Raw genomic sequence first — 135,475 nt, 5'->3', positions numbered from 1 at the left:
CTAGCATATAGATAACCCCAGTGTAAACAGACATGGGCTAACAGCCACAAAACTTTAATTTCAAGGGGGTCTTTAGAGTAAAGAGAAACTACATTTGGAGCACTGTGTAGAATTTTGCCTTTGAAGGTACAGTGGCTTATTCTAAAAGTTCACCTGTATGTTATCATAGTCGACAAGGTAGAGAGAAAAAAAATAAAAAAAAACCCGTATAGGTAAACAAAGAACAAACAAGGTTTGACTCCAAAAGACCTACTTTACACTTACTTTTCAAAGAATTAGCATAACAATTAAAATGTACCCCTCGCCCAAACATCCAGAGCTTGAAAAGTAATTGGGACCATGTCTATTAGCAGTTAGGACGCAATGTTCTTTGCATTTTGTCCGATAGCGGTGCCCTTTCTGTGCCTGTAAATAAGCAATCGTCGAATATTCTAATTGGAGCCCAAAGGGTGAATGCCAAACAACACACTAAATCTGCTCGCAATAAATTGTTCTGCACATATGCTATGGTCAGCATTTACTCTTTTCAAAAAAAAAAAAAAAAAAAAAAAAAAAGTAAGGCTTTAGAATCCAGTAAGAGATTATGAGATGTGATAAATCTATTAACTTTGCTGCAGTCTGTTATTAACAATATACAGTATGTTTAATTGCATCACACTGAAAAATTATTCACGCTGTCATGCATTATACAAAAAAAAAAAGTTATTGGAATATGTTCTCAGTCACTTATTGTTACAGCGTTTGCTTCGAACACAATGAAATGCATCCAATCCACTTTTTGAAATCTTTTGCACATCACACAATGCTCTCCCTTCGCCATAATGCACTTTATTCTCGCTTTGAGCTTTTACTCCCACAGTTGTGCTCCTTACAGGTCCAGAGAGAGTAAAATCTCCATACAGCTAGTTGTTCAAGCACATATTAGTCTCAGTCTCAGACGTCACACCCACAGACCGCCCACAGTCTGGTCACTGACCGCTCGCTGCATATTGCACACAAAATTGAATAGAACTTCAATTGGCTGGCTTTCTGCAACTTCTGAGAGTTAAATCACACTTTTTTTCCACCTGACAATCGAGTTGTTTACAACATACCGATTGATACAATGAGCACCTCTGAGGAAAAACACTGAATTTGGAACAAATCTTGCAAATATGTTTAAGTCTCAAGCAGTAGCACCAAAAAAAAAAAAAAAAAAAAAAAAAAAAAAAAAAAAATATATATATATATATATATATATATATATATATATATATATGAGGCCTGCATTACCGGCAAGTTAATTTACACTCTCAGTGCCCAGAAAGCTACTAAAGACATATTTAAAACAGTTCATGTGACTACTGTGGTTCAATCTTAATGTTATGAAGCGATGTGATAATTATTTATTGCCTTTTTTTTATTATTATTATTTCTAAATTTGCTTTCCTACATTGTGAAACTTTTAGTTTTCAGATGGGGACAAACTATATGAAGGATGAACAAATAATTGTTTGGACGTCACAATAAAAATTCATTCAAATTGGACAATATTTAATTATATATTTAAAATTATGCAATATATTGCAATATTGAAGTGCTGGGAAAAGTTGTGTGAAGCACTTAACAGCACTCGAAAACATTAGACCATTTCTGCCACAAGTTGTTTCTGTTGGTGTTAGTGGCACAATGTTACTCATGGTTTCCAGATTACACAGTGCTGTGAAGAAAGCGCTTGAATTCACAGCAGAATTAATAACAATGCTGTGAAATCTTGTGAGAAGCATTCACATTCGTTGCAGAATTTTCTGGTAAACCACAGATTGATATCAAACACGACGTTTCCACGATGGCACTGTTTGATCTGATATCTGTGGTTTAATAGAGAATTCTGCGACGAATGTGAATGCTTCACAGCGTTGTTATTCATTCTGCTGTGAATTCCAATGCTTTCTTCACAGCGTTTTGTAGAAATGGTGTTGTGTGATCGAGATCGGCCCGATGCTCTGAACTTCTGTCGCGTTGTCTATTATTGGTCCGAGCTGCACAACTCAAATGAGTTGACTAAATTCATGTTGCGATGACATCATGGGACATGTCTAAGCCTAAAATCTGCTGAAAATCTGCAGCAATTAATACAAAAAAAACAAGCTCCAACGAATATCTGAGTTTGCTTGATTTTGAGATAAATTCAGGGATCGCAGAATCGCAAAGTCCTGGAGGGACTGATTATCCATATATAATCAGATCTTAAAAAAAAAAAAAAAAAAATCTCCATGAAACATATAATGCTTGGAGGATCAGTCTTATCAGGATCAGATCAGGAACATTTCTCCTCCTATCCGACATATTCATCCTCTCTGTATCCTGTATGAGTCCAGAATCCAAGATATTCTTCAGCTGAGATGAAGGAAAAATCAAATAAACTGAGATGAATAGGCTCCTCAATGGTGAGACCTTTTCCTCACCAAGAGAGGCATCGACTGTATTCAGGGCTTTATGTATGTAATGCAAATGAAAAGCTGCTATATATATATATCTTATAACAGGGTCAGGCTGAAGATGGAGAACATATGAGCTGAACAATATACCCCAGAAGGTCAAACCGACTTCATTTTCTCATGAAAATTGAAGAGAAAAATAGGTGTGCCTGCCATACTTCCACGCTAAAGGCCAAGAAAGCTCATCAAAGTGCTCTCATATCTGAAAGGCTTGACTTGTTTGATCGTGTCCTTCAGTGAATGAGCATTCAAGACAGATCCATCAGTCAGTGCATGTTTGTATTTACCCACCAGATAGAAAACAGAAAAATAAATCATTTTTAAATTCAGAGCATTTTGAGGTAGAGGAAAGGAAAATAAGTGTTTGCAGCATGACATTTTGAAGACACTTTGAAGTCGAAGGTGATTACATAAACTATCGCCAGGATTTTAGCTTAGCTTGCATGACCTTATTTTCATTCCTTCTTTTCTTCTACCATTTCACAGAATGAGAAACACCTGTGAAAGAGTGTCAGAGGACACAGAGAGCACCACTTTGATGGACTTTCTGCCTGTACACCAGGGCTTCATTAAAACAACTGCAGTGCCATTTGTCAGCTGGGACAGTTGACAGTTTTGTTTTTAATACAGTGCTCAGCGTAAATGATTATACCCCTTTGAAAAGTAACATTTTAAACAACATCTTAATGAACACAAAAACAATTTCCAAAATGACTGACTAAGTCATGACAAGACTAAGTTTAATATAACATCTGTTTAACTTATAACATTAAAGTAAGGTTAATAATATAACTTAGATTACACATTTTTCAGTTTTACTCAAATTAGTGTGATGCAAAAATGAGAACACCCCACAACAAAAACTACTACATCTAGTACTTTGTACGGCCTCCATGATTTTTAATGACAGCACCAAGTCTTTTAGGCATGGAATAAACAAGTTGGCGACATTATGCAACATCTATCTTTTTCCATTCTTCAAGAATGACCTCTTTTAGAGACTGGATGCTGGATGGGGAGTGATGCTCAACTTGTCTCTTCAGAATTCCCCATAGGTGTTCGACTGGGTTCAGATCAGGAGCCACTGAATCACTTCCACCCTGTTCTTCTTCAGAAATCCAACAGTGGCCTTAGATGTGTGTTTAGGATCATTATCATGTTGGAAAAGTGCACGACGGCCAAGGGCACGGAGTGATGGTAGCATCTTCTCTTTCAGTATAGAGCAGTACATCTGTGAATTCATGATGCCATCAATGAAATGCAGCTCCCCGACACCAGCAGCACTCATGCAGCCCCACATAAGGACACTGACACCTCCATGTTTCACTGTAGGCACCATGCATTTTTCTTTGTATTCCTCACCTTTGCGATGCCATACAGTTTTGAAGCCATCAGTTCCAAAAACATTTATCTTGGTCTCATCACTCCAGAGTATAGAGTCCCAGTAGTCTTCATCTTTGTCAGCATGGGCCCTGGCAAACTCTAGGCGGGTTTTTTTGTGCCTAGGCTTTAGGAGAGGCTTCTTTCGTGGACGGCACCCATGCATGCCATTCCTTTGCAGTGTACGCCGTATTGTGTCATGGGAAATATTCACCCCAGTTTGGCTTTCTACTTCTTTAGATAACTGCAGTGAACTTGCCGATTTTCTTCAACCCTTCTCATCAGAAGACGCTCCTGTGTTAACTTCCATGGATGACCTGGACATCTCTGTGAGATGGTTGCAGTTTCATCTTTTTTAAATTTTTGTACCACTTTTGCTACAGTATTCTGACTGATAAGTAAAGCTTTGATGATCTTCTTGAAGCCTTCACCTTTCTGGTGTAAAGTAATTTCTCTTCCATGTGGTGCCAAAGTGGACTTTGGCATGCTAAAAATACTTGATTTTAAGTCATTTTACTTGATTTAGCTAGATTTAAAACCCTTTCAAACTTTCAAATGCAGTTTGACCACCCAAATCAAGACTACATGGTATATCAGCTGGTATGTATGGGTGGGCAATATGACCATAATAGGCCTATGAGAAAGTTATTTTTGTTAGGCTATATAAAAAGAACAAAGAAGCAAATTAGCAAATTAGAAATACAATAGATAATTAATTAAATAAATAGATAACATGTAGACCTATAGATTTATTTAACTTCTTTTGTTGTTTGATTAACATTAATGACAGTTATTTAATTGGGCTGCTGAATGCATGGATGTAATATACTAACACATATCCAGTTTTGACCCACCTGTTTATGTCCACTTAAAGGGTTAGTTCACCCAAAAATGAAAATTTTGTCATTTAGTACTTACCCTCATGCCATTCCACACCCGTAAGACCTTCGTTAATCTTCGGAACACAAATTAAGATATTTTAGTTGAAATCCGATGGCTCCGTGAGGCCTTCATAGGGAGCAATGACACTTCCTCTCTCAAAATCCATAAAGGTACTAAAAACATATTTAAATCAGTTCATGTGAGTACAGCGGTTCAATATCAATATTATAAAGCGACGAGAATATTTTTGGTGCGCCAAAAAAAAATAAAAAAATAAAAAAATAACGACTTATATAGTGATGGCCGATTTCAAAACACTGCTTCAGGAAGCATCGGAGCACAAATGAATCAGTGTATCGAATCATGATTCAGATCGCGTGTCAAACTGCCAGCGGCTGAAATCACGTGACTTTGGCGCTCCGAACAGCAGATTTGATACACTGATTCATTTGTGCTCCGAATCTTCCTGAAGCAGTGTTTTGAAATCGGCCATCACTATACAAGTCGTTATTTTTTTTTGGCGCACCAAAAATATTCTCGTCGCTTTATAATATTAATATTGAACCACTGTACTCACATGAACTGATTTAGATGTGATTTTAGTACCTTTATGGATCTTGAGAGAGGAAGTGTCATTGCTCCCTATGGAGGCCTCACGAGCCATCGGATTTCAACTAAAATATCTTAATTTGTGTTCTGAAGATTAACGAAGGTCTTACGGGTCTGGAATGGCATGAGGGTAAGTAATAAATCACAGAATTTTCATTTTTGGGTGAACCAACCCTTTAAGCCATAACTGACTGTATTCACGCGAGATACTCCACACGATGGACATCTTGATATCTGTGTATGCATGTATTTGACTATTCAGGCGCAAGGAGAACTGATCGCGCACACGACAGAGAGAGAGCGCACGCAAGACAGCACTTATGTTGTGTGCCATTCAGTGCGATTCCATCGCGATTCCGGTGGGGCCTTTACTAACTGCAAGTTAATCTATAACGAATTATGACTGGATTGTAATTTTGTGCTATGACGAGCTTGACTACCTATGATTAGGCTGTAGGCTGAAATTATATTCAACCCGCCAAAGTGGCTAGTGAGAGTGGCTGTCTTAAATTTACCCTGTCTTACCCACATTTGGCAGGTGTTAATGTCAAGCCCTGGATATAACGATAGGTATAACGGTAGATAGAATGATAGATAGAACGATAGAACGATAGAACGATAGAACGATAGATAGATAGATAGATAGATAGATAGATAGATAGATAGATAGATAGATAGATAGATAGATAGATAGATAGATAGATAGAAAAACAGCCAAAAGAAGTGGGTGATATGAAGTAGTGGGTGTTGATAAATAACAGTAATAGGTCATTTAAAATGTGTGATGTTCCTGTGAAATTGGGAGGAGGTAGCGCACTAAAACATCCAACTTCGTATCTTTCACAACAGGATATTGTAGCTGACATCCCTGTGTGTGCTCCAGTGGAGTCCTCACAGTGCACTTCTCTTTGTCTGACACTGTCGCCCGGCAACAGAGGGGCACGTGGCTGTACCCCGGTGCTATCCTGGAGCAATTTACTGCTGTCGCATCTGGACTAGACCTCATTAGAACTGTGAAGAGACCTCTGTTTTATGAAACGCGCTGTTTATTACAAACATAATGAGAGCAGCAGACAGTTCATGCTACAGTTTAACTGGACAAAGTCTAGGTAATATTTTCCATTTACTGACACCTATCAATAGATTTAAAGGGATAGTTCACCCAAAAATGAAAATTCCGTAATCATTTACTAACCCTCATGTCGTTCCAAACTCGTAAGACTTTAGTTCATCTTTGGAACACAAATGAAGATCTTTTTGATGAAATCTGAGATATTTATGTCTCTCCGTATACTGCCTTCACAACTGACAATTTGACACTTCAAAAAGTTCTAAAGAAATTGTAAAACTAATCCATATGAGTTGAGCGGTTTGGTTCAAATTTTCTGAAGAGACTCAATTGCTTTATATGATGAACAGATTGATTTTAGGCTTTTATTCACATATATTAATTTTATAATCCCATAATTTGGCAGCAGGTATATTAGGCTGCTGTCACTTTAAGACCTGACATATGGATCCATTATACTGTTACACATGCGTTTTCTTTCTCCACTGTTTACATTCACTGAAAACTGTGGTTACGTGAATACTCGCCAAGACCAGCATTTTGACATTATTTTGTGTGTATTTGACTGTTTAAGCTCAATAAGCAGCAACAAATAACTCAATTTAGTACTGAGAGGCATCTTTATGTGTGCATACTTTGGATGTGAGCACAAAATTTTCAAGAATGAGTAAGAGTAAATGGTATTGTGTATCTGTTCTGTGGAAAATGAGTATTGCAAGCGTTTCAGATATTTCAGTATTGATATGTATTGAAAAATCAATATTTTTGACAACATTACATTGCACTTAGTTGCATTATTTCAGATGCTTTTTTTTAAAAGACTATAACTGAAAAATGTATATATTTTATATAAAATTCAACCTGCCAAAGTGGCTAGTAGGAGTGAATCAAATGAATTGAGTCAAAACTGAATCATTGAATCAAAACTGAATCATTGAATCAAAACTGACCCCTGATTTCACTGTGCACGACTCAGGTGTTATTACTTGTTGAGCTTTGATGATAATTAAATTATCCATACAATGACTTCAAATGACTATGTCTGTCAAAAGTTTTATTTGGATTAGATGTATAAAGCTGTTCAGAAGGCTTTATAGAATAAAGCATGCTTAAGCCTTCTTTGAAGAATAATGCAGCCTTTTTTTTCATGTCAGATTAGGTAAATGTGTAAACACACTTAGCAGTGTTAACTTAATTAATCTCAAAAGTCAACACACTTGAGTAGCCCTAGGTTTTATTTTATGGGTTAACATGAGCTAATGCTAATTGATGGTGTGTCAACTTGATATACCCAACGTGTGTACATGGCTACATAGTTGTATGATAAGGTTGTGCTAGTGCATGAATTAGACCTCACACATTCCCCAGAGTTGATGCATGTCATTTTTTTCTGCATCACAACCAGTCCGATACACAGCTGATGACCTAAGAGAAGAACACTAATCTAGATTGCATTTAAAAGACCCTCAGGCATATCATCTATAGGTAAACCACTATTAATCTTTGTCTATGGGAATCAAAAACGACTATCTAAGGTCTATGGTCTATGGGCTGGTAAATGCATGGGTTTTTTTCTGATCTTTTGATCAAATGGATAAAATAAGCTTGTGTAATTTACAAATGAACACACTCCAGGCGATGAAAAAAACAGAGAGAGCATCAGCTTTGTTTCTGCTCTGACAGATGCAAGACCGCTAGAAATCAGGAATGGTGAGAGAACATTGTGCTTCGTACATTTTTCGTCTTCAAACCAAACTTGAGTCTCAAGCCGACAAAGTTTAAATCCCATCTGGATAGAGCGCTTTCCATAATGTTTATGCATTAGGTCAGTAGGTGTAGCGTAGTCAGTGTTTTGTGACTGTTCAAACACATTTGACCACATGAGAGTTTTTACACTATGAAAGCAATCCGATCTAATGTGTTTTCAACTAGTGGACAAGCTCAACACGTTTTACTCCCCATTTACAGCTTAGAATTGTCCACTTGTGATCGGATTGATGAAAACACTTCTTATTACCAAGTGTAAACAGGGTTTAAGTAAGCAATCCAGTCCTCTAGAAGTGGTCGAAATTGGACAAGCTCAAAGCATTTTAGACCACATTTTTACCTGTAGTGTCATCCACGTGTGATTTTATTACCCTTAATATCAGGTGTAAACAGGGCCTAATTCATTGAGTCCTAAACAAAAAAATAGTACCTATTGCTAATCAAAAGTTTGGTAAGACTTGCTTACACTTACTTATGTCTCTTGACATCCTGCTGACACTTAAGTCATTACTATGACAACCCATCTAGATACACTGAATACTGACTATACTGCCTGAACAAAAAGATCGGATTTCATTAAATGCAAAATGACAGTGCAGAAAGGCAGTCATAAAGATTGCATCTGAAAAACAATCAAAATTGGGAGCAGTGTGAACAAGGTATAAATCAAATCATACTACCAAAAATCAAATATACTACCATTCAAAGATTTGGGCTTTGTAAGAAAAAGTCACTTATACTCACCAAGCTGCATTTATTTATTCACAAATACTGAAAAACTGGATGGATGGATGGATGGATGGATGGATGGATGGACCAAATAGGTCCAAAAAACAACTCTTTTGGTCGTTTTTTCAAGCACCTTATTATGACCTATATTTATGTTTAAAAGTCATGCACCCTCTAGCTGGTGTAAAAATAATGACAGTGTCGTGTTACGTCGGTCGTCATGAAATGACGTATGACTGTTGTTACCAATCAAAATGCGTGTTCATTTAAATGCAATGTCAAGTCAAGTCAAGTCAAATTTATTTATATAGCGCTTTTACAATTGGTAATTGTTTCAAAGCAGCTTTACATATTAGAAGCACAGAAAAAAGGGAAGTGGTTAAAAATAAGCTGTACAAACAAGCGTGGTAATATGTAACATATACAAGATGGTGCTACATTAAGCCAATGTCGGCTGACTCCCAGGGGTGGAAAAAACCCCCTAGGAGAAAAACCCAGCGTGCTAACACTGGGAAAAAAGTCCTAGGAGGGAAAAAACCCCTTGGAAGATATATATAATATATGTAAATGGATATGGAGATCAAAATCTGAATTATACATTTTTATTATAGAGATTAAAAATAGATTATATATAAATATATGTAAGCGGATACGGGGATTAAAAATCTGAATTATAGATGCAGCCAGAACTGGATCTGTAGGCCCATTGTCTCCTGGGCTACGTTGTAGTCAGGTCCAGACACAGGTTCTCCATCTGATCTGGATACGGCCTGGATCCAGCACCCGGCAAACCTCAGGATAAGCAGAGAGACAGATATTAGCGTAGATGCCATTCTTATTCTGATGTACAGGTATATCTAGTGTTATAGGAAATGTTCTCGGTTCCGGCCGACCTAATTATTGCAGCGTAACAATCCTTTAACGGATTTGAAAAATGTTAATGTATTGATAATGTGTTATGTGTATGCAAGAGCAAAGAGATGTGTTTTTAGTCTAGATTTAAACTGACAGAGTGTGTCTGCTTCCCGAACAATGCTAGGAAGATTGTTCCAGAGTTTAGGTGCTAAATAGGAAAAGGATCTGCCGCCTTCAGTTGATTTTGATATTCTGGGTATTATCAACTGGCCTGAATTCTGAGATCGCAATAAACGTGAAGGACTATAATGCATTAAGAGCTCACTTAGGTACTGGGGAGCTAAACCATTTAGAGCTTTATAAGTAAGTAGCAAGATTTTAAAATCTATACGATGTTTAATAGGGAGCCAATGTAATGTTGACAGAACTGGACTAATATGGTCATACTTTCTGGTTCTAGTAAGAACTCTAGCTGCCGCATTTTGGACCAACTGTAGTCTGTTTAAAAGCCGAGCAGAACAACCAACCAGTAGAGCGTTACAATAATCTAGTCTTGAGGTCATGAATGCATGAACCAACTGTTCCGCATTTGTCATTGAGAGCATATGTCGTAATTTAGATATATTTTTTAGATGGAAGAAGGCGGTTTTACAGATACTAGAAACATGACTTTCAAATGAAAGATTGGTATCGAAGAGCACACCCAGGTTCCTAACTGAGGACGAAGGTTTAATGGAGCACCCGTCAAGCGTTAGGGAGTATTCAAGGTTTTTTCGTGAGGAAGTTTTTGGTCCAAAGATTAGGATATCAGTTTTTTCTGAATTTAATAATAAGAAATTTCTTGTCATCCAGTTTTTAATGTCAGCTATGCATTCTGTTAGTTTTGTGAATTTGTAGGTTTCGTCAGGGCGCGAGGAAATATAGAGCTGAGTATCATCAGCGTAGCAGTGAAAACTAACACCATGCTTCCTAATTATCTCTCCTAAGGGCAGCATGTACAGAGTGAAAAGCAACGGTCCTAGTACTGAGCCTTGTGGTACTCCATATTGAACTTGTGAGCGATACGACATCTCTTCATTAACTACTACAGACTGATAACGGTCAGATAAGTACGATTTGAACCATGCCAAAGCAATTCCACTAATGCCAATATAGTTTTCAAGTCTTTTTAAAAGAATGTTGTGATCGATAGTGTCAAAAGCAGCACTGAGATCTAATAACACTAATAGAGAAATACAGCCACGATCGGATGATAAGAGTAGATCATTTGTAACTCTAACGAGAGCAGTCTCAGTACTATGGTATGGTCTAAATCCTGACTGGAAATCCTCACAGATTCCATTTCTTTCTAAAAAGGAGCACAGTTGTGTTGAAACTGCCTTTTCTAGTATCTTTGACAGAAAAGGTAGATTCGAGATTGGCCTGTAATTTACTAAATCTCTCGGATCTAGTTGAGGTTTTTTAATAAGAGGTTTAATAATAGCCTGCTTAAAGGTTTTTGGCACGTATCCTAGTGTTAAGGATGAATTAATTATATCAAGAAGTGGACCTACGACCTCTGGAAGCATTTCTTTCAGTAGTTTAGTCGGCATTGGGTCTAACATACATGTCGTTGATTTTGATGATTTGATAAGTTTAGATAATTCTTCCTCTCCTATAGCGGCGAATGATTCTAGTTTTACCTCAGGGACACTACAGTGCACTGTCTGAAGCGAAACTGTGGACGGTTGCATGTTTTTAATTTTCTCTCTAATATTATCAATCTTGCAAGTAAAGAAGTTCATAAAGTCATTACTGCTGTGCTCTATGGAAACGTCAGCAGTTGAATCTCTGTTTCTAGTTAATTTAGCCACTGTGTCAAATAAATACCTAGGATTATGTTTGTTTTCTATTAAGAGATTTGAAAAATAAGTAGATCTAGCATTTCTTATAGCCGTTCTGTACTCAATCATTTTTTCTTTCCACGAAAGGCGAAAAACTTCTAGTTTTGTTTTCTTCCAACTACGTTCAGTTTTTCTAACAGCTCGTTTTAGAGCCCGAGTGTGCTCATCATACCACGGCGTTGGATTAGTTTCCTTAATCTTCTTTAGACGTAAAGGAGCGACTGCATCTAATGTGCTGGAAAAGAGAGAGCCAATAGTTTCTGTTGCAGCATCGAGTTCTTCTAAGTTGTCAGGTATACTAAGGCGATGAAACTGCTCGGGGAGATTATTTATAAAGCAATCTTTAGTGGTAGACGTGATGGTTCTACAATATTTATGGCTGGGTGGTGGTTTTGTAGCCTTGGCTAATTGTATTATACACGACACTAAATAATGATCTGATATATCATCGCTCTGCTGTAGAATTTCAACAGCATCAATATCAATTCCATGCGACAGTATTAGATCTAAGGTATGATTACGACAATGAGTGGGTCCTGACACGTGTTGTCTAACTCCAATAGAGTTTAAAATGTCTGCAAATGCCAATCCAAATGCGTCTTTATTATTATCTACATGGATATTAAAATCACCAACAACAAGGACTTTATCCGCAGCCAGTACTAACTCTGATAGAAAATCAGCAAATTCTTTGATAAAGTCAGTATGGTGTCCTGGTGGCCTGTATACAGTAGCCAGCACAAATGTCAACTTACATAATGTTACATAAAGCACCATCACTTCAAAGGAGTTATATTTGAAATTCTTTTGAATGATTCTGAATATATTACTATAAATTACAGCAACACCTCCCCCTTTGCCTTTCTGTCGAGGATTGTGTCGATAATCATAACCTTGAGGACTAGATTCATTTAAAGTAATGTAATCGTCTGGTTTTAGCCAGGTTTCTGTCAAACACAGCAAGTCTAGTTTATTGTCTGTGATAATTTCATTTACAATAAGTGCTTTTGAAGAAATAGATCTAATATTCAGTAACCCAAGCTTTATCATTTGTTTATCTGATTTATCTGTGATTTTCATTTTTTGAACATCAATTAAATTTTTACCCTTAAAAGATTTCGGAAGTTTTTTGTATTTACTAGTTCGAGGTACAGACACAGTCTCTATGTGATAATATCTAGGTGAAAGAGTTTCTATGTGCTGTGAATTATTTGAGTTCTGTGACGTGAGGCGGCTAGCAGACGGTCGGTTTAGCCAGTTTGTCTGCGTCCTGATCTGGGCCCTGGTTTGTCATGTTTCAGCTCTAAGACTATTTGCCAAATTTCTAGAGAGAAGAGCAGCACCATCCCGGGAGGGATGAATACCATCTCTTTTCAACAGATCAGGTCTGCCCCAAAAGCTTTTCCAATTGTCTATGAAACCTATATTATTCTGCGGACACCACTTAGACAGCCAGCCATTGAGTGATGATAACCTGCTAACTATCTCATCACTCCGACGAACAGGAAGAGGGCCAGAACAAATTACTTCTGCTGACATTGAATTTGCGAGTTCACACACCTCTTTAATGTTAATTTTAGTGATCTCCGACTGGCGAAGTCGAACATCATTTGTGCCGACGTGGATAATGATTTTAGAATATTTACGTTTAGCATTAGCCAGCACTTTTAAATTTGCTTTGATGTCAGGTGCTCTGGCCCCCGGCAAACATGTGACTATGGTGGCTGGTGTCACTATTCTCACGTTCCGTGTAATAGAATCGCCAATAACTAGGGCACTTTCAACAGGATTCTCAGTGGGTGCGTCACTGAGTGGGGAGAACCTGTTTGATGTTCTAATCGGAACGGAAGAGTGGTGTTTGTTCTTGCCATTATGCCGCCTCACAGTCACCCAGTTAGCCTGCTGCATGGCTTCTACAACCGGAACCGAATGTGCAGTGTTTACTAGGCTAGTCGCATCCAAAGCAGTATCTAAGGCCCTTTCATTCTCACTATCCTCAATTAAAGTTTGGATGCGTGTCTCTAATTCTGAGATTCTCTCTGTCAGCCTGACAATATCCCTGCATTTATCACATGTGTAAGGCTCACTGCTGACAGAAAGAGCTAAGCTGTACATGTTGCATTTAATACACATGATAATCGTCGGACATGACTGACCGTGTGTTTGATGAACGCCGTCCGAAAAACTGCAACGCACACGGGACTCGCTGGCTGGATGTCTCGGTCGCTTGCCGGTGCCTGGGGCAAGGGTGATGTGCGGGACGCTGTACCTCGCGGTGGATCGATGAATGCCGGGCAGCAACGTCTCCACAGCTTCCCGATCTGGCGAGGACAGATCAGAATAACATACATCTGATAAATCCGCCATTAAATCGACAAGGAAGGTTGGTTTAGAGGAAAAAAGAAAGTAGACGGTAGCTAGCAGGCTATGGCTAACACTAGGTGATTACGCTGGTGGATTGCTAGTAATAAATCGTTCCATTTAGTAATACTATGCAATAGGTTAAGTAATCTAGTGAAAAATAAGAAAGTTATATTATGTGAATAGGAATAAAGAGAAGGATTTAGGATAAACTCCACGAAGCTCCGAGCGTAGGTCAGACAGCAGGCAGGCAGCAGCGTTGAACCGGAAGCTCCGGTCCACATGTACAATGTGCATTGTACATGTGGACTTTTTACACGGTCCCGCCATTTGTCCTATTTCCATTTAGCAAAACTCATTTTTTTTTTTTTTATTAACAACTACACCCACCCCACTCCTAAACCTACCCTTAGTGATTTATATTGCATATACACTTTATGAGCACATGCATTCCCTGGGATCGAACCCACGATCGCATGATCACATGATTGCATATATTGTTGCATCTTGCAATGCTCTGCCAATTGAGAAATGCAAAACCTGAAATGTGACGCAGATAAAAGGGAACAATGCATTAAAATGAAAGTGTCCTCAGATATTAGTTGTATAGTACAACACTTTGGGTCAATTATGAGTTTATAAATAAAGAAAAGAAAAAAGAACATATTCCTTAATACAAATGTTGAAAACAGTCATGCATATTTTTTTTTTTTTCCTCCAGCATTATAACATTATAAGTGTCTTTAATGTTACTTAACATCAATTTAATAAACTTCAGGGGCCGTATGCAAAAAACATTTTATCTTACTACTAAGAGTTCTCCTAAATAGCAGTAAAAGTTCTTAGAGTTTTCTCTTAAAACCTATTCACAAAGCTGCTGAGACAAACTTTTACTAAGGAATAGAGAGACGTCTTAAGCTAAGAGTAAGGGCGGGGTTGACCTCGTTGCTATGGAGTAAACACACAGTGATTGGCTGATGGGGGAGGAGTCAGTGATTTAATCATAGAAATATGTTTCCATATTAAAAGGTTTTAAAATACAAATGTTGCCCTATTCAAATAAATATTTTTTTTAATAAAGCTAAGTGTCACTAATTAAACTAGTATATACAGTTAATTGTCCATCTCTTGGATGTCTACATCTCAAGAAAATGCAGATTTCAAGTGACAAATTATGTTTTATAAACAAAGTGTCACAGTACCCTTGTTTCCCTGGACTTCATATCCCATAATCCTCCTGTTTCCACACCTGCACTCACTTCCCTCGTCAGCTCCTCATCAGCACTCATCACCTGCACCTGGACTCTATTGTCAGCACTCCCCATATATTGCACTCACTCCCTTCACTCCTCGTCCGTTCTCTGTTGCGTTAACGTTGTATGTTGGTGTTCCTGCCTTGTTGAAGTAAAGATCTATATGTATTGTGGAAATCCGTATCTGCCTCATCTCTCTACACCAGCACACGTAACAGAAGAACGGACCTAAAACTACCGGATTTTCCACAGAAAAAAAAAAAAGATGGAAGCTTCCTTCTTCTCCCGGGCTCCAACTTCTCCCATGCCTCTCTCATCCTGGACAGCTGGTGAGCGGCTCATTGGACTCTTACAGGTGGGTCGTTCGCTGGAGAGGTATGTGGAGGAGTTCGCTAAACTTGCTTTTTTGTCTGACTGGCCTGAAGCACGTTTGATCGCCCTGTTTCTGGATTGTCTGGACGACAACACTGTCCGTTTAAACGAACCTGATTTTCGTCTCTCCTTAAGCGAAACTATCAATTTAATTTTGTTTTTGAATGAGTCCAAATTTTTCGTGGAACAGGTTCAGGATGTGTGTTTGTCTCCAGGCCATCCAGAAACACGGTTGGCCGGGCCAGTCAGTCAGCCTCCGTCCTCCTCCGCATACCCCTCCAGCGAAGGTTCCCCCTGTGTCCTGCCGGGACACTCCGCTCTCCGCTGGGTCCGGTAAACCTAAGAGGAGGAAGAGGAAGAAGGGCGAGCGCTCTCCAGTCTCCTGCGAGCCAGTCTCTTCAGTCTCCTGCGAGCCAGTCTCTTCAGTCTCCTGCGAGCCAGTCTCTCCAGTCTCCTGCGAGCCAGTCTCTCCAGTCTCCTGCGAGCCAGTCTCTCCAGTCTCCTGCGGGCCAGTCTCCTGCGGGCCAGTCTCCAGAGCCCGCTCCAGTATCTCCAGAGCCCGCTCCAGTATCTCCAGAGCCCGCTCCAGTATCTCCAGAGCCCGCTCCAGTATCTCCAGAGCCCGCTCCAGTATCTCCAGAGCCCGCTCCAGCCCTTTCCGAGCCTGCAGCTCCAACCCTGTGCGAGCCACCAAGTGAGGTGGCCTGGCTTATAGACTTTTGGACCGAGCCAAGTTCTCCAGTCTCCGCCGAGCCAAGTTCTCCAGTCTCCGCCGAGCCAAGTTCTCCAGTCTCCGCCGAGCCAAGTTCTCCAGTCTCCGCCGCCGAGCCCTCTGCTCCAGCCGCCGCCGCCTACGAGCCCTCTGCTCCAGCCGCCGCCTACGAGCCCTCTGCTCCAGCCGCCGCCTACGAGCCCTCTGCTCCAGCCGCCGCCTACGAGCCCTCTGCTCCAGCCGCCGCCTACGAGCCCTCTGCTCCAGCCGCCGCCTACGAGCCCTCTGCTCCAGCCGCCGCCTACGAGCCCTCTGCTCCAGCCGCCGCCTACGAGCCCTCTGCTCCAGCCGCCGCCTACGAGCCCTCTGCTCCAGCCGCCGCCTACGAGCCCTCTGCTCCAGCCGCCGCCTACGAGCCCTCTGCTCCAGCCGCCGCCTACGAGCCCTCTGCTCCAGCCGCCGCCTACGAGCCCTCTGCTCCAGCCGCCGCCGCCGAGCCTGCCGCTCCAGCCGCCGCCGCCGCCGAGCCTGCCGCTCCAGCCGCCGCCGCCGAGCCTGCCGCTCCAGCCGCCGCCGCCGAGCCTGCCGCTCCAGCAGCCGCCGCCGAGCCAGCCGCTCCTAGTATGGTCTCTGTGATTGAACTCTCCAGCCCAAAGACTGTTTTCCCTCCCTGCCTCCCTCTCCCGCCTCCTCCAAGTCATGTCTATACTGCACCTCCACCTCAAGCCCCCTCGCCCAGATCTCCACCTCGGACCTCTGGGCGATTACCTTCACCCCGGCTCCAACCTCCCTCTGCTCCACCGTTGCCCATCAGTCCACCAGCTTCACCAGTATCCATCCTGCCTCCACTCACACCTTATTCACTCGTCAGCCTGCCCTCCCCTCTGGACTACACTCCTCCGTCTCCGCTCCGTCACTCCGTCCCTCGGATTCAGTTGGCCTCCTCACTCCCCCCGGTGTTCGTTTTGTTGGCTGTCCTCCTGCTTCCACTGCGGCCTTCTGGAGCCCCGGCTGCGCTTCGGTCGGCGGAGCCTTCGGTTCCGCCATCACCCGCCAGTCCTTCAGCGACGCCTGGGCTCAACGCCTCGAAGGCTTCGGCTCCTGACCCGCCATGGCTGCCCGCTGCACCTGACCCGCCATGGCTGCCTTCAGCCCCTGACCCGCCATGGCTTTTGAACCTGCCCTGGAGACCTCCACTCCAGTTTGCTCCTCCCCCTGCACCAGCTTGAGGTCTCCAGGGCGCCCGCCCCCCTCCCGGTTGTTTCATCTACGGCGCGAGGACGCGCCTACCGGGGGGGGTAATGTCACAGTACCCTTGTTTCCCTGGACTTCATATCCCATAATCCTCCTGTTTCCACACCTGCACTCACTTCCCTCGTCAGCTCCTCATCAGCACTCATCACCTGCACCTGGACTCTATTGTCAGCACTCCCCATATATTGCACTCACTCCCTTCACTCCTCGTCCGTTCTCTGTTGTGTTAACGTTGTATGTTGGTGTTCCTGCCTTGTTGAAGTAAAGATCTATATGTATTGTGGAAATCCGTATCTGCCTCATCTCTCTACACCAGCACACGTAACACAAAGTTTGGGAGAAACACATTGAAACGGTCTTTCTAATCAGCTCGAGAGGAGGAATATATACACAGACGAGAACTTTGGGTTTGGGCTAAATTCCAAGCTCGGAGCCCTCGATCCCCTTGGACAGCACACCAAATACACTTATTATATATTTTTTTACTCTATTCAATCATTTGTAAGTATGAACTCATGAATACCACTGCCATAGGTAATCAGACAATATTTATTTATTTGTTAAAGATTTTTTTTTTTTGGCGTCTCATCGTAGATTCAAATCTATAAATCAAAATGTATTTATGAACAAAAGGTTCAGCACCCAAGGCTATATTGCTATTGCCTCAACGGTGTTCAGTGTCTTTGGGTGGATTAGAACTGTTTGTGATTTGGTCTTAGTGAGTTAGGAGTCCTCTTGACTACTCCTAATGTTTCGCAGATTTAGGAGCTAGTTTTAGCGCTAAAATGGTTTGTGAAATACTCCTAGAGCAAAAATTTAGGAGTCTTAAAATTAGGACTGACACGCCCATTATTTTTAAGAGTTTCTCCTAAATCAGCAAGTTATGAGCTACTTTTAGCCTTAAGATGTTTTGTGAATACAGCCCCAGATATCTTCTTTTTTTTTTCATCCTTGATGAAAAAAGTTTTATTTTTTCTTTTATTGACCCCAAACTTTTGAACTTTTGCCATTCAGATTACTCTGCTATGCATTCTTAAAAACACATGCTAGCTTCTGTTTATTCATTTCCTTTTCTTTTCCTTTTCCTTTTCTGTTCCTTTTCTTTTGTAAAAATCACATAATTATTTCCTCATGAGTGTATTATAATTATATTTGCAGTAGACTTTCCACTATGATTAATCAATTAATAAAAACAGAGAATAAAAATAACATGAGGTAATCCTCACAGAAAAAAAATAAATAAATAAATAATATATATATATATATATATATATATATATATATATATATATATATATGTTCATGCTGCTTTTTTCCTCCATATAATGAAAGCAGATGGGAAATGGGGCAGGCAAGAACACCAGCATGAAATTAGTTTATGTAACTCATATATTCCAAGTCATTTAAAGACCAATTTAAGTTTGTTGCTCACTGAAAATCTTGACAGTTGTGGTCACCAATTCACCTTCATTATATGAAAAAACAAAAAAGTAACCTGAATCTTTGAAACTTTTAGGACATTTGGGACCAAAATAATTCAAAGAGTGTGAGAAATTACAGTGTATTCTTGGCTATTGGCCTGGAAGGCAGATGAAAGCCGTGTTTATTTTGACCGAGCAAACACTGAACGGATATGAGGCGCATATGTTTTAATTACTCCAAACAGAGAGAGAAAGAGAAAGAGTCATCTGGCTTGCATTTTCTGATTGCAAAGAACCAACACATAAAAATAACTACAAAGACACATTCATCAGAACACAAATGAGGAGTTATTTTTGCATATCATGTTTTCAAAGCTTTATTTGGCCTGAGATTCAGAAAATATCAGACTGACTTATTTAATCAACTTCTTTAAACGACGGTGTAAAAACAGCCAAAAATAACCATTTCAATTTGATGATGTGTACGTGCACTACCTGCAATACTTGTACTATTTATCTTAAAGGAATAGTGCACGTTCTTTCACCATAATGTTATTCCAAACACGTATGTTTCTTTTTTGTTTTGTTTTCTGTGAAACAATTAAAGCATCAGGACAAAAAGCATCACATAGTCCACATGACTTGTCATACAATATCTTTGCGTGACAAAGATAATAGTCACTTGGCATCATGCGATTTTAGAGATGCGGTTGAAGAAAGAAAGAACAACATGAGGGCGAGTACGTAATGACAATCATTTTTGGGTGAACTATTTCTTTAACCAAACTTTAAGCATGAGGAAGTGATTGAATTCTCCACATTGATGGGTTTCAGTTAACATGATGGCTTGTTTTGGGTATTTCACGGTATGAGAGAGGTCAGACGAGTGGTCCCTAAACTGACAGCAAATAGATGGATCAGATAACCAAACTCCCTCGAGTGAATGTTCAAAAGATGTTTAGTCCCATGAGTGGCTCTTTAAGGTGAAACATGATGATTTTACTCATATGGTGATGATGCATAATATGTGCAACTGACATGGAAGTGATGTGTTGGCATTTGCAAAGGAATACCCCAAAAAATTGAAATTCTGTTACACATGTCATTCCAAACCCATAAGCCAGTTTGCTGAAGTTTGTTTTGCTATCTTAGTGAGGACATTCCATAGGCGTTATGGTTTTTATACTGTACAAACTGTACATTCTATCACCCTAAACTACCCCTACCCCTAAACCTAAACCTACCCATCACAGAAAACATTCTGCATTTTTACATGTTTAATAAAACATTGTTTAGTATGTTTTAAAAGCTATTTTAAATATGAGGACTCATGAATTGTCCTCATATTTCATGTCATAATACCAGTGTAATAAACATGTCATTATACAAATTTGTGTCCTCATAAATCACAAAAACTCGCGCACACACACAAAGGTGTTTAGCAGAATGTTTACGGTACACTACTCCATAAAATAAAAGCAGATGGGAACGGATGCCATCAAGCCCCAAAAATTATACACTACCGGTCAAAAGCTTGTAATAATTAAGACTGTTTTCTACTCACCGAGGCTGCATTTATTTGGTCAAAAATACAGTAAAAACAGTACTATTCAGAAATATTATTACAATTTAAAACAGGGCTCGTCAACTGGCAGCCCACGGGCCAAATGCGGCCCGCCAATCATATTCATCTGGCCCGCGGCACCTTAAAGGAACTGCGTTTATTCCCGGTCACCATTATTAAACAGCATCGTGACATCCAGTGAGCGCGCGTTTCAATTCGACACACACTTCTTGTTAAATCCCTCGATGATTAAACTATTTTTAATTCGGATGAAACAGCCGCAACATTCTCAACAAGACTGATGAGGAAAACAGGAGAAACGTGCCATGAATGAAGATAAGACTTTTAAATCCCAGAATCACCACACTAACACAAAAACTTTTACCATGAATATGTAGTAAATTACCATGGTTTGTGGAAACGTGGAATATTTATATTGAATACTATATGTTATAGCCATATTGCAATATATTTATTAGGTGGGTAGGGGAATATATAATTCATTTCTTTGTGAAGGTGTGTATAGTTTGTACCTGTGTATATATATATATATATATATATATTATATTATACAACAGTTCTGTCTGGTTCTCGAATCTGATTGGCTGATAGCCATGCGATATTTTAGTGATAACAGCACTCCTACTGCCTTTTCACCGTTTGTATCACTCCGCTTGAAGTGACCGTCATGGCGGCCGATCAAATCAACCATAATTTTTACAAATACTACTTCTTGTACCACGAACTGTAGTTTTAATAGTTTTTTAGGTGAGAATGTTGTTGTTTAGACCTGAAATATGTGACTCATATTTAATAACAGCGCCTATTTTACAATTTGTTTTGACGTTTTCGGAGATGCAAGCTCGAGTGCGTCAGCGGCCGTTCAGTGCTTCTGTAACCGCCGAGAACAGCTTAATCTCGGCCAATGCCTCGGGGATTTGCCGCTGGCTCTTATAGTGGTTAAACACGAGACATAATTCAATTTGAGTACATAGAACGGGCAATCTTTGGTCTTATTAATCTATTATTTGTTCCAGAGCAAGTCGAATTGTGCTATATTAAATTTGATAATAATAAACGTTACGTTACATCCTTATATAGCATATTGGCTACAACTAGACGGGACATATCAGACTCTTCTCCGCTCTTCAAATATGTAAAACATTAAACTTTATAAACATATGGTTTTTTGAGTAAAGAAAACGCTTTACAATTTTTTTTTTCCAAACATCAGATCTTTATTTACCTTTGCATTGCACAGAGGAGATGTCCAAACTACGTGCGCACTTCATTCAGGAGGTGAGGCAGATTATTGAGGCTTGATTGACAGTTTGAGGATCCAATGGAGTTAGGAGGTTTTGTCACACGCTCTTTAAATTCCTTTTCATTCGTTAAATATTTGTAAAAACCCACATACAAGCGTAAATGGTGACCTATTTTTTTTTAATAACTAGTGCTTAATGTTTGACTGAACTGTACAATTGTGCTTATTTGTTGTTCTAAATATTATTGTTAATAAATATGATTTTATATAAATATGTCCATTAAGTAATATGGATTGAGTGAACATTACATTAATACGCCATTAGATGGCGGCAACACTTTACAGGAGAATGAGTCAGTGAAGCACACGAGACTTTTAAATTGAAAGGAACTTTTGCAAAAGGAAGTTGTTTTAGGGCTGTGGTGTAATGGGTGTAAAAAAGGACAAATACAAAGATCGCTTTCCTCAGCGGACATTCAAACGGACTTGTATAAAGGATATAATATTATGGACATCGACTTGAAGAATGAATGTAATGCAATATGCCAGACACAGGTAATAGCCTACTCTCTCTCTCTCTCTCTCTCTCTCTCTCTCTCTCTCTCTCTCTCTAATACTGTACAAAATTCAATGTGTTTCAATGAAGCGACTCAACGTTCCTTCGTTACTAGTTCTAAAGTGACGTATTAGAGTTAGTAACGGAGGCTTGGTCCAACTGTCAAATTGAGATTTGAATCCGTGGCGGAAGGAAGTAGTGCTGAACAAAAGACGGTTTTAAAGACACTCCGTTGTTGTTCTTATTTATTTACACACTCGTGCCGTCGAACTGTTGTATAAACGCAATATCACACTCGTAGCCGTGCGATATGGCTGTATATCAGCACGCTGTGATTACCTACGGCACTCGGCCTGCGGCCTCGTGCCTACGGACGAATCACAGCGTGTTGATATACAGCCATATCGCACGGCTACTCGTGTGATATTGCTCATATATATATATATGTATGTCTATAAAAATATATAGGGGGTATATATAGAGAGAGAGATACTGACACTGTACACTAGTTGTTCTCTCCCCTACTGTACACTACTTGTTGGCTTGTTCTTGTACTGTATTGCTGTTTTTTTATTTATTTGTAACACTGGGGTAATGTGGACAGGTAAGTATGTCATGTGACATACATTGCGCACACATATGTATAGACCTCTTTAGAGCAGACGTCACAATTACGTCACTTGCACGCGCATAGTGGTTGCAGAAAAATAGCGATAGCAATTGGAGGAAAATGTGCAAAATCCACAGAATAAGAGAAAAACGTTTTGTTGTGCCTCTGGATGTTGGAATCGGAATGCAAAAAAATATAGTCTTCATTTTTAAAGAAAACCATCGTTGAAAACGTCCTTTGAAGCTAAACGGAGACATTTCACAGACTGCACTGATGACACCTGCAAGGATTAGTCTACTATTAAAGCAGGAATTTGATGTAAACAGTAAGTCTACATATTATTACAATATTCACATATGCAGTCAGGGACAAATCTAGCAGTTACAGCATGGAATAATATTTAAACCTATAACATTTTACACAGATAACTTTTAAACATAGGCTAGTCTATAAAATTTTTATTTCACAATTCTGACTTTTTTCTTGCATTTGCGTGTTTATGACTCCCAGTTCGGCCATTATAAGTCGCAATTGTGAGTTTATTTCACAATTCTGAGGGGAAAAAAGTCAGAATTGCGGGATAAATTGCAATTCAGAAAACGAGTATAACGAGTTACAGGATAACGAGCATATCTCACAATTCTGTTTTTCTTTGTAAGAAATGTGAGATATAAACTCAGGTTTGCGAGAAATAAAAGTCAGAATTGTGAGATATAAACTCGAAATTAACTTTTTTTTATTCTTTTATTTCGTGGCTTCCATAGACTGCTACTGCTCAACTGTCATTTTCTGCAACCAGGTAGGCTCCGCCCATAAAAAACGTCATCGCTTTTGCAAACACCAAATTGGTCTATTGGACAACTGTATTAGACACACTAGGTTAAGGGCGAAAACTGTTTTGTTTTGTGTGTTAGTTTATAGTCAGGTCGTCAGGAAAATCTCTTTATGTTAGACAGATTAGATGCTTATTCATTAGCTAAAAGGGGGTTTGTTTTTGCTTGTATTTATTTCTTTGATTTGGTGACGCCCACGTCCCATTTCCCCTTTTGTTGTGTTTTGGACTATTCCCCAAACAGACATGGGGTATTGTAAATAATTTTCTTCATCTTCCATTTTTCCTCCCTTTACTTTTTTCTTACATCTTGGCCTTTGCAACAATAAACATTTGCATTGCAACATTGGCACGCATCCTGCTGTTTGTCTCAGGCGATGCCTACATTAATCTGAGACATATGAAAACATTTTCATTTTAAAATGCTCCCCATCCACACTTGCATTTTTTTTAAAGCGTTTTCCAAAAGTTGCTCATCCACACTGAAACATCTGAATTTTTTTTTAAATCCTTGTACTGCGCATGCATAAAACATACTAAAAACTCACAAGATTATGCAGAGAGAGCAGATATAATAAAGTTATCACACTGTTTCTTCTGGCACAATCATTTTAATAGCACATGATCCCATCACTCACTGTTGCGTCCAGGTAGCGCTCAAAATCGGGTTTAAAACGCAACTGTCATCATGTTTTGTCCGCACAGGACAGCGAATGTGAGTAAATTCTGTCATTTCTGCAGGAATGTAATATGAAGATTCTATAAAGCAGCATTTATCTTAAGCAACCACTGTTAAGGTAAAAATGCAGACTCGGTATAATATATATTATATTATATCGGCTATAGATATGGCAAAGTCCCTTTAAGACAAGTCATTTCACTCAGTGGCCATCTTTGAAACGTATCTTGTGCATGCAAGTGCAGCTCCTATCTCTTTGAATGGGGAAACATCAAATTCTCCAAAGCTGTTTGCCAAGCTTTTGGTTAAATTTCATATTTGAAATCACCAATGAAATGTGACAACAACTGTCTCATAAATTTTGTTTCTAAATGCTCGAATCATGACAAAAAAAACTGTATTTTTTCAGGCAGATCAAGCTAATGCGCATGGGCAGTTCTAACTGCGCATCTCTACAGGAAGTGCACGTCTGACTGTTTCTATAGGAACCGGAGATGATGCGATGACTTTACTAATCAGTGATTGGCTCTCATTTAGAAGGCGGGACCTATTACGCCATATTGCGCTTTGCACTTTCTCCCATTCAAAACAATACGAGTGACGCATCTTGTGTTATTCTATAGTCTTTGATCTATGGGTACAATATGCATCACATGACTAAACATGCATCATCGTTTTCAAAAACTTCCGTTTTCAACATCCACACTACAACGTGAAAACGGCGTTTTCAAATTTATACACTTGGAAGAGCATTTTCAAAAAGCTCAGTTTTTCTTGACAAAAACACCGTCTCAGGCCAAAATGGAGAGAAAAAGATGCATTTTCAAATAAAAACATATTAGTGTGGACATAGCCTAAGGTATGGAGCAATCCACAATAAATAATGTTATACCAATAAAATACTCCTTATAACACTCAAGGGTTATAACATACTGTATATTGTGTCTTTTGCTTGTTCAGTGTGCAGTGGAGTGCACAGGAGTTTGTCACACATATGTGCACAAATACACTGTACAGTATGCATACACAATTGTTGCACAATAGATTAATAGATTAATGAACTGAATCAACGCTGAACTGACTTGAGCTGAATGATGACACTATTGTCTTGTTAGAGCTGCTTTACAACAGAATTTTAATTTGCTATTATTGTGAATCTGCTTACAAACAATCTGTATAAAGCGCTATAGAAGGTGACTTGACTTGCATGCATATTCACTTAATCTTAATATTTTTTTGGAAACTGATTTTTTTTTCAGGATTCTTTGATGAATATGATGAATAGAAATGTATATATATATATATATATATATATATATATATATATATATATATATATATATATATATATATATTACAAAAAAACACCATTTATTTGAAATAATCATTTTGTGTCATTGTAAATGTGTTTACTGTCACTATTGATCAATTTAGTTAAACTTTTGAATGGCAGTGTATCACAGTTACCCCATTAATATGAAGCAGCACAACTGTTTTGAACAAACTCAGAAATGTTTCTTGAGCAGCAAGTCAGCATATTACAATGAATTCTGAAGAATCGTGTGACACTGAAGACTGGAGTAATGATGAATCTGCTAAATGACTACTTACTGACATTGATTGACACCACAAACTGATTGATTGACACCACATTTTACATTAGCCAGAGGAGTTGCAGTGCAAGCACTTGCACAAATATACTGCTAAAACCAAATATGCGATACTTCATAATTATTCCAAAACAACAGAAGAACAACAACACGCCTACTACAATTTACCCTTCTGGCATGTCCTGAGGGTAGACATGTAAAATGCCATTTCGGTTCCAGTGAAATCGGTCTACAGAGCAAATGAAATGATGAATGAATGAATTAATGAACCTCTTCAAACAGGAGCTTCCAGTTAGTGAGTTCAGAGAATTCCCAGAGGATATAACATGACAAGGAGAACTAATTCACCGCTGTCTCACACAGGATCTGACAAATAAGGGCTTGGAACAGCATACTAACATAATATTTGAAATTGGATTGATATTGTATGAATATTAATCATATGATGTCAAATTTCTGTATCCCACAATGCAACATGTTCAGTTTAAACTAAAAACACTACAAATATACTTCTGAAATGCTAATTGGATGCCGCATGCTGAATTAAACATAAAATGATGAGGTCATGACAATTTATATTAGCATTATATTGTTTAAAATCTTTGTACGCTGTTTCTGTGTTGCTGTTTTTGAATCATATACACTTGGTGAGAATAAGAGAAATCTTTCAAAAACAACCTCAACATAAACAAATGATAGTATATACTGTGCAGTATGCAGTAAGCTGGTATTCCAGCACAAGCACAAACATAGTCAGAGAAACTTCATCAAAAATCCTGGATGGCACATTCTCAGAAAAAAAAAAAAAAAAGAGCTTTGAGAGAAAAAAAAAAAAGTATTGCAAAAACAAAAATGCAGCTCTTTCAGGTAGGATTCATCAGAGTAGTTGCAGATGGCATCGGAATGGATGGTACAACAGCAGAGAAGTGACATCTTACTGCTGAATCATGGGAAATGTCATAGTGGTTGCCTATAGCATTTTGCTTTAATAAATCTGCCTATAGCTTTTGGACAGAATTGGCTAATTTCCAGCTCATATAATCGTTCGAAAGTGCTCAATTTGTTGGATATGAAGCAATAAGCTGTTATAGTCATTTTGCCAAGGGTTCAAAGGATGTTATTAGTTAGGACGTCAACCAGTGTTGTTATAGTTCATTACGCAGACCTCAAGCTGTTTCTGATTGCCAAGCAATATGGACTAATTCAAGTGAAGTGCGTCATAGGCAATGGTATTATTTTTATATACAATTATAGTATTGTTTCATATTTTGAATTAGCTTTTATTTTTGGATTTTGAGTTTTCATTTTAAGTTTTAGTAATTTTGTTAAGTGCATTCGTTATTTTAATAGTTTAAATGTATTAATTTTTACTATTTTTATGTCATTTTATTTTATTTTATTTCAGCTTTATTTCAGTTACCAATTATTATTATTATTATTATTATTATTATTAATAATAATAATAATAATAATATATTATTATTATTATTATTATTTTTTTTTTTTTTATTTTTTTTTTATATATATATTTAGTTTTAGTTACATTACTGGTCACAGGTTTGTGTATTTCTGAAATGTTATAAATGCCGTCAAACGTGGCTTACTCAAACACATTTTAAGGCCACAGCAATCAGTTTTACAAATATGATTTGGATGTAATTGAATAGAAACTTTACAGCATACAGTTTTGAAAAGAATCACTGGGTTATAATTGCCTTGATTACTAAACAGACTTAAGACAGACTAAGTCTTACTAAACAGACATCTATTAGTTTATTTCAGAGCATTCATGTTACGGTTTTAAAATTAGACCAAATGAAACATTCAGGTCTTCCTTTTAGGACACCTATTTTCGGGATAACAGAAAATGTAAAAGAAAGTTTAGACTAACTGAATAAGGTACATTTGAAGCCATTGTAAAATGACTGATGCTAGGGCTGCACGATTAATCGCATGCTATTCTCACGCGCATTTCGTCAGTAAAGCCGGTTCCCTGATTACCGCTAAATCGCCATCACCTGCTTTCAAATGAAGCGGCATTTAATAGACAGAGCCGTAGGTCACTGAAAAGCCACGCAATATCGCGTTCATATCGCAGATGAATCGCCTGCGATAATGAACGCGATATTGCGTGGCTTGTCCGTGAACTACGGCTCCGTCTATTAAAAGGCGCTCCGTTTAAAAACAGGTGATGGCGATTTAGCGGTAATCAGGGAACCGGCTTTACTGACAAAATGCGCGTGAGAATAGCATGCGATTAATCGTGCAGCCCTAACTGATGCTATGCACACCTGTGATCATACATAAGATGATTAGATTAACATTACTTACCAACCATAAAACAGCAGAAACTATGCTTTCAGTTGTTTCTAACAACAGCCATAAGTTCAGGACACGTACTGCTCTGGAAAACAAACATGGGGTCATTTTAAAATAGCATGAAGCAGTTCCTTCCACTATAGTATAATAATTAAGAGCTCCTGCACAGACCATATTGACTTGCAGCAGAGGTCAGAGGTCAGAGGTGAGTGTTGTTGAATGTATAGCTACTGTGAATTGTTCTATTGTTGTTGACTAAAAAAAAAACAACTAAAGGAAACACTCCCAACAACTACTGCCAAAACCGCCTGTACTGAAATCTGCTGTGAACTTTATAAACTATAATAACTGGCTTCCGGCAACAGCTGAACGTGAGCCTAGTTCCGGCGGAAGAGTGACCTCTGCACCGACACATGACATATGACATATGGAAGCACAGAAAATAGAGCAAAAGCTTTCACTACTCCTACATGCTACGTCATGCTTTGGGTCAGATGTCACTCTTCCGAGTTCATACTGTCATGCTTGATATAACATTTTCTGGAGTCTTGGTGGGAAAATGAAATGAAAACAAAAAATATGAACACTTAATTTGGTGCATTTTTATTAGTTTTAAATGCAAAAATTCTATTTTTTTTTAACATTCATAAGTTAAAACCTGGTTAATTATAAGTTATTATAACTACCTTGTTATTATTATTATTATTATTATTATTTATCTAATCTAAATCTAATCTAATCTTTTTCTTTTTTTTTTTCTTTTTGTTATAATCAAAGTCACTGAAGCACATGGGTTTATTTTGTTTCTAATCAAATAACGACACACACATACATATCCAGTCGCGCCTCCTGCCTTTTATTTGTCACATTTGGAGAAATATGTATGTACTAGGGTTCAAATCTGGACTCTGACCAAGGCCAAAACATAAGCCTAATAGACTTGTTCTCAAGCCACTTCTCGATTGTCTTTGTAATTTGGGCAGGAGCATTGCCTTGACGGAAAATAACAATAGATCATTCCTTTTCAGATAACAACTTTTCAGTTGTGGAAAGCAAGCCATTCTGCAATATTCCCCTGTACTCCAAAGCATTAAATGACTTTCCACAGTGAAGTAGCTCACCAATACCATCAGCTAAAAAGGCTCCAGACACAATGACACCTCTTCCTCCATGCTTCACTGTGGTAGAGATGCATTTATTATTGCTTTTCACACCAGATTTTCAAAGACACTGCTCTGGGAACATCACCATGCAACTTTTTCATTGTGATTCTTCACTCCACACACAACAACTTCCCATATTCTGACAAAAACTTAATTCTGTCTTTGACATTTTTCTGAGACAGCAATGGCTTTAAGTAGTGCATTTGCTAATTTCCTGACCAATAATGTGTGGTTAAGACAATTAAAAGCTTAGTGCTTAGCCATTGGGGTGCCCAGGAGTGCAGTTGCAAAGTTACTAGAATGTAGTTAGTAGTATGACTAAAGCGGACTACCGGAATAAAGCCTAAGTCTAGAAGTTAAAGTTTTGTTCATTAATATGCATACATGCACACTTGAATGAATAAACAGACAATTTGGAGCATCTTATCTTATCAGCAGATTTCAGAATTGTGTAGGCAGGTTTCCTTGGCCAGATGGATGTTCAAAAAGATCTAAAATTGTACTGGGACTTATACTCACCCAGACATGACGGATTGAAAATTTATGAGGCTCTTGGTAATTAGTGGAAGAACAGGGGATACTGGAGTTTCTGACACAGACTTATGGTCCCAGATCGCCCGGAGTACTTTTTGAATATTATACACATTGTACATCCAAAATTAGACACCACAGACTTCATGAAGACTTCTGTGAAGACAACTATGTTGTATAAAACAGGAAGAAAACAGGTTAAAGGGTAATGGTTGCTTCATTTGGCATCGGTTGAATGCTAATGGATTGACTGGGGATTACAATTTAGCTCTCAGCTGTGCACCTCACGCACACACTTTTACTCATAAGTAGCAAATGTACCATTTATGTACCATAAGTACCAAAAAGCCATTAAGAGCTCTTTTTGAAAGATTGCTTCAACTGATACACAACATGTGCCAAACCATGGCAGCCAACATTAAATTCTATTTTTAAAGCTCTTCCCATTTTACTTCCAAATGAAGCAAGACATTCACTGAGAAAAAAGAAATGCACAATAAAACATGGTTTAGCCATTGGGTATTTATTGGATTGTTTCAAGTGAAGGTATTGAAAAGTAAAAAAAAAGTTGTTCAGTTTACTTAAAGGTACAGTATGTAAGAATTTTGTCCACTAGAAGTCGCTAGAGGTCTATTCAAAACAAAGGCCAAGTTTGAGAGCGGAATCTTGGGACATGTGGTCTCCACCTCAACGGACGGCGCAAAAGAATCGGGATAGGACTCGGGAAGAAATTGTGTTCATGGATGCGATTATTAACATTATTGTAGTATGAAGCAGAGCAGGACCGAGTGTTGTGGGAGCTGAACGAGGCCGCTGGAGTCATTGCGCAACACACGCCTCACGAGCAGCGGAACTTTTATTATGTCACAGTCGCCGCGGCGCCGTTTCCGCTTTTCCAGTCATGAGTATGAGGTAACGCTAGCCTGACGTGGTCATACTCAATTCTAGTTCGAATATGAGTCTGATACTGCTCCATTGGGCTTTGATTTTGGGGACGTATTTCAACCGATCCAGGAAAGTCCTCAATTGGATAGACCTACAACCAATCAGAGCTACAGAGTAAGTGACGTATGTTGAGCAACGCATAGTTGTCAACAGAACTCTTCTTAGCGACCATCGGGGCCAGCTGATAAATCAAACTTTTGCCGAATCCCGTAGGAAGGACGGCAAAGACATCTTTCCCATCAACAAATGCCTTGATCGCGGTCCTCTGTTCCTTTTTTAAAATTAATGCGCTGTCGATATCTTCTATAACGGACGCGATGGCGGAATCTACACATCTCAGTTCTTCAACAGCCATCATTGTTGTAAACTAATTGACCTTTCGCAAAGACCCGCCCCCCTTAGTTACTGTTGCTTTGTCCGACAGCCGTGGCGCTGTCACGCCACACAGAGTGGAAAATACATCGCGGAGCAAAGAGGAAACTGACAACACGTCGACAGACGAGACATAGCAGGTTACTTATGATATTAAACAAAGTCCCAGCTTTCAAACTGTGTAGTTATTAAAAAAATTCAAACAATAAAAACCGTTTTGTGGCTTTTTAATGGGTTGTGACCATGATCGTGACAGATTGCTGTAGCGCCTCAGCTCAAGAGGCTCGTGAACCGATCATCTCTTCCTACTAGTCCATTTATAGCATCAAATAAACATGAATGAACATGAGAATGAATGTTGTTTCAAACGCGGAAAGACGTCAATATGCACAATTTTTCAAGTTTAACTCCACCGAGGTTAATCTTCTAACTCCTGACTGCTTTGTCGGACAAAATGGCGGATGCGGCGTTCTGATTGGTTAGATCGCTTGTCAATCAAACTCCCCAAGCGCTCTTTGATGACGTGGCTGATTACGTTTCTGGTGATAATCTGTCAATCATCACCCTGACAATGTGATTGGTCCGAACAGTTTCTGTTCGGGCATAATTACTCCTCTATGGATAGAGTCCAGACCGAACTCCCCGACCTCAAAATGTTGTGGGCGGGGCTAAGTTCGGCTGGCATCCAGGCTAAGGTAACGCAGCTCTGTTTATCATATTAGATACATTTGAGAGTGTTGAAAATGATGTTATAACGTTACTCTGTGTGTTCGCTCAGTGGCTGCTGTGAGACACTGCAGTAAGCTCGATCGATTTTAGAATATCATATTTATAAATGCTTGGTGGCTTGTGTTGATAAATGGCAATTAATTTTAAAACATATTGTATGATAGAGAAAATGCTGTATTGTTACTAAAAATAAAGCTGCACCTGATTATGCTATGTTAGCAAATTCACAAAATAGTGTTTTTCTCTGAGGCATGGTAAAGGCATGGTACTCACAAAAAAAAAACAAGAAAATTAGATTTAAACAATAAGACTAAACGTGTTGAGCTACATAACAACAATTATTTTTCTGTCTATAAATATATCAAAACAGTTGTTCCCTTGTCTATTAAAACATGTAATATATTAAAGCGTCTTTGGTGTTTCCATAGTTTTTACAAAATAAAACCGGAAACCGAGGCAGACCGAGGGTTAACACGGGTATGACACAACTGACAAGCGGCGACTCACACGTCCCGGAGCCTTGTTTAAAATTGCAATTTTCTCACGATTTACAAATAGTTGGAAACATTTGGGATATTGTAAGTACTCGAGTGAACAAAATATATAACACTGGCCTAGTGGTTTTTGGATATTTTACTGCAAAAAATATTACATATTGCACCTTTAATTGTGCAAACTCACAAGTTTGAATTGAATTAAGTAAGTTTAACTTAATTGTATCAAGTTGTTCTTTACTTGTTTTGAGTCACATTTACTTACTAGTCATTTAAGTTTTGTCAACTTAATTCTATCTGTGATCTGAGGAAGTGTACTCCCAGAGTGCATTGCGGCATAAATAAAGTAATTGATTTGTTTTACTATTTTTGGCTTTATTTTACAATTTTACAATTTTATTATTATCCCAACAATGACAGCAAATAAAATAGTAATGGTCATATTATAAAAAAAAAAAAAAAAAAAAAAAAAAAAAAAAACTGTTGCCATTGTTGTGTTTTTCATGCTGAATGTTGATGTCTGTGACTTGAGCAAGGTTGAGTAATCAATCCCCTTAAAAATTTGATGTTTCACAATAGTATGGTGTTTGTGATACATATTTTAGCGATATGATCTAATAAACCAAAATTCTACATGAAGTCTAGATTAGTTACTGATTTAGTGAAAAATTGTCACTTTTTAAAAGCAATCTATTTGATGTGTCTCTTCCATTGAAACACAGGTGTTCGACGCATGCACAGTTTTGAGCAATTTCTCTCCATGAGTTACAATCCATGTAAACATGTTTGTTTTCTTTCATGCTAGAGTTGTACAAATGAGGGTACTTTCTAACCTCTTGGCACAATCTCTCCTCTAAGTAGGCCTCAATTGTTGCATGTAGCTTGCATTCCAGTCTGTTCTGTTTATGCAGTTTTTCTTTCACTACCTTATGAATCGACGCACTCAGGGCATTTTTGCCACCTTGTGGATAACCTAATTACTGAAAGAAAAAAAAATGCTTAAGTGCGACCTTGTGTGTACAAGTACGCGCGGTTACAAAAATCTGGCGGTGCGCGTACTCTTCTGATGAAGAAATTCGCATCACGCACATTGTACACTGAACCTCGCTTACGCATAAAAAGTGAACTATACTTTGGGCTTAACTCAGGGCCCGAGTATGTGCAGTAGTGAGCAAGAAGTGGAGGTGCAGTATCAAAGTCCCGCCCACACTCCTGCAGAATTGGTTAGTACAGTTTACTGCAGAACAACTCATGTCGGTGTGAAATAAACAGTTACGGAAATGTAGAAATTAAAGTTGAAGCTCCAATCTTCTCCCGAAAATCCCTCAAAAAATCTGTTGGTGCCTCAGTGACTACTTCGCTCAGAGAAGCCATCAATTTCAGATGTCAATCATGACGTCACAAGCCCGTGTGTATAGCATCAAATAACTAACTAAAACTTATTTAAAAAATCAACACTTGAACTTACATCAGCTAGATAAATCTACCAAAAATGACACAAACCATCTTTGAAAAAAAATTATTTGAAGTGTAATTTGATTGCTTAGTTTATCTCAAGTTCCATTAGATTACATGGAAAGGATGGGGTTTATAAGCTATACTGCAACCAGCCACCTGGGGGCGATCAAAATATTTTGGCTTAAATTATCAGGATTTGCACAATTGCTATGGACTCAACACATAAATTAACAGCAAGGACGCATTAAAAGTCTTCTGTTTTCAGTTAAAAAGGTGTAATTTGAGCAGCCCTTAAGTTAATAATTAATGATTTCTACAACGGAAGTGATTCAGTCAAAAACTTACTTTAGCTCAATAATAACTTTTTCCTAGAGTTGCTGTAAAGCCAAAACAATCTCTGTACATTCATTTTCCTATTATCACTGTGAAGCTGCTTTGAAACAATCTGTATTGTAAAAAGCACAATAAATGAAGATGGCTTGACTTGGATAATCCTTTATACAAAATGGAAATACTTGCATGAATTTGTAACATTTATGTCATTTTAACATTTAAGTTGTACGCTGAGGAAAACATGTCTCAAACACATTAAACAACAAACACATCTGACAGTAGGAATTTAGTTTGAAGCACTTAAAGGTCCCGTTCTTCGTGATCCCATGTTTCAAACTTTAGTTAGTGTGTAATGTTGTTGTTAGAGTATAAATAAAATCTGTAAAATTTTAAAGCTCAAAGTTCAATGCCAAGCGAGATATTTTATTTAACAGAAGTCGCCTACATCGAACGGCCAGTTTGGACTACATCCCTCTACTTCCTTCTTTAATGACGTCACTAAAACAGTTTTTTGACTAACCTCCGCCCACAGGAATACACAAGAGTTGCGTTTGTAGAGTGTGTTTGTCGCCATGTCGTCGAAACGCTGTTATTTTCATCCCGCAGTCCAATCACCGGGTCTGATTCCGGCTCAAATTGATAGGGTAAAATTAAAGACATGTTTACAATAACACTGAGCGCGTGCATTTCCACGTTATGGTAAGAGGCGTGACCTTTCCGGGCAAGATGCACTAAGAGCTGCTGTCGAATCACAACACAGGAACCGCTGGCACAATCAGACCTCGTTACGTATTTCTGAAGGAGGGACTTCAATAGAACAAGGAAGTCATCAGCCCGTTTTTATGACAGTGGAAACAGTGGTATACAGATAAGTAAATTATGTGAAAAATACTGTGTTTTTTTACACGCGAAACATGAACACATGTTATATTGCACACTATAAACACAATCAAAGCTTCAAAAAACCACGTAAAACGGGACCTTTAATATAAAGCATGTCTCATGTTTAAGACAATTTGGAACATGCACTTATCTGACAACAGCTCACTACCTTCTTTATTTTTCTTTATGTGTTCGAAACATCAAAATATATCGTTATAATCAATACTGTCCCATTCTAGAGGAGGAATTACAGAGTTTGAAATTACAAACAGTGAATTTGAACAACACTCGGTTCACATGCCTACCAAACCAAAAGACCTGTACCAAAAATTTTCAGTTTGAACACATGTACCGTTACACACCCCTAGTAAAATTACTTCATGACCTCATAACCTAACCTGTCATGTTACCTTTGGTGACTCTTCACAGCAGTGCTAAAAGATTCACTGCAGTTATTATACAAGCTAATTAGTTTAAATCAAAGCAGATTACCACACGGCAAACCTCTCATCTCCAACCCCCACCGGCCCTTCAGACAGATCAAACACTTCTCATTTACAAGGTTTTGCTGACGAACCAAAGGTGAGCCACATCTGAGAGGGGCTACGTTCTCATTTTCATGCCAGTATGCACTACCACACACACACGCACACTCTTGCCATCTTCCACCTTTTAATGAAAGCAACGCATCGACTCTTGGGAAATGCCATCTGTCGCTGTTCACCTACAAATTTGTTGTATCATCTGTGTATAAACAAATTCTGTGTGTAAACATCAGGCTTGTAGGTAAACATACTAAAAACGTGTCATATTTTGCATTAGTGTTCAAGTAACTCATTGTAATTAAACACTGTTATTGTTTTCACTGCTGTAATCATATTAACTCTACGACATTGACGCTGTAATATTAGGCAGGACCTAATATCTGAATAAAATGTTAAAATGAAATACCTTTTACTTAATTCACTGCCTAAAAAAAAAATATCTCACCAAGGGAGAAACACTTTTACGGGCTGTGACTCTGCAATATAACCTGTAATTCATTTTTTCTAAAAAAGTGTTGCTGTTATAATGAATTTTCTCTTTGCAGTGAAGCATTAAATGAGAAGGATTAATTTAATTTAAAAATAATGGTCTTGATGGGATTTTTAGTCCTTTGAGAGCAAGAGAGTTTATGTATGTGTCTCAAAAATTTCCATACAATGTCTTTTAAAATGCATTATGGAAATCATGGTTGGTTTAACTACTGTAGTCAAGTCACCTTTATTTATATAGCGCTCTGTACAAAACAGACGGTTTCAAAGCAGCTTTACATTGCTAAACAGGGAAACAATGATCAATGATGCCAACAGAATTCAGTTCTGCTGTAAAGCAGCTGTATGCAAAAATAATTTTTTTTTTTCTTAAAACAACAACAACAACAACAACAAAACACTTGTAGTCCTTTGTAAATGTATGCATTGAAACAATGTTTAATTGAGTGTATACTGAAATGATGTGCTTAATTTGGTTTTACTGTAGATAATTCTTATATACAATTTATACTCTATAATAAAGCCTGGAATTCCATCTTAACATCAGACACAAACCACATACGCACACAGCATATCCAGTCCCTGGTTATGGTATTTAATAGCCTAAAACTGTTTCCATAAAGAATAGGCCAATCACAACTCAAAACGGAGACCAGGCTTTGCACAGCACGTGGCTCGATCTGAATGCTCAAATATGGATTTTCTTCCCACATGTTTGACGCACTTGCATTCAGTTCTTCAATGTGCCCCAAGTTATTGCACTAAGAGGCATCATGTAGAAAATTACCCTTTAAAATCATCAGATTTTCAATAAGATTCACAACTGCCAAGCTTAAAAAGGACAAAAAGCACAGTAGAAGTAAAATATTGTTTGTGCATATTAATTATTTTTTTTTTTCTTTTTATATATTTTAAACTTAAACTTGGGGGGCTGGCCTAATGGTTTGAGAGTCAGACTGGTAACCCAAAGGTTGCGGGTTCGATACTCAATACAGACAGGAAATGATTGAGGTGCCTTTGAGGCACCTAACCCCCAGTCGCTCCCCGGGAGCCAGAGCAAAATGGCTGCCCACTGCTCTGGGTGTGTGTGTTTCCATGGTTTGCACTGTTTGTGTGTCAACACATGTTCACATGTTACTTTCACTTTTAACTTAAAGAAATATATAACTACAGAAAAAATAAAAAAAATAAAGAATAAAGTTGAAAGATAATGACTTCATTTTCTAAGCTTGATGTATTCCTTTCCTCCAGAAAATTTACTATTTTGTTAGCATCACAGACTGCTGCTGTGTGAATTGCAGGGAAATGTGGCATAATTTGTTTGACAAGGCAAACAATGTCTTGTAGCACCAGGAGATTTTTTCTCTTGTGTCACAGAACAGTTGTCACATTAACAAGAATGGGTGTTCAGTGGTGTGGATTTTTCCTACAATTAAATTCATTTATTCAGCCATAGGCCTGGAGGTATGGACTACGCTACTTTAAAAATGAATGAACGAACAAATGAATGAACGAGTCTTTTTGTCCATAGCCTCAAATGTGCAATGACAATTCATTTTCTTAATTAAAAGAAATAATTTTAAATAGTACTTTCTTTTTTTAACAAGAAAATATTCTTTTGAATATATTAGTGTTAAGTCAAGCATCACTGTTCAATGTTGCGTTTAATTAAGGTTGAGGATATGTGTGAAATTACTTTTCTAAACTATTAGAATTATGATTTTCACCAAATGGTTCGAAAAAAAAGGAAAAATCCCCTGAAAACTGAACACCTTAGCAACTGCAAAACAACACTGATAATGACCCAGTACATCCTAATAACTCACTAAAAACCGGTCAGAACAGCAATGCCCTAGTAACCAACAAAATTGTAGAAACTGCATAGCAACACACTAAAAATTTGTCAGAACCTTGGTATTCACATAGCAAAAGCATGGCTACCCACTACAGCATCAAAGCAAATGCATAGCAACGCTGTAAAAACTAGTCCAAAATTTAACATTCACATACCAATGTCTTGGCATCCCCCCACAACACATTGGCAATCACATAGCAATGTTCTAAAATGAGTCATAACCTTAGCATTCACATAGAAACATCACGGCAACCGCCACAACACAATGCTAAATTTAGCAAACACTCTAAAAACTAGTCAGAACACTTTACCATTCACATAGCAACACCTTGGCAACCTCAAAACATCATAGCAACTGCATATTGATGCTCTAAAAACTAGTCAGAACACCTTTTATTTGCATAATTACACCTTTATAAAAACTAGTCAGAACAACTTAGTATAAGCATAGCATAGTATAAACCTTGGCAACCCCAAAATATCATAGCACCTGCATAGCAACATTCTAAAAACTAGTAAGAACACCTTAGAATTTGCATAGCAACATCTTGGCAACTGCCCATAGCATCACAACAACTGAAAATTGACACTCTTAAAGGTCCCGTTTTTCGTGGTTTTTTGAAGCTTTGATTGTGTTTATAGTGTGCAATATAACATGTGTTCATGTTTCGCGTGTAAAATAAACACAGTATTTTTCACATAATTTACTTATCTGTATACTGCTGTTTCCACTGTCATAAAAACGGGCTGATGACTTCCTTGTTCTATGAAGTCCCTCCTTCAGAAATACGTAACGAGGTCTGATTGTACCAGCGGTTCCTGTGTTGTGATTCGCAGTTTAGCGCATCTTGCCCGGAAAGGTCACGCCTCTTACCATAACGTGGAGATGCACGCGCTCAGTGTTATTGTAAATTTTACTTTAATTTTACCCTATCAATTTGAGCCGGAATCAGACCCGGTGATTGGACTGCGGGATGAAAATAACAGCGTTTCGACGACATGACGACAAACACACTCTACAAACGCAACTCTTGTGTATTCCTGTGGGCGGAGGTTAGTCAAAAAACTAACTAGTGACGTTTTAGTGACGTCATTAAAGAAGGAAGTAGAGGGATGTAGTCCAAACTGGCCGTTTGATGTAGGCGACTTCTGTTAAATAAAATATCTCGCTTGGCATTGAACTTTGAGCTTTAAAATTTTACAGATTTTATTTATACTCTAACAACAACATTACACACTAACTAAAGTTTAAAACATGGGATCACGAAGAACGGGACCTTTAAAACTAGTAAGAACACCTTAGCATTCACACAGCAACACCTTGGCAACCCCAAAATATCAAAGTTACTGCATAGTAACACTCTAAAAAAAACTATTCAGAACACCTTAACATTTGAATAGCAACACACTGGCAACCCCCATAACATCATAGCAACTGCACAGCAAGACTATAAAAGCTAGTCAGAACACCTTCGTATTCACATAGCAACACCTTGGCAACCCCAAAATATCACAGCAACTGAATAACAACACTCTAAATAACTATTCAGAACACCTTAACATTTGCTTAGCAATACATTGGCAACCCCCGATAACATCATAGCAACCGCATATTGACACTCTAAAAACTAGTAAGAACACATTAGTATTTGCATAGCAACACCTTGGCAACCCCAAAATATCATAGCACCTTCAAAGTAACACTAAAAACTAGTAAGAACACCTTAGCATTCACATAGCAACACCTTAGCAAACCCAAAATATCATAGTTACTGCATAGAAACACTCTAAAAACTATTCAGAACACCTTAACATTTGCATAGCAACACATTGGCAACCCCCCATAAAATCATAGCAACTGCATTGCATGACTGTAAAAGCTAGTAAGAACACCTTAGCATTCACATAGCAACACCTTGGCAACCCCAAAATATCATAGCAACTTCATAGCAACACTCTAAAACTATACAGAACACCTTAACATTTGCTTAGCAGCACCTTGGGAACCCCCATATCATCATAGCAACTGCATTTTGACACTCTAAAAACTAGTAAGAACACATTAGTATTTGTATAGAAACACCTTGGCAACCCCCATAACATCATACCAACTGCATAGTGCATACACACTCTAAAAACTAGTAAGAACCCCTTAGCATTCACATAGCAATGCCTTGGTAACCCCTAAAAATCGCAGCAACTGCATATCAATGCTCAAAAAAAAGTCTAAGTCTAGCCTATTTGATCTATTTCACACCATTTACCTCCCCTTTGCTGTAGCAGTATAATGTTTTCACTGCAATGGGTTAAACATGCATTTTGAGAGAAAATTCATTGTGTTAATAATATAGGCCTTTTAGTCATCTACGGAATACCTCCCTTGAATTATTTAAAATACAGGACGTGTCCAATTTATTCCAATTTTATCTCCAAGGACCCTTAATATTTAATACACCACATCCACAAGTGCCAAAATCCCACCACTGTGATGTACTTTCTGTCGACTCGAAGCAGAGTGCCACGCAGATGAAACTTCTCAGTCTGATAATGATACCCAGCGTTCAGTAATACTTAATGCCAAATTCACCTTTTTATTCCAGTTATATTAATAACACATTTACAGTAATATTGCAGTGGTAGTCTGGATCGCAGACAAGTTTTTGATAGGTTTTTGATTTACTAAGCACTAAGCACTACTCATTACAGCTCTAAGGACAACACAGTCTTCTTTTGTGAACACTACACTAATGGCCACGATCCAGTGTAAATCAATGTCAAGTCGTGACAAGGAAAGTTTCATGACTGTGCCCTACTGAAGCAAAGTTTATAGCAGCTCCATGTAAATAAACAGAGTACAAACTTTATTTGGAAAATAAGCAACCTACTTCTTTTACTCATATTCAGATTTTCAGATTTGTGGAGGCTTAAGGTTGTGGAAGGACATTGGCAAACATGACGTCCTATTGCCAGCTTTGAAATAACCTCAATTTGACACAGTGAACAATGAATCAGGGCAAAACCCATCATGAGGACGGGGTCTGTTGTGCAACCGAAGTCAAGGCTCTAAAATTGCTCGTATTCTTTCAATTAGCTCAAGGCCAGACATCATGTCAGCGTGTTACCACGGGTCAACTCACATTTGAGATGTTAATCCCAAGATACTCCCATCATCTCCTTAAATATTCTCACTGCATTTAGGCAGCATCACTGAGGAACATTCCAGGTCTGTTCTAAAACCTAGTTAGCTGCCTACTAAGACAGCATTTTAAGGCATCATTGGCACACTCTCAAAGTAAAGAATGTAATAAATAAGCTTATGTATGTATGTGCTTGATGGATGGTGCTTGTTGGTAGGTGTTGGTGTGTGTTTGTTGGTTGGTGTTGATCTGTGTTGGTTGGTGTTGATCTGTGTTGGTTGGCATACGTTGGTTGGTGTGTGTGTGTGTGTGTGTGTGTGTGTGTGTGTGTGTGTGTTGGTGTGTGTGTTGGTTGTTTGGTGTTAGTGTGTGTTGGTTGGCTGGTTGGTTGATTGGTGGTGGTGTGTTGGTTGGATGGATGGGTGGTGATGAAGTGTGTTGATTGGCGTGTGTTGGTTAATGTTGGTGTGCGTTGATTGGTTGGTGTGTGTTAGCTGCTGTTAGTGTGTGTTGGTGTGTGTGTGTGTGTGTGTGTGTGTGTTGCTTGTGTGGTGTTAGTGTGTGTTGGTTGATTGGTGGTGGTGTGTTGATTGGTGTGTGTTGGTTGGTGTGCGTTGGTTGGTGTGTGTTGGTTAGCTGGTGTTAGTGTGTGTTGATGTGTATGTGTGTGTTGCTTGTTTGGTGTTAGTGTGTGTTGGTTGATTGGTGGTGGTGTGTTGATTGGTTGGGTGGTTGGTGTTGAAGTGTGTTGATTGGTGTGTGTTGGTTGGTGTTGGTGTGCGTTGGTTGGTGTGTGTTGGTTAGCTGGTGTGTGTGTGTGTATGTGTGTGTTGGTTGTTTGGTGTTAGTGTGTGTTGGTTGGCTGGTTGGTTGATTGGTGGTGGTGTGTTGGTTGGATGGATGGGTGGTGATGAAGTGTGTTGATTGGCGTGTGTTGGTTAATGTTGGTGTGTGTTGATTGGTTGGTGTGTGTTAGCTGCTGTTATTGTGTGTTGGTGTGTGTGTGTGTGTGTGTGTGTGTTGCTTGTGTGGTGTTAGTGTGTGTTGGTTGATTGGTGGTGGTGTGTTGATTGGTTGGATGGTTGGTGTTGAAGTGTGTTGATTGGTGTGTGTTGGTTGGTGTGCGTTGGTTGGTGTGTGTTGGTTAGCTGGTGTTAGTGTGTGTTGGTGTGTATGTGTGTGTTGCTTGTTTGGTGTTAGTGTGTGTTGGTTGATTGGTGGTGGTGTGTTGATTGGTTGGGTGGTTGGTGTTGAAGTGTGTTGATTGGTGTGTGTTGGTTGGTGTTGGTGTGCGTTGGTTGGTGTGTGTTGGTTAGCTGGTGTGTGTGTGTGTGTGTGTGTGTGTTGGTTGTTTGGTGTTAGTGTGTGTTGGTTGGCTGGTTGGTTGATTGGTGGTGGTGTGTTGGTTGGATGGATGGTTGGTGATGAAGTGTGTTGATTGGCGTGTGTTGGTTAATGTTGGTGTGCGTTGATTGGTTGGTGTGTGTTAGCTGCTGTTAGTGTGTGTTGGTGTGTGTGTTGCTTGTGTGGTGTTAGTGTGTGTTGGTTGATTGGTGGCGGTGTGTTGATTGGTTGGGTGGTTGGTGTTGAAGTGTGTTGATTGGCGAGTGTTGGTTGGTGTTGGTGTGCGTTGGTTGGTTGGTGTGTGTTCGTTAGCTGGTGTTAGTGTGTGTGTGTGTGTGTGTGTGTTGCTTGTGTGGTGTTAGTGTGTGTTGGTTGATTGGTGGTGGTGTGTTGATTGGTTGGATGGTTGGTGTTGAAGTGTGTTGATTGGTGTGTGTTGGTTGGTGTGCGTTGGTTGGTGTGTGTTGGTTAGCTGGTGTTAGTGTGTGTTGGTGTGTATGTGTGTGTTGCTTGTTTGGTGTTAGTGTGTGTTGGTTGATTGGTGGTGGTGTGTTGATTGGTTGGGTGGTTGGTGTTGAAGTGTGTTGATTGGTGTGTGTTGGTTGGTGTTGGTGTGCGTTGGTTGGTGTGTGTTGGTTAGCTGGTGTGTGTGTGTGTGTTGGTTGTTTGGTGTTAGTGTGTGTTGGTTGGCTGGTTGGTTGATTGGTGGTGGTGTGTTGGTTGGATGGATGGTTGGTGATGAAGTGTGTTGATTGGCGTGTGTTGGTTAATGTTGGTGTGCGTTGATTGGTTGGTGTGTGTTAGCTGCTGTTAGTGTGTGTTGGTGTGTGTGTTGCTTGTGTGGTGTTAGTGTGTGTTGGTTGATTGGTGGGGGTGTGTTGATTGGTTGGGTGGTTGGTGTTGAAGTGTGTTGATTGGCGAGTGTTGGTTGGTGTTGGTGTGCGTTGGTTGGTTGGTGTGTGTTCGTTAGCTGGTGTTAGTGTGTGTCGGTGTGTGTGTCTTGCTTGTTTGGTGTTAGTGCGTGTTGGTTGGTTGGTTGGTTGGTTGGTTGGTGTTGAAGTGTGTTAATTGGCGAGTGTCGGTTGGTGTTGGTGTGCGTTGGTTGGTTGGTGTGTGTTGGTTAGCTGGTGTGTGTTTGTGTGTTGCTTGTTTGGTGTTAGTGTGTGTTGGTTGGTTGGTTGATTGGTTGGTTGATTGGTGGCAGTGTGTTGGTTGGTTGGTTGGTTGGTTGGTTGGTTGGTTGGTTGGTTGGTTGATGTTGAAGTGTGTTGGTTGGTGTGTGTTGGTTGGTGTTGGTGTATGTTGGTTGGTTGGTTGGTGTACGTTGGTTAGCTGGTGTTAGTTTGTGTTGGTTGATTGTTTGGTGTTAGTGTGTGGTGGTGTGTGTAGGTTGGTTGGTTGGTGTTGAAGTGTGTTGATTGGCATGTGTTGGTTGGTGTTGGTGTGTGTTGGTTGGTTGGTTGGTGTTGTAAAAATAGTTGTAACATGATTAAAAACTGACAAACTTACCCAGTACAGATGAATGTTCATGCTATTATACTTAGCAGCAGAATTTCAAATCAGTCAGTTATGGGCTACAGTTTCAGTTACTATGCTGTGTTAGCATCTGTCTGCACTAGAAACTTCTAAACGTTTTAGACGGCCATCTTCAACTGGTGCAATGCATCCTTCTGTCTTTTTTCAGCATTTTCGAAGCAGCATGTCAAGCCAGTCAATTTAAATTTTAAAAACACATGAGAGACACCTGTGCTTTGTTCCATTCCATTGCACTCTGTCTAGCTTAAAAAAAAAAAAAATGCAAGAACGTAAAAGGCCCCTTAAAAGGGAGCTGCCTAGCTTTTTGGAACAGAGCTTCTGCATGCATAATGAATATCTGAGACACTAATGTATCTCTCAACAATGTGGCTGTGTCTGCTATGATTATGAGAGACCTGTAGCAACTTTTCTCCCCACATTTTTAGCATGTAGCTGCTTTACAAGTGGGTATAATTAATTCAGATTAGAAAGCTGCATCTGGCTGTGCCAGCGTGAGACTATGAGAGCACAGCTGGGGTGCTATGCAGTCTGATTTACAGACAATTGTCGCATGTGTGTGTCCACTTTTAAAAGAGAGAGAGCCTCTTCATTAAACTGATCAAAGAGTTGTAGAGATATCCAAAGGCTGGACTCAGGGGAACAACAGCATCATGAGATTGAAAGAGAATATAAACTAGATATGGAAGCAAAGAAAAGTTACAATAGATGACACTGTAAAAAATAAATAAATAAATAAAATAAATAAAAAACACATTTTAGTAGTCAAACTGGCCGATGCCCGATATAAAGCTCATTTAGAATACAGGTCTGTCATGTAAGTATACATAAAGTCATGTATGTATTAGGGCTGTCAAAAGATTAATCGCGAAAAAATCCAAAATAAAAGTTTGTGTTTACATAATATATATATATATATATATATATATATATATATATATATATATATATATATATATATATATATATATATATATATATATATATGTGTGTGTACTGTGTATAATTATTATGTATATATAATACACACACATTCACGTATATATTTAAGAACAATCTCTATATATCTATGTACACCCAAATATTTCTTAAATATATACATGCATGTGTGTGTATTTATATAATTATACACAGTACACACACATATATTATGTAAACACAAACTTTTATTTTGGATGTGATTAACCATGATTAACCTAAAATAAAAAATAAAAAATAATAACAAATAAATAATAATAATAATAATAAATAAAATATTTAAACTATTATTATTAATAATAATAATAATAATAATAATAATAATAAAAACTAATACTACTACTACTGATAATAATTGTATTATGCACACACACACACATATGTATATACAGTGCTTCCCACAGCTTTGAAATATACTTGCGGTGGTAGCAGGGTGAAAAATCCTCCTATTACCCATTGCACAAAAATGGTCTACTACATGTGACAAACAAATAATGTGTGATTTTTAACAGTATTTTTATTAATTGAAATTAATTTTAATTACATAGCATACTATTACATTTAATTACATACTAATATTATGCATTGTGAATTATTCAAAATTACAGCATTTAAATGGTTATCCTTTTCCTATGTTCTCCTTGCTGTCATATAGTGTCTCTCTCATTGAATGGGAAACAAATTTTAATAGTAAAATTTATATAATGAATAATATATGTCAAATAATGTTCTTAGTCTTTTCTTCCTGTGGGGGAGACTACAATAATTTACTATGAATTAAATGGAAATCAAATTAAATATAATTTATTATGAAAACTAAAATACCAATAATGCCCAAAAGAGAAAGAAAAAACTTAGCGTGTGACTTTAATTATAAACAAGCCCGCAATACACCGGCACTCTTATTTTGAAACGTCTGTACTATTGTAGGCTGATCCTTCAGATTTTAAAACAACCGTATAAAACATTTTATATAAAGGCTATGAAGTAGACATTGTAATAATTCATCAACTTGAGTTCATTAGTAATCGCCTGGCATAAATCTGCGCTTTTCATTGATTGAGAATCACTTTGAAGCAGTCTGAAGCGCTGTTGCGCCCTCTTGTGACTTTGCAAAATGCAGCGCCTGTGGGAATGCTAGCGGGAGTAAACAGTTCTGATGCACACATAACGAGAAGGTACGAAGCGATTAGTTAATCAATCGCGGATGGTTTCATTATATTGGGCAGATATAAAAGTATAAGAGGATAAAAATAACAAAAGCAAAAATGTGTCTCCAAATATACTTGGGCGGCCGTTAATATACCAGGGCGGCCCGCCCAAGTAAAGTCTATGTGTGGGAAGCACTGATATATATACACACATACTTATATGTGTGTGTGCATAATAAAATTAGTGGTAGTAGTAGTAGTTTTATTATTATTATTATTATTAATAGTTTAAATATTTTATTAATTGGAAGTTTGAGTTTCTCTTTTGACATTTAAATGTATTTATATATGTATAAATATATTCTCTTTTATTCTAATTTAAATATAATTTTTGTTATTATTTAAGTATTAAAATAATTTACAATAAATATAATAAATGCATAATCCATAACAAATAAAATGTAACAAAATGTAAATATTTAATAACAATAATAATAAAAAATCATCTTTTAAAACATTTATTTATTTATTTATTTATTTTTTATTTGATCCGTTATTATTATTATTATTATTATTAAATTCTTAATTAATTGCAATAAATACACCATTTATTAAAATTAAAGATTTCAATATTTTATTTTAAATTATATGAAGAAGAAGAGACTGATAAAATTGGTTGATGTTTAATGTAATTCACACAAATGTTAAAGTGAAAGTGAAGTACGGTGTCCCATACTCAGAATTTGTGCTCTGCATTTATCCCATCCAAGTGTACAAACACAGCAGTGAGCAGTGAGCAGTGAACAAACACACACACACACACACACACACACACACCCTGAACACACACCCGGAGCCACACACAAACACAGCCAATTTTTGCTCCCCCCACCGACAAATCCTGACAAAACCTTTGGGTTACACGTCCGACTCTCTAACCATTAGGCCACGACTGCCCCCATAAAATACATGAATATTTGTTTGTTTCTTTATTTTTACATTGATTGGAAATGTGAGTTAATTACAATAAACATCTGCCTTTTTTTTTTTTTTTAAATCAGTTTCTCTCTAGTACTGTCATCACAAAATAAACCCCTTGAGGTTTTTGACCTTGATGACCAACTGATTGGACATTGTCTCACTTGTTAGCACAGAATGCCGCAACCGACCAATTAGAATCAAGGATTCCAAAAAGCCATGCAGTAATATGACAGAATTCCTGATGCAACAGCATGACAAAAGGATGTGCAGATTTGCTTATGGCATAGCGTACATCTCCTGCTGCGTCCACTGACTGATGGATAACTGACTGAGCATGCTTCAAAGAAATCTACAACAGAACACCTGCTAGGCTGCCTGAAGGGTGTTAAATCAGGGCTTATTTCCCTGGGTTAAGATCTGTAAAATTAAAAGCCATGAAGTCAGTAGAGGATATAAAAATGCAAACACAAGACAATAGGTAAAAAAAAAAATAATGAAAATTGCGCTCATTATTTAAACATAAAAATCCTGATATTTCAAACTCTCAAACACACATTTCCTCCATTCGAATATGTGATGAGACATTAACGCCTTCAGGTGTCAAGCGGCACACAAGGTCACGTCAGTTACGTCTAGTATCAACACTAAGACCGGGCAAGTTATCAGCACATAATATAATTACATCAGACACACAGATGACCTGAATCCAATTATCTAAATATAGCCCTTTGTACATACCATATTACGTTGCCATTCAATATCAGCTTGAAGCACAATTCAACCTTACATAAATGTCATTTAGCTCTATAAATATGCATATAGACATGTTCTCACATGAACAATTTGCTTATGCTAATGAACTGGTCAGCGAGTGTCACGAGAGCAGATGAATATTAAAAGGAAAAGAGAAGTGGTGTTTGATAACCAGACTTTATTAATGGTGCACTCATGATTATAGCTCTTGTGTTTAACACGTTCACTTCATTTTACACCACATAATAAGACAATACAATATGGAAGCTGCTAGCATTTTCCCAGTTCTACCCTACAAGACCACTGACAGCTTTATTTATTTATTGACAATTAAAGTGTGAACAGATGGGGCTTTGATCAAACTTTGATTCCTGAGTTTACCTTAAGTCTAAGGTTACACTGAAAATGTGGTATTTAAAACCCAAATTAAGTCTGGAATTAAGCCATGTTTTAGATCTGAAAGGTATGATGTGCGTGCAGTAAATAAATACAATTCAGATTCTCTACTATTTCTAGATAAGTAATCAAATGAGAAAACTTGTGACACTGATCATGTTAAGTCCTTTGTGCAAAAGGTCAGATTTTCTGCTTCCACTGAAGCACAAGATGAAGTTTGGAAGTCTTTCTGCTTCTGCAGCTCAAGAAGTGCTGTCAACAAAATACTGATTTTCACTTACTTTTCACTACTTTTCACTCAAACTGTCATGCTGACAATATAATTGGCGACAAAGAAATGGTATTAAAATTAGAAATACAGAAGCCTTGTCACTCATGGTCTCAAACTTTTGGATTTCCATAATTGTTTTCCTCCATCTTTAAAATCAATCAATTTCAAAGCTGTTTTCCTTTTTTTATTCCACAAGTAGTTTTGTTTGGAAGCTTGTTTCTGCCACAGAATAAAACAATTTAATTGCAACTTTTTATTTCACAATTCTTACAATTCCTACAAAAATGAGTTATAAAGTCAGAATTGAGAGATATAAACTCACAAATCTGACTTCTTTTCTCAGAACTCTGAGATATAAACTCACAATCGTGAGTTATAAAGTCCAATTCTGAGTAAAAAAAAAGACAGACTTTTTTCTCACAATTGCAACTTTATATCATGCAATTCTGACTTTATAACTCACAATTGTGAGTTTATATCACGCAATTCTGACATTTTTCTAGCAATAGCGAGTTTATATCTCACAACTCTGACTTTATAATGCAATTGTGACTATATCATGCAATTCTGACTTTAATATAACTCATAATTGTGACTTTATAACTTGCAATTGTGAGTTTATATCACACAATTCTGACTTCATAACGCAATTCTGACTTCATAACTCACAATTGTGACTTTATATCACGCAATTCTGACTTTAACATAACTCACTATTGTGAGTTTATATCTTGCAATTCCGACTTTATAACTCACAATTGTGACTTTATATCAAGCAATTCTGACTTTATAACTCAATTCTGACTTTATATCTCACAATTGTGACATTATATCACGCAATTCTGACTTTATAACTCAATTCTGACTTTATATCATGCAATTCTGACTTTATAACTCAATTGTGACTATATTACGCAATTCTGACTTTATAACGCAATTCTGACTTTATAACTCACAATTGCGACTATATCACGCAATTCTGACTTTAGAACTCAATTGTGACTATATTACGCAATTCTGACTTTATAACTCACAATTGCGACTTTATATCACGCAATTCTGACTTTATAACTCAATTGCGACTTTATATCACGCAATTCTGACTTTAAGATAACTCACTTGTGAGTTTATAACTCACAATTGTGACTATATCACACAGTTCTGACTTGACATCACACAATTCTGACTTTATAACTCGCAATTCTGACTTTATATCACGCAATTCTGACTTTATAACTCAATTCTGACGTTATAACTCACAATTCCTACTTTATAACTTGCAATTGTGAGTTTATATCACGCAATTCTGACTTTATAACTCGCAATTGCTACTTTGTCATGTAATTCTGACTTTATAACGCTCAATTGTGTTTATATATCGTAATTCTGACTTTGACTTTATAACGCAATTCTGACTTTCATAAAGTCAGAATTGCGTGATAACTTTATTGCAACTTTATATCACGCAATTCTGACTTATGTAACGCAATTCTGACTATAACACAATTCTGACTTTATAACTTGCAATTGTGAGTTTATATCACGCAATTCTGATTTTATAACTCACAATTGCAACTTTATATCATGCAATTCTGAATTTATATCACGCAATTCTGACTTTACAACTCGCAATTCTGACTTTATATCTCACAGTTCTGACATTTTTCTAGCAATAGCGAGTTTATATCTCACAATTCTGACTTTATAACGCAATTGTGACTACATCACGCAATTCTGACTTTATAACTAACAAATGCTACTTTATATCATGCAATTCTGACTTTATAACATAAATGTATTTATATATCGCAATTCTGACTTTATAACGCAATTGCAACTTTATATCACGCAATTCTGACTTTATAACGCAATTCTGACTTTATATCACGCAATTCTGACTTTATAACTCAATTCTGACTTTATATCATGCAATTCTGACTTTATAACTCAATTGTGACTATATTACGCAATTCTGACTTTATAACTCAAAATTGCGACATTATATCACGCAATTCTGACTTTATAACTCAATTGTGACTGTATTACGCAATTCTGACTTTATAACGCAATTCTGACTTTATAACTCACAATTGCGACTTTATATCACGCAATTCTGACTTTATAACTCAATTGCGACTTTATATCACGCAATTCTGACTTTATAACTCACAATTGCGAGTTTATATCACGCAATTCTGACTTTATAATGCAAATGCAACTTCATATCCTGCAATTGTGACTTTACATCAAGCAATTCTGACTTTATAACTCAATTGTGACTATATTACGCAATTCTGACTTTATAACGCAATTCTGACTTTATAACTCACAAATGCGACTTTATATCACGCAATTCTGACTTTATAACTCAATTGCGACTTTATATCACGCAATTCTGACTTTATAACTCACAATTGCGAGTTTATATCACGCAATTCTGACTTTATAATGCAAATGCAACTTCATATCCTGCAATTGTGACTTTATATCATGCAATTCTTACTTCATAACTCGCAATTGCGACTATGTTACACAATTCTCACTTTATAACTCACAATGGTGATTTAATAGGTGCGTCCCAATTTGCATACTTCTGCACTATTCTACGACGTTTTTAAGTGTAAATAGTGCAAGTAGTGTGTTCACACTGAAAATTCCAAAAAGAAAAAGTACACTTTAAATACCCGGATGATGCACTAAATTAATGGAAAACACGAAGTGTGGAATCTTGGACCCTTAATGCACTCAACTGTCACAGCTTTAATTACGTAGCGGAGAGGGTATCGGACTCCATTGTTAAATGACAAAATAACCTTTTACAACTCATGCACTACATGGATGAGTACATAGTGCATAAGTACATAGTGTATAGTTTGTAGTTTGGGACGCAACTAATATCTCACAATTCTGACATTTTTCTAGCAATAGCAAGTTTATATCTCACAATTCTGACTATAACTCGCAAATGCGACTTTATATCATGCAATTCTTACTTTATAACTCACGATTGTGAGTTTATATCTCGCAATTCTGACTTTCTAACTTGGTGAAATTGGGTTCTGCCACACAGACAGTGATCAAATTGCTGAATGTTGACATAGAGCTGTACTGTTAGCTGCCGTATTGTCAAAAGTCTCTGTTCGAGCCTCCAATCGGCAACTCTGAAATGGTGAAATGAGCTAGATGTTTTATTGCAGGGGAGTCCAATCCTGCTCTTGTAGGGTCACCTTCCAACCCTTGTGACTTTATATCACGCAATTCTGATTTTATAACTCACAATTGCAAATTTATATTTCACAATTATGACTTTATAACTCACAATTGTGACTTTATCATGCAATCCTGACTTTATAACTCACAATTGAGATTTTATCACAGATTTGTGACTTTATAGCATGAAATTCTGACTTTTTCTCGCAATAGCGAGTTTATATCTTGCATTTCTGACTTCTTTTCTCAGAATTGTGAGATATAAACTCTCAATTGCAAGTTATAAAGTCCAATTCTCAGAACTGCGAGTTTATATCTCATAATTCTGATTTTATAACTCGCAATTGCAAGTTTATATTCTGTAATTCAGAAAAAAAAAGCTCATAAATAAACTCACTGTAATTGGCCTGTTTGAAAATTCAAGCCAAAATTGCATCACAGTCCCCCGGTGATGTGATACAGCATCGGATGGTCTTGATTATGCCACACACATCGGTGCAGAGATAGACAGCTCCCTTAATCAATTATAGTAGCGCTTATGCATGAGACGAGGCTGACAGCTTGTCTCAGCAAAGGCCTGCGACTCACTGAGACAAAGTGGCTTACGCAAAAGAAAGTGGGAAGATTGAGATGAAAGGAGATGTGTCGCCTGCTTGCCTGGCTGTTTTAAGATTATGCACGGAAAGCATAAGCCTAGAGAAAGGAAGCACAATGGTGCTTTTAGCACAATCGGCCCACATTTAGAGCGACACCCTCGCATAAAGACTGTTCCAGTTTCCAGCAGAGCGATCAACCTGAGAAACACAAGACGGAAATCTGACATGGCCCAAAATGATGAAAAGGTTTAAACGTACACCTGAATAGATGAAACACCACTTACGGCTTAAACCTTGTTCAGGCCAAAGACCCTGTGGTGGAAAGAGAGACAAGGCAGAAAATCATATATGAAACATACTGTAGAAAACTGAGCTGCATTTTAGCCTGGCCAGGTATAATGGCATGGAATTATTGCAAGAGCATTAAAGTAATCATTATTGAAGCAGGGTAGAAATATCAGCAGCTCAAAGCACTTCCATGACCTTGAGTTAGTTTTTAAAGCCAAACTAAATTGTAAAACACTCAGTCCTGCTAGCTTTTTGAAGGGACAGTTATATCCAAACATATATCAAAATGCATTACGATTTTCTACTGTTACACTTCTAATAATAATAAACTTCTAATAAACTTCTGATTATTACCGTTATGTTAGTTTGCATGTGAATAAAAGGCTAAATTAAATCTGTTCATCATATAAAGCGACCGAGTCTCTTCAGAAAAATTGGACTAAACCATTCAATTCATATGGATTAGTTTTACAATCTCTTTATGAACTTTTTGAAGCATCAAAGTGTCAGTGCATAGCTGTCTATATAGAGGGACAGAAATCGTTCAGATTTCATTAAAAAGATCTTCATTTGTGTTTTGAAGATGATTGAAAGTCGTATGGGTTTGTAACGACATGAATAAATGATGAAATAGCACCTGAATGACTGATAGTGTGATCATATAATGTATCGCGATAGCTAAAGGATGACGGAAAAAATGGATGTGGCGTTAATTGTGTTAAAGGTGCAATATGTGAGATTTTTGCAGTAAAATATCCAAAAACCACTAGGCCAGTGTTATATATTTTGTTCACTTGAGCACTTACAATATCCCAAATGTTTCCAACTATTTGCATATCGTGAGAAAATTGCAATTTTAAAATAGCTCAACACGTTTAGTCTTATTGTTTAAATCTAATTTTCTTGATTTTTTGCGAGTACCATGCTTTACCATGCCTCAGAGAAAAACACTATTTTGTCAAGTAGCTAACAAAGCATAATCAGATGCAGCTTTTTCTGTAACAGTAATACAGAATTTTCTCCATCATACAATACGTTTTAAAATGAATTGCAATTTATCAACACAAGCCATCCAGCATTTAATTTGATATTCTAAAATCAATCTAGCTTACTGCAGTGTGCAACAAGTGTGCCACCCATGAACGCATAACGTTATAACATAATTTTCAACACACACAAATGTATCTAATATGATAAACAGAGCTGTGTTACCTCATACTTATGACTGGAAAAGCGGAAGCGGCGCCAGCGACTGTGGCACAATAAAAGTTCCGCTGCTTGCAGCGTGTTGCATTCGTCTGTCGTTAACAATTGCTCCAGCGGCCTCGTTCAGCTCCCAAAACACTCTACTTCATACTACAGTAATGTTAATAATCGCGCTAATAATAAGCGCTCAAACCTGGCGTCATCAAGCTACGCCTTTGTTTTGAATAGGCCTCTAGCGGACAGAAAATCCTATATTTTTAACATGTTATACTGAAAAAAAAAAAAAAAAAAAAGAATGTGTTAACACGTTAATTGACTTAATAGCACATAATATAATATAATATAATATAATATATATATATATAATATAATATAATATAATATAATATAATTTTAGACCAATTGAATTGAACATCAAAATCTATTCCAGAGAAGTGTAATTTTTGTATTGTATTTACTATTATAGTATTTATTAATATTTTGAATTAGCGATATATATATATATATATATATATATATATATATATATATATATATATATATATATATACACTATTTTCATTTCAATTTTAGTTACATTTTTATTGATTTTCATGTTAAATAATGTTATGTGCTTTTGTCACTTTTATTATCTTTTCCTTCACTTTGTTGTCATTTTTTCTATTTAGCTTTTTTTTTCAGTTTTCAGTTTGTTTAGTTGCCAATGCAATATTTCTCATTGTTGTTTGTACTTTTTAAAGTTTACGTTTTTCCATATAATATGGAAAATAAATAAATAAATAAATAAATAAATAAATAAATAAATATTTTTAATTTCAGTTTTATTTTATTATTTTATATTTTATGGATTTTGTTAAAAATAACAACGGTTCCAGGACGACACATAATAATAAATTGACATATCAAACAGACACACAAGCACAAGAGCACTTTCATCACCTTGATGTGACAATTGCATATTCGAGTCAGCACTTTGCCAAATTATAATCAGCTTTCAGTGTGTTTTGAAAAAGCATACGAGCAGCATTTTTAAAAAGCGCACCGTCTGACTGGATATATAAGTTATGCCAGAAGTGTGAGACAAATTATCTTACGCACAGGGATAAATTACTCAATTACAACAACCCAGCTCTTTAATTATGCCTTGGGTTGGATGCTTCCCTCCCTTTAAATGCTAGAGAAATTGTTCCTCGCCCTGGAGCAGCTAATAATTCTCATTTGCATCACTGGAGAAATTGGCCTTTTAAAATAGAATTTTGCACTCTGATAAAGTCACAGGTATTCAATATTTCTTTTCACATAGTTGCTTTTGCACACATCTAAGTGGTTAACCTTACTCCCAAATAAACTTTGTCTGTAGTACTTGGTAATTGCTTTTTTGAAGAAGCTAACCCGAAAACACAAACCCCGTCAAGTGCGGGGCAACGGCCCATGAACGAGTATTGGATGGATAAATGGGTTGCACTATTTTTCTTTCACCATCTGCGTACAAATTCACTTATTCGACTCACAAAGCACCTATTTAGGGATTGAGGTCATTACAAGCTCAAGTGCTTTCGTTTCAGAGTATGCCAAGCCTGATCTTCTTCCAGAGACCTTCAGAGACTCCATTCCCCTAAAAATAAGACACAGATACATATTGAATCCGAAGCTAAAGGAACAATGCCCGTATGCATTATAATCTCCTTGTTAAGCCTGACAGTGACCTCAGTTCACCCTTGGTTTACGGATAATTATAGCACTTACCATGCATTAAGATTAAAACTGACCGACTGCGAACAAAGCCTTAATAATGTGGGAGGAAATTTCCCATAATGCACCGAGGGGCTGAGGCATAATTACATTCTGATGTATGTGGTATTGCGTTAAAATGAAAAGCAAGGCTTGCGGGGTTCCCAAGAGCCACAATCATCCTGAAAACTGCAAAAAAAGCAACTACTGTGAGAATACTGATATTTGTGTTTCACTGAGAAAAATCTCCCTGAAATCTTGTGCTTGAAAGTGTCAAGAGAACTTGGAGCTAATCAGACTGTAAGTGTGAAAGCGTAGGTGTTGAGATGGAAATATGTAATAGGGTTTCAATGGGATTTCCAATGATATGGAACTATGAAGTGAACATAAAATCAATACTTTCTTGTTTTATTATTCATTTAGGTATTCCATTCACGTCAAATATGTGTGTTAATGTTTTTGAAAGAAGTCTTTTTATGCTTAGCAAGGCTGTAAAATAGAATAAAAAGCAGTAATGTGAAATAATATTACAATTTAATATAACTGTTTTCTATTTGAATACATTTCAAAATATGATTTATTCCTGTGATCAAAGCTGAATTTTCAGCATCATTACTCCAGTTTTGAGAGTCACATGATCCATCAGAAATCATTCTAATATGCTGATTTGCAGCACTATAAAAATTCATAGTTGGTTTAACTTAAAAAATGTAAGTTACCTGGTTGCCTTATAATTTTGAGTTCGTTGAAATAAAAAAATTGTGTTAATACACTAAAGGAGATTTAATAAATAGAAACTCAAAATATTATGTTATCTGAACCACATTAATTATCTGTTGATTTGACAAAAGAAAAAAAGCAAATCATGAAAATATTTTTTTTTACAGTGTGTGATCAAAGCTGAATTTTCAGCATCAATCTTCAGTGTCAAATGATCCTTCAGAAATCATTCTAATATCCCGATTTGCTGCTCAAGAAATATGTATTATTATTATTATCAGTGTTGAAAACAGTTGTGCTGTGTTCATATTTTTGGGGAAACAATACTTTAAGTTCAACATTTTTTTGAAATATAAATCTTTTGTAACATTATAATATCTTTTTTGTCACTTTTGATCAATTTAATGTATTATCGCTGAATAAAAGTATTAATTTCTTTAAAAATAAATAAATAAATAATAATAAAAAAATCAACCTGCTGACTCCAAACTTTTGAACAGTAGTGTATGAACACAAACATATTTAATATAATGTAAATTATTATTATTATAATGTCTTTTTTGTCACTTTTGATCAATTTAATGTATTATCGCTGAATAAAAGAATTAATTTCTTTAAAAATAAATAAATAAATAAATAAAATAATAATAAAAAAAATCAACCTGCTGACTCCAAACTTTTGAGCAGTAGTGTATGACCACAAACATATTTAATATATTGTAAATTAATTAAACTCTAAATAAATAATCATTTTAAACAGACAAAGATGATATTTCAATTTCTCTCTCCAAAAAGAAAAAAAAAAGAAAAAAAAATCCCATAAATAAGCATTTATAAATAAACACCTTTTACAGCTTAATGTAATAGTTTTTAATGCAACTAATGAATTTCTAAAAATACAGAAAAAAAAAAAAAAAATGCTGTTACGGATGAAGTGTTTTACAGTATGTCACGTTGCAGGACATCACTATGATGTTTGTCATGTATTAAAAACACCAAAAGTGTATTTTGTGCTCTTACATCATTATGCAAGATTCATCTTGAGATATTTGTATTTCAGTATCATACTCCAAGCGCAGATACGATCATGCGGAGTCATTTTATTCCAGAACGGTTCACAGCCTGAGGTTCTCAAGCATGACTGGCTGCAGCATGGGAACAGACAGCTGATTTTTGGTAGGATGAGGAGACCCAGATTTATGATCAGTGAGAAAGCAAGAGGTCATGCCCAGTACAAAAGCATTAAACATGACGGAATCCCATTATTTCTGACTATGTCTCGGCTTGTTAGCATTGTTGTGTTACGTCGGTTTTCTAATAATGTCGTTCTTGCTGTACAATGCGATAATTGTTTCTATGCGGAGGTGTTTGGTCATCCGTAAGGGTGTACATGTTTAACAGATTGTGATTATGAGTAATGATAGTATTTTACGTGACTTGAAAGGGCGTAATCAGCCATTTCTCACAATTTTGTTGTAATTGTGCCTGCTATATGAATTCTTCTCAGTGTTTCCCACCAGCTGGTAGACATCTTGGAGTCCTATTTTGTCCTCAAACAAACTATCACACATGGCATTCATTTGTCACGCAATATCATCCTCTTCCTGTCACTTCAGTTCTGCTGCCTTTGATGCTCTAATATTGTCATTTTGAAGGAAATTAAGCTGAATTAATTAAAATTGCAGTTGTTTTCTTCATAAATCTTTAACATTCACATCATATGTCACATTCAGCACAAGTATCATAGCCTTTGTAGTTGTAGTTATATTATCACAAAAATAAGCCATTCAGACAGCACAAAATATGATAAGATGTTGCATGTTATATTGTCCATCTGACTAAAATCGTAGCAGTGTAAGAGGTAATGCATTACAAGTAAAGCAAAGTAACGTAATCAGATTACTTTTTCATGTAACAAGTACACTGTAAACCCTAACACTCAAAAATAATTAATTGGTTTAAGTAGGGCAAACTCAAATTTAACAAAGTAGTTCAGTCAAATTAACTTTTATGAGCATTTAGAACTTTCTTTTTCTTTTGAACTGACACATTTTAAGTATTCTGAAAGAGCTCAGCTCCAGCCCTGCTCAACACACCTGTCTGTAATTATCAAGTGTTCATGGAGATCTTAATTAGCAGATTCAGGTGTGTTTTATCAGGGTTGGACTTTGCAGCTAGGTAGATCTCCAGGAACAGGGTTGGGCACAATCGGATTTAGACAATCTTAAATTTGCCTGAAACTGGGCTTTCCCAGCATGCTTTGCCATTACACTCGAAATGGAGAATAAATGCTAAAATTAAGTGTTATATAATGTTTTTTTGTTTGTTTGTTTTTTTTGGGCAAGATTAATGTTAAGTGGGGGATTTATAGTGTTTAATGCTTTGCTAATTTAGAAGAGTTTCTGATATATATATATATATATATATCAGGGTTTCCTATATGTGACCAGTCACGGAAAGTAGGGACACAAGTCGGTTTTGGGGCATTTTGAGTTATTCTGAAAGTGCAGTCTCCAAGCTTTCCAACGATGTGTGACACATGGAAATCTGATAATATTTGGAGAAGTTGTGGCCATTTGAAGGTAGGCAATCAAGAAAGCTCAAGAGGGAGAAAAACCCCTTTAAAGTTTGTGCAGTTCTCACCTGTTCTCACCTGCTGGGAGTGACAATAGGGCTCATTTACATCTCATTTAGATAAGCCATACCCCCTGTAAAGCTGCATGGACCGCATACTATTACCTCTCTGGAGTCGGGTAACGCGCCGGCGCGTTTTGCAGGTTTTTTTTCACATTGCAGCAAAACAGACTTAAAATACTCCATCATATTTTGTCATAGAGACATAAGTAATATATATCAATTGAAACTATAGAATGTCTTCTTTTATTTGTGTACACTCAGAGTAAAAACAAAATGTTGTGCTTTTTGAAAAATAAAGAAAACTAACATGATGCGTGATCTCTCATCTCCCTCTGAACGAAGTCCAATCTGATAGTTCTCAGAAAATGAACTGTAACTTAGTGAATACTAATCATAAAAAAATTATACTTATGTCTGAAAAAACGTTGAAATGTCAAGTTTTAAAATGTGTAAGTCAAATCGAAAACAAACCTTCTGTGTTTATGTAATCTGTATGAAAAGAGAGCCATGTCAGAAGTCCGTGATTCAGCTCATTATCCGCTAATGCGGCCACGCCCACGGAGCCAGCGCTATTCAGACGCAAATTCAGTCAATACATGCATTCATCGCCTCAATCGTGTATTTATTGTCTTGAAAAGTGTTTTGAATAGCCATAGTTAGCGATCTCTGGCCTCTGTTAGTCCAGTTATTTCCTGGATTGCCTATTCTTCTTTAACAGGCTTCTCAGGTGAGAACATTTCTTACCATCAATATGTACTTTTTCTTTACATAAACATTAAAATAATAACATTAAAAATGATGGGCAGATTTTAAAGGAGTGTCTTGCAACATGTTATCTACAATGCACAAGTTCAAATAGAGTTTTGACAAAAAAGTCACATATTTCAGCCTCTAAATCATTTTTATAAAAGTAAAAAAAAATAAATTACTGACATTTACAATGCACATTAACCTTTATTAGTAATGTCTTATTATGCCGCTTTCATCGTCGCTCAGTTCGTCTTCAGAATCAGTGAGCGCTTGTTCATAAGCATCCGGCTTGTCGAAGAAGTACTTCAAAACATTTTCGGTGTAACGGCCACGGTTCTTCATTGAATTTTGATATCAGCTAGAGCCGGCCAGAGCGCTGCATAATAAGTAGCCACGCTTCCCAGTATGGAAATACACACAGACATGACACGCCCCTACTGCGTGCTAGAATCTCCGAAAAACAAGCCGATTTCGACCTCAAAATGTACGCTTTTAAATATACCAATACTGCTATCTCAAACACGGAAAGGCTTCTTCATGATCTCAACTAACAGATTCTGCAAAAAAACGAAAATCACCAATTTTGAAAAAAAATGCTTCTTTCTCATTTTGCTCGAGAGTTGTGCTGCCGACTTGTGTCCCTGGATTCCGTGACGGGTCACATATATCAGCATATTAGAATGATTTCTGAAGGATCATGTGACACTGAAGGACTGTACTGTATATGTGTGTATATATATATATATATATATATATATATATATATATATATATATATGGTTCCCATTATGGTGACGAATAGGTATTTTTCCTACCCTGATTTTAGCCCTGTTATTTGAACGCTCTGTTTTAAGGCGCGTGTCTGCTGAGAGACTTCAGTGTAAATGCCCACTGCTGTGATTGGCTGACATCTTCGCTTATGAAATAAAAACTTTTAGCATATTTGTATTATTACAGCTCTCAAGGTTAACTAATCATGAAAAGTGTTGCATTACATTTAGATCTATGGCATTAAATAGTGGCATGAAAGGTTGCAGTGATGAACACTGTTATTATTGTTAATATGTAATTCATTATTTCCAGGAGCTCATTGCTTCTACCATCAATTAAACTGCTAACAGTGATTGCGAGTCCAGAACTCAGTCACTGATAAACTTGCGCTGTTTGATTAACAGCTCCAGCGATTGTAAAGGGAGCGTTCTTTGATCGCTTTCTACATATAATTTAATCACCATTTAAATAACAGATTAATTTTATCCTACTAAGAGAAACAACATGAAGTTTGATTTACTGACACAGACAAAGAACATCTGACTGTACGTGAATCATTACATATCAGATCAGGCGTTAGAATTAACACAGTTACTTACATGTTGTTGCATGACTGTCGAGTCCATATCGTAAAAGTCTGTTTGCAAAGCCTGCGTTGAAATGCGATTGATTTACCAAAGAATCAACAGTGAAATCGTGAATACAAATAAATAAAGCTCAACTGAGACATTCACATTGCTGAAAATAAATAACCATATTCCTAGCATTAGGATCCTTTGAAGGTAATGCTATTTTTGTCCTTTATCGCTCTTCTCTCTTCATCATCTCACTAACATGCCAGTGGGTGGGGCTAACGTTGCAATGATGAAGTAAACGTTGGTTTCTTCTTCTATAGGCACATTTCATGATCAGTCGTTCGATGGGCCTGGTGTCAATAAAAGCTTTTATTGGACTAACAAGGAAGTTTTCAGCTCTGAAACTTACAGAATATTCTTATAGCGTATGATGACCTCTTATATATCAAAAGCTCAAGGAAAAGTTGATTTCTCAGTTCATGACCCCTTTAAGATGTCGGCTCTGATAGCCTCATGGGCAGCACGCCGACATATAGCACCATTGAGCTTAGGGCAACCCGAGTTTGAGTCCTAGCTCGCAGACCATTCCTGATCCCATCCCCTGATTACTGATTACCATTTTGATAACTTATTCGGGTTTACAGTGTAAAGTAATGCATTACTTTTAAATTTACAACAAAATATCTTAGTTACTTTTTCAAATAACACAAATTACGCAAATTACTGTTTTCCCATGTACTGACTGACACCTCTCATGTCCCCATATTGAGAGAAATTGTGAGTAATAAAATTAGATAATAAAGTGAATCCTTATTTCATTTTTGGTTTGAAAGGGCCTTTACATTTGCCAAAAATAGAACCTTTTTTATTAACCCTTTCCCTGTCAGTGATGGAATTTTTCATCATTTATGAAACAAAGCTTCCCGCCATTGACAGAATTTTCCGTTATATGGTAGGGGGCGCTATTACACATCTTCTGAAAGAACACAAAACACAGAAGAATTAAATTATTTAATTAAATATCGACCCAGGACGAGGTAGGACTGTGTAAGCTTTGGGGGTGTTGATGGAAGCAATTTACTCTATCTATGTTTTGTTCATCATTCTGAATCCGATCTGGACATAGTCTTTGACAAAAGCGCAATTTTCTCAGCTTTTTCATGCCAAATATTGTTTATTCTAGCATGAAGCTACAATAAAACATTTCGTTGGTGTTTAAAAGCCTGTTGTTTAAAAGAGTCTCTGTTCTATCTTTTGATATATTACATGTTCAGACATTCATACAACAACATATTGTGGGGGCCATGAAACTTTTTGGTAACACTTTAGAATAACTCACGCTATGAAGCATTAGTTAAGCATTAGTAAATAGTTAATTCATCATTTATAAAACATTAATAGACATTAGTAAGCCATTTATAAATACAGCTATAAATGCTTTGTTCTTGATTTATAAGCATATCTATAATGTGTTTAATAATTGTATTTTCATACTTTATTAATGATCAATTTATCATTTCTAAATTATGTATTACATTATTCACAAACCGGTTATTTAGGAGTTGTCAGTGGTTCATAAGATCATTTAGGAAGTGTAAGTAAATGATTAATAAAATATTTAAATGTACATTTATGCATCTTATTATTTAGACATATAGTATTAGTTACTTAGTGTGTTAATAAATGCTTTATTAATACATATTCCCAGTGTCAAAACTACCTCAGTACTAATTTTAAAACATTAGAGAACAGCGGTGCAGAAGATCACTGAACCTTTAAATCTCATTTATAAAAGCTTTACAAAGCATAAATAGTCCTCGCTTTAGATGAGCTCACAAAAATAGTTAACTGACTACTTCTAAATGTTTTATAATTACCTGAATTAATCATGAATTGCAGTAGGAATATGTGATAATAAAACATTTACTAACACACTAACTATTACTATGTGTCTAAATAATAAGATGTATAAATGAATGTTTAAATAGTTTATTAATCATTTACTTACACTTACTAAATGAACTACTGACAACTCCTAAATAACTGGTTTGTAAATAATGTAATACTTAATTTAGAAATGATAAATTGATTATTAATAAAGTATGAAAATACAATTATTAAACACATTATAGATATGCTTATAAATCAAGAATAAAGCAATTATAGCTGTATTTATAAACTACTTACTAATGTCTATTAATGCTTTATAAGTGATGAAATAACTATTAACTAATGGTTAACTAATGCTTCATAGTGTGCAGTTATTATAAAGTGTTACCAACTTTTTTGTGAAAATGATCCTGACACTGGCTAGCGATTTTTTTGTCAGAAACGCTGGCGTGGAAAGAGTAAAAAACCAACAAGCAAGCCCAGTCCACATGAGAAAAGTTAACGCAAAAGTATTGTAACATTAGGCCTACTTTCCAGAAAAAAGTAACTAAAAAACACAATTACATACTCTATAGGGAGTAACTCAAGATTAAAATGCATTACTTTTAAAAGTACCTTTCCCAACACTGACCATAACTCTGAGCACATATAAAAGGCCACACAATTTGAGGTTTAATTCATGGCCAGTGTGGGGTGTGTTTAAAAAAAAAAACCTAAAAAAAAAAAAACTAACCGCAAATGTGAGCAATAAGTGATGCTTGCCTTAGCAAACACCATTAAATAATGCTGTACGTGTGCAATTTATGTTTTGCAACCAAACACAAAATATGTGCACGCATACCTACACATGCAATATAAGGCCTGAGCATGTGCCAGCTGGCGTTTTAAAATTCAGTATTTTATTTGCATCTTAGACATTATCTCAGCAACCAGAGCTCAGCAGCACAGCATTCACACCAAACTACCAATATGCAAATGTTGCTCATAGACTGTTTACAAATAATTCCAAATTATGTGATCTCGCTCAATTTAGACATCTTCTCATAAAGAAGGGAATGAGGTGGATGACTTGATGTGGTATTTCGACTCAGTTATTTTACGAGGAAATGTGAAGCATTTTGCAGCAGAGGCGACAACAGAGGCACAGAGAAACATGTTTGCATAACATCTACCAAAAATGACTTTAACCATAGAAATGTAATACATTTAATTGTATTTGTCACACCTTTAAATGTGACAAATACTTGCCTCTAGTAATCATGTGTCTGATTTTTGATTTTTATACCCAGCATATATCTACCAAAACATATACAGTACAGTCCAAAAGTTTGGAACCACTAAGATTTTTAATGTTTTTAAAAGAAGTTTCGTCTGCTCACCAAGGCTACATTTATTTTATTTAAAACAGTAATATTGTGAAATATTATTACAATTTAAAATAACTGTTTTCTATTTGAATATATTTCACAAAGTAATTTATTCCTGTGATGCAAAGCTGAATTTTCAGCATCATTACTCCAGTCTTCAGTGTCACATGATCCTTCAGAAATCATTCTAATATGCTGATCAAGAAACATTTAATGTGTACAATTGTACAAAATATTTGTGTACAATATTTTTTTTCAGGATTATTTGATGAATAGAAAGTTCAAAAGAACAGTGTTTATCTGAAATCTAATCTTTTGTAACATTATAAATGTCTTTACTGCCACTTTTGATTGATTTAATGCATCCTTGCTGAATAAAAGTATTCATTTCTTTAAATTCTTTTCAAAAAAATAAAAATAAAAATTCTTACTGACCCCAAACTTTTGAACGGTAGTGTATAATGCTACAGAAGCTTTGTATTTCAGATAAATGCTGTTCTTTTGAACTTTCTATTCATCAAGGAATCCTGAAAAAAAAAAAAGTACACAACTGTTTTCAACATTGAAAATAATCATAAATGTTTCTTGAGCAGCAGATCAGCATATTAGAATGATTTCTGAAGGATCATGTGACACTGAAGACTGGAGTAACGATGCTGAAAATTCAGCTTTGCATCACAGGAATAAATTACTTTGTCAAATATATTTAAATAGTACACAGTTATTTTAAATTGTAATAATATTTCACAATATTACTGTTTTTTACTGTATTTTAATTAAATAAATGTAGCCTTGGTGAGCAGACGAAACTTCTTTTAAAAACATTAAAAATCTTAGTGGTTCCAAACTTTTGGACTGTACAGTACATAGCAAATCATCAGTATGGATATGGCATGGTTCATGAGAATTTATTGTTTGTTGTGCTTTTGTCAAGCACCAACACTTTGAACAAAACAGGTTTTATTTTAAATATGACTAAAACTAACTGACACAACAGCTTGAATGCCCCATGCTGCTTGGCACAGACAATGCACTGCAAGTAAATCAACCTGTGAGTATCTTGTCTTTCTGACTGTAGCATCTGTTCTGCTGAAAAGTCTCAAATGTGTAGTTATTCACTGCCAGCTGGATGCCACATTTACTATAAACATTCCCAAAATAATTCCATTGACTTGCCTTCACTTCACAGGACTCTGTGTAATCACTGCAATATGGTCATAATGTGGCGTATTTTCACTTGACATTCATTTTCAGAGATAATTCAGGTTAATTACCTGAGATAATTAGTGTAATGGTACCTGAAATTGGTTTCAGAGACATGCTGCTATTTATTTATTTATTTTTCAGGTTTGAAAGGACACAATAAATGCTGTAAAGACTTTAAAGCATGAATTCACTCAAATATGAAAATTGTCATTCTTTACTGTCAGTATTATTTGTGCAAGTTGGTGAAAACTGAGGCTTACAAGTTAAAAAAGAAAAGGACACAAAAGAAACATACAGTATATGCATGTTCTGAAGTCATACAATAGCTTTATGTGACAAAAAAAAATCAGTTATTATTCACCAAAAATAGTTGGTGTAGCCTATTCATGAGAGAAGCAGCAACATCTGATTTACAATGAATCATTTGATTCAGTTCACAAAACTGGTATGAATGACAGTATTATGAATCTGGTATGAATCAAGTATAACTCGTCAACTCAATTACCCAGTCATTAACAGTTCATTGGACGTGAAGATAATCGGTGAATAACTTAGTAAATGTCAGTCTGTTCCTCACACAAAGCTATTATCAATTCAGAACACTAAAATGTAGGGCAAAAACCATATGAACTATTTAGTATAATTTCTTTGGTGCTTTGAAAGCTTGAAAGCCTCAGTCCCCATGGAAACTAACAACATGAAAAGCGACCAGCTCTACTGTTCAAAATTTCTCCTTTTGTGCCCCACAGAGTACAAAAAAGTCTTACGGATATGGATAGAAAGTGAGTAAATGATGACAGAAGTTTCATTTTTTAAGTGAACTATTCCTTTAACATCAATATTTGATGCACATTCTCATGTGAGCGGTAGTGGTATTGGCTCAACAAACCAACGGAGGTCATGTGACTGCTCCATTTAGTCCTTTCTCATTAAGAATGGTATGTGGTGGTCGTTTTTATGTGGCGCTTGCAACTTTTTCCATATGATGAGATTTGGCGACTTTCCCGAGGCACGCTAACAATTCATAGCAGAGACCAAAGCAGTGCAGAGAAAAGCATGATGTTTGGTCGAGGTCACGGGTAGTTTGTTCAGGGGATTGTGGGTACTTACATTATTTACAGACATAAATGTGCAGTGATGTGATTATGGTCTTTTGCCAGAGCTCATTATATTACTTATGTGTGTTGTTTATTAATGACATAATGAGAGGCAATGACCTCCCTTGCAAAGGTCACTAATGCTTTTATATTCCATAGTTAAACATGCAAATGACATTGTCGCTTTCAAACACACTGTTGTTGAAGCAGAGTTACACAGTTATGTATTAAACTGTGGACTTATAGTTTTAGGGAACTGTATATATACACTTGTGAAGCATCTCAAAATACACAACTCAACTGAACACAGCTCTTTTAGAGTATATCATTCATTTATTCATTTGAATTCATTTTCATTGGTTTTATTGCCATATCAGCATCAAAGGCTGCATTTATGTCAATAAATAAATAAATAATTAAATAAAGCATACTTTGTATTGACATATCAGCATAAATAGATAAATTCATGGAAATAAATAAATAAATTAGTTAATTAATAAAGCTCTTTAGAGTAGTTAGTTAATATATTTGTATTACTACATTAGCATAAATGAATTAACAATGAATGAAGTTATTTATTTTGTATTGTCATATCAGCATTAAGGGCTATCATAGTATTAAACAAACAAATAAACAACTTAAAAAGTGCTTTAGAAAAGCTAGTTAATATATTTTTTATTACCATTTCAGCATAAATAGATAAAATCATGGAAATAAATAAATACATAAATTAATTAATTAATAAACGCTCTTTAGAGAATTTAGTTAATGTATTTTTTATGCTACATCAGCATAAATAAATAAATAAAGTTATTTATTTTGTATCATCATATCAGCATTATGGGCTATCAAAGTATTAAACAAACAAACAAAAACAAACAAACAAATTAAAAAGTGCTTTAGAAAAGTTAGTTAATACATTTGTATTGCCATATCAGCATAATTAATCCATGGAAATAAATAAATAAATAAATAAATTAGTTAATTAATACAATAATTTAGTTAATGTATTTTTAATACTACATCAGCATAAATAAATAAACAAATAAATAAATAAATAAATACATACATACATTTATTTTGTATCATCATATCAGCATTATGGGCCATCATAGTATTAAACAAACAAACAAAAACAAACAAACAAATTAAAAAGTGCTTTAGAAAAGTTAGTTAATACATTTGTATTGCCATATCAGCATACTTAATTCATGGAAATAAATAAATAAATAAACAAATTAGTTAGTTAATTAATTAATAAAAGCTCTTTAAAGTAGTTAGTTAATATATTTTTATTACTACATCAGCATACATAAAAGTTATTAATTTTGTATTGTCATATCAGCATTAAGGGTTATATTCATGGTAACAAACAAACAACCAAATAAATAAATGTTGTTTAATTACATAAGTAGACAAAAATGTCCTTAAAATCAAATGAACTGCACATAGCCAAAAATATGCAAAATTATTAAGAATTATTATTATGTATAGAAAAAAACAACTTTGTCTTCTAAACGTCTTTTGGTTTCATGCTCTCGGCAACCAATAACTCACCACAAAAAACAAATTGTGCTCTGCACTAACCTTATTTTATGGCTTTATCTCTACTTGAAAATAACTCCAATTGATTGGGAGCATTAATCTTAGGTTTATCGCATCACATATTGCCACAAGTTTATCACATATCTCATTTTTCCTCCATATCGTGCAGCCTATCTTACTAATCTGAGCTTTCACCAAGTGCTTGATGAATTTGCAGCAAAATCTGATTCGATTGGTTGTCCGGCCTGTGACATTAACAACAAAGACATGGAAAGTGTTTTGTCTTTCCTTTTAGTGAGTGATAAGCAAACTTAAAGGAATAGTTCAGCCAAAACTGAAAATTATCCCATAATTTACTCACCCTCAAGCCATCCTTGGTGTATATGACTATCTTCTTTCAGACGAACACAATCAGAGTTAAAAAATGTCCTGTCTCTTCCAAGATGTATAATGGTAGTGAATGGTGATCCTGATTTTGAAGTCCAAAACATTGCATCCATCCATCATAAAAGTAATCCATACAACTCCAGGGGGTTAATAAACGGGTTTTTGTAAGAAAAATATCCATATTTAAAACTTAATAAACTAAAAAAACTAGCTTCCGGCAGACAGCCTACGCAAGTCGACTTGCTCCAAAGTAACTTCTGAAGCAATTTGACGTAGGATGTAGGAGTAGCGTAAGCTTAGGAGAGAATAGACACCTCTCACGGTTCAAACAAATAGCGCTGGGCAACTAAAGCTCTTCCTCTCTTAAACTGAAATCCTCAGATATTTCTCTTTAAAAATTCTCATTTTAGACTTCTAATTCGTGACCGGTGTTTTCTTTTGCTCTATCCTCCACGCCTCCGCGTTCGTCAGTGCGTCATGCATCAGGTCAGAGGTTACTCTTTTGGAAAGAGTAAGTACAAAGGAAGACATTACTTATTTTAGAAATACAATATATTTTTATTTAAATATGGATATTTTTCTTACAAAAAAAAAACAATCGTTTCACTTCAGAAGGCCTTTATTAACCCCCTTGGAGAATGGATGCACTTTCAAAATCTTGAGAGCCATTCATTACTATTATAAAGCTTGTAAAGGCCAGGGTATTTTATAATATAACTCAGACTGTGTTCGTCTGAAAGAAGATAGTCATATACACATAGAAGATGGCTTGAGGGTGAGTAAATCATGGGATAATTTTTATTTTTGGGTGAACTATCCCTTTAACTACACACAGTTATATTAGCTGCACTTTATTATTTGCATCAAACAATGTCTGTGACCCCTATGCAGGACAGAGCGGTTGAGATCCACAACTTTAGAGTGTCCTTGACAGATACAAGAAGCATGTGATGCTTCTGTGCCCAAGAATGATGTGATCATAATGCAGTATCCCATGATACTCACTGTGGTCTCATTCTGTTTAAAGAAGAGTCTGAAGGAGAGAAAAATTCCTCGGGCTAAATTTAAAACCAAAAACCTGACCTGGGGAATCGATTTTGGAGGGCAAACATCTCATCAAAGATACACAAAATAAATGATTCAGTCTTGTGGTAATCACAAAGCAGGCTCGATTCCTGCAGAAGGTTGGCCTCTGGATGTGAGCTTTCATTTAGTCGTATTGGGAAGCTCAGCTTGACCTGGGTAAAGCCCCAGGCGATTCAACCACAAAGCTAATTGCGTGTAGTAGGGAGATTGAGTGCCTTTGACCACCCAACCCTATGAACTACAGCTGAGAGCTGACTTCTGCTACAGATATAGGCTGAAAAGCAGGATTCAAGGGGGAATTTGCTAAAGTCAAGCTACTTGTGTGATATTTCAATGCAAAAACCTGAAACCAGTTCACTAACCAACTGCAATGCAGTCGAACCAGGCACTAAATGCAATGAAACACAACATGTGTATTTAAATTAACTCATTGTCACTGATTTAAGAGAAAACTGCATATATATATATATATATATATATATATATATATATATATATATATATATATATATATATATATATATAAAGGATCATGTGACACTGAAGACTGGAGTAATGATGCTGAAAATTCAGCTTTGCCATCACAGGAATAAATTACTTTGTGAAATATATTCAAATAGAAAACAGTTATTTTAAATTGTAATAATATTTCACAATATTACTGCTTTTTTACTGTATTTTTAATTAAATAAATGTAGCCTTGGTGAGTAGACAAAACTTCTTTTAAAAACATAAAAAATCTTAGTGGTTCCAAACTTTTGGACTGTACTGTATATATATTATATATATATATATATATATATATATATATATATATATATATATATATATATATATATATATATATATATATATATTTTTTTTTTTTTTTTTTTTTTTTTTTTGAAGTTGTAAATAAAACAGTCTATTTGAGTATATTTAACAAGAAAAAACTAGTTCGGTCTTTCCAATTCAATTTCTTGCCATTTGTTTGTAATCGTTTCTGAAATTTAGTACACTGAAAAAAAAAATATTTTCATGATTTATCACAACATTTTTTTCTTTTGTCAGATCAACAAAGATAATTAATGTAGTTCAGGTAACATAATATTTTGAGTTTCTGTTGATTAAACCAATCACCTTCATTGTATTAACTCACAATTTTAATTTCAGTGAACTAATTTTTAAGGCAACCAGGTAACTTACTTTTGTAAGCTCAACCAACAGTGTAGCAATTTCTGAATAAAAATGGTTTCTAAACAAGAACATGTACTTATTGTAGTAATAACAGTAAATGATGCATAATTATATGTAACTAACTATAAACCAAACCCTAATCCTAACCTCAACCTTACTACTCAGTACTTAATAATTACACTGTAACCTATTAACTGTAAAATGTAACCTTTCTTTTTTTGTGCACAACACAACATATATGGTATGCATTTCCAAGCAGTTATTCGTCAAATGATAGAGAAGAGCATTACAACCTCAAATATTCATACATGCAATTTAGTCAAATGGACTTTCTCCATTTGATTTCTCCATCTTTAGTGAACCAACTATTAAAACAACTCAGATAGTGCATACGTTAATTCCCCCCCTCTCAGTTTTAGTTGTGCTTCGTTTAACAAACGACATCTCCCATGAAAAGCACTAGCATGATTTTTTAATGCCCCTGAATAAAATGGCCCCTTGTGGGAAATGAAAGTTGGCTGAACATGGGTTAAATGTTAGACCACCAACGCACGGTGAACAAAGGCGGGTACACTTTGGCTGAACTGTGTGGAACAGTAAAAGGCAATTCTTTGACTTCAAGATGTCATCGCACACTGAAAGGAATGATGTTTGCAAGGTTGTTGTCCAACTATATCAGTGTTAGGTTTACTGTACACACCGTACTTCCAATTGGTTTCGAGTCCGTTGTCAGAGAAACCATTTTTTTGTAGTTGTTTATCTACACTTCTCATTAATCTTTCACCATGCTGTCAGCTGAAGAAAAAAAAAAACACAATCCTGGTATCAGCCCTGATGCTAAACATCCACTGACCTTGCCAGCTTAAGTTTCTGACCACTTTTACAAAAAAGTACCATAGTAATATGCATTTTGGACAGATGGTAATATAGTATTTATTTGAAGTACCTTGGAATTACCAAGTACCATGTACTATTATTTGCAAACTACACCGATCAGGCATAACATTATGACCACCTTCCTAATATTGTATTGGTCCCCCTTTTGCTGCCAAAACAGCCTTGACCCATCGAGGCATGGACTCCACTAGACCCCTGAAGGTGTGCTGTGGTATCTGGCACCAAGATGTTAGCAGCAGATCCTTTAAGTCCTGTAAGTAGTGAGGTGGAGCCTCCATGGATCGGACTTGTTTGTTCAGGACGTCCCACAGATGCTCGATTGGATTGAGATCTTGGGAATTTGGAGGCCAAGTCAACACCTCAAACTCACTGTTGTGCTTCTCAAACCCTTCCTGAACCATTTTTGTTTTGTGGCAGGACACATTATCCTGCTGAAAGAGGCCACAGCCACCAGGGAATACTGTTTCCATGAAAGGGTGTACATGGTCTGCAACAATGCTTAGGTAGGTGGTACGTGTCAAAGTAACATCCACATGGATGGCAGGACCCAAGGTTTCCCAGCAGAACATTGCCCGATCCCAGACGAGGAATAATGGTCTTATCTAGCGAAACGATCGCCATTTTCTAAAAAATAAATAAATAAATAAATAAATAAAAAATATATATACTTTTTAACCACAAATGGTTGTCTTGCAACTTCCATCTAATTTCAACTTTCAACAAAACAAAATCATTCAATATCGTTTTTTTTTTTTTTTTGGTAAAGGGTGTTTGGCTTAATTGTTGCATGTTCACTTTGAAGACTCTGGATCGGTATTTCTGCCTACGTCCTGGCATGACCTTTGTAATGTGATTACATCATGTGTGGCGCATAGCAGAACTAGTGCAAGACAAGCATTTGTGGTTAAAACGTATGTACATTTTTATTTTTTTTAGAAAATGACTGATCGTTTCAATAAGAATCTTATTCCTCATCTGAGATCATGTAGAGCCCTTTGAAGCTGCACTGAAACTGTAATTTGGACCTTCCACCCGGTGAAGTCCACTATATGGAGAATAATCCTGGAATATTTTCCTCAAAAGTTCAAAAACACACACACACAAACACACACCATATTTACTTTCATAAAATGTTTATATACAATGATATAAAACTACATATTGTATAAAATAATATATATCATATTGTGCTTGAAGTGCTATAATTATTGCCAGCTGATACCATAACTGTACCCGCCGCAGAATTTTTGTAGGGGCTGAAAAACTATTTTTGATGTGGCTTATTCAGTTCAGCGGCAAATTTACAAGCAAAACAAAAATATAATGAAGATTTAAACGCAGTGGAAGGAAAGCTCTTGGGAAATGCGACTTCTTGCAAGCGTGCATCGGAAATCTTTTCAATCTCTAAACAATGCATCATTATCATCCACTCGGTGCAAATCAATGACTCTTGCAAAATCGCTCAGTTTGCCGGTTCCTAATCAAGGGTCAAGATAAAGATGGATAACATTTAAAAAAGCAACATTCTCAGACAGCAGAACTTGAATATGATAAATTAAGTATCACTTGGCAATAATTAGATTTTGTGCGTTAAAAGGTAACTGGCAGGAACCTGACCTGGGAAAAAGTGACTGCTTCAATTAAACAGCTACATTTTCTTGCCACAGGCGAATACTTGACCTTGCTGGATTGCAGGACAATTGCCACCAATAAAGAATAGTTTGAAGACAGTTATTTTCACACAGTCTGAATGATGGCTCTAAATTATTTTTCATTAAGACCAGCCCACAGCTCCTATACGAACAGAGAATTAGCACCCTTGGTTATAATGCGATAGATCTACAGTATCCTGCAACATCTTACAGCCATCTTAAAAAAAAAAAATAACAGAGGATCCACACAAACCTTGCAGCATATGAAACTCAGTTTGTGTGGAAATCAGCTTGGCAAAGCAAGAAAAAGTCAATTGTGATAGATGTTAAAGTACATATCATTGACTAAATGTGATTTGAACAGACAGCACCGGACATCCCGCTAGACTGAAAACACACGCCAGAGTCGACAGACCGGAGCAGCTTCACCCAGGGGCGTGAACTTTCTCGCAGCCTCTGTCTTAATAAAACAGCATTTGTGAAGTGAATGATGCGCCAGCAGCAACACCACGCAGCTCACTGTGTGTTTGTTCGGGGAGGGCGGGAGAATGAAGTGATTAAGGAACTCACATGTGCAAAAGGAACTCCAAGATTTGTTATTATTTAATGTTAATGAAACAACAAAAGACAAGGAAATCACTCACTCTATCTATCTATCTATCTATCTATCTATCTATCTATCTATCTATAAAATATGTTCTTTTAACTTCTTTGAGCACATAAGGTGAGAGCAGAAGTTTGTTAGTCCTTAATGAAATCAAATGTAAAAAATGCATTCAACAAGTTTGTCAAGACTGACACTGTGTTCCTGATTGAGATACATGCAGCAGAATTTTCATTTTACCAACAATGAAAAACAACACAGTTTGTCTCTATAAATCATACTGCTGGTCCCCGGTGTTTTTCTGGTCTTTTAATATATGGATTTCCCCCCTCCAAATAGCTATGAATTCAATAGTTTTGATTTATTATGGTAGAATGAGCCAGAGCGGTAAATGAACTTGTCTAAAAGCGATGTCAAGAATCCTGTATCCACATGCGTTTAATGACGCAAACCATTTCAAGGCAGACGGAAGGTGAGAATTCAATCATAACAACACTGTAGGGAGTTACTTTGCACAGCGTGGTGTGCTTCTGTCACTTTTAATGTATAATTACCATTAAAGACACAGACACGCCACACCGCGCACAGCATGCGTGTGTGTTTGTGTTAACTGCTATAAAGAAATAGCTGGTTATGCAAGGCAGCCGCTCTTTGCCACCTCTGTAATTAAGATGGTCTTTGCCACAGCAAGTGTGCAGATATTTCAAGGCAAAATGTTTTTTACTTTAAAAAAAAGAAAGAAAAAGAAGTCTCTGACCAGCACCTTCAGTGGCACTATACATAACAAATTCACTGGTTATTCCCTTGAAATATGCATGTGGCAGTGCTACACTGAAAAGAAACATAGAGGCATTAAAAATGCATGGCAGTCCCTGTACTGTCTTTGTGGCTCTTCCGTTTTGGAGGTAACAAGCCAGGGAATTCGGGATATGGTGACTCAGTTTTGCTTAGCACATCCTCGCCTAGAGTTGAGGAAGGGAAAGTGTCTTTGAAAGTCTGGGAGTGCAAACCAAGCTACCTTTCAAGTTTGGTAAACTAAAAAAAAAAAAAAAAAAAAAAAAAAGAAAAAATTACATATATATATTGCGGATGAATTATGTTCTTTTGAACTTTCTATTGATAAAAGAATCCTGGAGGAAAAAAAAAAAAAAAAAAAAAAACATGAATCACAGTTTACACAAAAATCGTAAGCTGCTGTTTTCAACATTGATAATAATGTTTCTTGAGCAGCAAATATTAGATATTATTATTCAATATTAAATATTAGAATATTAGAATGATTCTAAAGTAAAATTCAGCTTTGATCACAGGAGTAAATTATATTTTCAAATATATTCATTACAGTTTATGACTTTTTTTTAATTAAATAAATGCATCTCTTTCCAATATATATTTAGTACTGTGCAAAAAAGACTAGATGTTGTTTTAGCATGTATTGTGATAAAGAGTCTGAAAAATAAATATGGATGGTCATTAAAACATTGCCAAAACAACAAAGCTGGTGGCCTAAGACTTTGCACACTACTGTATGCATTTTATTATTCATGTATATATTTATATTACCGGACACATGGATGCCTGCTTATGTACTCATTTATCAAATGGTATTAAAACAAAAAGCTCTATGCAAATTCAGTTCTTGTTGCATTTGATGCTTATGAAATATGACACATTGTAACAGGTTTTGTAACAAAACGGCTTCTCTAAGCACAACAGAAGCATCTGTCACAGTGAATGTTGTATTTGGCATTATAGGCTGCAAAAAATCCTATTGAACATTATTCAGCACAATAATGTCCAGAGAACTATCCTGAATGGATAATAGCACAAATTGCAGCAGGCTTATGGAAAATTTGCATTCAGGGAACTTACATTACTGAATTTGAGGTCATTTTTTGCACTGCAGGTTATGTGCTGTTATTAACTAGAAATATTTTAGTGCCAGTATTAATTTCCTTAATATACTTGAAAAGCAGCATGAAAAGATGGCGCTAGTAAGACGCTAATTAGTTTCTCTCTCCTTTAACAGTGTGATATCGGTAAATTATGCAAAACATTAGTATGATGGATCTGCATTATAATTTGAATGAACTTTGGAAAAGACCTTTGTGGTCAGTTGTCAATTAAATTGTAATCCTCACAACAGATAACCAAAGGTCACCTGGAGAAAAGTTAGCACAGGTTTCATTGAAAATTTTGTATTTTATATGCCTATGTACTTCCATAAGAGAGCTCAAATTGCCAGGAAAAAGACATTTATCAGAGTAAACTACCTAGAGTTTTTCAGACAACTGAGAAATTGAATCATGTCTCTAATTGCCAACATTGGCTCATTGGAAAACCTGCCTCTACCTACATTTTTTGCAAAACATACCTATATATACAGTGCAACACTTTACAGTTTCCATCTATCACAATCGACATTTCTTGCTTTGCCAAGCTGATTTCCACATAAACTTTTCCTTTTCACACAAATTATGATTACAGAAGCAGATTATCCATTACTCATTTTCTCGAGCTTTCTTACACAGTACTATGTTATGACCTCAAAAAACTCTTACAATCATGATTTGTAAACTAATACATTTTGATGCATGCATCACATAATCAGCTCAATATGTATGATTTTTCTGTAGTAAGCTTGCATGGTAGCTCACCTGGTACAGCATTGCGCTTGCGATGCAGAAGCGCTTGGATATGAATCACGTAAAACACGAGCCACAAACCTCGATAAAAGAGCTTAAAGATTTGTATAATCAAGTTAAAATTGCATGGTTGTTTCAACAAATGCAATATTTCACATTTCTCTTTCCAGAAGAGGGCGGAGCTTTAACAGCTCACGCTTCGGTTGCTCAACATCAACAAAGCTGGAGAATCTCACACAGCCAAAATGATGATTGTCAGTAACGGTGTTCAGCCTCACATTGTTCAAACCGGAGTCAGACACTGATGGAGAGACTCAGGAAGGAGTTTCAACTTTTAGAATTAAACTGGACTTTTCTGAATGGTTAGTGGATACATTTATGTGAAAGAAAAAACAAGTCATATACACCTAGGATGGCTTGAAGGTGAGTAAATTATGGGATTAATATTCATTTTTGGGTGACAAACTGCCATACCATGTACAACAACCAACTTCATAAAATTCCGTTCATCACACTTTTAGTGCAACTTACCAGACATTTCACTTTAAAAATTCTGCAAAATGCAGTAAGCAGTAATATCATTTTTTGCAGAAATTTCGCCACAGGCACATTTTTCTCAAAGAGCTTTGGTTGCTAATTGCAATACTTTGAACATGTCAAATTTCTTTTGACCCTTGGCAAACGCTGTAACTAAAGCTAAATGTGTTGTCACACTTCTTAGACCTTTTGCCAACTTTTGCCATGGATGAAATAACAGTTGGTGATTCAAGTACTGCTGACATCCCATCTGACTTAATAAATCCAGAGCACATGACCTTCCACAACTCCCCACATACAGACAACAGGGATCCCAATCCTATCCAAATCACTACATGAAACACATGCCACATTAATAAATGCAACTCAAACTTTTACCGAAGTGATAGTGCTGAAGACGTACGACATTCACCAATGTGCAACACTTGACAGTGTAGCATGAAAACAAGTTTTGCATGAAAAAAAGTGTACAATTTCTGGATAAAAACAAGCATAATTCACTTCCTACAGCCACGATCTCACAATTGTGCAAAACTGTCACTGCGTGTTTTTATCACTCGAGTACTAGCTCAAAGGAATATGGAATATAAAAGGCGCAGATATGAAATTCAAGGTCTGTTAATTCACTGGCCGCTTTCTTCAAAGTGTCGAATAGGATCTCGAGGCTGCCCATTCAACGAGCGTGGAATTCAAGCATACAAAAGACGCAAGCAGAATATCTCTGAAAGTCCGTCCTCAAAGAAGATTCCATCCACTTCGAGACATAAAAACAACTCTCTAGTATGCTGTGCACCACTCAGCATGTTATCAAAGTCTTATGGGCACTCGCGCACACACAGTGGCCCAATTTTACACCAGGCTGACGCGTCTTCCCGTCTTTCTCCCAACTGACACGGAACATCTGTCACCAAAAGGACTGGATAAGTCGAGCACCAGCGGAGAGGAAATATGGCATTATGGCCTGCCTGCCAGAGCACCACTATAACAGAGCCCTCCATTTTTCATGGCTTATCTCCAAACCGGTGACATCCCCACACTGTTGATTTCCACTTTGGAGGAAGAAGAGGGTAATATTGTTTACAAAAGCATCTGCTTCGCCTCGCTCCCCGACGCGGCTCCCCTCGGATGCTAAAGTGCTTAATCCACCGTCTTAGAGAAAATGGCATGCACTACTTCAACAGAATTAGCATTGTGGGATTAATCGCTCTAAAAGTGGTCGAAATACCTGCGTCCACTGCTCCAGAAAATAATCAGCCGGGGGAATTTGTCAGATGACGACGAATTAAGGTGGCACTTAAAACAATGTTTAATTTAGCACTTTAAAGCATTGGTGCGAAAGCCAAAACAAAGCATTACTATTGCTTGTTCTTAAAGGTATAGTTCACCCAAAAATGAAAATAATGTCATCATTCTCTCAGTTGTTCCAAATCTGTATGATTGCATTTCATCTGCTGAACACAAATGAAGATATTTTGAAGAATATGTTGATGGGCCACACTGACAGTGTAGGAAAAAAGTAATTTCCAGAGTAGGGAAAAAGAAAAGAAAAAACATACTATGGAAGTCAATGGAGCCCATCAACTGTTCGGTTACTGACATTCTTCAAAATATCTTCTTTTGTGTTTCAAATTCATACAGGTTTGGAACAACTTGAGAGTGAAAAAAAATGATGGTAGATTTTTCATTTTTGGCTGAACTATCCCTTTAACAACCCTAACCTTCAACACGTAACTATTCCTGCGAAATTTGCCACATGTGATCTTTTCAGTCCTGCAGTTTACTGAGAAGAGGTGCTATTATTTTTCCAAAGCAATCAGGCTTGATTTTCACCTGGTGGGCGATAAAACAGGTGAACAAAAATAGACTTGCATTGAAGGGAGGACTCAGGGGACACAGGTTTCTTAGAGCTGTATCTTTTTACTCAGAGCAGTAAGCAATGGCCTAGGAACCACTCACAACACCTTAGCAACTGCATAGCGACATCCTAGCAATGCTGTTGAAACCATTGAGAATACCTTAGCAAATACTGGGAAAGTTTGACATTTTAGCCTTCAGATTTGTACAAGCATACACGACTCAAAAAAAAAAAAAAAAAAAAATATTCACATGATCCTTCAGAAATCAATCTAATATAATGTTTTGCTGTTCAAAAAACATTTTTTTTTTATTATTTCCAACAGCTGTGCTGATTCATATGTTGTTGAAACCATGTTATTTATTTTTTCACGATTCTTTGATGAATAGAAAGTTCAAAAGAACAGTGTTTCTTTAAAATAGGAATCTTTTGTATAACATTATAAATGTTATAATAATTTAATCCATCCTTTTAGTATTCATTTCTTAATAAATTAATATCAGGTATAAGGTTAAAAGGACCAAAAGCTTTTGAATGATAGTGTAATTCGCACTTTTAAATTACATCTCAAACTGTGAAACATCTCAAACACTTTTAAATTACATCTCAAACTGTGAAACATCTCAAACACTTTTAAATTACATCTCAAACACCACTCACATTTACTTCAAAATGAGCTTAAAAATGAAGAAGTCCTTATAATTTCATAACGATATGAACAGTGCCACGGGCAGATGTGATATATGGGCAAAACAACCATGAGAATGTCTCGTATCACATATTCACACCTCTCTGCTCTCATAACAAGCATAACTCCTTCAGGCAGAGAGACCTTCAGGTACATTTAGACATGTATGAACAAAGACTCTTTTTAGACACCTATATACATACATGTGACGACTACACAGACGAGCTGTATGAAAGGACTGGCTGTCTCCAGTGACACACACCACTGCACAGATGGGTGGAAATCCTTATTTCAATGGCACTGAGAGTCAAAGACGGCACAGAAGGTGTTTGGTTTCACGGAGACATGCAGAGATATGGGGAAGAAAGTTAGTGTTTTTGTGGCCCCATAATAGAGTTTGAGCACCTAAGAGGTAAAGTAAAGAATGTATTCAAATGAATTGCAGATAGATAGATAGATAGATAGAATTCCCGATTCCAAAAAAGTTGGGACACTGTACAAACTGTGAATAAAAAAGGAATGCAATAATTTACAAATCTCATAAACTTATTTTATTTTATTTTTACTATATTTTATTCACAATAGAATATAGAGAACATATCAAATGTTGAAAGTGAGACATTTTGAAATGTCATGCCAAATATTGGCTCATTTTGGATTTCATGAGAGCAACACTTTCCAAAAACGTTGGGACAGGTAGCAATAAGAGGCCGGAAAACTGAAATGTACATATAAGGAACAGCTGGAGGACCAATTTGCAACTTATTAGGTAAATTGGCAACATGATTGGGTATAAAAAGAGCCTCTCAGAGTGGCAGTGTCTCTCAGAAGTCAAGATGGGCAGAGGATCACCAATTCCCCCAATGCTGCGGTGAAAAATAGTGGAGCAATATCAGAAAGGAGTTTCTCAGAGAAAAATTGCAAAGAGTTTGAAGTTATCATCATCTACAGTGCATAATATCTTCCAAAGATTCAGAAAATCTGGAACAATCTCTGTGCGTAAGGGTCAAGCCAGGAAAACCATACTGGATGCCCGTGATCTTCGGGCCTTTAGACGGCACTGCATCACGTACAGGAATGCTACTGTAATGGAAATCACAACACGGGCTCAGGAATACTTCCAGAAAACAGTCGGTGAACACAATCCACTGTGCTATTCGCCGTTGCCGGCTAAAACTCTATAGGTCAAAAAAGAAGCCATATCTAAACATGATCCAGAAGCGCAGGCGTTTTCTCTGAGCCAAGGCTCATTTAAAATGGACTGTGGCAAAGTGGAAAACTGTTCTGTGGTCAGACGAATCAAAATTTGAAGTTCTTTTTGGAAAACTGGGACACCATGTCATCTGAACTAAAGAGGACAAGGACAACCCAAGTTGTTATCAGCGCTCAGTTCAGAAGCCTGCATCTCTGATGGTATGGGGTTGCATGAGTGCGTGTAGCATGGGCAGCTTACACAAAGGCACCATCAATGCTGAAAGGCACCATCAATGCTGAAAGGCACCATCAATGCTGAAAGGTATATCCAAGTTCTAGAATAACATATGCTCCCATCCAGATGTCGTCTCTTTCAGGGAAGACCTTGCATTTTCCAACATGACAATGCCAGATTGCATACTGCATCAATTACAACATCATGGCTGCGTAGAATAAGGATCCGGGTACTGAAATGGCCTGCCTGCAGTCCAGATCTTTCACCCATAGAAAACATTTGACGCATCATAAAGAGGAAGATGCGACAAAGAAGACCTAAGACAGTTGAGCAACTAGAAGCCTGTATTAGACAAGAATGGGACAACATTCCTATTCCTAAACTTGAGCAACTTGTCTCCTCAGTCCCCAGATGTTTGCAGACTGTTATAAAAAGAAGAGAGGATGCCACACAGTGGTAAACATGGCCTTGTCCCAACTTTTTTGAGATGTGTTGATGCCATGAAATTTAAAATCAACTTATTTTCCCTTAAAATGATACATTTTCTCAGTTTAAACATTTGATATGTCATCTATGTTGTATTTTGAATAAAATATTGAAATTTGAAACTTCCACATCATTGCATTCTGTTTTTATTTACAATTTGTACAGTGTCACAAGTTTTTTGGAATCGGGTTTGTAGATAGATAGATAGATGAGTCAATGCATATTTGCAGATGATACCATCATTTTTCTGCTAACATGCTATATTTATTTTAAAAGACAAAATCCATAAAGGCTTCATTCATTTTTCTGCTTATTTAGGGTAGTTCTGTGTGGCATGTCTCGAGACCTTTGCAATATGTCTCAAGTGAAAAGGCAGATATTAGATAAGGGACACAATATGAAGTCTGAGGTCTCTAAACAGCAGAGATTTGATCAATCAGGGCAGGTAAAATGCCACAGACTCAAACAGCAGACTGTGTCAAATAATACACCGTACCAGCATGCTTCACGGAAAATACCCTGCGTGCCTTCAAAGTTTTCTCCTCAGGGGAGGATGATACCCTGCCAGTCAGGCGTGTGCCTGTCCGTGTGTCGCAGGGAGTGTTTTAATGACGCATGCCAGTGTGTGGGTGGGTTTGATGGGCTGAACATCATTTTAACAGCTGAACATTCACATTAGCCTAATTAACTTGATGTCAACATGTTAATCAGGTGTAATTGCTCACTAAAGGTGTCTACATCAGCGCAAAAATAAATAAATAAATAAAATAAAATAAAATATGAATGCAAGAGGTGCTCACCTGTACAAAATGTGATGTAGGTGGTTGCCAGGGTGTTCTGGATGGTTACTATGTGTTTGCTTCCTGGTCCAAGTCCAAGTCAAAAGATCCCATCCCCAAGTCACTAGCTTTGCTGTCTGAGTTGCAAATGTTGTAGCAATAAATCAGCATTTCTATCCCATGTGTTCAAGGAAACAAAAGACATCATGTCCAGGGACACTGGCACAAAATAGAAATGGGAAAGAATATTAGTTTGGTGAATTATTTAATCTACAGTATGTGCAGAAATTACATGAATGTTTTGATGTACAAATGTATACTGTAAATGTATTTCTACTGTAGTTCATGCAGGTGTATAACCTTAATTAAGCCTATTTACATCTTGTTTTCAACTGTTTTATACATTGAAAATTGAACATTGAAAATTGTGCACAAAAATGCATATATGGAAACATTAAAACTTAAATATTCTTAGTTAATGTAATTCAACAGGATTTTTTTTTTTAAAAGAAAGGGAAAAAAAACTTGCTTTATCATCCACCAATGAAATGCAGATACCACAAATATGCAAAAGTTGAAAAAAACTGTAAAAATCTTTAAAGAGATATAAACAATCTGTCTTCTGTGGAACACAAACACAAAGAAATGTGGGGTCCAAACAACATTGGACCCCATTGACTTTCATTGCATGGATGAGAATTTTTTTTTTTTTGTGTTTGTGTGTGTGTGTGTGTGTGTGTGTGTGTGTGTGTGTGTGTGTGTGTGTGTGTGTGTGTGTGTGTGTGTGTGTGTGTGTGTGTGTTTCTAAGAAGTCATACAGGTTTGGAGTGACATGAGGGTGAGAAAATGATGACAGACTTTTCATTTTTTTAATTTTTCTCTAAGTAGCATAAATAATAAATAGCAAAGGAAAAGAAAATGACTGCAAGTTTGAATAGTCCAACATCTCAGGCAATCCCTTCCTAGTTTTAATTCACTTTGGCCCAAGAATGATCTGCCAATGGTGGCTCCTGAAGGGTAACAGTCAGTTAGAAATGAATCGGATCATCTTTTTTTTATTCTATTTTTTTTTTTTTTATCAGTCTCCCTGAAACCACCCATCTAACATCCCGCTCAACCCCTGAGAAAATGAGTGGGAGAACTTCCGCTATAAATGCCAGAGCTGCTCTCCTCAGACAAGAGATTACTCTTTGAGACATTTTATGCATTTCAGTCCTTCTCGTCACAGCTCCTTCCAAATAGCACACTGCTTTCAGTTGGGAAATCCCTGATTATTTTTTAAAGGCTCCTCACTCCCTGACGGCATAAATGGACGCCTCTCGGCTGTTATTCTGAGAACATTATAATAGAAATAGTGTCTACAGTCTGTTTGCTATTTGTGTAGCTCACACAGGTCTGTTCTGATAAAGTCACAAACGGGTGTACATTACACTAAATGTAAATATACTTACATTTAATTGTGCATAGTTAGGATACACTGTAAACCCCAATGCTTAAAATAATTGGTTTGAGTACGACAAACAAATTAAACAAATTAGTTCAGTCAGATTAACTTTAATGAGTATTTAGCACTTTCTTTTTCTTTAAAGTTCACAGAACTGATATATTTTAAGTAAACTGTTTAATTGTTTTGAGTTTTGTGTACAGACTTTTTAGTCACAGCTATTAACAAAGAAAAATGGCTATATCACTGTTTGACATTATAATGAGTGTTTACTGTTTACAGAGAGAATTCTTCAACTAGTTAGTGCAGACTAGCATCTTAACATCCTATTACAATACAGATAGAGCTCCACTCTACTGTAATAATAACGCAGAGGGAAAAAAAAAGAAGCTATGTAAGCGAACCGAGCCCACAGCTATGTTGTAAACTCCCACGTTAAACGAGCACAAACGTGAATAGCTGATAATGCATTACACTTTGTAAACAAAAGTTGCGCTCCATCCTTGATCATTACTCCCTGTAATAAGACAGTAAGCTGCATTAATCAACACATTTTTAGACAATATTGGACCCACATCTGAGAAACGCGAGTTAGCCGGTTAGTAGGAGACATACAGACTAGGGTGTACGTTACACAAAACATACAAATTTTGAACGATTGCTAGAAAATATAAACATCAATTATTAATCATACTTACAGGCTGAGATTCAGAGGAGCAAGCTGGTCCAAATAAACTGGGCATTGGTTCATCTTTCAAGACCAAGCATTTTATTAAACACCCAGAGGTTTGAGAAGCAGTCGTCAGTAAAATGACGGGAACACAACAAAATATTGTATTGCTGTGGTATTGTTGGAAAAAAATAATTTCCCCTGGCGTCTGCACGTGAAATAATTGGGCAGGCAATATGCTAATGTTTCGTTTTGACGTCAAAACAAAACGGCTTGGGATTTGTTTTACAAATGATTCATTTAATTGACTCAGAGTCGACTCTTACTTTTGAGAGACAATAACTTTATATACCGTGCACTTTCAGATTTAAAACTTTGCAGGATGTTTTCATTCATTTAGAGCTATGTTACACACTACATGAAAGGTAATTTTCAAAAATCCATAATATGTGCACTTTAATATGTTAGCATTTTCTGAATTAGCTTGTTATAGCTAGCTATACACTAATAAAAATGTTTACATTGAGGTTACATGATTATTTTAAGTTGTGTATGAATTAGTGTACATTTTAAACATTTAATTAAACAATTAAAACTTTAATTTAATTTAACAATTAAAATGTATGAGAACAAAAATAAAAATCTGCCAGTTCTGCTACATAAACTTTGAATTTGTTAACAACAGCAAACTGGTAGAAGCTAGTCAAAGCTTGCCAAGAGGATGTGTGACATGCCATCATCATAAAAATGAAATCACATAATCAACACATGACACACGCTGATTGGCCTCTGCTGATCCAGCAGCCAACGATGTTGCTTACTCAACATTTAAAGCTGCAGTCCGTAAGTTTTGCCTCTTTGTTGCCATCTCTGTTTGAAACCTGCAATTGCAGTTATTTGCGGAATTATCATCTTTACATGGGTTACATGGGTCTCTTGTGCATCAGCACGGCTCCTCAGCGCGGGTGAATCTAATGATTACTGTCAGTCACCACATTGGTGTAGATACTGTACTTCAGAATCACAGATTCTACTTCTTGGAAGTATAACCAAAATAAGAATTTTCACCATAAAATGTCACCTGAACAAGTAAGTAACATGTCTGCCACTTTTGTTCTGACCAACTGAGAAAAAAAACACAAATCGCGCTGCCAGTGGTGTTTAAATCTAACACTATTGCTTAGCTCAGATCACGTCAAACCGTGCACATAATTATTATTGTTATACTTTGTTCTCAAATTGTTAATATTAACAACATCAGCATTGCATGACTATGTGTATTGTGTATTGTGTGTATTATGTGTATTGTGTAGATTTCATTTTCTGTAGCCACTCCGCAGTCTGAAGTCTTTTGCTTTTGACTAAGGGTGAATCTTCAGTTGTCACTGATGATTGTCATTTTGTCCTTTCTGGATTACAATCCGCCATCAAAATGATACATTTAATTATTCCAGCTGCTGTGAGAAAAGACTATAAATGTGCTGCGACCAGTAGCATCCTCCACATGATATAGCCTACTAACTGGGACTCCTTCTTTATGTAAACAGACGTGACGTAATAATGCAAAGACAAACGGCTGCATGCTTAAATTTCCCGCGGAAACCCACCAGTACCAATTTTATTATAGCATAGGGGTCGTTCCTGCCGTTGAGTCCGCTCCAGAGACAAAGCTCCTTGCCCAGTCTGCGCCACCCAAGCTCCTTGCCCTGCCAGCGCCGCCCAAGCTCCTTGCCCTGCCGGCATCACCCAAGTGCCTTGCCCTGCCGGCGTTACCCAAGCGCCTTGCCCTGCCGACGCCACCCGAGCTCCTTGCCCACGAACCCGCCATGTTCAACTCCGTTGAATTCCCCAAGAACTTTTTTGGGGGGGGCCATATACCTGAGGGTGGGGAGCTTGTGGGTGGGCCACTGCCCGGCCACTGCCATCAATGGCCTCCGAACTGTTATGGCCGCCCATGGACTATAACCCACTATGGCCGTTTATGGACTCTGACCCGCCGTGGTCATCCACGGACTCTGTCTCGCCGTAGCTGCCCAAGCCACCTGACCTGCCGTGGCTGCCTGAGCCATCTGACCTGCCATGGCTGCCCAAGCCACCTGACCTGCCGTGGTTGCCTGAACCACCTGACCTGCCATGGCTGCCCAAGCCACCTGACCTGCCGTGGTTGCCCGAACCACCTGACCTGCCGTGGCTGCCTGAGCCACCTGACCTGCCGTGGTTGCCTGAGTCACCTGACCTGCCGTGGCTGCCCGAGCCACCTGACCCGCCGTGGATTCCTGGGACTCCTGACCTGCACTGGCTGCCCATGGAACCTGACCCGCCATGGCTGCCCGTGGCACCTGACCCTCCATGGCTGCCCGTGACACCAGACCCGCCATGGCTGCCCGAGTTCCTGGAACCTGCATTGGAGACCCCGTTCCTGTCTGCCTTAAGATCTCCAGTGCACCCACCCCCCCCCCCATCTACGGCATTTACGTCGTGAGGACGAGCCTTTCAGAAGGGGGGCGTTATGTCATGATCACCGTCAGTTCCTGTCAGTTCCCGGACTACATTTCCCATCATCCTCTCTGCCAGTCACATGCACACACTCCACACCAATCACCTGTCGCCACATACAGCTTAGCACATCATCTGGACTATAAAAGATTCACACACACACCACTTCATCGCAAAGTCTTGTTTACCTAGTGTTACAATTCCGAGCGTTTATTATCCTATCTGCCTGTCTGTTACCTGTTTACGATCCTCTGCTGCCTACCCCTGACCTGTGCTTTGTATACCGACCTGTGAGTGATATCTGCCTGTCCTGATCTTTGCCTGTATCCTGACTACGACTCTGCCTGTCCCTTGCTGTTCCTGTTTGCTCCTGTCTGACCCTGCCTGTATGACTACGCTCACTTTTAATAAAAGCTTTGCATTGGATCCCTGCCTGAGTCCAGCTTTGTTACAGGCTGGTTATGTACTTGCTCAAAATTTGATTTTGGATCATATTTAACCAAAAAAAAAGTTATGGACTGCAGCTTTAAAAAGTTTGGTTCAGTGTTTGCTGTAAGCTAGTCCTGCAGCATGCTTTCAGAGTTCCTCTGAAACTCTCCACCTCCCCAGCTCCACCTGCCTAGATCTGCTAAGGGATTTATGTATGTCTATAATGCAGTAGAAGCATATCTTACACGCTCACAGCTCATATATAAAACCTGTATTAAATTTGATAGTTGGGAGCATGAAGCCATCAAAATTTACATTTATCAACTAAACACAATTCAGTTCATGTATTAAAATGTAAAAATTATATAAATCAGTTAACTTCAATGTTTAATTTTACAAACATCTCTTTACATTTGTAAAAAGAAAGCAATATTTGTACAGTGTTGGGAGGCCACTAAGCTAATCCAGTTGAGAACATCTGCTATGTAGTAGTTATCCACATGAATTATTTTTATTAACTTGCTGGTCTTTTTTAAATTCTATTTGTTGGCAACTTTCTAGGTCACTGCAAAGAAATGTCACATCGCATTCCTCAGCATTTAACCTTCTTCACACAACGTTACAAGCCTCCAAATGTCTTAAATCGATAAACAAGTCTCGATGATGCTGATGGAAATTTTACATGACTTTTGCAGTGACCTGGATGAGTGAAAACCTTTATAGACACTGCAATGTAACATTCCCTTAGAGAAACAGTGATCCGACCACGTTGTACATTGCATTTAATCATTAATTATGGATTCTGACCCTTCCATATCCTATGAACAATGTATTTCAAATGACACTTCCTGAATAAGCATTTTAAAAGTAGTATTTATATATCTAATTTTATTTGGATTGAAGGGAAAATTATGATGTTTTAAAGAAGACCTGTTAGGACCTACTTTCACATGTTTGTCTTTCTTATAATGTCGCTGTTTGAGCATGACAAATGTCTGCAAATGTTTTAAAGCACAAAGTCAGTCCAGCGGGAATTATTCTCTATATCAGTGTTTCACACTGTTTCTGAACTCCCTGAAACGCCTCATTTGTGGTCTTGAGTTTTCTTCCGGGAAAGAATACATCACAATATTTCTCATTTGAATAATTCCTGCCCAAGGCATATGCAAAAAAGGGGGCGAGGCCTGGTTGAGTTAGTTAGGGTGTTGAAACTCACAGCTATGGTAAGGGGCGGGACATTTCCCCAAACACGCTCAAAGTGGTTGGCCAATCACAACACACTGGTCCAGCCGACCAACACTTTTCAGAAGGAGGGGTTTCAAAGAGACAGGAACTAAACAGGGCTGTGTTCCCCAAAAGCTGATGATGTTGATCGTAGAGAACATTGCTGACAATGGTCTCCATGATCAACCTGGGCTCACAATGCTTTTGGGAAACGCAGCCTGACAGCGTTACTGACAGCATAACCTGATATTGCTGAGTTCAACATGTTCCTGGGTCAACATTTTTGTTGATCCTGGAACAACATTCAAATCAACCAATCAGATTTGAGGGACAAGTTTACAGATTGTGTCAAGTTTAGGCTTAAAATCATGAATTGGTGCTTCTACATCAGTGTTATTCATCTATCATTTCCCTCTGATTTTTGGGATAACTTATGGGTAGGGTTAGGTTTTAGGGGTAGGAATAGGGTTAAGACTAAATTTTCAGACTAGAATGTTGTTCCAGGACCAACAAAATATGTTGACCCAGGAACGCATCTAACTCAGCATTATCAGGACGTGCGTTACTGACAGACTGGGAAGAGAGCTGTGCTGCGGCAAGCATTAAAACCTATTCAAACAGACCCCAGAAACAAAATCAAGACTTTGTAAAAGGACATAATATGGCCTCTTTAAAGCTGACTGGACAAACTTTTATAAAACCTTTAAAAAAAAATAATGTGTTATATATTATATTGACTGATAATTAAGAATTTATTACTTCACATGATGTTTCCAAGGCTGGAAAACTGACAATTTTAAACTTTATTTTGTAAAGTCAGTGCTTCCATTTGTCATATTAATGTAATGTCTTTTAATCAGCATTATTTTGATTTCTTTCTGTCAACAGAGCTGTATTAAGCAACATGTATTTCTATAAAACAAGACTGCTAAGACTGTTTTGGTGAGAGGATTCAACAGGCTCAGCACTGGATCATACGGTTTCAGACATGAACCACTGCCTCCATCATGTGGCCACTGTTTGTTAAAACCTGTACTGATCACATTAGATAATAATTCAGATAATGTGACCATATTACAAGTAAGTGCTGAAGTTCTGCTGCAAACCAGATGATTCACAGTTTACAAATAATGCATTATTTTCACACACAGACACACTCAAACAAAAAAAATAATATGAAACCAACAAAATAAATTATATGTTTCTCTATATATTTTATCTGCTATAATATACTGTAGGCTACATATGAGTGAGAGAGATAGATAAGATAGATGTGAGAACAGAACATAAGAACTTTTAGCATGTATAAGTGCTATAAGAATCAAAGTTGTTCTCCGTGGCTAAATTATTCTATTGCAGTATATGTCAATTGTAAATTATTTTCATGTTTGTGGTTAGTATGTCATAAGACAAAGGACATATAACATAGTGGATGACATGTATGGGAAATATAAAAATATATATATTTTCATCATATATATATTCATATATATTCATATATATTCATTCTCCTGGCATGGACAAAATAATGACAATTAGAAATCAACAGCAGCGCCCCCTATGGACCAATCTCTGCATTTTTGCTATGCCCTAAAGCCCTCTATATATTATTTAAACCAACCAGTCACAGATATCTGACCAACATCATGACCTCTCTGCTGTCCTGCTTTTAAATGTGTGCGATGGCCAAACTCTGGGGAGACATACAATACATAACCTGTAAAAATGAGCATCAACTATTTTGGAGCAGTGATTTGTAATGCCTGTGGAAAAAGATTGCTACAGGCAATCAAAAGCTGCAGCATAAACACTCTGGATAAAGACGACATGGTGAATCCAGATGTTTCCATGAACCTGAAAAGTAAAAGTGAAAATTGCAAGGAAATACAGAGCTGTATAGAATCTACTGTGGATCAAATTTGTTTGCATATGTAGGAGAAACATAAAACATCCATGCATAACACATCCAAAGTGCCATGGCCAGCAATAGGCTAAATCTATCTGAAGTGTTAAGTGTTTCCTTTCAATAATTCATATGATCCTGTGATTATTTTTGTTCTCTTAAGTCCTTTGACATATCTAGCATTGTGCTACCAGTTTACAGGGAAGAGTAAAATCCAAGATGGCCTCCCAACAGGAGTTCCAACTGCCTATAAGTGCCACTGTTATGATCCCACTGGGGATCGAACTCAGGGGCATATTCTTCGTACCTCGCTTAATACATCGGAGATGATTTGACAGATGCCAGATCTTCTAATCGTGATAACTGAACTCTGGCTAATTTGGTTCTTCAAACGAATTTGCAGATTGGATTAAAATATCTGGATTGTTGTCTAAGATTACTGCGTGTTCTCGTGTTCCATGAAAAGGGCAGATGTATCGATACACGAAACCACAATCAGCAATGCAGCGATTGGCTGGAGTCAAGACGGCAACGTAATGACATCATAGAATGAGAAAAGACACCTGACTAAAAACTTGACAAATTTCTAGACATTTATAAGGAAACAGCCAAGCGAATAAATGACAGAAGAACGACATAAATGTTATAATAGATAAATGAAATGTGCACTGTTTTTCTTTTTATATGATTACCCAATTATTTAGGCTATATTCACAATTTCTAGTATTTGTACAGGCAATTTTTTATTTCAATGTTGTAATTAGTAACTAATTTACCTTTGAAGCATATCTGACAGCGTTAATTAAAGTTTCTTAAGGGTCAAGATCAAGTTATCTGCATCTCCTACGCTTCAAGCCACTCCCATAATATCTGCCGCGGTTCAAATTCACAAATGCATGTACGGCATAGACATCTGTACTACATCATGTGTGTAAGACTCCAATAAAAATTAGCAGGTTTGAGCTTACGGACCTGTTGCTATGACAGCAAGTCCAGGAAGAGCGTCGAAGAACCGAACAATCCAAGATCATGCCAAATCGCCATCAGTCAAATCCAGCTAAGTGAGTTAGCGACGTACGAAGAATATGCCCCTGGTCTCCCATGGCGTGTGTGACTTTGATGCTGGCCACTCCACCACAGGAGGAGATTGAACCCAAATGCAGAGGAATAAAAGACAATGAAACCCCAAGAATCTGAGTCTTGTCTTTGGATCTTTACTTCAAGAAGGGAATACAGAACATTAGCACAGTCTTAGGCAGCACATTAGATGGATCTGAGCAGGTAACACAAACAACTCTCCTTGAGAGGTTATCCAAAAAGGTTTTTTTCAAACAGAAAAGATCTTCTTAAACAACAGTCCAGTAAGAAAATCAAGTAGTCCACAGTCCACAAAAAGATGACAAAAAAACATGTAATCCAAGAACAAAACAGAAGACAGAAAAAGTCTCAAACCCAAAAATCCTTAGGAATGACAATGCATAGGCCAGCATCAAGACTGAACAAGAACAACAACAACAAAAAAAAAAAAAAAAAAAAAAAAAACAGTGAGGCCTTAAATAGGGTTTCTCATTAGAAGTGATTCAACACAGGTGAGATCATTACAACCATTAAACAAAGGGAAATTAGTCTGGGTCGAGATAGCACCATCTAGTGGTGAAAATAAGGAACTACAGACAAAACATAGCCATATTAAGTCATATTAGAAAGGGCATTGCAAGCTTTACTGGTTGGAATGGAGAAGGAAAAATGACCATGAGTTACACAATAGATAGATAGACAGATGGCCAGAAAGATATATAGATAGATGCATATTGTGAACTAAACAAATCATATTTATTTTCATGTACATTTAGGGGTTTTGGATATGACGAATTCTATTCATTTAAATATTTTATATTGCACATGCATGTATTACTTACATGTATATGAATATGGTCATTTATATTTGATTTTACAATTTATAAGTACACTGTGACATCATACCCAAAGTCCCAAAACCGGCAGTGTTTTCTGTCTTTGTGTTCTGTGTTGATGTTGTAAGGCGTTTCAAATTAAGTAATTTTGTGAAGTGAAGTCTGCATAGGGACCTTGTGATTTTAAATGTAGCTTTTGGTTATGAAACTACAGTATAAGCCTCTGGACACTTATTTAATCAAGTTTATTTTGGGGCTGTCAGTAGATTAAAATAATAAATCATATATTATGTTGGTTTGTTTGTCTGTTTTCTAAGTTGCTTTCTTGTTTAACAGCAATGATACCCAAATATTCCCCACCAATGACACTATCAGTTTGATGTAACCATTAAGCATTTCTCCATTTACTGGTAATTAAGAATCTAATTGTTGTGTGTTTATTGAACACAGTGTTGATGCACTTGTTGTAACCAGTCAGTGTGTGTGTGCGTGTGTTGGTATTAAAGTATGTGAATCATATTTATTGACAACTGGACAGGATTTCTAGTTCCCAACAACAAGCTTTGCAGGTGACTTTTCTGTTAATGTTGGTGTTTTTATGTTTGTCGTTGTGCTGTAGAGTGGAGCTTGTGTTCTGTTGATGACTGTGGTGTGTGCTGCTTTAGCTACTAAGTGAGCAATAGCTGTGTTAATGTTGGTGTACTGTAGAGATAAATCAATTCTACTCTGTTCATCCAATAAATCACATTTAGTAAAGAAAAAGAGAGTTACAATTAGCATGTTAACTTAAAGGGTTAGTTCACCCATAAAAAGAAAATAATGTAATTTATTACCTTACCCTCATGCCGCTCCACACCCGTAAGACCTTCGTTAATCTTCGGAACACAAATTAAGTTATTTTAGTTGAAATCCGATGGCTCGGTGAGGCCTTCATAGGAAGCAGTGACATTTCCTCTCTCAAGATCCATAAAGGTACTAAAAACATATTTAAATCAGTTCATGTGAGTACAGTGGTTCAATATTAATATTATAAAGCGACGAGAATATTTTTGGAGCGTCAAAAAATAAATAAATAAATAACGACTTATTTAGTAATGGCTGATTTCAAAACACTGCTTCAGGAAGATTCGGAGCACAAATGAATCAGTGTATCGAATCTGCTGTTCGGAGCGCCAAAGTCACGTGATTTCAGCCGTTGGCAGTTTGACACGCGATCTGAATCATGACTCGATACACTGATTCATTTGTGCTCCGAATCTTCCTGAAGCATTGTTTTGAAATCGGCCATCACTAAATAAGTCTTTCTTTCTTTCTTTCTTTCTTTCTTTCTTTCTTTCTTTCTTTCTTTCTTTATTTATTTGTTTATTTATTTATTGGCGCACCAAAGATATTCTCGTCGCTTTATAATATTAATATTGAACCACTGTACTCACATGAACCGATTTAAATATGTTTTTAGTAGACTACCTTTATGGATCTTGAGAGAGGAAGTGTCATTGCTCCCTATGGAGGCCTCACGGAGCCATCGGATTTCAACTAAAATATTTTAATTTGTGTTCTGAAGATTAACGAAGGTCTTACGGGTGTGGAGCGGCATGAGGGTAAGTAATAAATGACATAATTTTCATTTTTGGGTGAACTAACCCTAAGAGAGGTTTACTTAATTCAGTTCACTACATTGAGAGTTATTGTTTTTTTGTTTTTTGTTTTTTTAAAAAGAAAGAAATTAACTTTGTTCAACAAAACATTATGGACTTGTGCAAAACTCATTTTGGGGAAAAGTTTTCTCAATTTAATTAAGTTAATTTAAGTTCACACAAATCCATATCGAAAACGAATTTTGAAGCTGTTAAGTAACTAGATAAGAATATTTGGGGAGCACGTGTGCAGGTTACACTGTAGAATAAAATGTACAAAAATATCGTCAAGTTATATTTACCACAGACCCAGTGGCGTACGGGACACCCCCGCAGCCCCCGCGGTGCGTGGGGGCCCCCACCCTATGATGGGCCCCGTCGCAGATTCACCTATTTAGGCTAGACTACTTTATAGCCTTTGCTTTTTTTTTTTTTTTTAGAACTGAACTCAGTTGACTAAAGATGAAAATAAAGCATCTAACTGAAGCCCAAAAATGCAAGCAGAAGATCACAGAAAATGGTGCTAAATTACCACAAAAGGGGGAAAAATTCATCACTGTTGTTTCCATCGCCGTTTGTAAGGTAGCCAAGACAACAGCAAGCCTTGATGCGCTGTGTTACTGTTAGCGGATGTGTGCCGAGACAAATAAATATGTTCGGTCTTTGCTGAGACATTATTATTGTTATTTATATTATTATATATTGCCCAAACGTAGGCTATTTACCCCATCGCCAGCTCTGCTAATGGTCAGCTATCGGAATGTCTGAAGTTCTTTTCCAAATGTAGCCTAGCCAATAAGTCTAGTTATATCTTTATTCTTTTACTGTAACTACATGAATTTAGTTTAGGCCTAGCCTACATCATTTGATGCACCGATCGAAATTACTGAAAATTTGCGGCCGAAACAGCAATTTACGCGCTTGTCTAGAAGGGAACCTTATACGCAAATTTGTGTCTAACTTAGAATTTAGACCAGCTAAAATATATTGTTAGACCAAAAATATCTTATCAATTAATTAGGTAATAAAGACATGTAATAAAGAAATTTAATAAAAACAGAAAGACGTCTATTGCTTCAGCCCTCAAAGGTCGCGGAAACATGGATTCGTTTGTTACGCACTTCAATCCATTCCACACCCGACGTTCATGGTTTTCTTCCTATTTATTAATTATAGGCAATTGGTTGATGAAACATTGATTGAAATTAAGATACAATTTGTACAAAACGAAATTAACTTTAAAGAAAGACTTACTATAAAACAAAACTTAATGAAGTGGTCAAACTTATGTCTAACCCGCTGCATGTCTCCCGAAATTGCGCATCTGTCACGCTATTCACTTTTCATAATCAACATAGGTGACATTTAAAAAAAAAGAAATCTATATATATATATTAGGCTATAGCCCAATATTTAAATATAAATATGAAACTAAATTGGCTACATTTTTATCCCTCTGGCCGACGAATGCGCCGGCGCGTTCTGATGGATTTTTTTCCTCATGACAGCTGAAACAACTTTAAACAGGCCTTCCGTCATTTTTGGCAATAGCCTACAAGATTAGTGCAAGACTACAAATGGTCTACTTTTTTAAAAATTTTATTTTATTTTATATTTACGCTCACAATAACAACGACACCTTGTAGGCTACTTTTGTAAAATAGAATAAATAAAAAACAGGGTGCGCTTTCAGCTGTCTCTCTGCGAGAATCTTTCTGAAACGTCTCAAAAATTCATTTAAACTCGGCGAATAACACCTAAAAGAAAGAAACATCTCCATTTGATAATAAATTTGTAGGTCTGTGTTAAATAAGAGGCGATCTATCCGCTGGAATGTGTTGTTTCTGAAATCATGTCCAGTGCTCATTGCGGCTGTTATCCGTTCTCTTGGCGCTCCTTTGGTTTTAATGAGTAAATTAGCCTAAATATTTATTCCTGCCGGTATTTTAGTCTGCGATATCAAAATCACTAAACATTATATAGGCCTATCATATAGGCTAGGCTATAATATTAGGCTATATATATATATCACTGCTAATGGGAGGGGCCCCATCTCTTTCTTTGCGGGGGGGCCTCACAGACTTGCGGTACGCCACTGCACAGACCTTATTTTACTCATAAATTGAAATTATAAAAACCCATAGGAAAATATCAAGGGGAACCACTCTATTACAGTTACCAAATCTAAACTGTTAAGCACTCAAAATGGCATATACTGTGGACATCTACTGGTTAAATGTGTGTAACTGCAATGGAAATGCTCAAGATAAAAGCAGCTACAGTGGTTTATTAATGTTCAGTCTATATTATCTTTAAATTCACTTCTGATTCTTTGTTCTGAATCTCTGAATCATTTTGATTAATGATTATAATGATTAATGATTGTATTTTTAATGATTATAGCTTAACTTTGTGTGTGTGCGTGTGTTTGTGTGTGTGTGTGTGTGTGTGTGTGTGTGTGTGTGTGTGTGTGTGTGTGTGTGTGTGTGTGTGCGTGTGTGTGTGTGTGTGTGTGTGTGTGTGTGCCTTCATACTAATATATACTTATAAGTGTCTCTAGGGTTTTGTTATATCATCAATGAAAACTTTGTCAATTATTTGTCAGTTAATTGTCAATTATTAAGTTTAAAATTAGTTTGGCGTACAAAAAAAAAAAAAAGTCAAATCACTGTATGTATAGCAAACTCAGAGTTACAATGTCATTAAAATATCAGTGAAATATTGTAGTACTTAGTGTATATTAAGGTAACATTAAAAAAAAAAAAGATCTATTTTTATTCAATTGCTACATTGTGGGTTTTAAACTTATTTTTGTCTTAATTTTAGTTTTTTTTTTTTTTTTTTTTTTTTTTTTGAAAAGGTTCTTTAAAATTCTTTATGTTTGATTTCTAAAGTAGAGAACTGCAATAAAACAGATATTTGCCCATCCATTTAACCAGCACTCGGGTCAAGAAAACGGGCAACAATACAGCTCAAAAGAAAGTGGTTTTCTCAAAGGTGTTTTAGAGACACAGGAGCCCAAAATAAAGGCCCAAACTAATAAAGAAACACAACCCACAGAAGAGGTGAGAGATCACAAGAGGAAAATGATATTACCATACCACAGAGAGAGAGAGAGAAATAAAAAGATAAAACGAAGGTTCATCACTCCAAAGACAGCCAGCCATTACATGTGTTCAGGCCAGAGTCAAAGTGCACAGTTTTGCATCCTCTTTTTCCAACATGAATGAAAACGGATATTAGAATTGACTTGTTCTCGCTACCAAAATCAACTACTGTATTCTCTACCAAAAGGCTGTAGCTGTAGTGAAACCCTAGCATCAACCATGGAAATTTTGTTCAGTTTAAATCCTTTTTGTTATGCATCCATTTTGCATGCTTTGCATTGGACTGGATGAGTACATGTTGAAATTAAGTGTTACTTTAAGTAGATTTGGAACATCTAGTGAGTTGCACACCTTTGATTAAACTATTTGTTAAATTAACCCCTAATAAGTGTATTTTAGTTATTGGTCACGCATCTACAGTCTTCTGACAGGTTATCCTCTCCGTTACATCCCACAGATGCTGTTTTATCCTTTTCTCCAGCAGTAGCTCATAGTGTCAGAACTAGATGATATGCTAGAGGTCGTCCAGGGAGTAATAGAAGTTTTTCTGCTGCGTAACACTGTGGTCCAGCATTAACAGGGTCCCTCTGGGGCAGTGGGGGATGGTGGAGAGCATCTCTGGGGCCGAACGGAGGCAGAAATGGGTCATAGACAGAGGTCTTGATGTTCTGCAGCATTCATGATGAATCACTCGTCTAGAGGCTGTTAAAGTTCTTGGATGTTCTCGAATGTGTGCTCTTCTCCAATGTTATGCTGACAGTCGATTCATTTTTGCTTAAAATTTTATCAGGATGCAAGGAAAAATGCTTCTCATATTCTAGAGGTCATGTGCTCGATCACACTGTAATGTTCTTCTATAGAGACATATATCGTACTATATGGCCATAAAATGTATGTGATGTATCAAATATGATACTCAACAAAAAACAGATACTGTCGCTGATGAACAGATACTCGGGCAGATATCTTGTATCTCCGTATTTTGTCTTTTTTTTTCTGTTTTTTTAATCATTACTATTTGTTACCCTTCATGTCTGTAGGTTTTACAAATATTTAACCAGTTAAAAGTATTACAAAGTGCTTGTGACTAAACCTCGTAACTCCATTGGCTCCTCAAACTGTCAGTAAAACAGTAGGGTAGAGTGGGGTAAGATGAGCCATTTTTTACTTATGTGGTCCTCAAGATGAGGAAAAAATGAGGCAGAAGTACAATGAAATTATTTAAAGTAATTGCAGGATATTTCCTATCATTTTAAATGATCAGAATAGTTCTATTAAAAAAGTGTTTCTCTGGCTCAATTTACTCCAGGTTAGGGGTAAGTTGATCTGACTCAGTATGTGGGTGTAAACTGACCATCTAACTGAATCTTAATCAAACCCATGTGAAATTTTAAAGGTTCAAAAACCTCATAACTTCAAATGAGCTTGATTTTGGTTAAATTGTTAATAATGACACATGGAAGTGTCTGACCATAAAGCCTTAATATCACTGCAGTGTTTAATTAAAAATACATGTATTTATTTATTTATTTATTTATTTGTTTGTATATTTAATTTTCTGAAAAGTAGCGTTTTTGGAGATATGAGATTTCCGCCAGAAAGCAACACTATGCAGATTGTGCTCAAGGTATTCTGGTGCAAATTTATCTATCATCTTTTAGAAAATAATCAAATTAGACAGAAGCCAACATGGAGAGGCTGTGTGTCATGCCCTCAAACCAAAAACAAAACCAAAGACATTAGATATAAAATGACAGTGCACTCATATTGCTTACAAATGGGAGAAAGAGCAATGTGCAATATGATGGAATAAGTCTCACCTTCTAAATAAAAGAGCCAATCACTGATTGTAAGAGCCATTTTATATATATTAAAGGAACACTCCACTTTTTTGAAAATAGGCTCATTTTCTAACTCCCCTAGAGTTAAACAGTTGAGTTTTACCATTTTCGAATCCATTCAGCCGATCTCTGGGTCTGGCAGTACCACTTTTAGCATAGCTTAGCTAGTTCATTGAATCTGATTAGACCGTCAGCATCTTACTCAAAAATGACCAAAGAGTTTTGACATTTTTCCTATTTCAAACTTGACTCTTCTGTAGTTACATCTTGTACTAAGAGCGACGGAAAATGAAAAATTGCGATTACGATATGGCTAGGAACTATACTCTCATTCCGGTGTAATAATCAAGGAACTTTGCTGCCATACCATGGGTGCAGCAGGTGCAATGATATTATGCAGCATCTCTCACAAATGTCTTCATGGTTGCAAGGCACGCTCCCTGTGCAAGCAACGTTCAACTGTTTAACTCTAGAGGAGTTGGAAAATGAGCCTATTTTCAAAAAAAAGTGGAGTGTTCCTTTAAGCTTTGTTATGTAAGTTTCTGTCCAGTACGTGTCACACTTAGGTAATGGATACAGTGTATATAGACCATCCTTCAGATAACAGGTGTTGCTGGAGGGAAGGTGACGGCTATGCTACGGCTATGCAATACCATGCTATGCAACTAAGAAATCTTTATTGAAGGATTGGAACTGTCGATTTATTGTCTGTTTTGGATTCTTGCTTGCATGAAATGAAGTCCAGTTACGGTAAAATAAATCTACGACTGAGCATATTAACTTCTGTGTGAACATTACAGTAAATATCATCCAGGGCGTGCAAGACCAATCACCGTCTAGCATTCTTCAGCTGCCTTAAGTATTAGACTTGGCTGCTTACACTGATTGATCAAGTCATCGCATCACTGCAGCTGCCGAAACAGATGTGCGCTTAAGACTGCACATGTGCATTGGCTGGTCCAGCCTGAAAAATAAGCTTCTTAACGCTATTTTACATAAGAAACCACATTTATGAGACTACTGTTGTCAGGTTTCATTGGTGACTTTAAAATATGAAATTTAATCGTAACTTGGTGAACATCTTTTTGATGTTTCCCCATTCAAACAGATAGGAGCTGAACTTACATGACTGAAATAGCTGCCCGAGAGGCGTTTTAAAGATGGCCGCCGAATGAAATGACTATTCTTAAAGGGGCTTATGTAGTATGGATAAAATTTGAATGTATTACATCCACCATGTTGTTACTGTCATGTGACCTACCAGCATCAGTTGCTTTGTTTCACTGCCATTCATCCTCTCCTGTGACCTTATGGGATAATAACGTGTCCATCATATGCACACTTCAGAATCTCTGAAGATTTCCGAAGACTTTTCGCCTATTTTTTTCTAATACTATGTATTCGGACATACTGCCCTTTTGGTGTTTTGGTGTATAGGCCTACAGCATTTATGAGACAGCTCATGTCAGATTTTGTTGCTGTTTTGAAATAATGTTATTTAAATGTGAGTTTGGCAAGCAGTTTCTGAGGTTTCAGGATTCCCTCATTCAAGTAGATAAGACTTTGTCTTGGATGCCCAGAATAGCTGCAAATATGGCCGCTGACTGAACAGGCTTTCCTGAAAGGGACTTAAGTAAAAGAAATTACAGCCCACACTGCATTTAATATGGGTTTAGAGAAGATAAACTTAGTTTGTGGCTGATGACACGTGCATCAACATTCAAGTAATATTTAGAAATCAAACACTCAAACTATGCAGACAAACCTAATGAAATATTCAGCCTGATGTTTGTTTCTTGTATTAGGCTGGTAAATCACAATTCAGCTGTTTAGGCTTTGATAAAATTGTCAATTTTCCAATTCATCCTCTGTAATGATAATAACTGCATGTTGTTGGGCCTATAGCATATTTCAATGGGATATTAACAAATTATCCCTGTTGGCCCCTAATTCTGAACTCAAACCTTTCTTGTTTATCATTCTAATATCTTCCCTAACTTTTTTTCTTCATGAATAATTTATAATCACTTCTGGGACAAGCACAGGACGGAGCACAGCCACATGTTCGGTATCTATCATTTGCACCTTGGTTCCAGGGCTCCTTAAATCTATTTTATTCCTATCACAGAGATTAGCTAACCTCCACTCTGATCATTAATTTCACATTTAGCTGTAGCAGCATCATGAAATGGACTCCCTAAACATCTAATCAAATCTCGGGAATAAGTCCTACGATGCTTTCAACACAAGGATCAGCGCCAGACTGTCCCGTATACGATAAGCTCATAGCGTTTATTGGATAACAGCTACAACTCATGCATAACATCTCAAAGCAATTCTGCAGCGATTACACACACGCCGTTGGGGGGTCGTTGAGGCTCGGAGTCGTGTCCCTGCTTAAGCGTTTCTGCTCATGGCACGTGATACACCTGTTTACTTTATCATTATCCATTTCATGCATTATGCATTCTGATTTTGGGAGATTTGAAAGGAGCTGATAATGAAATAGCACAAATTGCAATGCTTCAGGTATATAAACATGCTCTGATGCATATATTTTTGCAATGTTGACCTTGTTTGACCGATGAATGGTGTCAAAACATGCCTGGGTCATAGTTCACCTCAGAATCAACAGGGGAAAAAAGGAATCAAAAAGGTTTTAATTATATTTTGCTACATATAAAGGTAGCAAATCTTTTAAAGATTTTGAAGTGTCAAAAGGTCATTCGGTTTAACTGTCCAAAGGCCAATACAGCCATTTCATTTGTGATTAAAATATCTTAAAATGTAATAAATGTATATATTTTTTATTCTGGCATGATTTTATAACATCAAAATAGTGCAAAATGGTATTAACATTATGTGTAGAAGTCGTTGTTTTGTTATGAAAAAGAATGTCCAGAAAAATGAATTTCATTGATGTCATTCAGAGCAACCAATATACAGTTTGGAACAAGTCATGTGGTCAATATCATGTGACAGAATGTGACATCATTCAGACACCTGGGCTGCATTCAGCCCTGACAAAACGTTGCAAAACGTTTTTTTAAACTGAAACGATGGTGCATTGAACACCTTGTTCTGATGACGCAAGAGTTGCAACTATGGCAGCTGAGAAGGCCATTTTTTGTGTTATTTTTGAAGAATTTTCGGAGCCTGATGAAATCGCTATAAATACGTGTTTAATACTGCAAAATACGCTTGATGTTACAGTCACTGTCCTTGCCGTCCAGAATAAAAGAGAACATCCCAATTAAGTGAAGGGATTTGTGGAAACTGTGGTTCCTAATTATTGTGATCCAAAATTTGCCTCGCATTTCAGGATGAAAAGACAAATGTCACGGGGCAGGCCCCTCAGGCTGCACCCACCCCTAAAACCCATACCACCCTTGGGGAGTCGGACAGAGGCCAGGCAAGGACGACAGACAAGGCTTCAAGTAACACCATATTTTATTGAGTATAAAAAAGGGAATCTAAAAATGGTGAGTCTTCTGGGCAGGGTCGTTCCGTCCTGCGGACCCGCCGGAGACCCACAGAGTGCGATATAGGGGGGTGCTCTGGTGAGTGGCTTCGCTGTCTTCCAATGGGAGAGATGGGTCGGGGCTCACACTGGGAGAAGACTGCTGTAGGACCGTTTAGGTACGTATTTCGGGTGACGTACTCCCTTCTTCCCAGGGGGAGGACGGGTCGGGACTTACGACCGGAGGGTTTGTGATGGAACAGTTAAGGTACGTGTTTTGGATACGTACTCCTCTTCTTCTGCAGATGACAGGCAGAAAACTGACGGCTGAGGAGCTCCACTACCAAGCAGTCCGGGAAGTATTCCGGTATGAAATCCTCTTGAAGGGCTGGCAGACACAGAGCTTACAATGGGAGAAGTTCACTGCAAAGCAGGCAGGTGAATACACAGATACGTAATCCTCTTCTTCAGCAATAACAGACAGAGAACTTACAGCTGGAGGAGCTTCACTGCAAAGCAATCAAGTGAGTATTCAGATATGACTTCCTCTTGAAGGACTGGCAGACACAGAGCTTACAATGGGAGAAGTTCACTGCAAAGCAGGCAGGTAAATACACAGATACGTAATCCTCTTCTTCAACAATGACAGACAGAGAACTTACAGCTGGAGGAGCTTCACTGCAAAGCAATCAGGTGAGTATTCAGGTATGACTTCCTCTTGAAGAACTGGCAGACACAGAGCTTACAATGGGAGAAGTTCACTGCAAAGCAGGCAGGTAAATACACAGATACGTAATCCTCTTCTTCAACAATGACAGACAGAGAACTTACAGCTGGAGGAGCTTCACTGCAAAGCAATCAGGTAAGTATTCCAGTATGAAATCCCTCTTCACAATGGGCTGTCAGATAGTACACTCAAATATCTGTGGATTACAACAGTGTTAGCCTCTTCTTATGTCTTAGAACGTGACAGAAAGCTCAGGTAAGTAGTGGACACCCGGCGAGTTTAAGTTCACACTTCACACATCAAAACAGTGCATCACATCACTTCATCACTGCAATTCAACACTCAGTGGGAAATACATATATAGATGGCCGTCGCCCATTTCTGACCTGGCATTCACGTCAGGGAGTCCCATAAACAAGAGAGAGGATGGAGATCGATTGAACTACTCACAGTCTCTCCCAAACGATCTTACTGTCCAGCGATTTCCTCCTTCCGGTTGAATCGACGTGCTCTTTCTCCCAAACTCACAATGCCGTGCCTGTTTGCCAGCCCCACTTCCTCTTCTCCACCGCTCACTCTTCCTCTGAGATTCAAAGTCCCCAAAAAAACGGCCCCCTTTAGTGCATCCTCTCTCCTTTTATCCTACCCTAAGGGCAACGTGTCCCAATGTCCACCGCTGCCGGCAATTTCTGCTAATCACCCCATTCGCGGGGATTTTTCGCTAAACCGGAACTAGCCCGGTGTTCCGTTGTTATTGGTCCGGCGGGAGGCAATCGTGGCGAACATTAGTTTCGCCTTGACAGCTGGAATTTTTGTCACCTCGTGACACAAACAGTTCAGGTGAAGGATAATCCACTTCTTACCTCAGAGACTGTGCTATGATCTATATGACCTTATTTTTATTGTGAGTATTAGGCTTATCATTATTGATGATCACTATTGTTGTGCTATGATCAGTGTTGGGAATAACGTGTTACAAAAGTAATGCATTACAGTAAGGTATTACTTTTTGCTGTAACGTAGTAGTGTAAGGCATTATTAATTGTTTTTCAGTAATATTTTACTCGGTACATGTTCAGTAACGCTTGCGTTACAACACACTTTTAGCCCAAAATGTAATTGTTCAAAAAAAAAAAAAAAAACAGATGAAAACATTCCAGGATTATTCTCCATATACTGGAGGAAAAAGGGTCTTATCTAGCGAAACAATTGGCCATTTTCTTAAATAAAAGAAAATGTATATGCTTTATAGACACATATGATTGCATCACAAGTGCTTCCACCAAACCGCGATTCTTCAAAAAGCTTACGCTGAATGTCCTACACCTTCCCTATTAAACTTACGGAAAAAAACAGAACTGGCGCTGCGTTCGTTCCGTAAGCTGAAGCAAAAGTAACTAACTCTCTTTTAACTATTTGAAAAAATTAATGTTTTCACTTTCTCATACACATGTTCTGAAACATCAGGAGTGGAGAGGATGGAGGCCTTCCGCAGAAAGAAAGCCTTCCAAGGCTGCTCAGAGCTTCTGGGACCAACATTTCTGCAGAAAAGTGGTCCCTTAAAGGGAATGTGGCCAGGAAACCGAAAGGAACCCCGGCCAGTCACTAGAGGGGAACAAAGTCACCCCCAATGCCACCAGGGAGGCCAAGGAAGGCTTTCTGCAGAAGGCCTCTTTTAGGCTCAGCTTGGGCTGTTTGGGCGTAGGGAACGCTGTCACTGACAGCCTTGCGTGACCCAAGGGTTGGCCAAGACTAAGTTTGTCCTTCGTCAGATCAGGTCAGCCTCCCTGGAGAGGATGGGTGGCCGCACACCTGAAATCTAACTTGCTGGGAGCAAGAACAACCACATGACTTAGTAACTGTGAGTGCCCAAGTAACAGTCCATCTAACACAATCCAATGAGCAGTGCACTCTGTAAAATAACCTTTTTACTCTCTAAGCAAGAGGAGTGCAGCGTACGCCATCACACGCTAAGGAAGGCCCCACGGGGCCAATAACCTCAGCTGGACACGTGGCATCAGCTCGTGGCAGTGTTATCAAGCTCCAGGCGAGACAAATAACCGAACCGCAAAGGAGGTTAATAAGTCACCCAGGGCCCTGGCCAACCAGCAGCATTTAATTTCTTTACCTCAATAAAGAAACATATATACACATGCAGGCATGTTCAAAGAAGGCCCAGAGGGCCTACCCATCACATACGGCGCCAGCTAGTGGCCACTAAAGTTCTAGGAGCAAAAATAGAACCAAGTCATTAACAAGGTAGCTACTTAACTCCACTAGAGCTAAAGGAGAAACCACACTCAAGGAAGTAAATGCATAAAAACCGAACAACAGAGTGGTTTAACACAAAAACTCACCCTGAGAGGCAAGCCACTCAGAAACAGTACTTCAGTAAAAGCACCTTTTACTCTCAAAATGAAAGGAGTACACAGCTGCACTCCAGCATGATACACAGGAGGCCTATAAAGCCTACGACGTGTAAACATGTGGCGTCAGCCAGTGGCAATCATAACCCATCCATAAAGTTGGGTCACATAGAAACCAACACAAAACTGTGCCAATATGCAAACTGAAAGGAGGCCCTGGTGGGGCCTACGACTCCATAAGCACATGGCATCAGCCAGTGATAGCTTCATGACTGAACCAGCCAGCAGGCCAAGCACTCGGTAAAAGACATTAATTCTTAACAAGAGAAGTGTAACTCTGCCACAGTACTCTATTACCCCCTTTCCACCAGCAAGAACCGGGTGCTAGTTCAGAGCTAGTGCTAGTGCCAGTTCGGAGTTGGTTCAACTGACGAGCCTTCTAAGAACCGGTTTGCCTTTCCACGGGCTAGAGAGCCAGCATAGAGCCAGGTGTTACGTCACTGTATACGTCTCATATTTCACAGCAAAGCTAGCGCTGCAGCGCCAAACACAAACACACCAAGCTTGTTTGAGATGCATCGGCTTCTCGCATAGCGATCGGCGCATGACATCAAAGCTCTGCGAGAACGATCCAAAAGCACAAGGAGTCATATGCTCTACAAATGCTCCCGCGGATCCGCGGCACCCGCCGAATCGGTCCGCGCTGCTCCGATGTATCTCGAACAAGCCTTCTATCAACAATCGCGGATGTTTCACTACTGTTGATGCTCATGACTTTGCGAACCTACATCGGCATCCAAACACGGCTCGCCGTAATTGTAGACGGAGATTACGATCGAGCTGCTATTAGCTCGATTAGCTGCTATTTCAAAAATGGCGGTCACAGGTGTCTTGTTGGTCACGGTAACCCCGCCCCCAGCCCCTGACGCAAGCGGTTCTTACTTCTAGCCCAGCAATGTTTTGGTGCTACTTACGAACCACTTTTCCTGGTTCGGAGCTGGTGCTTTGTGTGTCGAAAGACAAAGAACTGATTTGAAACTAGGCTCTGGCTCCGAACCAGCACTCAAACTGCCTTGGTGGAAAAGGGGTACCTGAGAGGCCTGGACTAAGGCCTACTCTTACAGAGGTGGGCGTGGCCAATGGCAGTGATGGTAACCACACAGAACTGTGCCAACATGTAATTTGAAAGGAGGCACTAGCAGGGCCTTCAACTTCAACACGTGGCGTCAGCTAGTGGACATCATGACAAAACCAACCAGCAGACTATGTATTCAGTAAAACACCATTTACACTTAAAGCAAGAGGAGTACACACTCCTCCACAATACTTTACGAGAGGGCTATATGGCCTACTCTTACAGAGGTGGGCGTGGCCCAAAAGGAGGCCTGGTGGGGCCGGCTACCTTTTTTTTAGCCACACGTAACATCAGCTAGTGGTCTTAAAGGGAACCAAGCTCAAAGGGGAGCAGGTCTAGACCCAGAAAACAGTTGTGGGTAACTAGCTTAGTGCAACCTGAGCTAAGTCTGCACATTCCAACAGGCAATGTACTAAAAATATAAAGTACAATGGAAAATGCTAACATGGTCTAAGGTAGGCCTATATGGCCTACCTGCTCAAACAGACACGAGCATAAACCTGTGGCAGTACTAGCATACATGAGCAAAACTCATGACCATCTACCCACAGCGCCTATAATACAAGCTGTAGCTAGAAGAAAACAAAAAGCCAACAATCCTCTACAGCTATAAGTAAAATAGCTGCGTGTAGTAACGATCACAAATGAGAGTTAAACAGAGATGAAATAAAATACAAGTCTCTACACTCAACCTGAGTGTGCAATCCAACAGGTGATGCACTCAGTGAAACACACTAACCCTAAACAGGGAGTACAACAAACACCACGTTCTTAAATAGAGGCTAGTTAAAGCCTACTGTAATAGAAACAGGTGCTAACCTGTGGCAGCACTAGAGTAATGCTCACATAAATATGTAGGGCTAAGGCTTTAGAACCCAAAGCAACTGAATTGCTTTGTAAATACGTGCCATCCAAAGCAGGATAAATGATCTCACCAAACAGATCTATAAATCTGTGCTGAACCCTAGAGAACGGAAGCTAAAAAACTAGCACCGTAGCTCAAGCTTGAATGCAAATTCAAGGGGTCCAGGGAAACATGATATAGCATGATAAAGGTTCTAGAAAGTGGGGCCTAGCGTACACTGCATAACTTATCTACGCAAAGATAAGGGCCTACCACCTGAGATACAGCACCAGGAAGGCTAATGACAGCCTATAACCTTAGCTGTTAAACTCAGGCATAACACCTACATAATAAAGGAGGGGGGAATGGGCATACGGCCTGGCGACTCCCTCAGGAGGAGGGAGTCTTAACGCATACACAGCAGCCAGAGGAGTGCTCACTGCCGGACACGATGACGTCAAACACGGACTTCATCGTCATCCAACAACTCATCCTCGTCAGCCCCTGGGAAGCTGAGAGAGAATACAACTCTCTCAAACTTCCCAACGAACTCACCTGCGAGCCCTATGATTGCAGCCGCCATTTTGCCTCAGCACAAACAGGACCAGAATCACCAGGCACAGATGCGGACACCTCTTCCCTCGAGAAGAGTGCCGAACGAAAACGGAGCGTCCCGATAGGGAAACGCTCACAGTAAACAACAGACAAACACACAAACAGCGCCCTCAAGCACTGTCTATGCACGCTCCTCTCCAGACAGAAAATGCCAGAAATGTGTTAGGGATGCACCGATCCGATATTCAGATCGGTATCGGCTCCGATACTGCCATTTTTGCCGGATCGGATATCGGCCGGATGGGACCGATCCAAATCCGATACTGTGCGTGTACTATTCTGTGTTATTGTTAAGCTCCACAAAAGGCACAAAAACATTAAAAAGCACCATAAAGTTTCTGTGCACTATATTCCAAGTGTTCTGAAGCCATTCCATAGTTTAATTTGAGGTACAGATAAATATTTAAGTCGTTAAATTAAAGTTCACATAAATGCCTCCCTCCGCTGCAGCTGTCGGTCATTCTCCATTCAGCATTCAGACTGCGTGTCGCGTTCGGTTATGACAGTCAACACAATGAAACTCTCTCCAAGATGAATCAATGTTTCTATTATTATACTTCATCAAGATACCGGTAATACAATACGCATCATCAATATATCTTCACTTTGTGCTTTGAACTTTTCACTGCGGAGCGCTGCCGCTGCGCTCTCTGATTCCATGATGCTTCAAGCGCATCATTCTGCACACGGGATGCGCATAAGCGCGTTGTGCCGCTCTGTATGGGAGCTGTTCCTATTATAATACTTTTGCACAATGAAAGATTTTTAATATCATTTTTTTGTTCTGTCCTATCTATCATATGTTGCTGCATCATTTTAATTTTTATATTTTAATTATAAGACATTTAATATCTTCTGATTTCGTCCACATTTTCATATTTATTCACAAACGTATAGGATAAACAAATAGGCCTATGCTATGCATTTATTTATATTATGAAAAGAAAGTATTATATAAAAAAAAAGTTAAACAAAGTCTGCGTCACTTTTCAGTTTTCATCTTTCATCTCATCTCAACACTTTTTGAGGATCGTGAGTGAACGCGATCATCTCTTCCTCTTTACTACTTTACAGAAGGAAATAAACATGAATGAATATCAAAAAATATGTTGAAAGTTGCAGTAGCTTACCGAAATCTGTACCACGTCAGTTCAATCAGTGTTGTAAACAATGTCACGTATTTACCTCAGAAAAACCATTCGTTGACCATAAACTTATAGTCAGCAGCAAGAAAAATAAAACAAACTATTTAAAACAAAACGGATTAGAAACTTAATTATGTAAGCATAAGTATTATAATATAATATGTAATAAAATGGACAAACTGGGTGTGCATAATCAAACGCATCGTTTTCATTTTGTTCAGGACTCGCGCTCTGCTGCCACACTGGAGCACACTCACCACCTACTGGACAGGGGTGGGAATTACAGTTACAAGCAAATTCAGCCTCAGTAATCTGTCAAAATGACGGACAGGCTGCAGATTTTTTCCGTCACTCCTAAAAAAATTTCCATGAATGACAGAAAATTTTCGGTTAACGCGACCTTTGAGATTATATATTATATACACGCCACACTACCGCCGGTGACACTCCACGACCGCGGTGGCGCAGTTGTCATGCCGACCGTCACAGCCCTAAGTGAGGCATACAGTTTATTAGGTAATTTAGCACTTTTCTTATTACTTGAAGATCGGATCGGATCGGTATCGGCCGATACTGAATCCCAGGTATCGGTATCGGAAGCGAAAAGGCGGATCGGTGCATCCCTAAAATGTGTATATCAAGTGTCAAAAACCTGGGACATGGATGAACACACTCTCCTGAATGTTTGTAAGGCATATTATAGAATCCCTTACTGGAGTCGACATAGTCGCGATCAGACAGAACAGACCCGAAAGACGATAAGATACTGACTGATTCTCTAGACGCTCCTTATATACTTCAGGGTCGCGCCATATTACGTCATAGGCTGTCACCGGCCAATAGAGATTGGAGTTGTTGGAAAGTTGGCTTTCAGACATCGGGTCACGTGTGACGTTCCCCAAAGCGGTAAACGCAGAGTTGAGTTCCCTTTCGAAAGGGAATCAGTAATACTGTAAAATATTAAAATATGTTTTTTTATTTTTTTATTATTATTATTTATTTAATGCATCCTCGATGAATAAAAGGGGGAAAAACATACCCATATACTGTGTATAATATATATATACATTGATTTGATTCATCTTATTATGCAAGTAACACAAAATGTTCCATTTTACTATAGGCATTAAGTAAGAGTGGCTTAAAGAACTGCTTAATTCAACCAAGGTCCTTATTTTTAACCACTAATCAGACTTTACAGTGTTTAAGAAAACTAATGAAGCATAACCCACAATTGTAAATTTATCTCATAGTTTTCTTTATATTTTGCCTTTTATGTGTCTTTTTGTCTTTCAAAGGACAAGGCTTAATTAGCACAATTATGAATAATTCCCTGCAACGCATGCACTTTCTGAGACATCTTAAGAAATGTGCTACTGGTTGAACACATAATCTTGAGAGGAAATTTTCTTCTGTCTCACACATAGATATGAACACAGCTTGTCTCAGCAGTTCAGTGATTATGCATCTGTTCTGTGTGTGGTGGGATTACACTGAAACTAATTTAGCAAGAATCGCTGTTGATGCGCTTCTGAAGCTACCTGGAGTATTCTCATGCTTCACTGGCTCGGGGTTTCCATGAAAGGATGAGACCGCAATTGTAAACATTTTATTTATTTATTTTTTTTTTTTATAGCAGATAGATAGATAGATAATATATATATATATATATATATATATATATATATATATATATATATATATATATATATATATATATATATATTTCAAAATATTAATTTTAATGAATTTATTTACTAATTTAATATACTAATTAAATATGTATTTATTTTTAGGGGTAATTAGCAAAAAATCTGTCAAACTGAATGACTAAAAATACACATTTTCTAGCATAAATGGCATTGTTTCCTGAGAATGACCCAGGTAGATCTAGATCTTTTATATGCTATTTTTATAGGCTGTATATTTATAAGGCTATATGTCTTTGTCTCTGTAATATGCCAAAGAAGCTGCAAACATCATAACTGTGGCCTAGCATTCAGAGCAAAGCTGTGGCACTTAAAGTGAGTGTGTGTTTGAGTTCTGTTCATCCCCTCGTCCTGTTCCTCGTTCCCCTCCTTCTAAACTGTCTCAAGTATCACTGTCAATACAAAGTGGCAAAAAGGCCAAAAACAAAAAGAGTGTCCAACTGAAGCGTGATGGATCAGGACTCCACTTCATCTTTGACACTGCAGTGGGTCTGTTTCTGGCGCAGAGAGCATTATGGAGCTCTGTGAATGAGCCATCAAGCTTAAAGGATTCCTGTTTCTGATTTACAGCTATACAAGAGCGATACATCTAAAGAAACTCTGCTTACTCAGCTTATCCACTGCCAACAGCCGGCCAAGATGTTACATTTAGCACCGTGAGGAAGATCGAGTAGTGTTAATGCCTGAAGGATTTTGGCCGAAAGAGAACAGCAGGAGGGAAGCAGGGCAGAGGAAGCCATAAAGTCTCTAAAAAGATGTTGTGTTAAACAGAATCTATTTTTGTGCCTAGCTTATACGCCTGTTTGAAAGTTTAATGCCATTATATCTGACAACACAATCTGTAACTTGGAATTCAATGGCACTGGAAATAGCAGACTAAAGATGGTTTTGAAAACAGTTCAGCATAGTTATCCTGGAGAAAGTATCAGCATCGGTCATATTCAGGTACAGGAAAATGGCAGTTGTTTTCTGTAATGGCTGCCTCAAATCTGATTGGTTGGCATGTATTAAAACTAGGTTTGTGATGGAGGAGGTTAGTGCCACAACAACCTATCACACACACACACACACAAACAGGCGCACCTATCTTAGTGGGGTCTCTCCATAGGCGTAATGGTTTTTATACTGTACAAACCGTACTTCCTATCCCCCTACCCTACCCCTATCCCTAAACCTAACCATCACAGGAAACATTCTGCATTTTTACATTTTCAAAAAAACATCTTTTAGTATGTTTATTAATCCATTTCCCTCGTGGGGACCGCTGGCTGGACCCCACAATGTAGGTGATCTCAGGTTTTTATTACATTGTGGGGCCATTTGGTCCACACAATTTAATATAAACAAGAACACACACACACACACACACAAATATACAATAAGAACGGTTTGCAAATCCATTTATTCCTTCACTTAAATAGTGTATTATTCATTTGTTCATTCAATTGTTTATTATAAATTATATGTAGTATATTTAATATAAACAATATTTTAAAATGATATAAATTATAATTTTATTCATTCATAAGTTAAAATTCATCTTTTACATTTTCTATATTCTCTCCAGGGAAATATATCATGACTCCATCCAATAAGCAGTTTTGTTTGTGAAACAATTAGTATTCATTCATTCATTCATTCATTCATTCATTCATTCATTCATTCACTCACTAACTCATTCATTCATTTACCAAAAAATCAGCTCACATCACCCCTGTCTTACAGCAACCACATTGGCTCCCTGTTAGTTACCGCATCCAGTTTAAGATTCTTACTCTAGTTTTCAAGGCTCGTCATGGCTTTTCACCTTTCTATCTCTCCAAATTGATTATCCCCTATGTCCCTGCCCGTACTCTGAGATCGAGCTCTGAAAACTTGCTTGCTGTACCCAAGTTCTGTCTATCTAGTGTGGGTGGTAGGGCTTTCAGCATATCAGCTTCTAAGCTCTGGAACAAACTACCACAAGACCTTCGTGATGTCTCTTCTCTTCAGACCTTTAAAACTGCTCTCAAAACTCACTTATTCACTTTATGTTTTGTTAATTGATTGTCTGTCTCAATTTTCCAGCTCTATGGAAAATTGATTTTGTAAGTTTATTGATTTTTGTAAGTTTTTGAAAATTGTTTTTGTAAGTTTAATGTAGATTAACTTTCTTTTTCTGTTCCATCTGGTTGATTACATGTTGTATACTGACTGTAAACTTATATGTATTCATGTTATATAGCATGATATATAGCAACTTAGTGTAAAGCGTCCTTGGGTTCCTGAAAGGCGCTAAATAAATAAAACATATTATTTTATTATTATTATTATTATTATTATTATTATTATTTATAAATTAATTCACTCACTCATTCATTAAGTCACTCATTCACTCACTCACTCACTCAACTCATTCATTAAGTCATTCATTCATTCATTAACTCACCCACTTATTCAATCATTCATTAACCTATTAATTCAATAGTTCACTCACTCACTTATTCATTCATTAACTCACTCATTAATTCATTCATTAAATTCACTTACTCATTCATTAACTTACTCATGCATTCATTCAATCAATCATTCATTCATCCATCCATTAACTTCACTCATTCATTCACTCACTCACTCACTCACTCACTCACTCATACATTAACTCATTCATTCATTCACTCACTCACTCATTCATTCAATAAATCATTCATTCATCCATTAACTCATTCATTCACTCATTCATTAACTCATTCATTCATTCAATCATTCATTAACTCATTCACTCACTCATTCATTAGATAATTCATTAGTTCATTCAATCATTCATTAACTCATTCATTCAATCAATCATTCACTCACTCACTCACACGTTAATTCATTAAGTAATTTGTTCATTCAATCATTCATTCATCTCACTCACTTATTCAATCATTCATTAACTCATTCATTCAATCAATCATTCACTCACTCACTCACACACTCACTCGTTAATTCATTAAGTCATTTGTTCATTCAATCATTCATTCATCTCACTCACTTATTCAATCATTCATTAACCCATTCATTCAATCATTCACTCACTCATTAACTCACTCATTCATTAACTCGCTCAGTCACTCACTATATTCACTTATTAATTCATTCAGTAAATAATCCATTCACTCATTCATTAACTCACACACTCATTAATTCATTCATTCATTAAATCATTTGTTCACTCACTCACTTATTCAACCATTCATTAACTCATTCACTCACTCATTAATTTACTCATTAATTCAACTCATTCATTCATTCATTTAATCATTTGTTGATTCATTCATTAACTAACTCATTCAATCAATCATTCACTCACTCATTTTTTCAATCATTCATTCACTCTCTCTTACTCATTCATTAACTCGTTAATGCATTAATTCATTCACTCACTCACTCACTCACTCACTACTATGCACACTAATATTTCATTATATAACATTATAGTGATGCTATAATGTTACATATGGTAAGGCTTCATGTTATTTATTATTATTATTATTATTATTATTATTATTATTTATAAATTCATTCACTCACTCATTCATTAAGTCACTCATTCACTCACTCACTCACTCACTCACTCACTCATTCATTCATTAAGTCTTTCATTCATTCATTCATTAACTCACCCACTTATTCAATCATTCATTAACCTATTAATTCAATAGTTCACTCACTCACTTATTCACTCATTAACTCACTCATTAATTCATTCATTAAATTCACTTACTCATCCATTAACTTTTTAACATTCACTCACTCATTAACTCACTCATTCATTAACTCGCTCAGTCACTCACTATATTCATTTATAAATTAATTCAGTAAATAATCCATTCACTCATTCATTAACTCACACTCACTCATTCATTCATTCATTAAATCATTTGTTCACTCACTTATTCAACCATTCATTAACTCATTCACTCACTCATTTACTCATTAATTCAACTCATTCATTCATTCATTGAATCATTTGTTGATTCATTCATTCATTAACTAACTCATTCAATCAATCAATCACTCACTCATTTATTCAATCATTCATTCACTCTCTCTTACTCATTCATTAACTCGTTCATTCATTCACTCACTCACTCACTCACTACTATTAACACTAATATTTCATTATATAACATTATAGTGATGCTATAATGTTACATATGGTAAGGCTTCATATTATTATTATTATTTATTATTTAATCACATAGCTTCACATGACTTGGACAATAGCGAACAAGTGGTCAAATTGTATGATACTTTTCCTTTTTTTAAATTCTCAGTCAACATTCATTGTAATTGCATGAAAAATAAATCAGTCATGATTTTTGAAACATTAGGGTAAGAAAATTAACTTAGTTAATTTTTCTATATGCATTTTTCTTCTCAGTTGTTAATATAGCTTGTTTTAAAGATTTGTAGCTATTTTTTTTTTTTTACTGGAAACTAAATGATTTTTGTGTGGCAGTAATTGTGTGCAGTCACAGGACTTGTAGTCAGCTTATCGCACTGCACCTGGACACAGCCAGTGTCTTAATGAAACCATCACCTATCCTCTCCACTCCAGTACTTTATCTCCATTTCAATTCTCCATCTATTCTCCAACAGATTTTTCCTCTTCCACCCATTTCCTTAACCTGCCCCACCTCTTTGTGTTTGTCTTCACTGCCTCTCTCCAGCCAAAGAGATAGTGATAGCGAACAGAAACGGCTGCCTAGTCAAATCTGCAAGCTCTGTTATCAGCAACCGAGAGCGCCGGTTGGACAGGCCCGAGCGCTGGCGCACTGGTAAAAACTATTGTGTCACCCTGAACGGTGCCAAAAGCTTGTGCCAAGCTTAGAAACCCGTGCACGTTTGGAGCACACAACAGAGTGGTGTGAGGCTGCCAAGCTTGCAAATGAATAGCATTAAGTAGGGCGGAAGGATGCAGTAGAGGTGGAGAGAGACGTTAAGATGTATGTTTAATCGCACAGGCAGATTGGACGGCCAGGATTGAGGGTTCAAAGGGGAAAGAGCCATAGAAATGCAACGTGATCGGCATGCCGAGGAAAGCAAGGTTGGATGCGAGCAAGTTCACACAAGGACAATGTTGTTTAGGATGAACTGAAAGAAACCAATACCCTTCAAAAGAGGATGACAGCCATTACGCTAGTGACAACTGGCCTACAGTGATTTCTGTAGCCCTGTTTATTCTGAAATGTTTCAATGACCTTCATAAATTAATCTAAATCAAGATTCACATGGAAGATCATCTGCATACTGAATCAAAGCTGCCGTACAGAAAAAGTTGAGGTAGCCGAATTGGAAAGAAGCAAAATCCCATTAACTCTTCTCCACCATTGACGGAACTTTTTCCTGCAATTCATGTTTTCACTGTTATACTGTAGGGGGTGCTGTTACGCATCTTTTGAAAGAGTACTCAATCTCTAGTCTATTGCATAGCTTGGACTCTATCTGTTTTTATCATCATTCTGAATCCGATCCAGATGTAGACTTTTGTACATTTTCCGGATGTAGATTTTCTCAGATTTTTTTTTCAAATTGTGCCTTTTTAAAATTAAACTTGCCAACATTCATGTGTTGATAAAAAAAAAAAAAATAAATATATATATATATATATATATATATATATATATATATATGTTTCTTCACTCTGAAATTGCTAGTAATTTTCACAAATAAATGAATGGCAAGTAGCACATTGAATTAAACATGATTTTTTTTTTTTAGTGGAATGTATTTTTTTTTTTTAAATATACTCCAATAATCTTTTTATCTTTTATGTGCAATGTGAAAATATTCATATAAATCCATGTATTCTTGCATATTAGTATGACATCTGCTTTAACGTGGTGTTAAACCTGAAAAAGCAAGACTTTAGTGTGTCACATCCATCTAAAAGAAAGCAAAGTCACTTTTCGGAAGTTAGCCTTTGATGAACACTGAATTGCAAACATATAATCAGTTTTGACTGTAATATTCAAGGCCTTCTCTCTGTGTTAACACATTCATTTATTGTTAGGGTATAATTTGAAAGCGGTGGATTGAAATGCATTTGTTATGGAGAGATATCTGAATGAGCCTCGCTAGATGGAACGGAGGTAGGAAATTAATCAGTTTGAGATGTCTGTGCTTTACAGACAGTCCTGTTTTGCCTCTGTAATCTGCTTCTTGAAGTGTATTACGATTCAGATTTCAGAATGTAGAAATAAAGAGAAGTTGAAAAGAAAGGGAGATGGAGTAACAACAGAACAAGGTCTTGGCTATGCACTTCTCTTGCACTGTAGCCTGTGTGGGTACGACTGGAGTGAATCTCAATGTGTTCACGATGCGTGGGTGTATCTTGCATGCTAAACAGGACTGGGATCCAAAGCTAGGTTTACAAAATGAGGCACTTTTATAATAGAAGGCAGGTAGTTGTTATAATGATGTCAGAAGACCTGTAAAAATATACATGCACATTATTTAAAAAAGTATAAATGTTTTTCAGAGCACAAATTTGTCTAAAATGTCTTAATATTTTGCCTACACAAACACACACACACCTTGTTCAATTAAATAATAATTATTGGAAATATTTAAATACAATACATTTATTATATAGTATTATACTATTAAATAAATATTACTTAAATTACATATATAGTGTATATAGGTGCTCTATGTAAGAATGACAGCTAGTGGTTGAAATGGGTACTGCAATCCAAATTCAAAATATTGTTTGCCTCGCCCCTCCTCCTTACGCTGCATTCACACGGGGCGTCAGCGTCAACGCTTGACGGAGGGCGTGTCTGAAGCTTGTGTTGACATGACCGTTATATTGATAACAGCCAATCACATTATTTTCCGGTGTTGCACAAACACAACTGGTTAGCAACTGCTCTAGGGTATTTGCATAGGGCGATCTGATTGGATGATGCCCGCGTTGGCACTTGAAAAGTTGAGAAATCTTCAACTTCTGCCGCATGCAACGCGAGTGAAGCGACGCGACGGAACCCACAATTCAGTTCGGCAATGCATGACGTCACCCATTCAAAGTAAATGAGAAGCGTTAATGCCGACGCCCCGTGTGGATGCAGAGTTAGACTCGACGCTCTTGCGGGTTGCCAGTTTGAAGACACGCAACAGGAGTGAGCTCAATTGATATTGGAAGGCGAGGAGACTTACACACTGTAAGATAATTAGTTGATTTATTGATTTATGATAAGTTGATATCGCGTTTTAATATGTTCCCGTTTATATATATTTTTAGATAGATGCTGAGGTTGGGTAGAATCTGCGATCTCTGACCCACTTTGTTCGCTGGCTTCCATGGTTGCAATTCGCTGCATGTGTTTTCCGCCAACTGGCGACCCGGGGTGGTGAAATACTATTGGGTAAATTGGCAAAGTGCGGTCTTGCACAGACCGAAACAAAAACGGAAATTCCGACATGGAATGCAAATTTCAAAGTAAAATAACTGTCTGTAGCAATGGTTTTCAGAGAAACAAGTATGTGAACTCAGCATGTTTAATAAATATCTGCAAACATATTATGGTATTTTTATGCTTTAGAACAGTCAAAAACTTACATCGAGCACCTTTAAGTATATTAATTTTTTTATAAATATTTATGATTTCTATATACATATACAACACCAGCCTGGAGCAAAAACATCAAAACAAATAGTAAAATATGAGCCACATATTTCAGGTCTAAACAACTTCAATCTCATCTAAAAAAAAAAAAAACTCTTAAAACTACAGTTCAAGGTACAACAAGTGTAGCATTTGTAAAAAATACAGTGGATTTGCTTGATATATATATATATATATATATATATAAGATAGATAGCAATAAGGTATGAGAGGCTGTGCTGTATCGTGAATAATGCTGCATTCCAGGCAACCTGTGAAACTGCACTGGAACGGCAGGCAAACCGGTGACTTCCCACCCGTGAACTCATACTAGATCAATAAGATCAATGTACTCCCAGTTCCGGCTCTGACGTCACATAGCCAGTGAAACAACAATGGTAGCCCCTATGGATGTGGTGTTTAAGTGCACCATGGTAAAATAATGTAAAATAAAAGGTATAACAGCTTCTCTTGCCTTATGCACCATTTTTCTTCTCCATTTCCCTCAAATAAGCAAGGAGTAAGCACCTTTGGCGATAGAAATAATTGTAAATGAGCATAAGCCCCGTACGGTCCGCCATGCTGGTTTGTTTACACTCAGGCAGTTTGGCGTGACTTGCCTGGAACACTACAAAGTCTCGTGAGACATGGTTTGAAGTCGTGACTTACGGGCTCAAAAACCTGCCTGGAACGCAGCCTAAGTCACAGTTGAAGGGCGTTGTTAGGCACGATGCGAAGCGGAGCCATTCCTGAACCATTATCCTGCTGAAAGAGGCCACAGCCACCAGGGAATACTGTTTCCATGAAAGGGTGTCCATTGTCTGCCACAATGCTTAGGTAGGTGGTACGTATCAAAGTAACATCCACATGGCAGGACCCAAGGTTTCCCAGCAGAACATTGCCCAAAGCATCACACTGCCTCCGCCGGCTTGCCTTCTTCCCATAGTGCATCCTGGTGCCATGTGTTCCCCAGGTAAGTGACGCACACGCACCTGGCCAGCCACATGATGTAAAAGAAAACTTATTCATCAGACGAGGCCACCTTCTTCCATTGCTCCGTGGTCCAGTTCTGATGCTCACGTGTCCATTGTTGGCTCTTTTGGCGGTGGACAGGGGTCAGCATGGTCACCCTGACTGATCTGCAGCTATGCAGCCCTATACGCAACAAACTGTGATGCACTGTGTGTTCTGACACCTTTCTATCAGAACCAGCATTAACTTCTTCAGCAATTTGAGCTCATCTGTTGGATCGGACCACACGGGCCAGCCTTCGCTCCCCACGTGCATCATGACTCTTGGCCACTCATGACCCTGTCATAATATAACAGTAATTTCTATTAATACTGGCTGATATATTTGACTGACTGACTTAGAAAATATTATTTTAATGTGTTGAGATAAGATTCACCCATATTTGCTTTAAATCAGATTCTATTATTGGATTATGCATACCAGCCCCTCAAAAAAACATGTTGCTATAAAGGATATGACCTTGCACAGCTTTCACACTAATATACAAAAAAAGTTAACACTTCCATTCATACCTGGAAAAAAAACTATTGAATTGGCCTTCATAAAGTAGTCTAATGGATCCATTCACAGTTCTGCTACTGAAATAGCACAATTGCTTCAGATATAAGGCAGGCTTTGGACCTCCATTCAAATAAAAGGGTTACTTGACCATATCTAATAGACTGAATTGGAAACTGTGGGCGCACTTTCCTTTAGTTTATGAGCACAATACAGTTTTGAGGTTTGAATGAGCTTTTGGGAACAATATCCCCAGTCTGGACCTCTAATAACTTTTCCCTCATCATTTGGTCTTCTGAGATACCACAGAAAATTAGAGATTATATTGCACACAGAATCAGATAAAACCCAAGACACAATGCCACAATATTGCCATGTTTGTTGTCAAAAGAAAATTATTACAGTAATAAATAGTATCACAAAGAACGCAGGATGAACTTGAAACTAAAGCTGATGTGTTCTTATTTTTTTTTTTTTTTTTTTTTTTTTTTTTTTATGTACTGTGAGATGGGGAAGTTTCAAGATTCATTTAACATATGTTAACAATATGGCAGGGCAAGTTGGCACGATGAAAACCTTACTGATATCGCTTTGTCTGAAAAATGAAATACTAACATCTAATGTTTGAAAAAAGTAATTTTCCATAACAAATGTAATGGTGTCTCATCAAAATTTAAACAGTACTATGCTTATGTAACTACAATAAAATTTGAAAACAAATATAGTTTTATATTGTTCTATTGTTTACATATGTATTATTGTTTGGACAATAAATATATTACATATTGTAATTCAATATTGAAATGCATATAAAAACATATGTGACAACTTGCCCCACTATAAATATCAACTTGACTTGATATTTATCTTTTACACAATTACATCACAGATTTTAAGATCTAAATATGCAACATAAAAATAGCTGCTAATGAAAATGTGATTTTTTTTTTTATTTACTTATATTAACAAGTGCTTTGATTGCAAAACGATTGAAATACACAGTTTTGCATAAGCCATCCTGTTAATTTTGTTATGAGCAAAATGGTACAACATGAAAATACCAGATGTTTAATTATCTCACGGGCGTCGTTCAAAGAGACGCCTCGCCCCTGTTAATCATATTGATTACAGTCTTCAAAGGCATCAATCATTAATACGCAGTCATATCTGTCATCAGACAAAAGGGTGCCACTTTAACTGGCATCAAATATGAGAAAGCAGATGTTTAAAATAGAAGCTCATCAACTAAAAGTGCTTACATAAACCCCTGCAGTTCGCATTCGAGCACTAGGTGGCACTGTTGATTCAGGGAAACGGTTGCTTTTTGCCTTCTGAGGGGGAGAAAAGAACGAAAACATTGCAGCAGTGTTAATTATTTTGGATTTTATACCGTTTGTTTCTGGGTCAGTAATGCATTCTTACGTTTAATGGAACCATCTTTACCCAAATCGGGCTAAATCCATCATTACGAGACGGTGCGTGACTTCTGCGTGTGTGCGCGCGTGGGTAGTTTGTGTAAAGTTGTGAGTTATGGTGGCTGACAGGCTATCTTTGAAATTGGAGATCCCTTAGATCTACGTCCACAGATGATCATGAGAGGCAGTAAACCGCACCGTGAAACACATCCACGTTTTTCTGTGGGGTTCTGTGAGCCATATGCACCGTGAAAATCATGTCTAATACAGCTGGCTCTCACAGTGCTGCTGTCTGCCTCGAACATGATGTGTGCTGCCCAATTAAAATCTGAAATAGTTCTGCTCTTATCTGGAAGACCGTAGACACGTGCCTCACATGGATCGAGAAGCACATCTGACAGCTCCGTTAGAAGATTGCACGCGGGTTTCTTCAACCCTGTTAACAGATAAAATTATAGTGATGTCACGCTACCGGCAACCGCGTTTCTCGGTACTTCAGAGCAGCTTAGTGATGGATATGAACAGCACTATGGTTCTAATGGATATTATATAATGTCAAAGGTGCATTCAATACATATTAATATGTAGCGCGAGCAGATATGGCAGTCATCTGGGATTAACACCCATCCACATCTACGATCAATAATAAGATGTGGTTGGTCATGTGATCTCATCATGGCAGCTCCCATGAGGTGGTCCACTCTGTGTACAGTAAAACACTTTAATTATAGGCTATGGATTTGACTTCAACTCATGTGAGTAGATATGATTTTAAACAAATGTATTATGCTAATTTTGAGAGATAAATCATTAAGGAAAAAGTGAGTGCACCTTTAATCAAAGTTATTATAATTTGATACCTATGGTTTATATTTCATAGCTTGTAAATCAATACAATACCTTTCAAAGGGGATCAGTATTGTTTTATTAAGAATACTTTTATTTAGCAATGACACATTAAAGTGATTCAAATCAGGACATTTACAAACAATTTCTATTTATTCTATTTATATACCATCAGACACACAATATGTCTTTACTGTTTAAATAAACATTGGTTCAGTTAGTTACTTAAAGGGATAGTTCACCCAAAAATGAAAATTCTGTCATCATTTACTCACCCACAAGTTGTTCTAAACATATATGAATTTCTTTCTTCTGCTGAACATAAAAGAAGATATTGTGAAGAATATGGGTGATATGGGCTCCACTGACTTCCATAGTATGGGGGGGAGGGGGGGGGGGTAATAATATGGAAGTCAATGGGGCCCATCAACTGTTTCGTTACCTACATTCGTTGTAAATAGTAATTTCATCTGCACTGTAAAAAATGCTTTATTGCATTATTTTGACTTCAAAACGGTGCTCCCCATTCACAACCATTATAAACCTTGGAGGACTAAGGATTTTTTTAAATATATCTCTGATTATGTTTGTCATATACACCTAGGATGGCTTGAGGGTGAGTAAATCTTTGATAATTTTAATTTTTGTGTGAACCATCCCTTTAAAATTTCAGAGAGAGAGCGAAAAAACAACTTATTTAAGGCTACATGCAAACAAACCAGCTTATAAATAACCTCTGTGAAGATGGATCTAACCAGAAAAGTCAACATGTAATTTTAATGCCTCATGAACATCAACAGTACAACATCATATGATGCTGCATTAGAGGTGATGTTTACAAGCTCTGACCATCAATTAAGAGCCAGATTAAGCAGCCATGCCGTTTTATCTGTCATCAACACATAGGGTAATCTGGCAAACATATACCACCATGAATGTGTGTATGGCAACAGTTCTGATACATCATGACTCTTTGATGATGCTCAAGGCTGGTCACTGGACCCAATGCTAACTTTGTCTTAATGAAGAAGTGTTTTGACTCTTTATGTCAGCTTCTGTTCAACAGTCATGAATTATCTGTCTAAGAATAAATATAGCATGATACTAAAGGGGCTGTATGAATATGTAACTGTTGAATATACCTTAGTGATGGTTATAATTTACTTTGTATTTAAAGTGTATTTAAAAAAGCGAGAGTAAAGTGAACATTAGTGAACGTAGATTGACACAGTATGTTAATGAGAGGGTCAGTGAATAAGTGAATCCCTGAGAGATTGAATGAATCATTGAGTTAGTTAGTTAATTAGTGAGTGAATCTGTGAGTCAATATCTCTTCCAACATTTCTCATCTTGTTCGCTGTATTGGTATGCAGCAGTGCATTTTGGGATTTCATACATTGTGAAGGATATAGTATTTTCTTAGAAAGCAACACAATCATGCTTCCTACCTTTTGGAACAGCATAGATTTAAGTGATGCCTTACAATGAGTCAATGAGGGAATCGATGAGTCAGTGAGTGAATGAGTGAGTCAGAATCTCTCTGCAAGAGACTGCATAATTTATTTAAAAAGTGTTTTAAATTAGAATGTTTCTAAGGAACGACATGATACGCATGCTAATGTGATGAGCATAAAAACAATTTTTTAAAATCTATTATTAATTAGACAATTACTTTTTATTAATACCTTTCTGTATTGAATGAAATATGTTTGTAATCAACATTCTGTTGCAATGCAGTCTGGGATTGCTGATATAGGTAATGTTGTCGAAAGAATTCCTTAGAACTTTTTGGAACAGCGCATTGTTGATGCCTTAAAGGTGCTACAGAGGATCTTTTCGTCGACTGAGAAACCAAAGACTTAGTGAGTTTTTGAAATGAGCGCATGCGTAAGAACAACCCCCCTCCTTCACAGCTCGTTTCGAGGGAACGCCTCCCAAAACTCGTGCACGAGTATTGGAACACGAGTGTTTACCACCGGCATTCGCTGTGTCGTGTTAGTGGATTCATTGTGTCGGACTCACCGCATGTAACTCATAATCTGCAGTTGTTACTCCTGTCTCCTGACAAAAACATTGCATGCGGCGCCTGTGGAGTGTGGAAAGTTACTGGAGCGCGCAGCCGCGCTCGTCTCTCACAAGGAACGTCATGGCAGTGATTGACAAGCCAGAGGGCCAATCGTTTACGCGATGATCATGTTTGTAAGGCCCTACCTCGTGCACAGATGATGTATATTAATATTATTCCTTTCAGTGCACCTAATAAATAGTCTTTTATCAGTTAGTAAAGACAGTTTCAAGTAATATTGCAAAAATGTATAAAACAAAACATCCTCTGTAGCAGCTTTAAAGTTGTGTCTCGCTAGGTTTTGGAACTGTTAGTTATCGTGCCATAAATGGTGACATTTGTATGGTTTAAAACTGATTTATATGCAATTTTACTGTAAATATAAATGTAAGTTTTTCCAAGTAAAAATTATGAAATGCTGCATAGCCTAATTTGTGGTGGGGGATTGGGGGACTATAAAACAAGACATTACCAGAAGTCCTGCATGATAGCATTATATGATTATACTTACTGATTGATTGATTGATTGATTGATTGACAGACCACTGCTGATTCTTGATGTGGTTTTCCATTTTACCATTTGTATTTTCATGGTGCTTATCAGTACTTATTATTTATTATTATTATTATTATTATTTATTTTTTTATTTTTTTTTGTTAAGGTAAAAAGCAGATTTTGATAGTTCAATCTTGGTATATTAACATTATATGAAACATATGGTTATTAGTTGTAATATACAGGCACAGATATGCAATCTCCTAACACCTGTAACATCACCACAATATTTTACGGTGAATGTCTGTCAACGAAAGCTGGTGTTTTTACCATAAATTTAACAGGATATTTTTTGCAATGTACTCAATGAGTGAGTGAATGAGTGATTCAGTAAGGTTTTGAGTGATGAGTTGAAAATAGGAGAGAGCAAGCAGGAGAACATTTTCCACTAATTGCCTTTGGGCATCCATTGCCTACTGTCAGCTTCCTGGTAAAGCTGGTGAAACATTTAGTTCTAGTGAAAAGAAAGTGATAGGTAAAGAAATACAACTTAAAATAAATAAATGCAGTCAATCTTGTAGACATATGACATGGCGCTGCATCATGCTAGCCATGGCAAACCATATGTCCTGCCTTTTGGCGATCACCTGCCAGTCTGTGTGGATGGCATATTCACCTTTCATAGTACGACAGCCATACATTTGTTATGCCCCTGGCTATATTCAATGTCATATAGCCAATATGATGGTGCATGAGGGAGAACGTTTTCTTTTTTTCATCTAATAAACCCTTTATCAGAATGTCCCAGACAGGAACAAGCGTTTTGTGTCCAGTCAACCTAAATAAAAAGATCCAATATTCTAGAGTTATTACTGTAATCCCTTGATCTATCATTTCTCTCTCTCTCTCTCTCTCTCTCTCTCTCTCTCTCTGAATAGTCTTGATGATATTAAATTTAAGGTTTAAAAATGAACACGTGACATATATATATATAAACTATGCACATATGAAAAGAACTGCACTCTTTTCCAATGTTCGTCAAGGAACATAACAGGGTATCTTTCAATGAAAATATGAACGCCCACACAATGTGCTGGAGAATTCGGTTCTTTCACACTATATGTGTTATTTTTTCCTGCTATTGCGTCAAATCTGTGAGATTTCTCTTTTCTGGTGTCCATCATGCTGTCTGTTGTGTGACAGCCAGTTGTTTCACTTGCTCCACACGCACATGATGTTATTTAACAGAGCTTTTCCAGGTAGGCAACAGTTTAGCAACATCAGCGCAACCCGGTTTAGCTCCCAACCAGGGCTTGACATTAACTTTTTTGCTCTCCAGACAATGTGGCTAGTGGTTTTCTAAAGTTACTAGCCTCTCAGCATTTTCACTGGTCACAATTTTGACATTTACACCAATGGGAAAACCTGCCATATAGATAATTTTTAATATTATCTCATAATTTGGCAGCAGGTATATTAGGCTGCTGTCACTTTAAGAGCTGATGCATGGATCCATTATACTGTTATGTTCACTTAAAACATAAATGACTGTGAATACTAGACTGGCATTTTGACATTATTTTGTGTGTATTTGACTGTTTAAGCACAATAAGCAGTGAAAAAGAACTCGATTTATGTGTGTGTACTTTGGGTGTGAGAACAAAATCTGCGGGAATGAGTAAAATTATGTGCAAAACATGCAATCCCACACCAAAATTCAAGCCCTGTAACACCAAAATATTCATCCGGAGCAAATGAAACGAGTGAGTGAGGGGAGGAGGGTTTGTGTGTCAACTCGCTTTCGGAGAGATGAGAGAGAGAGAGAAAGAGCAGCTGGTATCGTGTATCTATTCTGTGGAAAATGAAGCGTTTCAGATATTTCAGTATCAATATGTATCGAAAAATCTATATTTTTGACAACACTACATTGCACTTAGTTTATTATTTCAGATGCCTTTTCAGAAGACAACAACTCAAAAAAAATATTATATATAAAGTTCAACCCATCAAAGTGGCTAGTAGGAGTGACTGAGTTACACGCCACTGCTGAAATCTATCTGCATTTGGTGGGTTGGTGGGTGTTAATGTTAAGCCCTGATCCCAACCATCCTTCGTGCTCGGTTTTTGAGAATGTTCTTTTGAAGAATTAGTCAAACCAGGTTGAAATGACCAGCTGAGAACCTGTCTCTCCGATTACCAAAATACTTGAGTCACATACATAATTAGTTCCCATTACGGGCCGGTGGTGAGCCTTCAGAGGCAGCGTGTGAGGGTAAAATGTCAGCACTTACTCACTTTGGGGTCATGCTTCAAATGCAGACAACCCTCCCCTCCCGCACAGCGGCATTAGAGGAGACAGGTGCCAGGAAAGATCAGGGGGACGTGGTCCAGTGACCAGTCTGTACCTGGAGATCAGTATGACTCAATGTCTGGGCCGGGGCAAAACGAGCCGCTTGGTTGCGTACGAGCTAGGGGATTAAGCACAAAAAATAAAAATAAAAAAATAAATAAAAAAATAAAGGAAGGAGACGCTGGGGAGAATGTGCATGTGCAGAATGGGACATAAAGCAATTGTATTTCATAGAATAAAGCACTTTCGTTGTGTATTATTAAAACTCAACACTGGTGCTGTCTTATTCTTTCATTTCAAAAGCCTCTTGCCTCTTTTTGTCCATTTATCTGAGCTTATAAGCCAGTCAAATTCATTCTCCCGGCTAAACTTTTATAGCTTTTAACATGTTAATCATAGGTGATCCTGAAGATTCCTAACTTGACTCGAGTGTTAACAAGGTTTGATATATTTGAATTTCAAACACCATTTTAAATTAAAAACTGAGAACTTTTTATGCATTTTGGCCATTCATTCACATAACAATGGCTTTCTGGGGGCCTGAAAATGCAAACCTTTGAAAACAGGTTTCAAAGTGTAAGATTTTGAAAACAATACTGTTATCATCTCCTTGTAAACTACAAAAATGCAAATTTGTGAAAATGGTGACATCACGCGCATGTGCATTATGTGTTCAGTCTATAGGCGCGTAGTGTTTCTTTACAAAGTCACATCGCCAACTACTGGCCTGGCATGCAAATTACAGAGTTTTTAGTCATTTTCGTAGATCGGTGTGAATGGGGATTGTTTTGACTATGGTGTTGTCTGTATGTGAAATATTTAAAGGAAAAACATTTTTGTTTTTAGTACAGTACATTGTTGTTGTGTAAATGAACCCTCAGTCACTACTGAAAATGATTGTCTATATAGTAAAATAATCTATACATCTCATTATCAGTTTTGTAATAATGCAATAAATTGTATGCTTTTGATTATATTAAATATATGGATGAATGTCTGAGTTACATCTGACCCCAAAATCTAAATATTATTAGGTCTACTTATTTTTGCATAAAGAGAATTACACTTATTTTAGAATTATTATTTTTTTAATTGCCGTTTTTCACAATGGCAATTCATATAACTGCAATACTTTACCAAAGTACAGTTAAAAACACACTGTCAATCAATTATATTATTATTTTTTATTTAAATTTGCATAAATGCATGTCAGCACAACAAAATACCTTACAATTAATTATTGTTTTTTTTTTTTTTTCAACAATACAGCATTAAGAATATTTATTTTATTATTACTTTGCTGTATTATTTTTATTTTATTTTGAATAAGAGAGTTGCAGACATCTTAATGGTACAATGGTAATGGCTTAACTTTCTTTGTGCAACACGTTGTTTATTTATTGATTTTTTTGATCATCAAAGGATAAAATGTAACCCTGACATGTTTCTTGACAGGCTTTTTTTTAACCATTCAGCTTGTAGTTTAAATGCATTAAGTCCTTCTTTATAAATCAAAGAAATATATATATATAAATTATGGCATATACATCTGTGTTCATCAAGCCGTTTGCTGTCATGCTGAGTGTAAAAAGCTTTTTGTCCCTTGAGTATTTTATCCAGCACTGTTTGTAATTGCAAACATTATGGAAGCTGTGTGGGGGAAAAAAAAAAAAAAAAAAAAGAAATGAATAAAAATAACACCTCCACATCAGTTACACCAACATTTTCGGGTCTAAGTGGCCCCCACTAGTTCATCCAGACCCCCCTCTGCGTTTTTTTCTCTCCCACATCCTTTTTTTTTTTTTTTTTTTTTTTTTAACCTCCCTCCCACCTGAAAATGTCAGTGAGGTAATCTGCACGTCCTCATTCAGCTTGGCGTTAACTGGAATCAAGTGTGACTGCTGGAGGATGAGGCCAGTGTTGCGGAAAACTCCCAGCAGCCCCTGCTCTCCGCTCTGCCAACAGGTAACTCACTAATGGGGCAAGTTTTACCAGACCGCTGGGCTGTGAAGGGCCACGCTCTCCTTGGGGCTAAGCCTCCCGACACACACAGACAGAGGCGGTCGACACAGAGGGCTGTCTGAATTGATGAGCAGGACAAACATCCAAACAGGACACAGTGGCTTGCCCTCTACATGGACAAACAAGAGTGCTGGCTGTGTGAACAACCATGCTTGCATTAACAATGCTATAGGGGGAATGTGGAAGCAGTGCGTTCTCTGCTGAAGTGCCCAGCATGTGCCATACTGATGTTTCTACCAAATTACCACCATTTTGTTTTTGTTTGTTTCTGCATTAAAACTAAGATGCATTTTGGTCGATCAAATCACAGGTGGATGACGCTAAATACAGGTGTAAACGTGTCTTAAACATTTTGAGATTGTCCACTTTTAACCACTTAGAAAACGCATTCGACCAGTTTGCTTTCATATTGTAGACGCTCATGTGGTGGAATGTGTTTGAACAGCCACAAAAGACCACTTTCTTTCTGCCTACTGACCTAATGCGTAAACATTATTCACATTATATTATTTTGTCCATTAGATCGACAGATCTGAAAAAGCCCATGCGATTACCTACCCATGATTAAAACACCAGGTGTAAACAGGCAATTGATCCAATTGACCAAAATGCATTTTAATACCAGATGTAAACAGGACCTGTGTTATGGGTGTTAGTCACCACTGTCTTTTAAAATAAGGCAAATATTGGGCAGTCATCCAGAACAGCCAACTACATAGTATTGTGGCAACCAAAATACCCGAGCATTGTGGCACTACGTTTTGCACAGTAATGCAGTACTCATTCTTACTGCTTGATTTCTTGCTGTGTCTGATAGGTATGCAATCATAACAGGTTACTTTTAAATATGACATTTCCTCTGTGCTTTAGTCTGAATGCTTTTAGTGTATATACATTAGATGGGTCAAGTCCACTCAGTCTCCCACTGTACTCTCATGCATGGCGTTGCATTCACGATTACGGACCCATGTCGTTTTCTCAATTAGCCTGCCTGCGAATTCCCTTTCTATTTGTCAGGATAATGTGAACGAGAGCCACCTTTAGATAACCTCTGACGAAATACTGTTTACACTTCACAGCAGCTGCACTGTGTTGCCTGCAAATCTACAAGTCTCAATGCAATGGATAAAGACTGCAGTTTTCCACTTCAGCAAATGCATAAAACATAAGTGCAGGATTCTGTCATAGTTTTATAGAACAACTTTTGTAGTTACTAAAAGAAAGCCATTTTAGGACTGTGCCACATGTTCTTTAATTTTTGATGAAATCTGAAATTCATTATCCAGAGCAGTCTCATAAGGAAAATTAGTATGTTGTGACTTATCGTGGATATCACTTTAGTGACATTCTCATCTTATTCTATGGAAGAGGATTAGGGCCAAGCGATAATAAAAAAATAAAACCATCTCGAGATTAAAGTTGTTAAATTTCGAGAAAAAGGTCGAGATAAAATGTTGAGAATAAACTCATTACATTATGAGAAAAAACACATTTAATTTCAAGAAAAAAGTCGAGATAAAATGTTGAGAATAAAGTCATTAAATTATGAGAAAAAAAGTCGTTAAATTACGAGAACATATTTGTTAAATTATGAGAAAAATGTCGTTAAATTTCAAGAAAAAAGTCGAGATAAAATGTTGAGAATAAAGTCATTCAATTACAAGAATAAACTCATTAAATTATGAGAAAAAAGTTGTTAAATTACGAGAACAAATGCGTTAAATTACGAAAATAAAATCGTTAATTTAATGACTTTAAAATTTAATGACTTTTTTTCCTCGAAATTTAACAACTTTAATCTCGAGATGGTTTTATTTTTTATTTTTTTTATTATTGCTTGGCCCTAATCCTCTTCCATAGTATTCAGATGATTCCAGTTTTTGTTTATATTATACTTTTTTTTTTTTTTTTTTTTACATTATTTAGTATTTTTATACACTTTCCATGCTCTTTTTTATATATATATATACTATTTTATACAGTATATACAAAGTTCTGTCATGAAACTCTAGATGGCGCAGGCTGATAGGTCCTTAACTCAATCTGCTTGCAGTCATATCATTCTCTATAGGGCACAGCTGATTGGTTCCTGCTGTATCAGTAGCTAATGAGCTTGCTGCTCAGCCTTCAAATAGCTGGTCAGCATTTGCTGTAGCAGTTGCAGCGTGTTTTCAGAAACCTTCCACCTTCCCCAGCTCCACCTGTATAGATTTGCTAATCCATGTATGCTATATTGCACAGCAGCAGCATGTCTTACTTGCTCACAGCAGCACTTTGTGTATGTATTGGCAGTAGCAAGTCCCGTACTTGCTTTGCAACAGCAGCAAGAATAACCAACAGCAACAGCAATAACAGCAGCAATAACCAACAACAGCATCAATAAAAGTAGAAGCTGCAGCAATAACAGCAGCAGCAGCAATAACCAACAACAGCATCAATAAAAGTAGCAGCAGCAAGCAATAACAGCAGTAGCCATAATAACCAACACCAGCAGCAATAACAGCAGCCGTAATAACCAACACCAGCAGCAATAACAGCAGCAGCAGCAGTAATAACCAACAACACCATCAACACCAGCAGCAATAAAAGTAATAACCAATAACAGCAGCAGCAGCAATAACAACAACACCATCAATAAAAGCAGCAGCCGTAATAACCAACAACAGCAGCAGTATAAAACAACAGCAGCAATAGCAGCAGCAGCAATAACAGCAGCAGCCGTAATAACCAACAACAGCAGCATCAATAAAAGTAGCAGCGCAGCAATAACAGCAGCAGCCGTAATAACCAACAACAGCATCAATAAAAGTAGCAGCGCAGCAATAACAGCAGCAGCCGTAATAACCAACAACAGCATCAATAAAAGTAGCAGCAGCAGCAATAACAGCAGCAGCCATAATAACCAACACCAGCAGCAATAACAGCAGCAGCAGCAGTAGTAATAACCAACAACAGCATCAATAAAAGTAGCAGCAGCAGCAATAACAGCAGCAGCCATAATAACCAACACCAGCAGCAATAACAGCAGCAGCAGCAGTAGTAATAACCAACAACAGCATCAATAAAAGTAGCAGCAGCAGCAATAACAGCAGCAGTAGTAATAACCAACAACAGCATCAATAAAAGTAGCAGCAGCAGCAATAACAGCAGCAGCCATAATAACCAACACCAGCAGCAATAACAGCAGCAGCAGCAGTAGTAATAACCAACAACAGCATCAATAAAAGTAGCAGCAGCAGCAATAACAGCAGCAGTAGTAATAACCAACAACAGCATCAATAAAAGTAGCAACAGCAGCAGCCATAATAACCAACACCAGCAGCAATAACAGCAGCAGCAGCAGTAGTAATAACCAACAACAGCATCAATAAAAGTAGCAGCAGCAGCAATAACAGCAGCAGCCATAATAACCAACACCAGCAGCAATAACAGCAGCAGCAGCAGTAGTAATAACCAACAACAGCATCAATAAAAGTAGCAGCAGCAGCAATAACAGCAGCAGCCATAATAACCAACACCAGCAGCAATAACAGCAGCAGCAGCAGTAGTAATAACCAACAACAGCATCAATAAAAGTAGCAGCAGCAGCAATAACAGCAGCAGCCATAACAGCAGCAATAACAGCAGCAGCAGCAGTAGTAATAACCAACAACAGCATCAATAAAAGTAGCAGCAGCAGCAATAACAGCAGCAGCCATAATAACCAACACCAGCAGCAATAACAGCAGCACAGTAGTAATAACAACAACAGCATCAATAAAAGTAGCAGCAGCAGCAGCAGCCATAATAACCAACACCAGCAGCAATAACAGCAGCAGCAGCAGTAGTAATAACCAACAACAGCATCAATAAAAGTAGCAGCAGCAGCAATAACAGCAGCAGCCGTAACAGCAGCAGCAGCAGTAACCAACACCAGCATCAATAAAAGTAGCAGCAGCAGCAATAACAGCAGCAGCCATAATAACCAACACCAGCAGCAATAACAGCAGCAGCAGCAGTAATAACCAACAACAGCATCAATAAAAGTAGCAGCATAATAACCAACACCAGCAGCAATAACAGCAGCAGTAGTAATAACCAACAACAGCATCAATAAAAGTAGCAGCAGCAGCAATAACAGCAGCAGCCGTAATAACCAACAACAGCAGCAGTAATAACCAACAACAGCAGCAATAAAAGTAGCAGCAGCAGCAATAACAGCAGCAGCCGTAATAACCAACAACAGCAGCAGTAATAACCAACAACAGCATGAATAAAAGTAGCAGCAGCAGCAATAACAGCAGCAGCCGTAATAACCAGCAGCAGCAATAACCAACAATAACAGCAGCAATAACCAACAACAGCAGCAATAACATCAGCAGCAATAACCAGCAGCAGCAGCAATAACAGCAGCAGAAATAACCAACAACAGCAGCAATAACAACAGCAGCAATAACCAACAGCTGTAATAACAGCAGCAGCAGTGTAGCAGATCTATTACCAAGACAAAAAATATTAACATTGTCATATCTATTACCATGCCAAACACTCAGAGAGTTGTCATGACAGAAATATACTACAAGTCTTTTATAGCTTTATGAAAGCTTTGTGGGTGAAACAAAGACAAATGCCTGTAAATGATAATTGAACTTTCATTTTAATACTAAGGTTTATAATTGGATCACTTACTGTTACCCTCTAAAATGAGACATTTTGGTGGAACAGCATAAAATCACCAGACTTGAGTAATGTTTCCTTATGAAAGTTAGTTGCAATATCTTAACTAAGAAAGTTTCTAAACTAGCCGATGTTGCTTTTGGGAATACAAAAAAAAAAAAAAAAAAGATTGCAAGTTTTCTTTTGGTGTCTCTAGGAATATAAGCTTCCTTCCTCTGTCATGGTTGAGCGGTTAAAACCTCTAGGAAAAAAAAAAAATTAAGCATGTACTCTGTACCGTCTATTGTCTTTAACAAGGAGTAGTTGGGCCTTATCAGGGCTAACAGACGCTAACGAAGCCGTCATGTCGATGTGAAAGCGACAGGCCTTCCCCACAGTGCTAAATGACAGGCCTGTCGCACTGCCTGCATCACAGCTGCCCTTTTTCTCTCTAACCAGGTACACTCTACCGCAGTGTTAAACAAGGACAGTCTGACACACAATAATATTTAAAAGCAGAGTTATAGATCTTCCTCTGCTTCAGCAACATGTTTTTAGCCTTGAAGTGAACGGTTGCTGTGGCGATGTTTGCTCGTATGACTGTACTGAGATGACTTTAGGTGGAAATCACAGCTTGTTAGAGAACAGGTCGCTGGAGTTTGATTCCACTCCAATACCTGTATAGTGAGATCTTATTTGGATCATTAAACAAAAACTTGCTGTTCTGGTATGAGAACTTGAGACTGGACAGGTAGAAACAAATTGTTCAGGATGGCTGGAATAATAATTGGCCATTGAACAGCAGTAGCAGCTCAGCAATTTGTTTCAAAATGCAATTCTCAAAATGACATGGAATATTACTGTTGATGTCGTGCAATCACTTCACTTTCAATTTGCAATATTCTCATCATGACAAGGGTGTGAGTTGCTTAAGTATATATAATATATATATTTTGTCCCCTTAAATGATTTTATGAAATATTATAAATATACACTGCCCTACAAAAAAAAAACAAAAAAAACAACAACACTATGATTGCATCATTATTGCAGTGATTTATGTTTGACAAAAAAAAAAAAAAAAATTGTGGCACCTCTTGATGTAAACAGCATCAAAACATTTATTTACATCAAGTGGTGCATCAAGTTTTGGTCAAGATCTTATATTGACAATGCAAGAGGTGAGCACTCTGTAAAGTCTCCTCC

The 135,475-nt window shown here is 37.3% G+C and overlaps 1 long non-coding RNA gene across 1 annotated transcript; it reads right to left on the bottom strand.

The window, feature by feature from the left end:
* Positions 1 to 13,917: 13,917 nt before the first annotated feature.
* LOC125272864 lies at positions 13,918 to 93,586 on the bottom strand. Its single transcript, XR_007185937.1, has 4 exons — positions 93,529 to 93,586; positions 82,633 to 82,830; positions 28,474 to 28,546; positions 13,918 to 13,975 (listed from the first exon to the last, which is right to left on the bottom strand). It is a non-coding gene; the product is annotated as an uncharacterized LOC125272864 (long non-coding RNA).
* Positions 93,587 to 135,475: the final 41,889 nt, after the last annotated feature.

The sequence above is a fragment of the Megalobrama amblycephala genome, linkage group LG7 (assembly GCF_018812025.1).
Source record: "Megalobrama amblycephala isolate DHTTF-2021 linkage group LG7, ASM1881202v1, whole genome shotgun sequence".
NCBI classification, from domain to species: domain Eukaryota; kingdom Metazoa; phylum Chordata; class Actinopteri; order Cypriniformes; family Xenocyprididae; genus Megalobrama; species Megalobrama amblycephala.
This window is presented reverse-complemented; position numbering and strand designations above follow the sequence as displayed.